The sequence below is a fragment of the Corvus moneduloides genome, chromosome 25, assembly GCF_009650955.1.
Source record: "Corvus moneduloides isolate bCorMon1 chromosome 25, bCorMon1.pri, whole genome shotgun sequence".
In the NCBI taxonomy this organism is placed as follows: Eukaryota; Metazoa; Chordata; class Aves; order Passeriformes; family Corvidae; genus Corvus; species Corvus moneduloides.
Genome location: NC_045500.1, coordinates 3,477,676 through 3,618,460, shown reverse-complemented (window position 1 = coordinate 3,618,460; position 140,785 = coordinate 3,477,676). Strand labels below are relative to the sequence as shown.

Sequence of the window (140,785 nt, the reverse complement as noted above, 5' to 3'; positions counted from 1 at the left end):
AAACTCGTGTATCCTATGTGTAAGACGATGCTCAGTATCACTGCTCTGCCATCAGCTGAGGAACAGATGCTGCGAGAAAGCGGATCCCAAATTTCGGTGACTCATTTCCTGCCGCTAACAGATACTTGACAGATCTGTCTTGGGCAGCACTCGTGTCTTTTGTCATGGCAATAAGTTTCAGGGAATTAATCAACCCTGCGAACGATGACTTGGATGAGAGGGAGTCTTTTAGGACTTGAGGCATGTGATGAAGATAATCTGCTGGAACCAGCTGCAGGGTGGTAGTTATTCCTGCTGTGATTGCAGAGTTCGGAGTGTGAATGGGAGGCATCCAATCCTTGGGGATTCTCCCCATTAGCTGCTGTTCAAACCAGGCCAGGCTTGATGTCAGCTCTCAGGCAGCCGCTTGGAAGGAGTGTGTAAATTCCCACCTGGGAGGGAGTGCTCTTCCCTCTCCAGCTCCCACTGGTGCTGCCTTAGAGGAGTAAAATCAAACATTAAACCTTTGATTTAAGAGATGTATAAAGCTGAGATGTAACCTGGAATTTTTCTGGCTCCATGTGCAGGAGAACTTCTGTGCAATGATTACTTGGAGGAAGCTGCTTTGCTTAATAACCAGCAGAGTTTACAGTTAATTTGTGTTCAGTGCCTTAAGAGATTGAAAAAAAATAAACTATTTTTACTCAATAGAGCTGGGGAAATCAAAGATAAACCCAATTATTTTGATCTGCTCTATTAATGATAAATACATGGCCCGATTTTTTATCTCCCACTCCACGCCAGGGCTCCTGTGGAATTTCACAAAGCATTTAACACGAGCCACTGTGTGCTTGTAATTCTGCATTTAGATAAGGTGGCCTATCAACCTCTGCCTGTGTTACAGGATCAAGGATTCCTGTGCACAACTGAATCCCTTGAAGCACCTCCTGTGTGTGTTTTTGTGCTCAGAGCTGCATTATTGCTGTGCTCAAACAGCTTTACGTGCTGTGTGTAACAGCACTCAGATGATCTGTGATTCTCTCTTCATTCTCTCTTCTTTAGCTCCAGTCTCTGTACAAAGTTGAGCTTTGCATGTTCTTTCAGTATGTAGCTCTGAATTATTTATGAGTGACCTTCAAAAAGTAAAGGGAAAAAAAAAATTTAAAAAGGGGGGAAAGCCAGTTAATGGAAATGCTTTCAAAATGTAAATATCTTTCCCCAGAACATCGTGTGTCTCTTTGGAGCTGAAGACAAAATAACATGTCTGAGAGATGATAAAGCAAAAAAGCTCTCGGGGAGATAAATTGTAGGAACTTGTGCCCTGCTGTCTCTGAGCGGGGGGATGCTGGGTGGTCTCACCCGAGGGAGGCGAGTTCTGGCACTGTGAAGTGTGCAGATGGAGCCTTTCTCTACTGCTTGTTCCCATTCTTTACAGAGAGAGGAAAAACAGGGAGAAAATGCACCAAGAAGTTCATTTTCTGGGAAAGGGGGACACTGGATCGCTGATATTGCTGTAGGTACCTGAGGAGGTTTTGCTGGTATGTGGGGCAGGCCACAGTCTGGCCTTTGCCTGCCATTACCCTGCTTAGTTTTAATTAGCCTGTTTCAGTTTTTTAGTTTAAATTAAAGTGATCTTGGCTTTTCAGAATAAAAGGGTTTTAACACTGACTTTTCTGTGACATTTACTTGGCTGTTCTGACTCTTGGTCACACTGGATGTGGCACTCAGCGCTCTGGTCTGGTTGCCCAGGGGATATTTGGCCAAAGGATGGACTTGATGATCCTGGAGGTGTCTCCCAACCTTTGATGAGCTTTTCCTGCACCACCTCCCTTTGTTTGGCACGTGGATTTTGATCCCTTCAGTGAATAACTGGAGTTATGAATCTTCTGAGTTTCGGAAGGGAAGAAGAGTCAGAGTTTACTTTGAATTCCACCCCCACAGAGGGGCAGAGAAAGGTTTCAAAAAAGGTTTCAAAAAGGCAGCTGTGCCTTCTAACATCTCCTAGGAATGTAATCTGCCGTGCCCTTCTGCTGAGACAACTTTCACCTGTCCGGGTGATCATAAATGTGATAAAATCTCTTTGTGCAGCTCCCTCCTCCTTTCCCTGCCCCGCACTTTGTTCAGTGACTTCCGAGTGAAAGCTTTGCTGTTGTTGAAGGGTTGAGGTTGAGGATGGAGGGTGGAGCAGCAAATACCCCTCATCTTGGGGAATCAAAGTGAGCTCTGAAATAAAGACTCAGCCCAGCTCAGGGTCAAGTGATTTGTTGCCTGTTGTGCTGACTAATGCCTTGAGAGTGGCTGCTCACTCCGAGCTCTGCACTGACAGCTCCGCAGCCCTCAATTTGTCCATTCCTGGGAATAATTTGGCAGCAGATCTGACAGGACCTCGCTGCAGGGGAGTGATTGGATGTCTGAGGGGCAGCAAGGGGGCTGGAGTTACGTAATAGAGGAGGCAGACACGGGATTAACTCGAATGTCTCCTGTGCTGATCAAAAGCGTGATGCCAATGTGAACTTCAGGCTGGATGTGCACCTCAAAAATTGGGTTTCTTGGTGTTTGTTGGGACTTTTGGACTTTCTGGGAGCTGTCCCTTGGTGTCTGAATAAAGCTCCACACTCTACTGAATGTTAACTAAAAGCCTGTTAAAAGGGAAGGAGTGTTCCAGGCAGCTAGGCAGTTTGTTACAGATCATCTGCCACATCCTGTGGCTTCTTCAGTGTCTGACCACAAAAAGGAAGGAAAACGTTGCTTGATGAATAACTCACAGGTCGTGCTCTGTTGGGATCAGTGCCTCTAACTGGGCAAATGCCTGTGAGCGTTGCTGTTTCCTGGAGCCTCTGTTGCAATCTTGGTTTCTGGATGTTGATTTTTGGAAGTTGCAGGGTCAGATGGAGGAGCAGTGCGAGAACAGCCGGGAACCAAACATTCTGCCCTCATTTCTGAAGGAGCTGGGTTGACCTGGGAAAGGTAAAAGAGAGAAAATTCCTTTATTTTCTAGAGCTTCTGATGAACAGATCATGGATTGGAGAACTGTGTGAAAACCACCCATTAGTGTAGCATCAATTCTGTGCTGGACTGGATCACCTGAGAACAGGTTTGACTTGATGATCTCAGAGGTCTCTTCCAGCCCAGTTCATTCTGTGATTCTGTGAACCTGTGAATATTGTTGGCTTCTGCTCCTTGTGGTAATTAGAATTCCCAGTTTTTACAAGTCAATCCTCTCATTTTGACCAGAGGGAAAGGTCTCCTCCCATTTTATTTTCTTGCCTTCAGTCTGGCATGAGAACAGAGCTCAAAGCTGCTTTATCCAGCTGTGTGCTGGCATTAACTCATTTTGCTGTGAGTTCTCATCTGCCTGATGAGAAAGGACAGGCAGCTCTTGGGAGAAGGGACAGCCCTCTCTTGGAACAGTTTTTTGGCCTGTCTGGGGACTCTTTTCCACAGGAGCTCAGGGCAAAGCTACTCCCAAACTGGAAAACGATGGGGAGGAGAAATGAGGAGGTGTCCACTGCCTGCCCTGAGGTCAGGGGAAGGATGCGAGGTGAGGGAAGCCTTCAGTGGCTGAAAAAGAGGAATTTGACACAGATGGGGGAAATCTGAGCAGATTTTGGGCCTGGTTTTCGTCATTCCTTTTGAAGGAAAACTCATCCAGCAACTTTCCGAGGGCTTTGCCATCCGTGCGTGTGCCCACACCCCGCCTGCCATGTGTGGGATTTCTCTGGATGTTTTCCCCTCGGCTGGAAAGGTGCTGGTGGTAATTCGGGAATGCAACCCACTCCTGCTTCGTGTTTTGCACAGTGAGGTAGAAAATGTCACCTTGTTTCAGATTCTCCTCTGTCACATCGATTACAGCGGGCCTGGAGAAGGGCAGGGTGATCTTTAACAGCACAAACTCAGGGTTCCTGCAGCTTTCATGCTCTGCAGGAAACCCTTGGAATTGTTCAGCCTGGCTGGGAATATCCAGCGGAGTTGAAACGAAATAAGACCGATTATTATTTTTTTATTATGAAGACAGTTGTGTTAATTGGGGATAAATTCTCTTTTCCTGTGAGTGTAATATTGATGAATAAATCAGCCAGATAGGTGTCACTTGTCCCCTGCGCTCAGAAAAATGAAGTGGAGGCAAGGACTGATTTTAACAAACTTTGATCTCAGCTTTGTAAGAGCTGAAGGTTCTGAAGATGAGGTTAATTCAAGGCTGGCATCACCATGGTTGGACTTCCATGAGTTAGGATGGGCTAACATGTTAATTAGATGTACTTAATGTAGGCTTTTAAATTCGCTCCTCGGCTGTTAATTTGTAGCGGGGACAATTTTATTTACATTAGACACCAGCAGGAAATGGTCTGTGGGTATTGGCATCGTTAAACTGCTGCTGGGAGAAGGGAGAAAATGGGGTTATTTTGCTCAATGGAAATGCAACATTTCTCAGCAACTGGCCACAGCACTTGAACAGAAAATGGGAGCATATTTATCATTTGGAGATGGAAACAGGAAAAATCTCAGGCTTGGAGCGAGGGAGAGGAAGATGGAAGGCCTGTTCCAGTCATTAAATATTGAGGCAGATGTCAAAAGCAATGGAAGTGATGAGGGCGCTTCTGTTGATGTTATTGTTATGGAAATTAGGGCTGGAGAGGAGATGCACGACAGGAGGAGAGCTCTGGGGCACGACAGGCACAGGTTTATTAAAGCCCGAGTCCAGACAGCAGCTGCTGTTAAAACAAAATATTTATGTTATAGATACTGAAGTGAGGCTCGTCCTGTCCCTCAGAGGGGGTGCCTGAGTGTAATTTGGTTTTCAGGAGAGCCTCTCTGAGCTCTCTGCTGGCGGTGGGTGCTCTACAAAGGCAGAAGAGATAATCTGATTTTTTATTCCTTTGGTTTAAGGGGCAAATCGGCATTTAAGAGCTACTTTGCTGCGTGAAAAGCCAGCTCCCAACTTCAGCCAAAGCTCGGGGGTTGCGGTGGACCGCTGGTTAATGATTATGAGAGAATTAAATTCCTGAGCCTTTATTCTTTTAGTAACGCTGCCACCTCGTGGGCTCGGGAGGGAGGAAGGGGCTGAAACCCAGGGAGCTGGGGATGCTCCCAGAGTTTGAATTCCCATTTTACAGCCTCACCTTGCAACAATTTCCTTGTTAACAATTATTTTTTACTCTTCTTTCCAGCTTCTCACTGCTGTAGTAAGAGCAGGTCTACTTGGTAGGTTTTAATTTGCAGTTTTCAAAGTAGTTTCTGGGCAATTCTATCAAATCCAAATCAAAGTTGGAAATTTTAATCACGCCAGTTTCCTGGGCTCTGGGTCTTTGCTGAAGATTTCAAAGCACTTTTTAACCACTTCAATCAATGTAGTTCAATCCCACATCCAGGTGAAATGGATAAAAAATGAGGCATGGAGAAGGAGCTTCTTGATATTCCCAACATCTGGGTCTGTCCTGTAACGTTTCCACTCCCCAGGATTGAGGAGAAGCCTTTGAAAATGAAATAATTTGATTTTTCTGTGCTGTCTTAAAAAATAAAAAAAATCAGTTTGTGACAGGAATGAATATATCTTTCTTCATCCTCGTGAAAATATAATAATAGATAAATAAAATAACTCCTCAAAGCCCCTCAGCATTGATAAACCTGAATGGTGGAGGCAACACCTCCTCTTTCCACCTCCATTCCTTAGTTTTGGTTTGTTAGGAACCCACCTGTGCCTCGCTAGGGACGAACCTCTCGGGCGCTGGGGGTGTGTGATATATTTATATTATTTTTATCTGCAAGCTGCATCTCTGTGGTTCTCCTAGAAAATGTCAGTGGTAACCTGGAAATGTCTTTGTGCTATCGATGTTCTTATTAAAAAAAGATTTTGTGGCCTGAACAAATGCTGTGCACAGCAGTTTTTAATATTTTTTTATACTTTGATTTAATTTTTTAAGGATTTTGTGGTTTTGTTGGTTATTTTTTTTTTTATTTCTGCAGCACAGCCTAGTCCTGGAAGGAAAAATGGCCGCTAAAAACTTGGTTTTTTTACCTAAACGCTGGCAGAACCTCGCAAAGAATCCCCTTAAACGTAAAAGGGTGGGAGGAAAAAATAGAAATGCCTGCTTGTTAGTCCCTGCTGCCATCGAAATCCCGGATTTCCCGGTCAGAGGGAACAAGTGTGTGCGACGGCAGCCTGTGGGATGCCTGCAGAGCAGGAGCATCCCTGCAGCTCAGGAGCATCCCTGCAGCTCAGGAGCATCCCTGCAGATCAGGAGCATCCCTGCAGAGCAGGAACATCCCTGCAGCTCAGGAGCATCCCTGCAGAGCAGGAGCATCCCTGCAGAGCAGGAGCATCCCTGCAGCTCAGGAACATCCCTGCAGCTCAGGAGCATCCCTGCAGAGCAGGAGCATCCCTGCAGCTCAGGAGCATCCCTGCAGAGCAGGAGCATCCCTGCAGCTCAGGAGCATCCCTGCAGCTCAGGAGCATCCCTGCAGAGCAGGAGCATCCCTGCAGAGCAGGAACATCCCTGCAGCTCAGGAGCATCCCTGCAGAGCAGGAGCATCCCTGCAGCTCAGGAGCATCCCTGCAGAGCGGGAACATCCCTGCAGATCAGGAGCATCCCTGCAGAGCAGGAGCATCCCTGCCGCTCCTGCTCCACAGCCAGCGTTGCTGCGGGACCTTCCAGCGGTTTTCCCGTGCTCGCTGTGATTATCCCGAAACGCAGGATGAGCCCTGCCCGACAAGGAAAACCTCGCCGGAAAATGTTCCTGGTGCAGGAAACGCGAGGGCTGGGGGGGGGTGAAGGTCAGGAGCCGCAGGGATTCGCGGTCTGGGATTCTTTGCTCCAGGCTGGAGTCGGGTGTAGCCTTCCCAGCAGGGATTTGTTCTCGGCTCTCACTCAGGGATGCTCTGGGAAGCGCAAAGCACGGAGGAAAAATGAGATTGAGGAGGGCTCAGAGCCTGAGTAAGGACTGGACATCCAGTTACTGTCTCATCCGGGTGGATCTGCAGCTCTGTGGGATAAGGAACGGCTGCATCCGTGCTGTGACTTCCAGAGGCTCCTGAACTCCCTGCTTAGCTCCTCATCCCTGTTTTGGGGAACCCAGAGCCTGAAACGGTCTGGGAGGGGTTTGCTCCAGCCCTTCCCAGCCGGGACTTGTTCTCAGCTGCCACTCAGGGATGCTCAGGGAAGCACAAACCGCAGAGAAAAAACGGGATTTAGAGAGGCTGAGTAAGGTCAGGACATGGAGTTTTTGTCTTATCCAGGTGTCTGCCCCGTGGATCTGCAGCTCTGGGGGGCATGAGGAAAGTCTGTATGGATTCTGTGACTTCCAGAGGCTCCCGACCTGCCTGCTTAGCTCCTCATCCCTGTTTTGGGGAATCCAGAGCCCGAGGCTGTCCCTTGTCCCAGCAGATGGAGCCCCTGCCGAGCCTTTCCATACCCACTTCTGCCGAACACACCCTGGGAAGCAAAAAGTCCGGGAAGAGTCTCCAGGCAAGGGTTAGTGGGGCAAGGAGGAAAGGGCAGGAGCTGAGGCTGGTCTCTTGGCAGGCGCTGATCCAGGAGATAAAGGAATTGCTGCACGAGACGAGCAGAGATTTTAAAAATTGCCCTGGCAAACAAACCCAGTGCACTAAAAGAGCTGGAGAGAACAGAAGTGGTTCTGCCCAGAGCCTGGTGCTTCATCCCTGGAATTCAGGGAACAGGATGCAGGGAGCTGGATCACGATCTAACAACAGTTTGTTAAGTCTGCACGTCATCCCACATTAAAGCTTAAATATGTTTCTCCCCAGGCCTCCAAAGGAACTTAATGCCTTTCCCCAATGCTTTTATCTTTCCTTTCCCTATACTTCAATTATGAACATTGCTGCTTCCCACAGCAAAATTTTTTTCTAGGTCATGATTTTTATCTGGAAGTGCAAGTTAAGCAAGGCTAGCCTAGGTTAACAAGTGAATAAAGACTTTTAAATGAACCCCAGAAAGTCTGAGGATAGATTATTTATGCTGGATTTCTTCTTCATGGCTTTGGCTGAGCATGAGATGCATTTGTAGTGTGAAGGAGTGAGGTCCTGATGGCACATGCTCACGGTGTTGATGGCACTGCTAAATGAAGTTGGTTTTGGCTTTATTTCAAAGATTTTGTCTGCTCAGCTGGGTTATTTCATCACAAGGACAGATTGCCTGGTTGGTCTTAGTCCTACAGTGTTTGTGGCCTGCACTGGTGCTGTTTGTAGGACCTCTTAGGGGTGCTGTGCCTGTAAAATGTGCTCCAGTGTTGGTGCCAAGTGTCAGGGTTTGCTCCCTGAAGAGAATTCCTGGGGCCCTGCAAATCCAGGATGAAGATGCTCCTGGAGTGGCCATTCCCTGCACAGGGACACAGGGAACATGTGGAAAGCAGATGGCAGCCCCAGCTGCTCCCAGATGTCACAGCAAGGTCCTTGCACTGCACCTGACAAGAACCTGTGCCTCTGTCTGTGCTGGATGAGACAAAACCCCCCAAGGCAAAATACAGAGCCAGGACTCGTGCATTTAACGAGATTTGTGCAATCCTTTGCTTTTTTGGGCAGAAGTCCTTAGTGTCAGGCTGGCTGGGAAGGGTGTTAGCAGTAGAGAAAAGCAAATCTGAGCTGGAAGGTGGTGATGAAGAGCTGGCCTGGGTTTGTTGTGTGCTGCTGCTGGGGAAAGGACATTTTTCCACTGGAAAGGAATTTCATGCAAGCAAAAATGGGCACGAATATGTCCCGTGAAGGATTCACAGGGGTTTGTGCTCTGGGCTGCACACTGAGGTGTAAGAGGGCACGGGAGGACTGTGGATTCTCCCAACTGACTCAAGAACAGCTGGAGCAGGGATGCCCAAAGGCAGGGATGGGCTAGAGAGGGCACTGATGGTATTGGGGGAGTGATGGTGCTGCCAAACAAACATTGGCAGGGATTTTCTATAAAATCCTGCTGAGTGGCAGACCTGCATCCCTCACCGTCCCAAGGGTCAGGATGTCAGGTTCATAAAGGTAGGAGTCAGCAAAAGGCTTTTCATGACTGAAAGACAAGAACAAACCTGTCTGACGGCACCACAATTTCCCATTTGACCTCAAAAAAGGCCTTCCAAAGGTGACTGGTTTGAAATGGTGTCTGACTCCTGCCACTCAGAATTAACTTGAAACCCACTTGTAACTCCCCTGAGGTGCTGTATTAATCCCCCAGGCCACAGACAAAAATAAATGTATGTACCTCACTGTTTAATTATTATAATTTAACATTTAGGAGCCTTAAGCATGGGCAAGGTGTCTGTTTAGCGAGGTGCTGTATAAACACTGAGCAAAATATAGTTCCTGCCCTGCAGAGCCACTGCATGCAAATTAAATCAATTACAGAAAGTTTAAAATAAGTCCAGCACTGCTGCAAAGAGGCTCTGCCACATCCTGCTTGCTGGAGTTTTGTGGTTGACATCTGAGCAGCTTCTCCAGGCTTAAAGACGGCTCAGGGGAAAAAAAATGCTGGAGTTCCTCTTTTTAAGGAAAATGCTGCTTTTTTTTTCTGAAAAGGGAAAGTTTCTGCTCTTTTTCAAGGGATCGAAATTGTGATTCCTGTTGGAGCTTTTATATTTTCCTTAAGGATCTCTGGAAGGGTGGTCAGCCTACTTAAAAGCCCAGAGGTGGTGGAATAGTGAAGAGGCTGTGCTTGTAGAGATGGTCTCTTTTCCTGTGAGGTTGAACAGTGGCACAAAAGGTGGAGTTTTGTCAAATAAAGTCAAATTTTGCAGAGTGTGAGGCTGGTTCACCCTCACCTTGAGTGCTGGGGGCAGTTTTGTGTGCCACAATATAAAAAAGAGATAAAGCTGTTAGAAAGCATCCGAAGGAGGGATGTGGAGATGGGGAAGGGTCTGGAGGAGGCACACAGGGAGTGCTTGAGGGCACTTGGTTTGTTCAGCTGGAGAAGGGGAGGCTGAGGGGAGAATCCTTGGGGGCTGCAGCTCCTCCCGAGGGGCAGCTCCATCTCTGCTCCCTGGGACAGGGCCCAGGAGTGGCTGGAGCTGTGCCAGGGGAGGGTTTAGGGTGGGTATCAGGAAAAGGTTCTTCTCCCAAAGGGTGCTGGGGCACTGATCAGGGAATGGGCCCGGCCCCGAGGCTGCCAGAGCTCCAGGAGTGTTTGGACAGCGCTGCCAGGGATGCCCAGGGTGGGGTTGCTGGGGGTCTGTGCAGGGCCTGGGGCTGGGCTGGGTGGTGCTGGTGGGTCCCTTCCATCTCAGGACACTCCATGGCTCTGTTCTCTTTAGCAGAGCAGTGGTGTCCATTCATGAAGGTGAGCTAGGAAGGAAAGCAAATATTCCCTGAGGGAACGTGGGGTGAGTTTGTGCATTTATAGCAGCCTGCTCCTGAGTTACGTGGTGCTGCCTCTGCTCTTCAGCGCTCCCTCTTCTGTTCTGCTGCCTTCTGGAGCTCAGGCCTGAGATGGGACTTCCCAGCTGTCAGCAGTGTGCTGCTGGCATCCCTGGAGAGCAGATGATTTACAGGGATCAGTGTTCCCAGCAGCACTCACTCAGCCTTTCAAGTGGTCAGCAATTCCAGCTGCACTTGGAGGGTGTTGGTCGAACATGGAAGACATCAGATGTCCCTGATGGAGCTGAGGCAGTCAAAGGCTTGCTCTGAATGAAGTGGGTTTTAAGGATACCATGGAAAAGCAGACGGATTTCTGCAGCCCAGGGCACGTGAGGAATCACCCTTCTGGCTGCAAAAGCAGACTTGGGCACAAATGGGAGGAATTAGGGCACCCTTTGGATGTGGGGTGAGGCTTGGGTGAAGGTACATCCACAGGGCCTGACCCAGCCACGAGCTCTGAAAGCAAAGGAGGGGTTTTCAAGGAGATGATGTTAAATTTGGATTCATACTGACCTTGTCCCACAAATGCAAACCCCAAACACTTTGTAGAACCATCTTGATTTTTAATCACAGCTTCTGAAGGCAGAGTGGTGTGACACCTGGCAGCTCAGGGAAATAACACAAACTCCCTGCTGGGCAGGTCTGTCCTGGTGGGAATCTCTGGCTCAGGCACAGCTTTGATGTCAGGATTTTGGAATGCAAAGGCCAGCTGTTCCCCCATTTTTTATTCAAAGCTTCTCTCTTGCCCCCCAGTTTTTTGCAGAGCAAAATGCAGCAAAGCTCATTCCTTTTCCAGTGCAGATAAATAAACACGGATCAGGCATGGATTTGCTAAAGGAGGCTGGAAGGGCTGGAGCCTATGACAGAAAATTGTCAAGGTAATGCAGATTCTCACTACATTGATGTGCTGGAGCTTCACTTCCCCTCTGCTCAGAGTGGGGAGAGCATCTGCCACTGCCTTACATGAAAAGGGAATTCAGCCTCTGGGAAAGCACTGGCTGTGCTTACATAACAGAGCAGGGCACGGCTGCAGCAGGAACACAAGTCTGGATAATACCAGCAAGAAGAATTCATCCTTCTCTATTTGATGCATCCCCTGTAGCTATGAAAAGATGGTTTGGCACAAATCCTTCCTGGGAAGGTCCATAATTCGCCGTAGTACTGGAAATAATTGTGATTGTTCCAGGCTGGCAGACCTGCTGCTGCCACAACCTTTAGGAGTCAAAGCAAGGGATGTGCTGCTGGCCCTGCCTGCCACGAGTTCCGACCCCCAGGGCTCCCAATCTCCTCCTGATTTTCCTTCTGCTCTCTGCAGACTGGCAGAACACATCCACTTTTGGATTCTAGCAGACACATCTTTATGCCTCTTGCCATCCAACCTCTTGTCAGCCAAGAGGCTGCCCTAGATCTCCCAAATCCTGAAGGAAGGATGGTGAAAGAGTGAATCGCAGCAAGAAGTCTCGGAGTGACTCTGTCTTTGCCTTCTGTCTCTACAGAGGGCTCACACTTGTGTTCTTTGGAGCATTTCACCCCAGAGAATGGCCTTGGGGAAATATCAGTGTGACCTGAGCGTGCATAAAACCATGGTGATAGAGCCCAAAAATACAACAGAAAGCAGGGGGTAAATAAAAAATTGTTAGCATGGCCTCTGTGTTTTTTAGTTCAGGTTTTATTTTGAATTTGTCACACTGAAGGGGAATATTGGCAAATGCCACCACATCTTTCCTCCTCCCCGAGGCTGGCTGCTGATAGATCTTCCCAGAGTGATTGCCACGAGTATTTTACTTTGCTGTTCAACAGACTGAAATGCTGTTACCCCAGGAAACTGTGGAACATTTACACTTTTGATCTGGTGAGCAATGAATAAATAATCTCAGCCTTGGATGAGAGGTGCTCAGATGATCTGGATCTAGATAATGGAAGGAGGAATTTGCATGCAACCCTCTTGTATTGGGAAGCTTAAAATGCAAATCCTGCACTTCATCCTGGAGCAACTGAAGGGAATTTTTTCCTGCCAGGCTTCTCCAGCTTTTTTATTGAGACAGGCAAGTGGTTTCCCTCTATCAGTTCTCCCGTGTAAGGGCTTGTCTCTTGCATTGGATTAGTAGAATCCTCAGATTTCATATCGAGTTTTCTCTGGCTGCTACTGAAATAATCGAATCTTTACCTCTTACCAGAAGAAGCAAATTTGCTGCTGCACTGGATGATTTGTCCCTGGTATGTTGTGTTAAGGAATGACTGGACTTTTTTAGCTTTCCATAACTAAGGCTGGCATGCCTCTCTCATTATTTCTTTGTTTTTCAGTTCATAAGTTTAAAAGTTTGGTTAAAGAATAATTTTGGGGTTTTTTTCCCCCCATAATCTGTCTCAGGGGGATGTTTGCAACAGGAACATTTTCCGCCAAGGCAGCTCCTGTGTGTGTGTGCAAGGAAAAGCAGGTGAGGGTTTGGCTTCCAGGACCAAAATCACCTTTATTTTTTCAGCTTTCTACCATTTTATCAATCCTTAATTCTCTGCATCAATGGAAGGAAGTCACAGAGAAGGAACTGTGATTTTGGGGTTTTTAAGCAGAGGTTTTTCCCGAACTGCTTTCCAAAGGGGAGGGGGAAAAAAAAGGAACAGTGGCCTATTAGCTCTATTTTAGTTCCTGGCTGGACACAGCTCTCCAAGGAATTGCAGGAAGCTAAAAGTTCATGGCAACATGATCAGGCAGTAAAGGGGGGCATCAGGAATTCAGCTGAACTCTATTCCTGCCTCTGACAGGGCTCCCCAGGTGACAAACACAAAGTCACTCCACTTAAATCCAAAAAATATTCCTCCTCTGGAGCCCTTCCAGTGGCGGCAGCGGCTCTGGCTGGAACAGGAAGCAGATCCATAGGAATATATTGGATAATCCTGCAAGGCTTCCAGCCTGCTCTGCAGGGGCTCTGAGGGGTTTGGGAATGGGATTGGGGAAGTGCAGGCTTGGAGGGGATATGGGGTAAAGCAGCCTTGGGTAGGGCTGGGTGGTGCTCATGTGAAGTTTAGGCAGAAATGTGGCAGAAAAAGTTTAAAAACCCCAAAACAACAACAAAACCAACAGCAAAAAAACCCCATAAAACAAACAAACAAACAAAACCCCAAAAAACAACCCAACAAACTAAAACCAACCAACCAGAAAAACCAAATAACAAAAAACAAACCCCCCCAAAACTCAAACACTCCCCTCCAAAAGAATACCAAAAAAATCCCCCCAAAACAAACCCAAAGCCCCCCAAAAAACCCCAACACAACCAAAACTCAGGCAAGATCCTTTCTTCGGCCAACACTGGCACTGCATGGGGAAATCAAGCCAAAGAAATGTTGCTAAAGGAGTTTTTGTCTCAACCCCGTTGCCACATTTTAAGTGGGCTCATTTTTTTTTGGTCCAGCTTTTTTGGAAGCTGCTGACTGAAAACCCAGAGCAGATCTTTAATCTGAGTTCTGGTTCGAAATGTTAAAATCTTTGAGCCAAATATTTCACTCCAGGCTCTGAATTGTGTTTCATTTGTTACATGACTTTTCTCCTTTCCTCAGCTGGTGGTTATTAATGTATTTAATAGCAGGAACTGGGGTGTTTAATAGCAGTAACTGGGTTCTTTTGTTAATCTCTGGAGCTTGAATTTGGTTGCCAACTGCAGAGTTGCTTCTGGGCAAGCACTGGAGTGTGAGACTTGGGTTTTCATGAAGGAAGAATGGATTAATTTGAAAGGAAGGGGGTTTGGGGGTTTTTTTCTTTATCACATACTCTGTACAGATCTGCATGTTCAAGGAGATTTTTCTTACAGAAATTATATAGCAGAGGGACATGCAAGTGATGAACTGTTCTTATAACCTGGCAAATCCCAGATGTTCCTGGTGCTGGAGTGATCAATCTTCTGGAGACTCTGCCAGAACCTGGTGTTGGTGTTCCTGGTTTGTCATTTGGGCAAGAAAAACAGATGCCAAATTCCACACATCCAAAGAGCCCTTTTCTCCTCAACTATTTAAAAAAAAAAAAAAAAATCACTTATATTTGCGAATATCTCTCTGGAGCAGATATTCTTCAATAACCCCATGGCAGAGGCCACAAGAGGTGATTATAATATTTTCCAGCAGTTTCAGTGACTTGATTGAAGAGGTTGGAGCAGCTGTGACTTTATTGCTGCATTTTTCACCTTCACTGTGGGAAATGAAAGATTCTGTCGCGGGTTAAGGAACTGCCTTGGTTTGCAGAGGTACAAAATCCCAATTTTTTACAGTGGCCATGCTCAAACTCCAGGCACCTGATAGGATTTTTTGCCTAAGCACATCTTGGAATTAGAGGAATAAAGAGTTTTTAAGTCTTAAAGTATTTAAGGGGTTTTAAAGTTTTTAAGGTTTGGGGGTCTAGCAGTTCTGTATAAACCAGTGCCAGTCCATCTCATTGCCGAGACCAGGCTGGGGAATGCTTATTGAGGTTTTATTCCAGAAAAACAGGGGAATTTGGAGCTCTGAAGGCAGATGCTCTCCCCATATGCTCCACACGATTTCTCCTCTCACATTGGAAGCTTCTCATCAGCTTCTTTTGGAGAGGAGCTGTTTCACTGCTTAGCAGCCATGGTGCCCTCGATATCCTGGTGATTTTTCACTCTCTTTGTTCTCTTTGCTGCTGCAGAGATCTTCCTGACGAAGGGTTTGTTTGCAGAAGTGCTCAAAGGGAGGGGGGGGAACTTGAAGAGCTAAATTTGGACGCTGTGTTTGTCTGTGTGGGGTGGGTTTGGGATGGAGCAGACACTGGGAATATGCTAAATGGCTCTAATAAAGCAGCCTCTGTCCCTGACTTCTCCCTGAGGGCCTGCCCTGCTGATGGAGAGCTGTATTACTCTCCCATTTATTATTAAACACCCCAGCCCTTGAAAGAAGAAGCCTTGAGGCCTCGTGAACTTTTATATCTCTGGTATTTATTGTTTACTGCTGCCTGGCTGTGTCTGGAGTAATTTAAGCTTTATGCTTTTCCTGGCCTCGATGGCAATGACCACTGGGATGGGGGGAAAAGGCCACAGTGGGGATGTTGTGACTCTTTTCACTGCCTGACTTTAAAGCAAAAAGTCCCCACTTGTGGCCATTACTCTGGAAAATGCCTTGGATTCTGGCTCAAGAGGGCAGCTCCTAATTCTGCCCTAAACTGGGATTTACATTCCCTCCCCAATGCCCAAGGAGCTTCTCTAAGCAGAATCAACTTTTTGTGCACCAGGTTTAAACCTGGACTTGCACCAGGCTTTTATTGGCACAGAACTCGGCACAAAGCTCTGCCTTTTCACAAAAAAAAAAATGTAAAATTTGAGGCTGAAGGGTTGGAACTGCAGCCCTAAAGCTGCCAAATGCTGAGGTGTGACTGGAAGTGGCATTGTTAGAGAGCAGGCTTTGGTCATCCTCTTGGACAGATCCAGACAGCTCAGCCTGCTGGGAGATGGGGCCCTTTTTCCTGAGCTCTGTTATTTGCAAGTCCTTTTCTTGCTGGAAACCTTGCAAGGCTCTGGCCGGGTTATACAACGTGCTTGATCTTCAATGCTGAGCCGAAATGGGAGAGTGAAAAGGTTCCCCAGCAGTGTATGAGGTAATTCACTCAAAAATCTGAGTGTTGGTATTAATATGAAGAGAAAAAAAACCTTTTTAGGGATATATTGATGGAAGTTTTCTGGCTTGATAAGCCCAGGGAGCTGAGGCTACACCTGAATTTATGGGACCACCACATCTGGTTGAAACTTGAAAATGTGCTTTCAGGTTTTTCACTGTTCAGGAATGGTAGCAGAGGTAGAAAATAGGCAAATGAACCATCTTATCATATCAGAAAGGGCCGTGTCAGACAGCCTCTCAAGGGCGTGATTGCCGTAATATCTTTGTTTATTCTCCTTGTGTTGAGGACTGCAATGGGAGCCGATACTCAGAAAGTTCCACTGATGAGAAGTTCAGCCTCCAGTCTGCCAAGTAATGATAGAGGCATTTCACAGCATGCGGGTCTTAGATAATAGGTTTATTTCCTGAGAAAAGAAAACTCAAAGCTATCGCATTCTTTTGCTGCCAAGTGTGTTCTGCCCAGCCCTGCTGTCAGGGCATGAGGGCTTTTCTTGGGGCTTTTTGCCTCCAATTACTCACCTGGGCTTTGTTCCTTGTTTTAAGTGGGTAGCCTGAAGTAGACACGAGTTCCGAGTAGCATGCAGAGGTTCACTGGAGAAATTCTGAGTACTTCTACAAAGAGAATCGAACTGGACAAAATATGTTTCTGTTGGAAGTATTCTTCAAATCTGTCCTGACCTCCAGAACCTGAGGAATGTTCAGCTCCTCAGTGGAAAATGGTGTCTAAACCAAGAACTCTGCATGGAGATGGTTCAGTGGGAAAATTAATATTTGTGTGTTCAAGTTCTCCACAGTCTAAATGTGCTTTAATTTCTCTGCTTCAGCACTCACAGGCACTGAGACAAATGTTGTCTTCTGATTTATTTGAAACTAAATTCAGTTATATGGCAAAAAAATACAGAAGGAAATAGGAATAAAGCCTGGCACCTGCTTCCTTAATAGAAACACTGGGTCTCAGAAAAAAATCCCATTTCTGAGGAACTCCTTTTATGTTTGTGTAGCAATTATGAGCTGACAGATTGTAAATTCAACCTTGTGATCAGTTGACCAAGCTTTTTTTTCTGTGCAGGTGTTTGAGCAATGCAAACTTGAATAATATGGGCTAGGAAACAATAAGGTTTTGTGGCAACATTTTCCAAGAGCAGGGTCTGAGTGCACTGTTGATTCCCAGGAGAGGAGGTGAATCCATTTTTGAGGTGAAAGGACACAGCCAGACTCTCTTGGACACTGGATTTACACATTCCACCCATCTCCAGTGGGGACAATCCTGCCCAGTGCCCAAGGGGATTGAATTGATGTCTAGTGACCTCTTAAATCACATAAAGTCACTTGGGTCCCCATCCCAAACACCAGAAGCTGCTCAATTTCTTCTTGAATTTCTTGTCTTTCTGCTTCCCTTTCTCCCTGCTTCAGTTCTCACATTCAAATTTACGGGTGGTGGGAGGGCAAATAAATCCCACTGCTCTCCTTTCTGCTGCAACGAGAGGGCCAAATTTCACTCTCCCTCAGGTCTCCCCGAAGGACTTGCAAGTGAAGAATGAGGTCTTTTTTTGGCTTTTCCCTCTAATTGGCAGCTGGAAAAGTGAAAGCTAATCCCAGCAGTTCCTGGCTGGCTGGAGCCGATTGGAGCTGGGGATAATTTAGGAGTTGTACTCGCAGTGCTGAGCTTCCGGCTGCTTTCCCTGCTTGGCCCAGGACAGAAATGAACATGTGGCCCTAAAATAACGATGTCTGAAAAGCAAAGCAATGGCATAACTGGGAGTTCTTCAGCGTGGGCGTGGTCCTAAATTCTAATCCCATCTCTGCCAGTTTGTTTTCTGCCTTTGTGGGATGCTGCTCTTGTGCCTTGAAGGGCTGCTACTGCAACATTTGGAGGCAATTTAAGTGCTAAGTCTGCTCAGAGAATAAAGAATACTGTGGTTGTGTGGTAATAAGGCAGCATTTGACTGATTTTATTTTTTTTACTATTATTATTTCCTTTGTTAAAACCCAAATGCTTGTCTTTTTGTCACTCTTGAGTAACAAAAGTCTTAGCAGAAAACTCAGTATTTGAGGGGAATAAATACAAACCTGTTGTGCAGACAGACTTAATCCCATGTCTAGGTGGGCTCAGTTAAATGTTTGAGGTTTGGGGTTTTTTTCCTGTTTGCGAAACTGTTTTTCTTTTGCAGCTTATCAACATCCACGTGAGTCTTCGAGGTCAAATTCCTTTCTCGGAAGCCCTGGGTTGGCTTTGTGTTGACTCCCTGCTTTGCAGAAGGGAGATTAGAGCCCGTGGGAGGTGAAATGGGGCACAGATTTTTTTTCCCTTTTCCGAGGGAAGAGATCTAGATCTGAAAACAGGCAGGTGGAAACCTGATGTGCAATTCCCTGACGGCTGGGAGCACAGGAACTGTGCTTTTTGGTGCCATGACTGAATTTTTTACCTCCAAAAGCCACCGTGTCTGCTCCCGTAGAAATCCCCGTGTAACTCTGTCATCTTCAGAATATTTTAAGCTCTGCATTGACAGCTCCCTTCAAGGATGTTTTTCTGAGCTGGCAGGTGATGCATGAAGGAGTTGGCTTCCGCAAAGGGTCAGCTTTGCTTTTTATAGAGGAGCACTCAAAGCAAGAGGGATGGAGATAAGAGAGCAAACAAGCTCGAGTGAGGGCTGTGTTTGAATAATGGCTGTATCTCCCCGATAAATTTTGGCTCCTAAGCACAAATTTTTATTCAAGTCTGGGTAGACTAAGCCAAGACTCTGATTAAAATGGGAATTTGTGGTGTGGCTGGGTGGTTTCTCGCAGACAGATCCTTTTGCCTGCAGAGCACAGCGAGAAGTGCTTTACACCCCCAGTGTGCTGAGGAGCCGTGGGTCTGTTCTGTGCTTTTTGTAAGGAGTCCAGGCAAAAAGTTTCCTCAGTGAGACACCAAGGGATGGGGCTGTGTTATGTGTATTATTAGGACTTGATGCTGCGATGGGTTTAGTGCTGGTTGTGCTCCTGAGAGGACAAATTCACAGGAAAAAGTTCATTAAGCAAATGTTCTGGCTTAACAGCTCGAGAGAACAACTTCAGTGAGGTGCTTGGGACGGGTGTGCTGCTCGGTAACCGTGTCAGTGTTGTACAGCCCAGAGGTAATCACAGCACTGGTGAATCTTGGCACCTTTTCAGCATTAAATCAGAGCATTGTGGAAGTTGCACCCTCTCTGAAGTGGGACTTTCATCCTGGGAATTGGGAGAGACTCTCTTTTCCACTTGGAGGAACTGGGAAATGTCAGATTTGCCTTTTCCTTGTTCTGTCCATGAGTATTCCAGCAGCTCCATCGGGTCAGGCTGAGCAGGGTGAAGGATCCTTCTGCGCTGGCTCTGCTGAAGTGGCATTTACTGCCCAGGATAACCTTGGGATCTGCCTGCAGAGCAGACAGAACCTTTGGCCCCTGGCTGCAGCTTTGTCTGGTGGCTGGGATGCTCCTCTATGCTGGATAAAGTTGTTTTCTAGGAGATCTCTGGCTCCAGTCTGTTCAAATCCTCACAAAACGTGGCTGCACCCAGTCATGTGCCCCCACAGGCATTAAAGAACAAACACCAGCGTTTGCCAGTGTCTGCCTGGAAACTCTGAGAGGAAGGCTGAGGTTTGCTTTGAGAACAAACAGCAGAGGGGAAGCCCTGAATTAGACTTGGAGGGGAAGGATGTGATGGCTGGGGTTTGCCTGGTGAAGGTTTTTTGTCATCTGCTGTCTTCACCATGTGCCTTATTTCTCTGACTGTGGTGCATTTGTGGCAGGAGTTTGGTCCTGAGCAAGTGCCTTTGAGGAAATGTGCTTTTTAATTTTAATTTCTTCTTTCCCTGATTAGTGTGGGCTGTGCCACCCTGCTAAAAACCAGCCCAGTTTCTCTTCCGTTGTACAAGTCAGGCTGTCCCTTGAGACTTGGCCACCACAGGATGGGGTCTGGTGTTTCTGTCAGGGCTGGAAGTCTCAGGTGCTGTATTGAACTGCAGTTAAAGGCAGGACCAGACAGCTGAGCCTCAGCCCCACAATGGATTTCGAGTTAATGAGAACTGCTCTGCAAGTCCCTAGGGTGTGTTTTTAAGGAAGGAATATTTATTTGGTCTGTGGCCACTGAATTAAGGCAAGGGGAAAGTTAGCACGGTGAGGAGGAGCGGATCAGATCAAAGCTCGGAGCTTACGTTGGCAGCAGGGGTGGTGCTCCAGTGCAAGTGGTTTAATGCTGGAATGGACCTGATTACCCATTAACCTGAGCTGGTTCAGCATCTCTGTCACCTCTATGACCTTTTGGTCAGGTATTTCTCAGGTGTTGTCATAACCCCATTGATTTTGGGAACAAATAAATCCTTAAACTCCCCCCTGAATTGTATTCTTGCTGCAGATGATGGGCACAGATGCTCAGAACCTCTCTAATACTGCTCTGAAAGGAGGAAATATGAATATTCAGACCACTCCACTGTAAGCTCCAAGTCACCTTTCCACCTCCAGTCCTGTGTGGTTGGGGTTCAGTTGGTCCAGGCACGCCCCTTGCCGTAGCAGCCCCTCATTCTGCTGATAATGAGGTTTTTTTGTACCTTCCACCTCAGCACCTCCGGATTTCTGGGGTTCTTAAAGCGGGGGTCGCTGCTTTGACAGCCTCTAAACCTCCAGACCGCCAAGTCCCACCTGCCGTGGAAGAGGCGCGGCTGGGAGCGGCTGGATTGGATGGCAGCGAGGGAACATCCCCGGAGATGCGGGAGCCCCCGCTCGCAGCGCCGCAGCCGGGGGAGGGTTAACAGGGTTTAACAAGCTCCGAGCCGCCGTGCGGGCGCTCTGCGTGTCCTCGGCGCTGAGATGAGCTCCGGCACGGGGGGCTCTGCTCGCTGTGCCGCCTCTCGCATCCCCCCGCAGCCTCCCTGCATCCCGGCAGCGCATCCTCCTCTCCGCCATGGGATGCCCCGCTCGCCCCGGCTGCTGAACGAATGAATGGATGAGCGTCCCTGCCAGCAGAGCCAGGTAAGAGCCGCGCTCCTGCTCCCGTCCGCTGCCAGAGCAGCGGCAGCCGGCTCTGGTGGGAAGGCAGGCGGATAAATGACGGCGCTGCTCCGCCAGCACGGAATAAAAAGTACAAACCTTTGGGGACCGTCCCCTCTGGAGGGTGCAGCGGCAGCCGCGCCGCTTGTCTGGAGCGCTGAAGTTGCTGCGAGCCGGTGGTAAAGCTATTAACATGGACTGAGGAACAGGCTGTGACGGGGGACATCCGCTGGGGTTTTTTTTGGTGGGGGTGAGAAATTCTGTGACTTTTCGCTTTGTTCATCCCACGGCGTTTCAGTGTCCTCAGACAGGGCTCTGGGAACCCGAGCATTAAAATCGTCCAAACCAAGGATGGGCACAGGAAGGATGGGGTGTTCAGATAACTCCTGTGGACCTCCTGGATATTGCAAACCACTTGTGCAGCTACACAATTCTAAACCCAAACCTTTTGCTCTGCTCTCGTATCTTCATTCTGTGGGGGTTTTCCGCTAATTTTCTTTTCTTGAACAGCTTTTCTGTCTGTCAACAAGTATTCCTAGCTTTCCCATTGAAGTGCTTGCCTTGGAACTAACAGGCTAGATAGGAGTTAGCAGGTTTAGGTTAGTCCAGACCTCTCATTTGAGTTCTCAGAACAGCTTTTGCCACAAATTAGGGTCAGTGGGACCACACTTTTTACAGCCAGTTGTCTGTGTGCTTTCAGAATGAACTCGAATATCTTACATAATTCACACAAATCTACGTGTTTGCGAGGAGGCATTACTTAGAGCAACAAACACTTGCCAAAAATCGTTGGCTGGAGTGTGAGCTGGGCTAGCCCAGGATTTTGGCCACACATTGATGATTCTGTGAGCACACTGGGCTCCAAATGCACACCCAGCTAATCTCATTAACAGTGATCCTTCTCAGGAGCAGGCATTAGGCCTTGAATAAAAGATGACACTCTTAATCTTGGGGTTTTAGCCGGCTGTGATTCTCTGGATGCTTGACAAAAAGTGTTTCTAAATTATTAGCACTAGGCTGTAAATGTATAGGGTGGATGCAGGGACTGCACACTTCCTAAAGCTGCTGGGATGTGAAAACAAATGTCACACTGAAAGAAAAAAGCAGGACTTGAGGTCTAGGAAACATTCCCTATTTTTTCTGCTTAGTCTTTTCCACAGCTCCATGTCCTGTTGCTCAGAGCAATTGCAAGCGTGTAAATGGAATGCAAGAACGCTGATCGGTGACCACAGCTTGTCTTCAATTTATCTAAAACCAAAATTCTGTCTAGTTTGATACCTAACCCACTGTTCCTGTGTGCATATTTCCTGAGAACACGCTGAGGCAAAGAGGGAAAAAGAAATTTCAGGTCAATATGGAGATATCAGGTGCTGTTACCATCATCTGCTTTTGACCTTTTCCACATAAGAAGCCTGAAACAATTGGGTGAATGTTAAATAAAAGCTTCATTACAGAATTTCCACGTATTTAAGAATGACCTTGGATCTTGCTTTGTCTGGATTAGATGACCTCGGATTATTATTTTGTTATTGTTTTTCCTTTTACAACCTGTATTTTGTGAATATTGACAACAAGGCTGGAGTTTGCTCTTGGAAAACCAAAAGTTTGAGCCTTGAAGCTCCTGTTTGCCTTTTCCCCTCCCTAAGCACGGAAGCAGCAGAATTGAATAATTCAATTTTTTGGCCTACCCTGAAAAGGACACGGTCTCAACACCTCAGAGCACTGATTTTCTTTTGTGAATGGGGATATTAAAATTCACCTGCCAATTTATCAGCTCCTTGCTAGGAAGGCAGAGATCAAGGGCTCCCGGACAAAAGAACGTCAGGAGGGAGCACAAATCGAGCTCTTGAGGGTTCTGAGTGTGCCAAGGAGTCAGGGGAAGTCAGGGGGAACTCTTGGCAGAGAGGGTGGAGGAGGAAAATGACGTCAAAATGTTGGATGTGGCAGCAGAGGGGACAGGAGCCTCAAAGGGATGGGAAAAATTGAATTTCTTGGGAATATGTGGGGTTTGCATCACACACCTGCACAGCCTTCCAAACACCACCCTGTGCTGCTGGCTTAGAGAATCCTCACTCATTTTAATTTCACAAAATAAAGAGGATTCTGCTTATTCAGGTGAGAAGCAGGAGTGGTTTTGGACCCCTGATCAGGACCAGGATAGCTTACAAGTGATTTCTAGAGTGAAGAGATATTTTGGAAAGGCTTTGGAAAGCAGAAAGCACAGGAGTGATTCCCTGGTGTCTTCATAAAATCCTGATTCTTGAAGGAGACCCTCAGGAAGAGAAGGAAACAAAGTGCAACCCCTGAGAGGGAATAATCTTATTTTTTGTGTGTTTTCTAAACTTCCTTCGAAGCTTCCATTTATAAAAGACACCTTGCAGCTGAACTGCCTGTGAATAATGTGATTTTCAGCCAGTGACGTGCACATGTCAGAGGGGAATTTAGGCAATGAGTTTGAGCTTGATCTATTTTACAGAGAACTCATCTGTTGCTCTTTAATAACATGAATGACTTAGAAATGTCTGATTTAACACAGCTAAAACTATTCACACTCCATTGGGGGTTCTCTTGGTGGGTTTTTTTTTTTTTTTTTGTGGGATTTTTCTTTATTGTGATTTTTTTTTGTTTGTTTCAAACCAACTTTCAAGCTTTTCTCTTGCACCAAATTTCATTTATGCCATAAGGGCTGAGGTTGCTGGAGCTGTGGGCCCTTGGTTAAGGAAAATATCTTCAGTTGGTTTGGGGGATGAGCAGAAATACAGAACAGCAACAGGGAAAAACACAGTAGGGAAAGAGGAGGGAGAAAGCACAGCCATCCCATAAGGAATTGTCACATTTTCAGCGGTTTTATGGCATGTTTTATTTTTTGAGCCAAAAAGTAAAATTGCTGATTAAAACACCACATTTTCCAAGCTTTTATATTCTCCCAATCCTGTATTTTAGTGCTCAGCTGCCCTGTGCACTTTGCCTGTCCCAAAGGGTTGTGGTGCACAGATTTATTCCAATTCTGCCCTGGAAGCAGAGCTGGAGTTGCAGAGTGCAATAAACATCCACGGTAATGAGATGCAAATCGGGAGCTCTCCTGTGCTTCCATGCTCTGATAAGTCTTCAGTGGGGATGCAGGTGCAGAGTGAAGTTAAAAACATTTGGGTTTAGTCCTGGAGTCTCTGAAATAAATGATTTCCTTACAGGAGAGTCTGACAAAACTCGAGTGGGTCAGGTGTGCACTCGCTGGGCACATGTGGAGAATTCCTCTCCCTTTCACACCTATAGATGAACAAGTGTTTATTTGGAATTATTTGAACAGTTTATTTGAAACTCTGGCCTTGGTCTCAAAAGCCTGGGGTTTGTCTGCTGTCTGTCCATGAAAAGCAGGATCCACCCTGCTGGTAGAGGGTGAGGTCTGTATTTTAAACTTTAATTTAAAGATAAAATGACTGATTCGAGAGCCAAAAAGGCCACTGGGAGGCTGGAGTTCTGTCCCTGCTCCACTGCAGGCTCCGGCAGTGACAGGAAATGGGTCACTTAGGGTCAGGCACTTGATGGTCGTGCTGGTGTTGATTTCGGGGCTGTCTCAGTGTCTAAATCGTGCTGAGTGAACGGGGCTGTGCCTGTGGCTGCCAGCACCATCCTGGAGGATGCTGGAATGCTAAATACAGACAGAGACGAGTGTTCTGTAGCTGTAGTGGGAACCAGATTGGCACTACAGCCTTTCCTTCCTCCTGGTCTCCTCCACACTTCTTCAATTTGCCTGTTTCAGACACAATGCTGTTGCAGCTAAACCAACAACCGTCTGTAAGACCTAAACCCCAAGCCCTTTTCCTTACCTTTGGATAATTTGAGACCTCTGGCTGTTCCATCCCCATGTCTGGTTGATGGGAAACCCCATGGTGGTCCTGTTGCCTGTGCAAGTGCCTGCTGATGTTCCTTTTCAGGGAATTATTCTGCCACAGTTTCTTACCAGCCCTGGGTTTGTGGGTATTTCCCTGCTGCTGTGGGGTCTGATGTGTCTGAGGGTTCTCCTGAGGTGTTGTATGATCCATCTCTGGGATTCTAGCCCCAAAAATGGGGGTGGTCGTGTGGTGTCTCCTGTCTGCAAACCAAGGGGAGGTGTTATGTTTTTCAGCCCATCCAGTTCCTGTGGGGGCACAGTTTTATTTCTGTTATCAGCTTGGTGCTGTTTCCAGCACTGCTCACACCTGCCCACGCCTCTCTGCATCCTCTCCCCAGCCTCCCCTCCTCCCCTGGGTGCTTGGCAGGATAGGCATGAAGGAACTGGGCTTTTATAAAGGCTGCTGATACTTGGCTGTCCAAACCAGATGGAAATGGAGTGACAATTGCAAGGGATGGAAAATGTCGCGCTTTGGGCTATGTGGCTGCTGCTGACAAGGAAAACTTGGAGGTGGAGGAGCTGGAAATCTCAGATCTGCTCCCAGATGAGGCAGGAGGGACAGATGGGGGTGCCCATGCTGGGTTTTAGTTTTGTGCTGTGGTGTTTTAGGCTCTTCTCTGACCTACCCCCAAATTCTGAACGGTTGCCCTGAGTTTTTCCAGCACCTCTTCCTTGTGAAGCAAACACGCTGCTGTTCATGTCCTCTGCCTGCTGTTTTGGGAGGAAGAAGGGCTGGAACTGCTATTTGGAGATAATTAGGACCACCTTTAGCCCTTCTGTCTGCCGGGAGAAGCTAATGAGAGAAAGCAGGCTGCTGTCCCTGCCCGTGCTGTGACACTCATCGCTGTGACACGTGGCACAGCGGAAAGGGCAGGGACCCCAGAGCTGCAGAACCTCGCTGCCCTCCTGCCCCCTGCAGCAAGGAGGGAACCCATCCACCAAGGAACATGTCCCTGATGTGACAGGCTTGGTTCCCAAGCTGATTGCACAGAATATGGAAGGGAGCACATGCAGGGAAGGAGGATGGATCCCCGCCGTGCTTTGCTCGTGTTGCTCAGCTGAGCTGACCAGCTGTTCAGAACCCAAAACTGTTGGTGCTGTTTGGGGGGATCTCTGCTTTTGGTAGGGCAGCAGGGCTGGGCAGGGAAGTGAAACCCAAGGCTCGGTGTGGGCTGGAGTGCTGAGTGTGAGATTTCTGCAGCTCTCTCGCTCACATTTCCATTCCCAACTAGGTCATTTACCATGCCTGGCTGGCAGGCCTCTGACTGCACACAACCACAGGTTTGCTCTCTTCCAGTTCTTTGTCAGTGAATAAGGTGCTTATTTGAAGTAGCTCTTGTGAGAATCTGCAGCTGGGGGGTCAGGAAGGAGGGACTTGGCATAAGGAAGGTTATGTGATGAGGTTATGTGATGACACCCCAGGAAAAACTCACTCCTGGAACTGTGTGCTGCTCTCTGTTACACTTTTAATTAACTCCCGTGGCAGGGAAAATGGACAAATAGCCTCAAACATTAACAGATAATCTGTGTTGAAATAAAAGATTAATCAAGGAGCTGCTCTGGTGCACTGCTGTGAGGGAGGTGGAACAGCACAGTCCAGCTAATGACTTACTCCTTGCCTGAGGCCACAGTCCCAGGAGGGAGCACTGTTGGGTTAATATTCTTTTTGTACCCAGATGATTAGTGATCTCTCAGCTCCCAGGATTTGCTGGCAGAGCGTCTGTAAGCATCAGGAAGGGAGGGAGATGAGCGAGCAGTGCTCACTGCACCTGAAGTTCCTCGGAGCACTCCTCCCCTGCAATTATCCACATGCGAGGCACCAACTGTGGGCTCGGACTGCAGTTTCCAGAAACTTCCCCAGCAAAATTAATTATTGCAAGGGAGGGTTCATGTTCAATTAAGTGATGGGTCTAAAAGTGGCTGCCTCTAAAAGAGGATCTGAATTTCGAGGTGCGTGGAGTGGGTGCTCTTCCTGTGGATATAAATATCTATGGAAACAACTTGTTCTAATCTGATGTTGTCGTGCCCATATTGAAGGGTATAATCCCCTTTTTACTCCCATGATATCATCAGGGATATACTTGGATGGCTTCTGTCAATGCCAGTGCCTTGCACCCTAAGTGTGGATAACGTTCTGGAACGTGGGAATCTGGCAAAGTTGCATCCAGGTGGATTTTGTGACACAGCCTGGGCTTCGTGAGGACTTGTGTCAGGGATTGTGGCCTCGGAGCAGTGACTGGGAGAACTGAAATGATAATAGTGCGGGCTTGGTAGAGTTTGGGCAGATCTGGCACTGTGGGGTTGGAGATGAGATGCTCAGGGCATTTGTGAAGCCAAAAATAGGAACTCTGTGCCCAGTGAATGCTTCAAGCAGAGGAACAATCAGGCTGGAGTTGTGGGTTGCTCTGAAAACTCCTTTTGTTGAATGCAGCTCTAAGGGCATAAGAAACTTGTTCATCCAAGGTGGTTTCTTCCTCGTGTGCCGAGAGCTTTCAGAAATGTATTTATGGCAAACAAAATAAGAAACTCACCCAAGCTATTTTTACTCCCCTGGCCCCTGCCTGTCTGCTGCCTGTGCCCTTCCTCTGCTCAGCTGTGGTCCCTGTCCCTTCACTGTCCTTCCTCTGAAGTCCAGCACACCTTTCCTCACACTTGGAACGTGTTTGGTCTGCATTTGCCCACCAGCTGCAAACCCATTTTGTGTTACCAGTTTTAGTCCTGAAACCTGAAATTCTGGAGAGGAAAATGACAACTCTGTGAAGCCTGGATCAGCATGCCCTAGAACTTAGGGTCCTGATGCTTTTTTATGCTTTCCCCCCTTTACAGGTGAGGAAATTGGTGGAGAGGGCACTTAATTAGTGTAATTTCATGTTAAGGTGTCCAGAATCTGTTCTCTTTGGGGCATGTGCCCTTCTTTTTGTGGATTCTCTTGGGATTTCCCTTGTGGAGTGCTTAAGAATCTCAAAAAAAGTTAATTTAGTAATTCTTACCTGCTTTAGAGAGAGTTCTGAGATTTCAGTCAAGAGGGAACATAAACTGGATTTGCTGTAACCCCACCCTGAATCTTCAGAACATAAATACTGGTAACTACTGAGGGCCTAACTTAACTAAAGAGCAGGAGATTACTGGGATTAGCAGAGATAAAAATGAAAAGCTTGGTGACAGCAGCGTGCTCAAAACCCCTAAGCCAAGCCAGGCAGGTTTGCCACCAGCCCTGCTGGAGAGAAGCTTTTAGGACGTGGTTTCACAACCATGGCAGGTCTTTGATCACACCTAGGACTGGGGGACCTGGGCTAGAAAAAAGCTCTGGGAACAGGACACCTGGAAAAGTTGGGAAAGCAGGATGGAGAAAACCATCAGCTCGTTCATGTGAGTGTTTGCTATTTTCTGTGGCTGCGGTGGGACTGGTCCCGCCCTAATGAAAACCAGGGGAATAATGGCTTCTTTCCATGATCAGTTCCACCCTTTGTGGTGGGAAGTGGATACTGAATAATCCGTTTCTGATCACCAGGCTGGGAATTGCAAACTTTTATCTGGATACAGGTTTAACAAAACAGCTTTAATCCTTATTTGTCTCACATACCTCGCCCACCTTCTCACCCTCAGTTTGAGCTGTGTTGTGACTGAAAGAAACATCCACACAACTGTCTTGGTTAATTTTTATTCTGTTTTTCCTCGCTTCTCTCCCTGGAGACCTCTTCAGACAACTCCATTGGCTGGGTGCTGTTTTATCACACTGCAGCTGTCACCCAGCCCAGATGTACACATATAAACCTTTTATTCTAACCTCATTTATCAATTTCTCCTTGGCTCTTCCTGGTTTTTCTTTCTTCTGCCATTATTCTTTTCCCTTCTAATATTTAACTCTTCCTTCCTCTGGGGTGCCCAGTAATTAATTAGGATGTCACACTTTGGTTTCTGAGTCTTATGAGTGGCTGGCATGGTAAAATCAGTAGACTGGAACCAAGTTCCTCTGGCCAAGGTAATTTTTGAAGCCAAGATCTTTGGTTCTGCCACATTTTCAACCTGGTGGCAAATTTGGCCAGTTTCTTGTCACTTTTAACAACAGAACCAGTTGTTAAATCCGAGATCTTTTCCCCTGACTTTCATTTGAGTCTCTACCTTTTCTTTTACAGGGTAGGGGAACCAATATGGAATATTTCCCTTTAATCTAATCTGAACTGAGCATCTGCTGTTCCTTGCCTTTGCCAGGGAAAGCTTTGGGGATCTAGGCTAGATGGAGAAGGGGGAAATCTGATTATTTAGTCTTAGAGCAGCCTAAGTGTGGGAAGAATTCTCCCCTGTGCCACAAGGAAGGGAAAGTTAAAGAAATGACTGGTGTGTACAGAGGCTCTGGGCTACCTTGGCAGTCTGAGAGAAGCTTCTAATTTTATTTTAATGAGACCTTGGGGTACAAAGGGAACTGGAGCTGATCTCTCACTTAACAAAGCCGGAGGAGAGCAAAACGGGCCTGTATCCCTAAAGCTTCTAACTCCAAACTTGTGTGAAGCAGTGCTGCTCTGGACTGGGGATGTTTCAGCCTCTGCCCTGATAGATCACCTTGAAATCGGGGATTTTGTCTGCTTTTGAGCCATCTGTGGCACCTCAGATCTGGAAATGCTCCGGCCCCATCTGCACCAAGCGTGGCCCCGGAGTTAAGGAGCCCTCAGAGAGCTCAGGGGTCTCTGTGCTCCCTTTCCAAGCCCTCAGAGAGCTCAGGGGGGAGATTTGTGCTCCCTTTCCAAACCCTTAGAGAACTTAGGGGTTTTGTGCTCCCTTTCCAAACCCTCAGAGAGCTCAGGGGTCTCTGTGCTCCCCTTCCAAACCCTCAGAGAGCTCAGGGGTCTCTGTGCTCTCTTTCTAAACCCTCACCCTCAGAGAGCTCAGAGGGGACTCCATCTCCCATTCCAAACCCTTAGAGAACTCAGGGGGGTCTTTTTACTCCCTTTCCAAGCCCTCAGAGAGCTTGGGGGGGGGATTTGTGCTCCCTTTCCAAACCCTTAGAGAACTTAGGGGTTTTGTACTCCTTTCCCAAGCCCTCAGAGAGCTCAGGGGTCTCTGTGCTCCCTCTCCAAGCCCTCAGAGAGCTCAGGGGTCTCTGTGCTCCCTTTCCAAACCCTCAGAGAGCTCAGGGGTCTCTGTGCTCCCTCTCCAAGCCCTCAGAGAGCTCAGGGGTCTCTGTGCTCCCTTTCCAAACCCTCAGAGAGCTCAGGGGTCTCTGTGCTCCCTTTCCAAACCCTCAGAGAGCTCAGAGGGGACTCCATCTCCCATTCCAAACCCTTAGAGAACTCAGGGGGGTCTTTTTACTCCCTTTTCAAGCCCTCTGAGAGCTCAGGGGTCTCTGTGCTCCCTTTCCAAGCCCTCAGAGAGCTCAGGGGTCTCTGTGCTCCCTTTCCAAGCCCTTGCAATCCCACGGCTGGAGTAAGCAGCTCAGGCCAGCTGGATGTTTACTATTTGTGTAGATAAGCCTTTTATCTCCCGATGTGTCTGTGAGGAAGGGCCAGCCTTTTGGGAGTGGTTACCATCTCAAAGTGTGAGCCCCTGCCCTGGACAGGAAACATGGCATTGTCCTGGTGCAGGTGACACCCCTGGATTTGTGACCGGGGGGGGGAGGTGGGGATGAACACGAGGAATTCCCCGGGGAACAGCACATCCGAGCGGAGCAGGAGATAAAAATGAGCTTTTAAATCTCATTAGCGGTTTATACGCCAAACTGTTGTGTTTTCCCAGTGGAGTACACTTGTAGCAGAGCGCGGATTATCCGGATTGCAGCGGGGGGGACACAAAGCCGAGCTCCCCACTGCTCCTCAGCAGCTCTGCTGGAACCAAGGGAGCCGCTCCTCCAAGCACCAGCTGAGCCGGGAGCGATTTGCTTCTCAATGTGCTCCTGCCAGGCTGTGCTTTCGTGCGGCCGCATCTTCCCATCCGCTGTCTCCCTGGGCTGGCAATTCCCGCAGCTGAGAGGGAACGGAGCGGGCAGGTGGATTCCTGGCAGTGCGAAATGTGTGTGGGAGCCAGATAAGGGACGTGTGCCCCGCTTTGCTCCCTGCAGGCACTGCAATTGAAAGCAGAAATGTTTTAAAAATAGTTCCAAGTGCTGCTCCTGAGCTGATTCTGTCTTAGCCTTGTTGGAATGGCAACTGATAGCAAAGGAAGCGTCTTAAATTTGGATGTAAGAGGGGAGATGGCTCGAGAGCTATTTAAATAGTACTGAGTGCTCAGTTTAAACACGGGAGAGTTTAGACTGGCACTAAATGGGCAGCACAAGAAACCTTCTGGGTGATTAAACACATATTGGAGAGGCTTTTGCTAAAGCTGGTGTTGTTAAGTACCGTGGCTCAAATTCAGGCCCTTGAAAGCCCCTCCTAACCCAAAGCTGCTCTGTTTATTTCTAAATGCACCTCAGTGTTCAGGTTTGTTTCTGTGAGATCCTGCAGTGGCTGCTGTAACTAAGAGGCAGCTGAGCTCTCCAAGCAGGGCTTCTGCAGCTTGCCTTCCCCCTGTTTATGAGTCTTTCATGAGGAGTAGGGATGGAAGGAGCTCAGCTCTGTTCTGATGCCAGCTGTCGTTCCTCTGTGATGTTTATTGATGTCTTTTATTTCTCCTGTTAGTCAGTGAAGGCCTAAACGAAATTATTCTGGGCTGTAATTTGAATGCCAAGTGTAATTACGGCTGAGATGATCTGCTTACTAATGCTCTTCTCTCTCTGGAGACATCCCCTCTTCCTGAAGGGTGAGCAGGAATCGAGGTTTGCTGGAGGCCCAAACCCTGCCCACGAGGGAGTGTTTTCTTTTGCCTTCTTTGTGATGTGATAAAACTTTATATAAGAGAGTGTGATTTGTGGCCAAAGGGGCTGTTTGGGGTATAGCTGTAAGTGGGTCCCTGACTTCTGGCATAAACCCTGCAAGAGGGCTCAGGTGAGCTCAGTGCAGCTGGGTTTATAGCAGCATTTTGGGAGTCAGCATCTCCTGGATTATTCCCTTCTGAAGATGAGTGTTGGTAACTGAATTGATGATTTTGCACAGCCCTGGGCTCAGAGCAGATGTTTCTGGGGTTTTTTTTTGGAACACAATTGCTTGATAGAATTCAGAAATTCACATATCTGTGTCCTATCCTTGCTGCTGTGGCAGCTGGTGAACTGCCAGCTCTGCTTCCGCAGTAAAAACCCCACTATTTATAAAACCTGTGAAATGGCTTTTATTCAATGAGGATATTTCAGTACCCATAAATCTGATGGTGTATTACTGCCATGGAGTGGGATTCTGCTGGAGCAGCTCAGCTGGCTGCACAACTGCCAGGGAGGGTTCAAATCTGATTTTAAAAGGGGGCTTAGGCATCTTCATTTGCTGCATGGGTTGGGAAGAATGAGGACGGCAAAAACATCTCTGTGGTGGGCAAAGAAAGCACAGGACTGTTGGATCTGTTCTTACAGAGCTTTAACAGCTTGGCAGAGGCATCTAAAAGTCACCTGAATGACCACTACCAGGAACAAGGAGAGTTTCTGAAGGGCTCTGATCCTTTAGGTCTCCTCTTCGTGGGTTTACACATTGCTTTCCTTTTTCCATTGGCTTCATTGAAGTCCCTCCAGACTTCGAGAGGGAGAAGCAAAGTGATCACAGCAACATCCAAATCCATGTTAATAGTTTTACTACGAGCATGCTCAAAGATCTGTGCTGCGGGTGTGTTTAAATATGAAAATAAACGAGGCAGAGTTTTGTTGGTGGCAAAAAAAAAAAAAAAAAGCTGCTCTGAGTAACAGCTTGGGGTGTTCAAATCCAAATGTGCTGCTTCCAAAATGTCATGAAATGTGTGTGTAGCATTTGACTGTCTGTGTGCCATCTGTGTGTTTGCTGGGAGAGCTCTGAAGAACTTGCTAATCATTATTGTGTGTTGTTCCTTTCTTTAGCACCCCTGGACCCTAAGCAGAATTCCTGAGATGGTATTTTCTTTTTATTCTTAGGGGGTTAATTCGGCTGATTATTCTTTACTGGAACTGTGCTCTGAGGAGGAAATGAGGTCAGGAACTCCTGCGCCTCCTGGAGTGTTTCGGATTAAGGAATGAGCCCATTAAAAAAAGCAAAAGGTCCTCATGAAAAGGTGCTCAGGTTTTACAGCTGAGCAACAAAAGATGCAAGTTCATGGTCGCAGTTTGACGTGCTAAACCACCACATTCGTGTATCAGCATCAGAGAGAAACTGAAATAATGAGGTGACTGAAGGAGAGAAATGAGGAGATAACACAATGTGGGAGTCAGGAGAAGGTGGTTTAGAGCAGAACAAATAAACCCTCCAATAGTCCGTCAGGGTCATTCAGGGTTGGACAGGCAGCCCTGAAGGGCGGCTGCTCTTCCTGGGGTGGAATCCTGATGGTCACTGCAAACCTGCGGGCAGTGTCCCCCTGCCTGGGGCTCTGAGCTGCCCCCTCGGTGGTGAAAATGGCATTTCATGGTAACTGTGCAGTTAAATGATCGAACACGTGGAACTGCAGCGCTAGCCCAAGGAACGTGGGCAACAATAAAAAAGGGGATTTCCCATTAGGAGAATTGGGTGTGTCTCGGCTGTCAAAGCACTGGCTGGGAGATGAGGCTGTGGAATACAAATCCTGTGCTTTTAAGACTGGGAGGAAAAAAGGATTTTGTATTTGTGTTTCTTTCCAAAAGAAATGCTGGAAGGTGTTACCTGACAACAGCACCTTGCCCGAGGTCCCCTCCAGTGCTCAGCCCTGGGGTTTGTCCTGCACACTGAACTTCACCTCTGTGAAGATTTACATTTATGTTGACAAGACATCTTAAATTTTCAGAAGTAGATGGGCATAAATACTTGGGAAAGGAATATCCTGCTGAGGATTGGGGCAGAGTAAGCAGTGCTTTAATTGTCTTAAATTCTTCTCTGTTTAAAGCCACTTCATGGCTTTGAGTTTTACAAGTTCTGGGAAAAACGGGAAAAGGGTTTGGTGAGCAAAGTCCAGACGAGTTGGAGAATCCAAAACATCCCACCAGGGAAAATGTTTCTTTAACTCCTGTAATTGTGTCAAGGAGAGAAGCACAACAGCCCAAGAACTGGGAATGTTTTCCAGCTTCCTCTGGAGGACACAGATCCCTCTCCTGCCTGTTTATCCAGTCCCTGTGGCTCTGTGATTGGCAGGCCAAGATAAGCAGGGCTTGTTTGTGCTTTGGAGATGTCAGAGGGGTTCTTGGAGGAGCGCAGGTACCTCCTGCAGCTGCTCACAGCGGGGCTGGATTTGGGACTGTTTGCTTGGAATTGATTTGTTTGACTGCCGTGTTTATTCCTGGTGATGGCTCCAACTCCTTATTAAAGCTCTCTGTCTCAGTGAAACCAAATGCTCCATGAATTAACGCCTGGAAGATGTAAAATCCTGAGTCTAGTTCTTGCTGTGACAATGCTGATCTTTAATCTAAAGCCCAGCTTTGATTCCCTTCACAAGTGTGTGGTGAAAACCAACCCTGAGTTGCCCACTGAACAAAATCCTGGAGTTTTGATGGCTATGTTCCAGTGAAATGATAATTTGCCTTTTGAGTTTGTGATGCCTTTCCCCCCCGTGGGTTTGTTTTAACTTTCTGCAGTGGAGAATGCAGAATTTTCCAGCTGTAAATAGCAAACCTGGCTGGAGAGATGGGTTAAAAAACTGGATCTCCTCATGAGACAAGGCTATCCTTGAGCCTTGGAGAGAGGGGAATTTTATAAGTAAAGTGTTCTCTGAGTTAGGTTTTGGCAAGCAGTGGGGGGAATGTGAAATCAAGCCGGGCAGGAAGAGGTTTGAGAGTTGTGTGGTGTAAGATTGCAAAAACATGGAATAGCAGGGGTTGGAAAGCTGGGGGCAGGGCAGGAAGTTTTGTGTGCCCTGGAATTCTGGTCCTGTGACAGAGAAGCTTTGCCTCACATTAACTTCATGAAAAATAGGAGCAGCTCCTGTGGAGCCTGTCTGGCTGTGAGCTGAGGCTGTGTGGTTTCACAATATTCCCCAAGCTCAGGGTTGTGTCCTCCAGCTGGAAGGAGTCGTGAATCCCCAACTCAGTGTTTGGATAAAACATTATTTTCAGGGAAATATAACCCGAGAGAGAGAATGGAAAAGGGAAGTAGAATGGGAAAAGAATGGAGAGAAAAGATGGATTATAACGTGTCTCTACCTCAGTACCTTTTATAACCACACAAAATGTTCCTTAGTGATAAAGCAGCCAAATTCTGCAAAAGCTCTTTTTTTTTCCTTTGTCTGGAAGAATTTTGGAGGCACTCCCATATCTGTTTGGATGTTTCCTGCGCTTTCCTTTCCCTCATCAAAGCTTCATGAATGAAGCAGGCACTGGCTGGGATGAGCTGGGGAGGGGAGCTGCAGACAACCAGCTGCTCTGATAGTTTCAATAAACAGCATTAAATAATTTGTCTGGGGTTAGTGAACTAGCAAGTGCTGATTAAGGATTAGATTTGACTCATTTGCTGGAGGCTCCTGATCTATTTAAATGCTTATTTCACCATGAGAGAGCAGCATATGTTTACCTCAGAGAGCCATTGAGGGAGCTCGGGGTAACAGCATCAGACTGAGATGTTGAGGGTGGCAGACTCTTGGCCTCAGTGATTTCAGCACAATCCAACAATAATATGCACTGTTGTGGTTTAATCTTCTGGTTTATGCAGCAAATGGGAATTTCCAGAAGGTTTCTGTTCCAGAGCCTGCGTTTCCAACGTTGCCTTAGGGGTAAATACCACATTTTTCCAGAGAGGCTGATCTGGTGATATTTGTAGACAAGTGGGATGAAAACTTACCAGGAATATCTCAATGTCTTTTCAGAGCAGGCTGGTGTATCTGTAAGGCTGAAACCAGTGAGGGCTGTGGTGTGAATTGACAGATTGTCCCAATCCCAGCCCTTTTTAGCTTGGATCACCTTTGATTTGTGCTCGGCTGCTCTCAGGTTTAGGGGCAGTGTGGGGGATATTTGAGCCACGTGGGCAGGTGTTCGTGCACCTCCAGAGCCTGTGGGCACTGCACTCACTGGCCAAAACCGATCCTCAGCGTGCCAGGAGCTCCTGTGCCACAAACCCTCTGTCCCCACCGTGGATCAGGCAGTGCCAGCTCTCCTGGCTTGCAGGGCTGATACTTTGCATATTTAGATGATGATCATCTCGTGCCTTCCCACACAAACCCCCTCCCTTTGCTTCCTCTGACAGCCAGGGCTGGTTTCCATGGAGCTGCTTCATCCATACCTTTAGGAAACCTTTTTTTTCTGTTCCCCTATAGACATAATTCGAGGTTTCTATGGCAACATCTCGGAAGGGAAGGGCCGTGATGTCTTCAGCAAGGCTGGAGTGATCCCTGGCACTCCCTGTGTGTGGCTGTGTGCTCCTGACACACACAATGGCCCTGTTCCCTGCCCTATTGCTTATTCTGGATCCTGTCTAATATGGTAGAAAAAAAAGCCTGACTTAATATAAAAAAAAAATAAGCCAGGGACTGCCTGGCTTAATAAAGCTCAAGCTCTGAAAGTCACAGTTCAAAAAGGAAAAGAAAAGGATTTTCACAAGATTTGAGCTTGTGAAAGATTTGTGAAGCCATAAAGATGTTTGAGATGAAAAAGGAATGGTGTAATAAACTTCATTCAGTGGCAGTGAATGTTCTAGAAGGACAGGGGTTCCTGGAGATAAGCTTTGGGTTTTAATATTTCAAGAGCTTTGGAAGAAATATCTTAAGCCTAAATTATTTAAATTATTTAAACCGATTGTATATCTAGAGAAAAAGAGTTTAAAAGAAAAACTTCCAACGTTTTTGGGAGGAGGAAGAGAGTAAAATATTCACTGTAAATTCTGCAAGGGCCAGGACCAAGAGAATTGTGTAATTTCAGGAGAAGCAGGAAGTGGAGTTGGTTTGTGTTGGAAGCAGAGCAGAGATCAGGAAATGACTGGAGCTGAAATGGCAGAGTCTGATCTGAGCCTCTGGGAGTGGTGGTGGGGTTGATCCGGAAAATCTGGAAACCTGGTGGAAAATCTGCACTGGACCTGATTACAAAAGGATACTACACATTTTTGGGAGAAAATGAGAGGGCAGGTCCTAAACTCCCTGAAACAGAGCTTGGCCACATTCTTTACACCCAGCTGCTTGAACTTTAATTTGAACTGACTGGGGAAGAATTCGTATATTTAACAAAAAGCACTGATCTCTGTGTCACTGAAGACAAAGAGTCAAGAACAGCCACGTTCACGTTCCCACATCCTCCACATTTCCAGGGACGTTTCACTTTTTCTGATCGAGGGGATGGGAGCTTTGGATGCTGGAAGGGATTTCTGAATCATATCCTGTGACTTTAATCTTGAAAGATCCTTTGAAGAGCTCTAGAGAAGGAAAAGGGTGTAGAAACTCTCCCAAGGAAATTAGTCCTGGCTGTGTCACTCCAGCGATTTGGGATTGTATTGCAGTGAAGTGAGAGGAAAATGGGAAGGCTCTGCTAATGACTCATCAATAGAGGGTAAATTCTGTCAAGTTTTGTGCGTTTGGCTGAAGTGCTGAATTCACTGGAGTGTCTGGAGGTGGATCATCAACTGCTGCATTAAAGAAATGATGTGAACCTTGGAAAATGTGAGCCTTGAGTTTCCTGCTGGAAAACTGCAGCTCTTTGTGTTCTTGTCACTCGCCTTTTCTGGAGCTGGAGGTGACTGACATAGAGTGTGGCCCTGGAAGGGATCAGCTCCACGCTCACTGCATCTCTGCAGCTCGGATTGCTGGCAGCTGCTCCACACTGGGAGCTTCACTCCACTTCTTGTGTGCATTTTCGTTTTCATCAAGCGAAGAAACTTGTGTCGAAGCCAAATTCCTGCTGCATTCCCACTGATAATTCCGGGGAGGTGGGGAGAAAACCCCTTCAAGTTTTTACACGTCTAGTCAGGCTGCTGATGCCTCCCGGGGTGAGAAAGGATGTGGGGAATTACTGTTTGCTCCTGAAAAGCCGTGTGTTTCATGTTCTCTGTGTCAGAGGAATTTCTCTCACGTCTCTTTGTCGTCTGTCCTAAAAGCAGCTGCTGCAGACAAGTGGCTCCTTAGGGGAAGCGCCACATGGGGATGTCACCAGGACACGCCTGAGACCCTCCTGGCAGCTGCAGGAGGAGCAGCTGGTGTTGCAGTTGCTTTCTGTGCTCGCTGAAATGCCAGGGCAAGCTCCTGAATTTCCTGCAGTTTCAGCCAGATCAGGGCCAGAGTTGTCATAAATGTGAATTTCGTTCCTCACAGCCTTGTTTGCCGCCCCTGGCTCTGAAACCGCTGCTGGGATGGTGCTGGGAAGGGAACCATGGAATCTCCTTCCTGATCCTCCTGCTTTATCCAGCAGCATTTCCCATGATCTGCTGATCCTCCCATTTCCCCCCTCCCTCTTTTCTGTCCATCCTGGGTGTGCCTCCCCTCCAGCACCCCTGCAGCTCCCGAGGGGGACGGAACAAATGAACCCAGCGCTTTTTGGCAGAGGTTCCGATGGAGATGGCCAAAGGTGACTGCCCAGGCTCTCTGCTGAGTGTTTAACCCCCTAAGTGCTGCACCACCACGTGCACTTCATACTGGCTGTTGGAGATGTGTGCTCTACGGGGCATTTATCGTGTAAATACGGCAGTTTTAGTTCAAAACCAACAACAACAAAAAAATCAGCTACCAGGAAGGAGAAACGTGTGAGTAGAGGATGTGCAGCAGCGCTTGTTGATTGTAACTGGAGGGGTTTTTTCTACGGAACAACAGCAGTTTCTTTGATGTGTTTGTGAAGGAAGCGGCAATAAACGTGGAGGAGTTTGCTGCTGGAATTGGAGTGTCAGTGCTAAACAGAGAAAGAATTGCTGTGTTAGGTAGGTTTGTAAAACACTGGCTCCTGGACAGGGATGTGCAGAGGAAATGATGGATATGGTTGTGCAGATTGTAAATATCAGTCTCCAGTAGAATTATACCAGTTACAAGGGTGTCAGGGGCTTTTTTTATCCTCAGAAATAAGCTCAGTGGTGAGTGCTTCTTGTGACAGATGGAATTGCTCAGAAAAAATGTGGAGGGATCTCAAGAACGTGAGTTCATCTGAGCCTGTTGCTTCAATTGATATTCGCATCTTTTAGCTCATTAGCGACCTCTTAGAGTGAAATAATGGATCTTTTTTCCTTTCTTTTATATCTATCTTAGGTTTAGTTTTATCCTGGATTTCTGCAGTTACCGACCTGAGAGATAAATGTGATTTTTCTGCACTGCTTGGACACCTCAGAGACAGAGCTGTGCATAAACCCCGTGCTTTAGGTGGTTCTCACTGGCCCTTACAAGCAGGTCACACCTGAATAACAAACCTGAATTTGAGAGACCCAATCTGTGCCCTGTAAATGGGGCAGATCAGCGTCACATCCGCTGCTGTCCCAGTGCCTGGAATGGAGCCTGTGCTGCTTCCAGGTGTCCTGACAGCTCTGGGGCCAGCTCTGGTGGTGGGGAGGGAGCTGAGATGCACTGGCTGAGCCCCTGGTAACCACGAACAGCTCCAACGCCCTTCCAGGGATTTTGTGCCACACTGAGAGGGAGCACTGCAACGCTGTGCTCTAACTTTACCTCTCCATTCTTTTCCCTCCTTTGTTGATGCCCTTACTTAAGAGTGTTTTGGTTTTTTTCTTTTTAAAAAAAAGCTCCTTTGAGACAAGAAATTTGTGGTTTTCTGTTCCTCTGGTCTTAATTCTTTGGCACAGGTTCATTAGAGAACACGGTTTGTGGAAGCACCTGCTGAGAAATTGTGTTCTACCGGGCTGCCCTCAGTAAATACCCAATTCCTGCAGGTGCCTTCGGGTTTGCTGTGGGAAACCCCATGGGCTGGAGATTCCCCAGTCCCAGGGCAGTGCTGGGTGTGTGTTCACAGCACTGGGCCGTGTGTTCGCTCCTCCGGAGAACGGCTGGATTTCCTGGAGCTGAGAATCTCAGCTCTCCATGAATTCCTGCTGCAGAGATTCGAGGCTGACAGATGATGATTATTTTTATTTGTGTGACAGGAACCTTCTGGCTGTCTGGAGCAGATGCTGTTGAATCCTCACTTCTTGAGGGGGAGAGACTCAGCCTGCTCATCCATCTGTCTGGGCTTCTGCCTCCTCATTAGGTGCTCTGAATTTGGGAATAAATGGGCAGATTGTTGGGATCTGAGCTGCTTGGGGATGCATTTTCATGTTTTAGGCACACAGCTCTTTGTATATTTGATTGGTCTGCCCATTCCTAAGCTTGGTAAAATCCAGTAACAACTCCTGCACAGCACTGAATTCCACTGAGCACAAGGACCTTGTAAAAGCAATTAGCAATTAGTCTCATCCCTGTCTTGGTTCCAGCTGGGATCAAGTTCTGTCCTAAAACCAGGACAATCCCAAAAACTCGGTGTGGAAGTGGAAATTTCACTGAAATTTGGTGAAAGTTCTGTAAAATTCAAGGATTATCTGAGCTATGACTGTGCAAGGAACCAGGTCTGTGAGCACACAGAAATGTCTTTCCCCTCCATCCCCCATTTTTTTTAGGTAAAATCTGGTAAAATTATTAATTACTTTTACCATTTAATGAATTATTAATTACCTTTGCTGTACTGGAGGGGGCAGCTTAATTCACCATCTGCAAACTCTCACTGGGATAATAATAATAATAATAATAATAATAATAATAATAATAATAATCCTTTGTATTGAATGCTTGAAGCTCATGAGCTGCTTCCCAACATGTTTAAATTCTGGGATAACTCATAAACACATTTAAGGTGACTGCAGAGACAATTTCACACCTCTGTATGAAGATCAAAGATGCAACAGGTCCAATCTCTTAGGGATGAAATTTAGGATTATTCTCTTGGAAGAGGATCAGCAGGTCCCCCCAAAATGGACAGATTTGCTGCTTTCTTGGCACACAAATGAATACTTAAATGGAAAGTTTTACCTTCAATTGGAAGTCACCCTGCTCTCAGTACCACTGTAACTATGCCTAATTATAAATCCCACTGTTTATTTCAGACCCAAATCAGCCACTTAGATCAGCTCCGTGCCTTAGATTTAATTATTGGATGTTATTCACATCAGGCACGCTGATGTGTGAGGTAATTGCCAGATTCCAGTGTATTAAAAAAGACATTTATCTGATGCCTCACTGAGCTTCCACTTACCGGGGCTTCTTCTTTCTGTTTAATATGAGCTTTTTTATTACAACTTTGCAAAGGTGTCATTGTGCAGCTTAGCCCGAGGCGAAGTGACGAGAGGCCCAGGAAGATAATTTTTAGAAAATAATCCTGTAAATGTCATTGTTTGCTCGGATCCAATAGTGGCTGGCTGGGAAGAAGTGGGAGCGAAAGAGCACAAAGGCAAAAATGAATGGCAGATGTATTTATAACTAATGAAAAGATCCGGCAAGGAGCTCAGCATTCACTCCTGCAGAGGTTATTGACTCAGATGCTGAGTCTGGGCTGAATTATTTTGTACCTGAGAGTCAGAACTTTGAAAACCTGAATTCATGGTTCAAAGATTGCATCCCTTCCTGCTTTCCAACTCTGTTCCAAATGGAGGGACGCCGTTTGGAATCGGCTTTTTCTCCCACACCTCTCCTCGCTGGAGCTGGAATCTGAGCCTGAAAAGATGTTCTGCTTGTGAATTATTAGTTCAGCCTTGAAAATAGCTTTATGGAGAAGTTAAGCAATAAAAAAAACAAACACGATAAACTCTTAAATAAGACAAATTCAAATTAGAGATGTCTTGGAAGGAGTCTTCTCCCACACAGGCATCCACACACCTTCCCTGTGCCCTTTGTGCCTCCTGCTCCACACACAATTCTGAAATGAGCAGGGGTTCATATTTGGAACACCCAGAAACATCTCTGCTCTGAGAAAGGAGCCCTTGACTTCAAAATCCAACAGACTGGGCCAAATCAATGAGAGATGTGGCCGCTTTTGAAAGCTCTGAACCAGTTAATGATCAGCCAAAGATGACTGGGGCAGTTGGCTGAGAGGTTTCTTGGGGCTAAAGAGATGATTTTTGTGTATGGCTGGTGAATTTAAGGGAGAAAATAGCACTGTCCAGCATGAAAGCACCTGGCAATGTTTTGTGGAAGCTCCTCCAGTTCAGACTCCTGAAATGTTGAAGGTAATACCTGTGTTTGACAGGATGGCAGAGGCAAGGAACCCTTTTAAAGAAAACTGGTGCCAGTTCTGGCCCTGTCCCAGCTGGATCCTGCTGCCCCCGGGGTCCCTGGGAGCTGTTTGGGTTCTGCCACACCTGGGCTGGGGCTGGGGATTTGGGGAGGCAGGAAGAGGAACCCCATTTTAATGCTTCTGCTTTTAGGGGTTCGGGACATGTCCCTGGATGAACGTGGGAACTCAAATCACAGTTTAGATGGTGGAACAAATGTGAATTTAAGTTCATGGAGTCGCAGAATATCCTGAGGGGGAAGGGACCAACGAGGATCGTCAACTCCAGCTCTTAAAGGGATTGACCCCACATCTTTGGTGTTTTTAACACCAGGCTCTGACCAACTGAGCCAACCCTGGGGATGCCCCTTTGCAAAAATGACTGACAAATAAAAGCCCTTTTTGAGGTGGATGAAGGGAAAAGCACAACCTCTGTACCAGGTATTTGGTGCTGGCACATGTGGCTAATTTTGATTATTTTTAAGATTATCTGCTTTTCTTCTCTTCACACGCTAGCACCATCTTGCACTTGTCATGGCCCTTGGTTTAGCATGGAATTTGAACATCAATTCGTGTCCTTGCATTTGGGAACTCACCTGTGCCTGGAAATCATGGCAAACACGCAGCAGTGGCCATGGAGTTTGGTGGGAGCTGTAAACGAAAAAAGCAGAGACAAACAGCAGAGGTGCAATATTGAAGAAGCCAGATTTATGTTGAACTTGGGAATATTTTCCTGTTGCCTGCAAATTGAGTTATGGTTCACACAGGGTAGGAGAGAAATTGCCATGATGTATATGACAGAATTGGAGAATTCCGAGAATTAAAGCTCAGCAAACACTGGTGGCACCCCCCTGCCCAAATTTAATAAAGACAAAAGGGACGGTGAGATTGTCAGACACATGAATTACTCATTTTCAGCAAAACAGATTTTCTAGCTCACAAGCAGCTGGATCCCAGTGTTTGCCTTGGCTCTGATCAGGAAGCAGAAGCAATAAGAAATTACTTATTTTCCTGTTTTCCACCTTGAAATGGATGTTTGTTTTGCACTGAAGTTGCTCTTTTTGGTGACAGGACATGGAATTTTCAGCTCCCAGAGCTCAGCTGAACTCTGCAAGTCTCCTGGACTGTACATTCCGAGAGGCTTTTGAGATCACCACGTGCCTTATGTTCTTTCTTAAATTAAACTTGCACAGCTCCAATACATCAGGCAGCTCTTAATCTCAATGTTATCTGGAAGGAAATTGAGACAAAATGTGAAATGGCTTTCTCTGAAGGACAAATGAGTAAAATGCAGGAACCCTGGCATCCAGGCCCTCAGCAAGAGTGTAACCATACCTCGTTCCTGGCTTTAAGGGAAAAAAAAGCTTTTTTTGGGTAGTTTTCTTCAGAAGTGACGCTGGTTGCAAACCTGAATTGCAGAGAGATTATTTACAGGGTAGGTCAGGTGATGTGTGGTGTTCCCTCTGTGCTGACAGATAAAACCTCTTGGTGCTACTCAGACAAAACAACCATTTCTGGGTACCAATCTTGGTGTATAAAAATAGGAATTACGATTCAAGGTTACTTAAATACACAAACAGCTGGAGAAGCATCACCTGTGGGCTTCTGTTGCTACTTGTATGTTAAAAGGGAAGGAAAGGGGGCAAAAAGTCTTTTAGTTGATGGTTATTAGGGTGTTCCTGGCTCTGGGGCTACTTGGAATTGAGTCCTCCTGGGCACTTCAGTGTGAGCTTCCCCAGAGCTCCTGACTCTGACCTCAACTGAGATTCTCTGCAGTTTGACCTTGTTTTCCCCAAGAGCCTCACAGGAACAGAATAATGATAATTTCTGGGGAGAAAAAAGCAGTTTTCTGGTGACACAACCTGACGGCTCCAAGCTATTCCATTAAATGCTGACCACTCTATTAAACAATACCCTCAGCAACTGCGTGGGTCTGGGTCAGCGAGAGGCTCTGCCACTGAAGCTGTGTGTGTTTATTGTTTATTTTCAACCTGTGCTAGCAGGGGAACCCAGCCCGGGCATCCTTGGCGAGGGAAAATGCAGGAACAAATCGCTGCTGGGAAGATGCAGCCAGGAGGGTGGTGGTTTTTTGGGCAATAGCTGTGGTTCCTTTTAAAATATTCAGGTTCTGCTGCTTTCATCTGGTGTTTCACACCTGCAGGTGCACCTGAATTCCTGCCCCAGGGATTCAGTTCAGTGAATTCTGATTGTACATGATAAATGTGGGATTTGCTTTGTGGCAGAGCTTTGTGTTCTCAGCGTGCAGAGCTCTTTCTCATTCATTTAGGGTAACCTCTACCTGCCTGGAGATTGTTAATTACCTCTAGGTAGATGCTGCAGGTGAAGTAATGCCTTATAAACATTGTACGGTATGCTTTTTATGCAATCCAGAACCATGGGTGTGAGTTATCTGGGCATATTTCATGCATCAAACACATTTTGGGGCACGTAATACGCATCGAGAGAGAGGGAGAGAGAGGGAGAGAGATTTGTCTGTGTTCTGTAATATGTGAACATTGAATGTGTGCTGGGGGTGGGGAGCTGCACTTGGGCAGCTTCATTTCCACAACACAAGTGCAGGATTAGGGGTGTGAATGGCACAGGCAGCTGGAGGAGAAGGGTTTTCAGTTGTCCACCAAGGATTTTTTCAAATGGCTCTTGGTGAGGAACACTGACAGTTGTCCTCAGGCATTCTCCTAACTGGAGGCACAGGCTCCTGCAGCTTTGCTGCTGCAGTTGTGGAGGGCTGAGGAATGGTATTTATAAATTTATACATATTTAGTATAAAATGAGTTTACCAGTCATAGGAAAGAACCTTTTCTGTCCCTCTGTCACTTTAGTGGCTCTTGGGAGTTCAGAGATGGTTTTGGTGGATTCCATTTGGCCTTGTGCAGAATAAAACTTAAATCTTTTCCTGGCAGATACTTCTTTCCTTGGTATTTATTTCTGCAGGACAAAGATGAGTTCTTTCTCTTGAAATTCCACAAAGGAAGATGAGGACACTTGTTTCAGGATTGTTTTTGTCTTAAACACAAGACAGAAAGCAGAAATACTCCAGAACAGTCCACTTCCAGCCATGCTGTTGGTAAAAATCAGGACTCAGACGTAACACTGATTTATTCTCTTCAGGCTCAGCTGTAGAGTCCTGTGTTTCCTGGATCTGGAATTCCTGCATCTGTGTTTCCTGGATCTGGGTTTCCTGGATCTGAGTCTCCTGGATCAGCCAGGGCAGCATCTGGGAAGGCACAGCCAGGAACAAGTCCCAGCTCTAAGCCAGACACGAGTGTTAACTGGAGTCAGGCCATCCTAAAAGGACAATCCAGCACTTGCTAAAGCACCTGGTGGGTTTTGTTCTGAGCTGAAACAAAGGCCTGTGTGGGGAGCAGATCAACATCATCCCTGTTCATGGGATGCAGGAACTGAATTCCACTCTCACTTGTGCTGATCAGGGAAAGCCTTTCCAGACCGGCTGCTCCTTGTACAAATAATTCACTGCATCTCCCTCGAGTGAGAAATGACCGATCTTGTGAGAGCCTCAATCGCTCGCCTGGAGGGTGTTCTGTAACAAAACCCTCCTTCTTCTTTAACTCGGCAAGTATTTGTTTTGTCCCGGTGCTGAATGGAAGCAAACACCGCAAGCTGGCTGTGCCTGCCTGGGTTGAAATGATGCCTTAGGTTTTAACTTTTATATTTTTCAAATCTTGGGCTGCTCAGTGTGTGACTCTGAAGTTTCTTGTAGCCTGTTCACTTCTGCTCTCTCAGGCCAGGCAGACATAACAAAGCCTCTCTGGGCCTGCTCTCCAGGGACACCAAGACTGTCCTAGGCCAAAAATATAAACCAAAGAGCCTCTAAAGGGGGGGTAAGCTGAGGGGAAAACTGAAGCTTTAATTGGAGAATTAACCCTGATATGCCAATGAACCAAACCTATAAGAGTGAAGAACTCGTGACCTGGGGTCCACCTTGGGGTCCATTTTTGAGAACAGCCTCTGGCTCCCCAGGGGTACCTTTGAAGGCCTTTCAAATAAATTCCTACCTTTATTCCCTTACTCCTGTCTAGTCTCTGTTTCTGGGAGGCCTCTTAAGGCACCACAGACCAGCCTGCTGGGCTGGGCTGGGCTGGGCTGGGCTGGTGGAGCAGGGATTGTAGCTGGAGAGGGGAAATGCATTGTTCAGAGACCTTCTGTACTCCCAGGCTTGTCCTCCTGTGCTCAGTGGTGTGTTGGGGGCAGTGATCCATTAGGTCAGTGCTGTGCAGGGAGAGGAATTCCATGGAATTCCTTCACACACTGCAGACTCCCAGGCTCCTATGGAAATTGATTCTAATGGATCACCCTCTGTCCTGTGAGGGACTGAATTTAACTGATCCTAGATCCCCTCATTAGATTTAGGAGAAGAAATGAGCTTCCCTTGCTGATGCTCAAGCTGGACCACTTGTTCAGCACGAACAGGCAGTGCCAAATAATTCCCTTCACTTCTAAAATGTGAAGAGAACTCAGACTGTCAAACAGGTTCTGAAACCTGTGCCCTGCTGCTGCCTCCTGATGGATTATCATTGCCAAGCCATGGCACTGATTTAATTTGTATTGCTTGCTATCTTTGGCTCTGCTGTCCCCTTGAATTTGGAGAGAGAACACTGCCTGAAGAAATTAACTGTGAGAGTACTGCGCTAATGCTGAGAAAGTACTCCGTGTGCTGTGCTGCTGGAATCAAGTCTGACAGCTCCTGGAATTCTGGGGGGTATCTGAAGCATCTCGGGTGCTGCTGCTGTGCACGAGGTCAGGACTGAAATGCCTGGTGAAGGTGCTGCTCTGTTAGCCACAATTCACGGCTTGGAGTCTTTAACGGTTGTGGCTGACATGGGAATTGTTTCTTGTGAAAGGGAAGGCACAAATAGATATTAACCTCCAGTTAATGCCTTTTATAAATACAGACTATCTACATGGATTAACCCCTAAGAGAAAGCCCTTTCCCCCATCTTTTCAAGTGTTGTTAAAATGGGCAGCAACCAATACGTGATAGGATAAATATTCCTCAAGTTCTGGCCCTCACAGTAGAGATTGGACACAAATTGTGATCCACAAGGCTGGTGGTGGCACTGCTGTGGTCCCAGTAGGAGCTGAGAGTTGCTGGTCCCAGTTTTTGGGATGGGTGACCTCCTGGGATGCACTTGGCATGTGTGGGCTGTGCTTTGCACTGGGAGTACAGGGATGTGCACACCTGGTTTTAATTCAGAAACCAATTATTATTGACCAAAAACCAGGTAAATTCAAGCTCTGTACCAGAAAAAAAAATTATACAACTTATCCAAAAGCTTGATTTTCCCACTGACTGGAGTTTTAATTGAAATATTGCACCGAGGAGGGAAAAATTGAGGCGAGCATGAGCCAAAGGAATGTGTGAAGCTCTCTTTGTCCCAGACTGCTGCTGGTGTTTCTTGCCAGTGAAATTTGTGTCATCTGCCTTGGAGCAGAGCTGGGGCTCCAGAGAAGGCGTGCAGGGATCAGGTGTCACCCAGCCAAAATCAAACGGGCCAGGCCTGCTCAAGGGACAGCAGCTGCTGGGAGGGAGGGCACCCTGTAAAGGGGCAGAGCTGGAGGGCACTGAAATAAGAATTTACTCAACACACGCTGCTTGCACGTGTCCACAGCTTCTCATCTGTCAAATGGTAATAGAACTCGTGTAATTTAATGTGCAAAGAGCAAAATGTGGCTGAAATCTTTGCGTGAGATCAGGCTCCAAAGATAACATCACAGTTCTTGCAGAAGGATGTTAGAATGTGAAAGTAAATGTGGATAAATAGATTCATTTTTCATTTAAAAATCACAAAATTCCTCCAGAATTTTCACCAAAAACAACCACCACCACCACCACCACAAAACCCCCAACCAACCAACCAAAGAAAAACCAGAAAAACCAAACAAAAACCTCCCTGCATGTTTTCGAACTTCAGAAAATCAGAGTTTTGACCTAGCAGGGTCATGCCTGAGTTGCAGGTTCCTCCTGCAGAAGCTGCCACTCTCAGCTGTGTGCACAGGAGGGGAAATAAGTTAAACATGATGTTGAACTATTGGAAAAAGGGGAATTCTGCTTGAATTCTTCCAAGGCTGTGAGTGCTCCAGTCTCCCTGCCTGGCCTGGCAGAGCTTCTGCAGCCAGATGTGAATCTGAGCGACTTGGTTGAACTTCTGGAGAAGCTGTAATGCGTTTCCTGTGCTTAAAAATATCTGCTTTTAATTAATGGAATGGTTTTCTTACCATGTACTCTCAGTGCCAGCTACTCCTCTGCATTCATCTCCCATTTTGCTGGCCCTTAAACATGCGGGAAAGCCCTTTTGGAAAGGTCTGCCAAAGAATCTGGGCTGGCATCGTGTTCTTCCTTCAGGGGAGGATTTTAATTTTTTTATAGAATTTTTCTTTCCTAATTGCTTCATTTGCAATCCCTCTTCTGAGGGCACTGGAGAACCCAGAACATTTGAGGAAGAGAAAGGCTGTGGATCAACCTGAAGCATCGACAACCATTTGTTGCTGGAACAAATCCGTCATTAGATGGATCATCAGACTGCAGGAACAGTCATTAACCGAGGCTCAGGGGGGTGGTGCTGCCGTGGCTGGGACAGAAATAGTCCTTGCTCAGGCTGGAATCTCTCACTCTGGGTCAGGTGTTGGAGCTGGCTCTCGTTGCAGAGCTTCTCTCTTTTCCCAGAGCATCAGGCAGGTGCCCAGCATCCCCTCTCCAGGATAAAAGTGTGCTGGGAATGCTGGAGAGCAGATGAGTGTTGGTTACTAATCCCTGGAGTGCTTGGAGTTAAAGGGGACAGGCTGGTGCCTCACTCCAGAGGGGAAGGGTTCCCAGGGCACAGAGAAATATTTCCTTTTTCATGTATAAAGGAGGTGGGAAAAGGTCTTTTCTCGAAGTGAGTTCCACTAAAGTTCAGTGAGGGTGAAGGTGAAGAATTTGTGTTGACAGTGGCAACAAAAATCCGCCTGGCAACAGCACCAGCTTTTCCTTGCATAATGAATTGATTACCAAACGCTGCCCTGGCCCAGAGCAGCATGGACGAGTCTCTTGTGGATTAATTAGACAATTGCTGTGGGCATTCTGAGGGTTTGCAGTGCCCACTGTTGCTAAAGGATCACGCCAGACTGGGAGCTTTGACCCTCATTTGTACTTGTTGCTGCAATTAAATGAGGCTCTTGTGCAGCTGATGAAAGATTCCACGGGAGATCTCACTCATTAATGCATGGAACAAACCTTCGTGACAATCTCCAAAGGGCTGCTCAGCCCTTCCCCCGGAGGAGGGAAGTGGATTTTGTGAAGGTTCACATTCTCCTGGTTAAAATTCAGGAGCGATGCTGGAGGGGGTTTGATTCCCAGGTGCTCTTGGGAAGCAGGTGAAATGTAATTTTTGGAATTATGAGGTAGCCAGTCATGCTTCTGACTATGTGGTGACGAGGTAGAAATCATGGCAAGATGTGGCTGAAGTGCTCAGGTTCAGGTTTCCCCAGAGGAGGGAGAAAAGGGATGTGCCCCTGAGGCAGAGAAGAAGCAAAGCTACCCAAGCTGCTTTTGAAATATTGGCATTTTGTCTGAACTGTAGATTTTTGCTCCTTGGACTTGAAAGGACAACAACAAACCACATTTATTTGAGCTTCTCTTTTTCAGTGGGTGTTTGTGGAAGGCATTCTGTTTGTGTGCGTGCACCTGGCGCATGGATACCAAGGTGACAGATTCTCCAGAAATCCATCTGAAGAGCTGTCAGGCTGTTAACTTACAGAATGAGCAGAGCAAAAAGGACAGTACAGAAATTAAATATAGCACTTGAGCACTTAAACTGCTGTCATTTGACTGAAATGTTTCCTTCCCCCTTGTTCCTGCTGTTATAAATCTTCCTTTTCAGACACATTATCTCTGTCCTAGATGGAAGTTTCTGATGTTCAGAGTTCCTGTGAAGTTTATTTTCAAACAAAAACTGAGGCAGCCCATGCAAGAGTAACTATTTTGATTTGGGTTGACAAATATTTTCTAACCTGAAGCTAATATTTTTAAAGTTTATGCTGTTGAACAATGAAAACTAAAGCTGTGTCAGGTTGATTTAGAGATGTTTTTGTGGTTTTGGTTTTTTTTTTTGAGAGAGAGCCCGCTCGAAATTCACACAACTGAATTTTAGTCACTGCCTTAGAGGATTTTAATTTTATAACCCTTTTTTTCACGTGGAAATAGGGCCTCACACAGGAGCAGCCAACGAAATTCAGAGGATCCTGACGGAGGATCTGTCACAACATTTTTCCTGATTCGATTTCGTCACCAGAATTGTGCAAGCCGTGTCCTGTGGCTGCTGCTCCGAGTGTCTTACCCTTGGCAGAGCTCACTTGGTGTGTGGATGCCTGAGAATTCTCCCGGCAGCGCCTTTGTCCCGGTGTGAAATCTGTTCTGCAGTGTCGCTGTCCTTGTGTGGTGTCTCTGTCGGTTCCTGCACCTCAGACCCTCCATCCCCCACGGGCATTTTGGAAGCAGCATCACCCCACGAGAACTCTTTTAAATCAGCTTTCACCCGCGTGAAACTGAGCTAAAAGCCCGACCAGTTCTGGTGCCACCTGCTGCTGCTGCTTTTTTCCTCAATCCCCCTCCTCCTCCGGCTTCTCTGTGAGCAGTCAATGGGGACAAAAAAAAAAAAAAAAACAAACAAAAAACCAAACCACACATAAAAAAGAGAAATTATTGTGTAAGAAGGCTGAAAGCCCAGGCTCGCTGGCTGCCTCCTCTCGGGGTGGGCTGGCTGAGCAGGAAGGTGGGACAAAAGGGACAACCCTGCCCAATTGGCTCCTCCGGGAGGCTCTTCCCCCTCCTTCCCCCTTTTCCATTCGGTGGATTGGTAGCAGCAGCATATTCGGTAACACAAACCCTGTCTCTCGGGATTAGGAGCGCGGTTACACTTGCGACAGCTGCCCGCGCGTCTCACCCGCTACAGAAACAGAACATGCTGCTCCTGCTACTCTTTTTCCTGATTTTTATCGAGCATTGTTCCCCCCCTCCCTCTGTTTCTCTCTCTGCCCTCCCCACAGCTCCACGCCGCTCCACTCCATGCTTGCCTCGTCTCTCGAGAAGAACCACGGCCGAGTTTTCCTAGAGCAGCCCCAGGAGACTTTTCCTTTCCTGAGCCAACAGAAGGCAAAGGGGGGCTGGGGAGGGGAGCTGAAACCCGGCCAAGCCATTGCTTGGGGTCAGTGCTAAACCTGCTTGGAGAGAGACCGGGCAGGGGAGGGACTTTTTGTAGAGGAGAGAAGGAGGAAAGAAACTTGAAACTGGCTTCCCTTGTGGCATGTCTGTGTCCTGGACATCCCCTCCCCACCCCGCTGGTTGTTAAATGAGAGCACGTGAAGAACATGAGGTTTCCTGCTTGAGAGGGAGCGCAGTGCTGGAGAGAGAGCGAGGAGGGAGGAGGAAGGCGAGTTGTGGCTTTGTGGTGTGGTTTACACCGAGATCAGAGCTAGAGTGCCTGGGGGGTGGGAGCAGAAGGAGAAAGGGCGTCTGATGCCAGCTGCCAATATGACAGAAACCCTGCAGCTCCCGGCGCTGCGAGTCCCCGAGCGGCAGGTGCTGGAGGGCGGCTGCGCCTGGTCCAGCTCGTCCACCCCGACCCTGCGCAGGAAGCGCTTCAAGATGAGGCGGATGAAGAACGTGCAGGAGCAGAGCCTGGAGGCCGTCAGGTACCAGGATTCTCCTTCTTCCAGCAAGGAATACCTGCAGCTCCCATCCATTGAGATCACCCCCTCCAGTGACGAGGACACCCCCTGGTCCAACTGCTCCACTCCCAGTGCCTCCCCGCGCCGCAAGCGCTTCCTCCTTCGGAAGTGGCTGCGCGTCCGAGAGAAGAAGGAGTACAGTGAGAGCAGGTAGGTTTTCTGGCCGCTCCCCTTCCCTGCTCACAAGGTGATGCTGTCCAAAATAGGCAGGAAGGGTCTGCTGTTCCCCTGGATGTGCTTCTTCCTGGAGTTTGGCCTCGCCTGTTGGCTGGAATGTGTCATGGTGTTGGTTGGATGTGCTGGTGCCAGAGCAAATGGCCCGATGTTCTCTGGGAACAGCAGGGCAAGGGTCTGTCCTTGCTCATGGTCCTCCAGGCGACACAGAGCCCGTGGGTGAGAAGATTTAACTTCACTAAGGTGTCCTGAGGAGAGCCTGAGAGAGAGGAGTGACCTCTCTGCTGGCATTACCTGTACAGGAGTGATGATGCCAAACCTTTGCCAGTGCTTTTAGGTGATGCTCATTCCCACCGCTGAGACTTTCCTTGATATCCTTAGTTCAGTACTGGGACAAAGAGAAGAGAAGACAAGAGAGAGAAACCAAGTAGCCCAGAGGGTCTGTGTGTCAAGGTGTCTGGGCTCGGTCCTTGTCAGCTTTCCAGACCTGAAAGTCACACAGTCCTTTGGCTGAAAAGGGCACAAATCATTCCCAAAGACCTCCAAGAGCCTGTCAACACGGGGAATGAATGCCCAGGCATTGTGTTGTGTGGCCACACGGAGATAACGCTGCACCTTATGTAACCCTCTGCAGGGCACACCGCATGCAGTGGGATTAATCCTTCCTTTAACAGGGCACGGGAACAATCTGCCTTTCCTGAAGGCCCCAAATACACAAGACACTTTTTAAGGATTTCTCCAAGAAATTACTACTCTATAAATCCTTAGGCTGGCTTAGTGTGGGCCAAGTTTCCTTCCACTGTTCGCAGCTCCCGTGCAGCTGATCTGTGGGGTTATGTTTAAAGGATGTGCTGCACTTCCAGAAAAAGAGAAACCTTTAGCATTTCTGCACCCACCAAACCACACTGACTCACTGCCTGCTGTGGTCCTTGAGTGTTTACAGGGCAGAGCTTTTAATACCCACTCTGATTATGTGATAATTCTTCTTGCATCAGGTCCCTTAACAAGGTCAGTCTGTCAGCTTATTAATTTTTAAAGAACTTTCATCAATGAATGCATGCCATTGAGGAGCTGGTAATTCCTCTCAGCAAGTTAACATTGCAAAATGTCTCTTGGCTGAGAAACATTTCTGATTTTTACATAACTGTGGTGGTACAGGTAGGGATTCAGGCACAGCATACAAAATGGGAAAGATAATGCATGAGGTACGTGCTGAAGTGTCAGAATCTTGAAGTTAAGGTCTGAAGTTCAGAGGATGAAGGATCCAATCCTTCAGCTGAAGGACTTCGTTTGGATTTATTGATGGTGGATGTGTTTCAGGCAGGCCAAGACACGTTTCTTTTGGTGTGAAGGCAGAAGAAAGAACCAAGTTTCCTTGTACACATGTTATTTACACAGTCATGCTGACAACTTTCTGCTTATTTATCTCCAGGAGATTTCCTGGTGATGTTTTCAAAGCAGTGATGGGGAAAAAAGGTGAAGTGGTGGATGGATCAGGTGACATTAGCATACCAAAGCCACCTCCTCTCTTCATGTGCAGCCGGCTCCAGATCTACCCCTTCTGCCATGGGAAACACGGAGTTTCCTAATGGAATTTTTCCCTTCCTAGCCCAGATGGAAAAGCCCGGTTGCTGGGCACTGTGCTGAGCCTGTGGGCTGGCAGAGTGCAGAGATCATCCCTGGGCTTTCACACCTCAGCAGAAAACAGCACAGAGGAAGCAGAATCTGTGGGGAGTTGGCCATGGAAAGGATGATAAACCCTGAGGGGTTTTGTGGCAATAATTTGAAAGAGACGAGGGGTAAACTTCGCTGTGCCCCGAGTGAAATCTAACCTTTTTAGAGCAAGAAGCTGTTTTGCTATAAAACAGAGATTGCCTGTTTGCTTCTCCTGCTTTAGATTGGTCAGGGAGAGCACCTGCTCTGTCCTGCTGCTGCTCTCTTGTGCCACTGCTGTTCGTGACAGATGCTACCAATGTCACTTCTGTGCCATGCATTTGTTCAGGGGCAGCAGGGACAACTGTGCTGAAGGCTGAAGGGTTTTGTGCAGCAGTTCATCCACCAAGCCCTGGCTCGGGGTTCCGACAGTGACGATGCTTGGCCTGTTCAGGTGTCACAGGGATTCCCAACGTGTGCTATCCTGTCCTAGGAGTGCAGGTATCTTATGAGAGAGGATATTCAGATTCCCAAATTCCAGCTGGTGAAGGGAGCAGCCATCAGGCCGTGGCTCCCACTGGGGAAATAAAAATAAACACAGTTTGCTCCCCGTTGCTCCGTTGTCACTGTTATCTGCAGGGATGGCTCGAAGAACGACATGGAATTCAAGTCCAGGATAAGTGGCATTATTTAATTAATTATCACCTCGTTTATATAACTTGGTTCGCAATAGAGAAATGACATTATTGGGTGCTTGACCTCCCAGAGTGATTGGCTGAATGCTACGACGCCTGTTTCACAGTATTTTCTTCAGTGTGGAGAACAAGACCGTGCATAACAAGCTTGCACCTGTGAGATAAAGTCTTGGTTTACAAAAACCCTCTACTACTGTTTACAGCTAGCTTTCGTGAGAAAGGAGACTGACAAGCAGCTGTAAAATACAGGAAAATTTCTCTGCCAGCCTTTTCAGCACCTACACTCCATTTCTCTGGCTGAGTTGCTACCAAGCTGCTGGAATTTCATTTTTGGAGCCTGGTGACTTTTATCCCCGTTCTGTGGCCAGGTACCTGTTCGGTGGCAGGGTTTTCCCGGGAAAGCTGGCAGCTGAGAGAGAGCAGGCTGTGCTCCGGCTGAGCTGCTCCTCGCTCTGCTCACATGGCCCCGAGCAAGAGCAATAGCACTGTGACCATTAGCATACAGCGAGCATCCAAGTGAATAAACAAACTCTTTCAGCGCTCCAAACGCTGTCTGCAATGCTCCAGGTCTGCTTTTCTCCTCCGGAAACTCCAACGTGCTGGTTAGTTTTTAACAGCCTGGATAACTGGGAGGTGTGTTGACCTCCTGGTTCTCTAAAAGCTGCTGGAGCAGGAGGGAGGCTGTTCCTTTCCTTCCACTGAACCCCAGGGACGGCTGGGAGAGCCTTTCCTGCCCCTGACACAGCTTTGTTCAAGGTGAGAGAGCAGGAAGGCAATTCCTGGGGGTAGGACTGTCCCTGGAACGTGTCCTTGCTCAGAAGAATGATGATCCAAACCTCAAGGCTGCTGTGCAGATGATAAATAGAATGATTTTCATAAGGGGCACAGACAACTTCTCCTGTGCCCTCACCCATCCTTTGCCAGCCAGGCGATGAAGTTATTTACCTGCACACAGCTTTCTAAACCACGAACCCCGCACAGATGCACAGTTTTTTTATTAAGACACGATGATGTTTCTTTCTTCAGAGGCAATCTGGTGGCATTCTGCTGTGCCTGCAGTCTGCGTCCATTATTGATGTGGGCATAAGGGAGTTGATCAGCTTTAATTTATTATTTACCTCTCCAAGCCACCCTTGCTTGTAATTTCAGGACCTGCATGAGATTTTTTGGGCAAGAACTTCTGAGTAGATCATTCAGGCTTAAATTTAAGGACAGCTTTCCCCTTGGCCTAAGATCGGGATTGGTTAAGGATGAAATGTTGGTGCTTCAAAAGATGCAAAACTTTGGATCAGTGGGGGGCAGCTTTTGACGTTTCTATAGATGAATTTACTCAGGTTGGTTTTCTGCTGGAAAGTCTGACACTCACTGTGGGCTCACCCAAAAGGAAAGACTTGTCTGAGTCCTAAAATGCCTCTAACACATTAAAAATGAAGGGTATTATTAGATGAATTCCATCCCAGCTCAGAAGAGTGTCTGTGCCGAGGAGCTGGAGGTTTCTTGAGCTGCCAGCCACGCAACTGTGGAGGTTTTTCAGATGAAATCCTGATAACTTATCTCGTAGTGTGGGACAAATGAGGGGAGAGTCTCCAGCATTGCTCAGCACTGGGCTCTGAGGCTGCTTCCCTTCACATTCTGTGGTGGAAAGAGGTAAAAATTATATTTTTTTTTCCTTAAAAACCTTTCTCTTGGTCACTCCAGTGAGATACATCAGTTAACTGTGAACTGCAGATTTGTTGGAACTTGAGCTAAAAATCATTTACAAATAGGTGACTTAGCTATTTTGAATTGGCTTATAAAGGTAAACGAGCCTTTAATTTCAAGTAGTCCATAATGCTTTTGCTTTCCTTAATTAAACTGAAATGCACTCTAAATATTTCTGGGAATAAATTAATGGTCATTCCCCTTTTTCTGACTCCACCACGTGTGAAAAATATTGTGGCATTTTCTAGAGGAAAAAAAACCTGAGTGATGTGATTCCCCCCCAAAGAAACTGCTGACTGTGAAAAGTAAAAAACCAAAAAGCTGCAAGATTAAAGGCTACAGGGCCTCTCCCGTCATGGAAAAGCGATCTGAGCCTTTAGGTAATACCATGGAGGTGTTTCCTGGTGAAAGGGAGCTGCTCCAGCCCTGTGCTGGGGTGGTGGGAGAGCTCTGGGCAGCCCTGGTGGGGTGAGGTTTTGGGCATTCCGAGAATGATGCCGCTCTGAGTTTTGCAGTTCTCAGTTTTTCGGGCTTTGCTGAACTTCCACGTTCCAGTGGTGGCTCTGGGGGGAGGAAGTGGGGCTGCTCCTCTCTCGCCAGCGCAGCAAGCTGCTGCAAGAACTGGGAAGTGCTTGTGTACTGGGCTTGCTCATTTCTGCTAAAATTCTCATTAAAATCTTATTTGTGGGAGGAACTGATGGCTCCACTGGGATTTCATCATGGAAGAGGCAAATGCATTTTTTCCCCCCCCGTGTTCTGCTTGTAGCTGGAGCTGGTTAATTGAGGTTTTTGGGAAGAGAAATATCACATGGGGAAAGCTGTGCATCTCTGAGGGAAGCAGCTGCTGTTCTCTGCTTTTGGCGGCTTTGGAAAACCCATGAGCACAAACTTCCCTTTATGTGGTGTCTCTTGTAGTCTGAAATGTGAGACCACCCCAGCGATGGCTTGGTAGCAACTCAGTATTAATGTAACTTCTTGCTTTTTGAGCCTGCATGTTCAAATGAGGCCTAAAGTGCTCCCAAAAAAGTGATTTTTTCCCTGTCTCCTGGGAGTGCTGATGTGCTGTTTGCTGCGACTTCGATCTTCTGCCACTTGTTTATGGTAACCTGTGCCAAGTGACTGTGAATTCCACCAGCCCGGGTATTTTTGTTGGCTGAATCTCACTGCCTTTGTGCAGTAGTTTGTGGTTTTCTTTTAAAATATTTGCCTTTCAGTATTTGTGTGATTTAGGGTGACCGGTCACCCGAGAGTATCAAAACTGATCGATTTACAAACAGCCTGGGACTGAAATGCTGTTGATCTTATCTGGTCAGCAAATATTTGCCGAGATCTGTGCCCTGCACTGTGCCTGCCGATGGAATTTAACAATTAATTCCCATGTTCCTTATCACAGTGGTTTTCCACGGATTCTGCTTCCCATTCAAGGCATCTGTTGCTTGGTAAATAAGATGTTGGTGAAAGGGCTTGTCCGGACTGCTGGGGAGGTGGGTGTTGATGCTCTCCTTTGTGAAATGAATGTGGTGTGAGAGGAGAGGACTCGGCCGTCCTGCCCCTTTTAACCCTTCCCAAGTGCAAGAGAAATATTTAAATATTTAAGGCACAGCAGCATCTTCAAATCTCCTGACTCAAACAAAGTGTGTGTGATCAGAACACCTGGGTGTAGTCAGTAGAAAAATGGGGGTTTTTTTTGTACTTGGGTTACCTGGGTAAGCCGCTCGGTGGAGGAGTGCTGGAAGCAGAATCTTCCAAGATTTAATTGTTAAAAGGCCTGGTTAATCTGTGTTTAAGGTTTTTCTTCACTTTCTAAAGTAATAAGTAATGGGTTTGCATGAGAACCAAGGAAAAACCACAGGGCATAAACCTGGAAGTATTTTTATGGGCTTAGAAGTTGTAAGAATGAGAGGGACATCCTGGGCTTATGCACCCAAAGATTTAAGCCTTGTCCAAATTCAAGTTTATCACTGCTGAGCTTTGGAATGAGATAAGCTTGTTTTGCTGATTTCCTGAGAGTTTTATGCAGCTTTTGGCCTTCTCTGTGGATACAAAACTGTCTGAAAACTCCTTTCCATGTTATTCCTCAGCACAAATCACACCTTTCTTATTCTTACTTCACAACACAGCTGAATTGTCATTATACCGTTCCAAAGGAGCACTTAATAGCAGGTTATCCTTAAATGGACTGAAAGTCATCATTAAACAACAGGCTCTGCATTTCAACCACTCTGAGCATTTCAGTGAATTTAACAACTTTGCTGCCCCATAACCAGAAGGCTGAAATTATTTTATTTTATTTTGTGTGAAAAGCTCACAAAGTTTTATGCAAAGCGCTCTTGCAGTGAACAGCTCGTGCTGGAGAGACAAGTGGGTAAAAAGTGGTTTCTCCGAGTTTTTAATTGCTCATAATCTTGAGCTAAGGTGCTGTATTTCAATGAGCTGCAATACCTGGGTTCTGTTAAATTTTAAACCTTCATTTGAAATGTGAACTTTAATAGGTGGATGAGCAGGAACAGGTCTAAGGTTCATCCTGGCTGTCCCACAGGGAATTTTCACATGGTATTCCCAGCATTGCTGGGCTGGGATAGACTGGGAATTCTCCTTGGGTAAGTCCAGTTACATCTGCTCCATCTGAATTGAGGTGGCAGAGTGTGGTGGGAGGGTTTTTCTATGCAGAAGCAAGAAATTATAGAAATAGAAATCCAATGCTTCCTCTTATCAAAAGGGGGAAATTCCTTGGACAGAGGAGGGTAAATGTGGTTCCCTCTGTGCTCTTTCCCAGTTCACTGGGCCATAATTAAGCTCAGAAGTGCAAGAAAAATGTTTCTTTGCTTTCGGGAATGTATCGTTCTTACCCAGCTGTTGATTTACAGCTTGGAGCCAATCCAGAACTCTTATTCCCTTACTGCAGGAGTTTTGTGCTTTCCTGTGCCCAGCCTCAGAGGCTGATTTCTGTATTGGTTTTCCGAGGATTTTTATAACTATTGATCACTAATTAGCTTTTTCTGAAAGCTTCAGCCTACTCTCCTCTCTCTCAGAACAGTGACAGTGTTCTGTCTCATGCTCTGAACGGGCAGAAATAGGGGACAATGCCAGGTGATGTCTCCCAAATGCTAAATGTGTCCCCAGGACAGGTGCTGTGTTCTCAGAAAGGTCATAGGAGCCCTTAAAGGCCTCAGAGAAGCAGCTGGTCAAAATAAAGGTGGTTGAGAAAAATGTTGAATGAAATTAAGATTCGTTGGCTTTTTATTCTTTGCAGAAAACTGCAAATTCTTTGGCAAAAACTCTTATCAGAAGGCGGAAGAGAAAACCTGTCCCTTTATCTTTTTTTTAATTACCAAGTGCACTTCATGGAAATGTGCTATTTGCAGTTCTGGTACTGTTTTCCCCAAAATAGGTGTTACTGGATAAGAATTGTTGCTCTTTAGAACGAAAAGATGTCATTTGGTGGGGTTTTTTGTCTCATGTTTATGTTTCTGTGCCTCTGGACAACGTGCTGTGCAGGTGTGTGTTCAGTGCAGCAGAAGCTGTGACTGCAGGTGTGTGACACAGACCTGAACTAGTTTTATTTAACAATTTAGATCCTACCAACAGAGAAATTTATCCCAGTCTGAGTTCGCAGACAAGTTTGTGCTGCTGGTTTACCAGGATTTCAGAGCCAGCGGTACCCAGGCAGAGCAGATTCAATCTCGCCCAGGAACACCTCCAGCCTCACCTGGAGGCAGAATCAGCTCTACCAGTGCTCAGCAGGAGAGCTCTTGCAAGGAAACGAAGCTGTAGCAGGAATCCTGAGGAGCCCCTGGAGCTGCCAGAGGGGAGTGAGGCGAACCCCAGGGTGAATTTGCAGGGAATGCAATGATCGCCCACGCAACACCCATTTCAGGGGGGAGAGTGACATCTTGTGGGCTCCGCTCGCAAGTCTCACCAGAAATTCTCCACTGGCCACTTCAAAAGTTGGTTTTAACTTCTCTTCTCTACTTCTACCTGGCACTGGGGCGGGTACAAACACCCAGCAGTTTGGTGTTGGAATGTTTGACTGTAAGAAACGATGAGAGGCTGTCCAGGTGATGTGCAAGGTCACTTGGTCCTTCTGGAAAGCTCTCAGGAGCGTGTCACTGAGATGAAGAGACTCCAAACCCTCGTGCCAGCTGTGAATCAGATAGAAACTTAAAGCCTCTTTTCTGTTTTCTCTTTTCAACCCCCAAATGTGGAGTGTGAACCTTGTGTTTTCCTCGATCTGGATTTAAAGCTGAGTGTTCCACAGGTCACAAAGATCTGTTTTCTGTGATCTGGATTAAAGCTGAGCGTCCCACAGGTCACAAAGATCTGTTTTCTGTGATCTGGATTAAAGCTGAGCATTCCACAGGTCACAAGGATCTGTTTTCTGTGATCTGGATTAAATAAGATGAGTGTTCCACAGGTCACAAAGATCTGTTTTCTGTGATCTGGATTAAAGCTGAGTGTTCCAGAGGAGGTTCCCCAGCTCTGTCCATGTTTTCCTCCATCTGGATTTAAAGCTGAGTGTTCCCAGGAGGTTCCCCAGCTCTAACTGTCCCTGTCTCGTGTTGCAGCAGCCAGCAGAGCAGCCAGCAGAGCAGCCACGACGATGACTCTGCCCGGTTCCTGAGCCCCTTCATGCGTGAGGACAGGTGAGTCTGTGCCTGGGCTATGCTGGGACCACTCACTGGAATGGCACCTGCTGAGCTGGTCGAGGCCCTGATTTATTTTCTTTGTGTTTCTCAGAGCTGTTTAACAAATGTGATTTAAATTGGTCATACTGATGTCTAAAAAGCTGCATTTTCCATCACCTTTCAAGTGGGACAATGCACCCAGCCCCTGAAGTTGCCTGAGTTTTCTTTTGAGGCTCATTCCCCAAACTCCAGCTGCTGTAGCAGCTTCATCAGACTTGCTGTGTGTTGGTGATTAGCGCCTCTGATCCTTCAAAACACACAGCTGGAGTTTCCTATGTGGCTCCTGCCCTCAGCAAAGACACCACTGAGCTTGGTTTTATTCACTTCTGAAGTGGTGTGACCGTCCTGGAGTCTAAGAATGTGTGTGCAGCAGCTGGGTGAGAGCTGCTGTGAAGTTCCAGAAGGAGCTTTCATTGGGGTTGATTAATGACTGCTTCAGACTGCAGCACTGGCACAAAAGCTGTTGAAAACCGATTTTTGTTGTTTATTCTGGTGCATGATTTATGAATGTTGCTTTGCTCAGAGCCACATGATGAGGAGTTTTGCTGTATCTTGTAGGTCAACTTTTGAGCCTGAAACTGCTGAGTTTTCTTGTACTGGGCATGAACTGTGAGTCCTGAGTTGTCACTGCCTTTGTATCCTGGGGCAGATCCTGCAGGGCTGTTTCCCTACAAATATCCCTGGATGCAGCTGGATTTGGGTTTCTGGGGTTCTCTGTGGGGTTAAGCTGCATTTTACTCACTGATCTTGTGATTTATAGGGGGTTACAGTGAGTTTTTTGGCTCAGAATCAGCACTTGGGATTTGTATCTCACCTTTTCCTCTCTGTTTCACGCCACTTATCCATCTTCCCGTGGCTGTGGAGTCCAGACTAATTAACAAAACATCCCTAATTGACTGACAGGTGACTGTTTGCAGCCAGGAAATAAAGAGTGGGACAGCAAAGCAGGGGGGTTATGAGGGCATCACCTCTGTGTGATGTGCTGTTATTCCATTGGAGCTGGAATTCCATCGGTTAAACAGGGTTAGGATTTGTTAATACATTTCTGGGTGTAGCAGCAGGGCATCATTTGGAAGTGCTGCCTGTTTCAGATGTATTTTAAAGGGAGCATTTAGGTTGGTGATAACAATATTTTCCTGGCTGGAAGGGGCAGATTTCAGCAGCAGTCAGATCTCAAAACTATTTATGCAGAGCCAAGGTGATGCTGAGCCTACTGACCTCTTACATTTGGGACCAGCAACATTCCTGCTGCCTAAATTTAATTACAATTAACTTCTGTTTTCATGGATCCTAGAATTATCCATGTGAGGGATAGTAAATTGCCTTTTCTGCTGGTTTTTTCCTCATTTGCTGATGTAATTCCCTCAGGATCCACTAGCACACTCCTCCTTTGGATATTGGTGGTTTGTGCTCCTGAAACTTCACCAAAAAATAACTCAAACACACCTTTTAACGTAAGCTGGACATGAATTAGTGAGAAGGCTGACAGAGCCTTTGAGAGCTTGCTGTCTGCTATTACAAATAACACAGCTGAAGGTTGTTTCTGAGGCATCTTCAATCTTTCAGACCCCCAGAAATTGAATGAGGAGGATTTGGGGGTTTTTTTGCTGCTTTTACGGTGGTATTTTTTTGACCAGTAACAAAACATCCTCCAAGCACAGGTTTGGACCTCTGAGCTTCTGTTCTGAAGAACTCCAAGGCAGTTCTGGTCACTTATCAATTAACCATTGTACATCAGCTCCTTAAAAAACCCCCTAAAAACCCCACAACCGCCCAGGATTTCATCAGTCCCGTAGGGTGTGAGCAGAAAGGAGGGCAGGGAGCCACGTGCTGTGCCCTGGGAGGTGCACCTTGCCTTGGCACGCTGCCCCTGGCATCCCAGAGGAGGGCAGGAGCAGAAAGAGGGAAGCTCAGAGCAGGGAACGAGCTGCACGCGCCTCAGGACAGCTGGGACCGTGCTGAAAGAAGCTGCCCCGGCCAAAAGCAAAGGGCTGCTGAGTTGCTGAGTTGATTCTGAGATGAAAAAAATGAAGAACACGCAGCTGGGGATGGCTGGGATCCTCACAGGCAGGATCTTCACCAAAGGTGCTGCTGGGGGAGTTCCCATCTCAGTGAGCGATTTCCAAAGGGCCACGCTCCATCTCCTGGAGGTTTTAGGAGAAGACTGAACATTCTGCCCTGCTCTGGCTGCATTTGGGGCTCTCTGGCAACCCCATCTGTGGAGGTGGGAGTGCTGCTGTTGGCTGCAGGGCTGGGAAGTGCTGCCATGGTCCAGAACCCCTACCCTGGCAAGGCGTCCTGTGGCACAGTGGTGAGGCAGGTCTGCCACCCCTGTGTCTCTTCCCTGAGGAAAAAGCTTTCCCTCTGCAAATCCATGTAAGTTATCCTGTCTCTGCCGTGCCTGGGTTATGCTGAGAGGGAGTTAAACTTCATCTTGGGGCAAAAAATGTCCTTTATGGGTATTTTTAGAAGGAAGAATTTAGTGGGATGTGCTGGAAAGAGGTTTTGTGTGGATTTAGGGCTCAGTTCTTTGCGTGCTGATTGCCTGGGTGAGTCACTTCATGTCGCTATTTATGAAATCAGGAGAATTCCTTTTTTACCTCACAGGAAAACAGAGGTGGTGAATTAAGTCTGAGCAGCTCAGATGCTGAAAAACTCAGCAACTGCGAAAGTACAAATTCAGGCAGAGCTGAGCTAGAGGGTCCAAATAATTGTGCTTGACTTAAAATAACTCCAAGGGTGGGTAAGGCTGGGATGGAGCCACAGATCTGGATGAGGTGCGTGCACATGATAGACCCCATAATCACTGAAAGGAGACAAAGTTATGCATGAGTTACCTTGAATTTTCACCAAATTAACCCCAAATTCATGAACCTGTCCCTGCTTGATCCAAGGAGTTGTTCTTTGTCATGGCACCAGGGCACCCATTGGGTTTAAGGGTGCAAAGTGTGTTTTAATTAAAAGTTGAGCTACTGAACCAGAGGAAAAATCAGTCCTTAGACTCAGCCTAAGGAGGAGACAAACTGTTGAAGAGAGGAAAAGCACGAGGTTGGAAATGGAAGAGAGGGAAGTGAGTGGCAGTTTACAAGAGATAATAAAAAAATTATTTACACAAACGACCAAATAAATCAAAATGACTTACATTGACACTGCTGTAAATTCAAATTATTTACATAGAGATCATATCTAGTGGAGGAAGTGGGAGTGCACAGTTAGTTTTAAGATCTGTCTTTGATATTTCCTGCATCTTATCTTAGTTCCCAAATCTCCTGATTCTGCAGTTCCAGGCCTGCAGGGCTGGCTGTTGCTCTGAGCAATCTAATAAAGATTTCTCAAATAATGGATCAAAATCCACAAGAGAGCTTTCAAGGGAATTAGGGAAAAGCTTGCCACAGAGACAAGTGGAAGAAATTCTGTTGGCTGCTTGAATTTTCCCAGGAAGTTGTAGGAAGAGCAGAAAAGAGATGAAAGTTTGAAACGGGATAAATTCCATATTATTTATGTCCTTAGGGCTTGCTTGTGCTGCATGTTCCTCCCTGTGTCCTTTTCCTTTTGGCACAACATTCTGAGCCCCTGTGCCTGCAAAGATCCAGCACAGACCCTTGGTAGGAAGGGTCCTGATCCACTCAGATCCCTGAGGAGCTTTTATCCCTCACAGATGGAGGGATCATCCTCAGGGAAGTTTTAAAAAGTGTTCTGGACAAGACTTGGAGGCTGCTGAGCTCTCACAGGGTCCCTGAGCAGACCCTTATGCTTTTGCAGTAACTCTAAAGTGAGTTTGGATTTGGATCTAGCTCCAAACTCTGAGTCAGTTGGACTTAATATTAAACAGGAGTTTGACCAGAATGCTGCAAGTTGGTTTTTTGGTAAGAAAGATGCTTAATATTTAGATTATGTCTCTTTTTTGCCCCCCTCACCTCTGGCTGACAAGAGCAGCTTAAGCTCAGCTCTGTTCCCCTTGAGTTGCCAGCCTGGCCACTGGCAGTCAGTGAATGAAAACACCACATGCTCCCTGTTCCTCAGATGCCATCACTGTTCGTTTTTGGTTTTTTATTGAAAGTTCTGTCTCTGCTGGACTGGTTTTAGCCAAGATTAGCTCAGCCCTGCTGTGCTTTGCCTGTCACTGAGCGCAGGGGAGGCCTGACAGACCTCGCACGACTGCGTCACTCACTCGTGATGCTCAGGAACACGAGGAGGAGGTGCAGAGGTGTTTTAATGTCCCTCTTTCTCCTTCTCTGAGGCACTGGGCAGGCCCCTTCCCCTCCCTTCCTGTTCCCAAGAGCAGAACTTGCAGCTGTGTAACTGCATTTCACCTTCAGGCCTGAAGCAATGGTCACCCCATGTGTCCCGCGAACGCTGGGATTCTCGGAATATTATGGTGGAGAAGAGGCAGACAAGATGCTTTCTGGGGGCTGCAGCTTGGTGTGAGTGACCCAAAGGTTTTTCCCTGAGTTTCCTGGTGTAGCTCACCCCCTTGGCAGTGCCCAGGTTTTGCTCACACCTCTGCCAGCGAGCCCTGCAGTGAGGCAGTGCCCGTGGTGCAGGACGGTTCACACGTCAGCCTTGTTCCCCTGCTCCCACGCCCCACTCAGGGCTTGTTTCCCAAGCAGCCCTTGCTGTGAGGTGCCAACTGGCTGTGGAGAGCAGGGCTGCTGGTTGAGGGGATTAATTCAGATTTGTTCTGCTCGCTCCTCCTTCCGTCCGGTACCCAGCAGAGAGAAGGAGCCCATTCTCAGAGGGGATGTGTGGCCACTAAGCCTGTCTGAGGCCCTCTGAGATGGTCTGAAAATGGTCCAACTGTTGCCCAAATGAAGGGCAGGACCAGGAAAGAAAGACAAGGCCATTGAGGGCTCCTGTTGCAGCACTGAAACTTCAGTTCTGCTATAAAATTAACCATCAGAGAGTCTCACAGAACTTAACTGGTTTCACCTTTCCACAGCCAGAGCTGGGGGTTTCAAAGATGCACAGAAGGGAGGGTTTGTTGGGCAGCCTGCTGTTAATTCTGTTTGTGTGGCCAGGTTTCTGCAGGGAGTGGCTGCTTTGGGATTTGCATTGCAGGCTTGGCTTTAAATCTCAAGGTCAGAGTTTCCCACCTCACCTCATGGGGACGCCTTTTGGAGCTGGGGGGTGTGGGATGCATTTAGGGGCTTATATAGGGGCTATAACTGTCCTTCCAATCTTACTGCATGTGCCCAAACCTGAAGGGTTTGGGGGTTTTAGCTGCACTATAGCCATGTCTTGATAACAGAATGAATGGATGCTGGAAATGAGTGCAAGGTTCCCTCAGGAAAAAGCAGAGTGTGGGCAACACCTCTTTGTCTGCCTGTCACAGGAACCCACCTTGCTTCGTGCTGGGAACATTTCAGCTGGGGTGTCATCAGAAAGCAAGAAGTGAGTCATGCCATGAGTGTGCCTGGTGCTCCTGCTGCAAAGAAAAGCTCTGGAAGGGCATTTGTCCCTTGGTTCCACCCTGTGTGGGGCGACTGCTGAGTGCAGGGCAGTGAAACACAGGTGGTGCTCAAGTAAAATGGGGTGGGATGGGGTGCAGCTCTTCAGGACCCCTTTTTCTAACCTCTTTTCCTTGTGAATCGTTGCAAATTCGGTTTGCTGTTGTTACAGAAATATTTTGTTCATATTATTTGCGTGTAGAAGTTCCTAGGGGGTGTTCTGGGGCCTGGTGTGCTGTTTAAGGGGAAGTAAAAAGTGATCTTAGATGCACAGAGCTCGATCTGTGGGTCTAACCAATAGAGAAAACAAATAATAGGTGAGAATGCACATAATAGAACATGTCCTGTAGTTCCTTTGTGACACGTGCAGCCAAAATCCAGTTTAAAAGGGAAGTTTCCCATCTCAGAAGACTTCCTGGGAGGTGGAAATGTGTATCCACTCAATAAAAGTCTAAAATACGATGTCAGACATCCCAGCTGGACCGTGGAGTGTCTCTTCTTGTGCTGAAGAGTCGAGTTAGCAGATGGAGCTGCTACTTGTGGTGTCTGTGAGGAGTAATTGCCATCTTTCCCTTTTTACAGGGGTTTTTTAACTCAAAGCAGTGAGGTGAGAAGGCTGTCTCAAGGTAGGAGCCCCTTGGGTTGTTACAGCTTCAATCTGCTTCTGTTTTTAATAAAATCTCAAAGATTTCAAGCTTCACTTAATCTTGGGGGTGAGATGGGGCAAAATCTCCTCATTTATAGTGACTTGTTTGATGTGCAGTGGGCAGAGAAAGGATAAATGCACAGGTGGGGAGAAACAGTGCAGGGATAAGTGAGTTCAAACCCATCTGTGGAGCCAATAAATCAGCAGACAGGACTGGCAGATGCTGGAGGGCAGAAACAGAAGGTTTATTTTTTACAGCATATCTTCTTTTGTTCTCCCACTTCAAGTTTTGGAGAATCTGGGCCCACAGTAAACTGGAGTTTTGCTGGTCACAGCCCTGGCTTAGGGAAGCTGAAGGCACAGGGGGATGCTGATCCTTCTGCCTAAGCAGCTGGAGGAGAAATTGCTCTTGAGCCACGCTGGTGCTGCCTCAGCTTCCCCTGGGACTCTGGCAGGTTGTGAGTGGTGGAAAGGGATCTGGGAATAGCTTCCTTCTGCTGGAATGCCTGTGCTGCTGTCCTTACAGAGACTTTGGAGGCCTTTGGTTGCAGCCATCAGCTGTTTCTGAAATGCAGCTGCTCACTGCAGGGCATTTCTTCTTAATTCCCTGTAGGAACAGAAAAATTCCCCTGGTCTGAACTGGGAATTTGAGTTCTTTTGCAGTGGTTTGGTGAAGGATGCTCCTACTCTTGTGTTGCAGAGATTGCTCTCAGTTTGAGCCCCTGGACACATCAGCTCTTTCCTGCCTTTGCAGCCAGCACACACATGCTTCATCATGGCCTGCTCCAGGCTTCTAGTGCTGTAAATCTTTGGAATATGAAAAGATTTGCAATGGTTACCTTGGGAAATAAGTGCATCTTCACACTTCACAGCCAGCAGTCAAAAAGGGGAGGTACCAACCATTCAGAACGAGCCTGGAACATCCTCTTACGGATTCTACCTCTGCAAGGCATGCCCTGGCTTCCTTCTGAGCTGAACATCCACACTTTTCACCAGGTCTTTTCTCCCCTGTTTCAGGAGACCTGGGAAAAGCTGCGGCAGTGGTAGTGGACAGTCAGGTTGGTAAATTCTGGCCTTGAGAATTTCTTTCCAGTAATCATCACCCTCCAACTCTCTTTGTTTCAACAGAGAATTCATTCTCTCAGCTGTCTGCATATTAACCCCACAGCAGCAGTGCATCTGGCAAAAGGCTTCAAGGCAGCTGCTCCTTTAAAATCGAATTGCCTGTGATGGGAGAAATCTGAGAGCAGAGAACAGAGCCCAGTGCCTCCTGCGCAGCTCCAGCTCTGTGGAGCTCTCTCCACAGCTCTGCCCTCTCATCAGCCTCATCACTGCTGCTTCCTCTGGGGCCAGGCTGCAGTGACCACAACAACCCCAAAAAGCCATCCCAGGGCTGCCTCCATGGCAGCACTGCGTCCTTCCACGCTGGATTCCGAGGTCACGGCTCTGTGCTGCTTTTCCCCCTGCCCCACTGTGCGTGTGTAACCCAGCTGGGATTTTATCCTCTTTGAATCCAGCAGTGTTTCCTCCCCTGCTGCTGAAGGGACGCTCCCTCAGGTTGCTGGGAGCTGGCCTGGGAGGGACTCCCCCCTTCCTGCCGATGACTGTAACCGTGTGAGTGCTGCTGACCTCTGCCTTTCTTCTTCTCCTCTGCCCTCTCCTTGCCCTCCCCACCCATTCCCTCCCTGGCCTGTGCAGAGTATCCGTTGTGCATTTTGGTGGTGAGGTGGTGGTGTGTGTGTAACAAGGTCAGGCACTGGGATGGCACCAGCCACGCTCTGTCCTTGAGCCCCTCTGCTTTCTTTGCCTCTTCTCCTCCAACTTTAACCCAATGCTCTCCCTTAAGCTTTCTCTGCTGCCTGCTTTCCTTTCCCTTGTGAGTGCCCAGTCCCAAACCTTTGGCTGCTGTGTGCTGCCTCTCCTGAGCCCCTTCCTGCTGTTTCAATGCCAGGCCATGGGCATGTGCGCCTGTTTGGGGGATATGGGGCTGGCAGAGCTTCCAGCACTGTAAGATTTCATTATTTCTTTACTCTGGAAAAGGATCTTTGCTCCAGATTTAGACTTCTTTACATGAGCTCAGGCTTTGTGCAGCACCTGCCACCCATCAGTGTCCTGAGAAACCAGGACTGGCTGGTTCTGGGTTCCCCGAGGGAGTGTGGCTCTGTGGGATGTGCCACTGTGGGGAAGGGGCATCCTCTGCACTGCATTCCTGTTGCCAGCCCTTGTTCTGCCCTGTTGTTGATGGGAGAGCCCCTGAACATGCAAGAAGGGCTGAGGGAGGTTCTCAGTGCTGATCTGAAATGCCTCAAGTTGTGTTCTTGGACCCCTGTTTTCAGTTCCTTTCTTCTGTCTCAGGTTTCAGAAATGAAGGATTCAGGATCTTTCTCCTCCTCTGCAGTCATCCCTCTAGTGGTTTTTATTCTTTAAGCCAAAAAAATAGCATAGTGTGCATTCTTCACCCCTTTATCTGAAACTGGTTGAGGGGATTAATTCAGATTTGTTCTGCTCGCTCCTCCTTCCGTCCGGTACCCAGCAGAGAGAAGGAGCCCATTCTCAGAGGGGATGTGTGGCCACTAAGCCTGTCTGAGGCCCTCTGAGATTGTGTGAAAATGGTCCAATTGTTGCCCAAATGAAGGGCCGGACCAGGAAAGAAAGACAAGGAAAAGACAAGACAAGAAAATATTCTATATTTTTTTAATAGAATATTGCATGAGATACCCCACAGATCCAGATGGGAACAGAAGGTTTGGTTTCCCCGGTGTCTCCATGGATGATCCGTCAGGCAGTGCCAACCCAAGGACTGCAGGTTGTTGGACTGCATATAAAGATTTATCTTGATGGATTGGAAAGACTTAAGTTCCAACAGGTCTAAAGGCATTTAAAAGCACTCTGATTTTGGCAGTTTGCATGTTCAGCATTATGCTGAGTGAAACTCTTGTCCTGTTCAGGTGTTGGGCTGTGGTGTGATGGGAATTATGTCAGGCCATGAGATATTTCAGAATCTCCTTGTCTCTAAGTGCAAAAATGATCAGGCCACAATATTTCTGCCCAAGGTAGTGACGTCTTGCTGCCTTTTCACAGTGGCTGCAAGTTCTTGGCAATGAAGGCAAAAATTAGGGAATGACTTTCATTTGAATTCACCAGAAAACGAGAAGGGCAGTTTCTCTCTGAGCACGCCGTGAGTCACAGAGTCCTCTGCTACCCAGCTTTTCAGAGTGACTGAGCCTTTGCTGGGCTGGGAGAGGTTATTGCACCACCTCGGGCTAAAGGAAGGTTGAGTTCAAACAGGCAGGACAATGAGGGGAGGGAAAGAGCCAAAAGACTGTGTGAAAGCAGGATTTTTTTTTATAATGTTGCTCAAGAAAGCAGCAGTTACAATCTGAATCATCCCAGTGTCTCTGCCCTCCTGATGCTGCCCCTCATTCTCCTGATGCAAATATTCTTCCTATGCCCAAGTCTCTCTAGGGAATTCTATTTCTCCTTTTGATGGAGGGGTTTTTTTTTCTCCATTCTCTAATTCCAAGCAGCCGAAGGTGCTGTGCTGCTGTTCCACCTTCCTCTCCCTCCCAGGACCCAAGCCCCACGTTGCTGCTCAGGACAGAGGCTGCAGTCACCGCTCAGAAATGGCTCTCGGGGCACTCCCTGCTCTGGCCATGGGACTACAGCTCCCATCATGCCCAGAGAGAGAGAGAAATGCATATTCTTTTTTTCTGGAAATGAAGCCTCATGTGACTTCCCAGCTGCTGCAGCACAGAGGGAGTCCCTGCTGAGGTTTTTTTCCCAGGGAAATGGAGGTGTGCCCGGGCTGGCAGATGCTGTGATGGCATCTGCTCTGCCCTGTAACGCTGCAGATCACTGCTGACTTCGGGAAGGACTCAGGATTTTACCCACCTGCCACATTTTCCCGGGGATCTGTACACCTGTAACCGAGGTGCATACCAATGAAACTCTCTCCTCCTTACATCCTGACATTCTCCGTAGCAGTTCTTTCTCTCTCCCTGTAACATTTCCTGATTTCTTTCTAATTTCCCCTCCCACTGGTTCTGTCACTAACAGGTTTTGTTTTGCATGCATTTCATAGACCCACAAAGGGTTTGTTTTGGTTTTTTGCTGCTTCCCTAACTCCTGCAGCCTTTCCCTTTTTTACCATATGGGAGAATCTGTGTGGCTGAAGTGGTGCCTCACAGGCAGCACGTGGAATTCTCTGCCTGCAGGTCATGCACCTTTCCTGGCAAATTAATCTGTCTGAGCCTCCTCAGCCCTTTGCTTGCACTGCGTGGGCACTTGAAGAAGGGAATTTTTTAGTCACTGGGAGTCTTGGAGAGGTGAGGCTGCTCTGGTGAGGGTGAAGCCACACAGAGGATGCCCTGCTGGCTGTGAGTTGTGACTGTTTGAAGGGGCAGGTAATGCTTAGAAAAAGCAATGTTTTCTAATTTTGAAGATATCCTTTTGGAGGCAATTATGAGCTGGAACCCCGGGCTAACACAACCATGGCTGTGGCTATTTATAGAGCCTCGAATTCCTACCCAGAGCTCAGGCATTTCACAGTGGGCTGTTCCCTTCCGAACACTGGACTTCCTCGGGAGATGTTTCCTGTTTGCTTTTAAGTTCAGGAGCTGCTGCAACTACAGAGAGCCTCTGCTGTAGAGAGGCTGAAACGTGGAAATTCAACTTTTCCTGAGTTGCAAAATTATGATTCTTTAGCTCAGGATTTGCTGAAAGTCCTTCATGAAGCTGTTGTGGGTTTTTTCCCCTCCCACACTGCTGTGAACTTGGACAAAATCACAGAAGTAGAAATGTCAGGGACATCAGCGGCTTCGTGGAACAGGGATTGGGGAGCAGATTGTCCACTGTGTGTGGAAGTGCTGTTTGTGGATCTGTGTGTCCGCACTGATGTCTTAGGAGGCTGAAATAAGTGTTCGGAAGAGGGGCTTTATATCCCTGATAAGGTTGTATTTAATGGAATCAGGGAATGGTTTGGGACAGAAGGAACCTTAAACCCATCCAGTTCCACCCCTGCCATGGGCAGGGACACCTTCCACTGTCCCAGGCTGCTCCAAGCCCTGTCCAGCCTGGCCTTGGGCACTGCCAGGGATCCAGGGGCAGCCACAGCCAGGGCCTCTCCACCCTCACAGGGAAGAATTCCTTCCCAATATCCCATCTAAACCCCGTCTCTTCCCGAGGATTGTGTATTCTGAGTACAAAGGTGCAGTGTGCCAGCTCTGGTATGTGCAAGCATGCATGAACGCGTCACAGCACAAACGCATGGCAAAACGGACATTTCCTGAGTGCCGAGGCAGGAGCTCTCTGTGCTGATGGCCCCGTTTGGGGGTGGGTCGGGTGCTGATTGCTGCCTGTTCCCAGCCTGCTGGACCCTCTGCACTTCTGCAGGAGAGTGCCATTTGTTCCGTTTCCATCCCGCACAGGCTGATGGCAGGGCTGTAAAATATTAAATATACTACCCCCCCGTGGGGCTGCTCCCTGGGGATGCGTGTGTGAAACGCCTGTGCCCGGGAGAGCAGCAGCGCTTTGGTTTTGCAGAGGCTGAGCTGCCCTTCGGTGCGTTTAAATTTATTTGCCGGTCTCTGCGTGCTCCTGCTGTGCGCCTGAGCACCGGGGGATGAATAAGCACTTTCAGGCAGTGATGTTCCTCGCCCTCAGAGGCTCTTAATTTGACTGAGCTCTGCAGTGTTTTCCCTGCCTCCCTCGCAGCCAGCTTTGCTCACGTCTGCCCGGTGCCAGGGCGCTCTGGGGAGCTGCGAGCAGCGTTCCTGGGCTGGCTGGGCTGGCTCACAGGCTCCAGACTGATTTACTGGAGCAAAGTAGGCCAGGAGGACCGGCAGAGAGAAGCTGGGGGATGAATGGGGCGGCATGAAGTCACCGTGCTCCGCCAATCCGGGCAGGGCCACGCAGCTACGGATGCCTCTTGATGCTGGCGCCGAGCTCACCTTTAGCTGATGCTTTGATGCCTCCAGCCCGAGCTGAGCGTGCACCAAAGAGTTACTAGGTCAGGCCCAATCGTGTGTGAGTGCTCGGTGAGGTGAGTGTGCTCAGGAGGATGCAGCCGAGGAGCCTCCACCTGGCGCTCTGCTCCGCACGTGTCTCTGTACATGGTCTCTGGTATGGCTGTTCTGCACCATCGCTGCTTCACCCGCCTGCCTGCCCCCCCCTCACTCTTTTCCTTCCTCCCCCTCGTGTCTGAGCACTCCTCCTGTACCCGTGCACTGCCCAGAACCCACCTGCTTTTTCTCCCTTTCCTCCCGACTCCTGAAACGCCCACTCGGGGGGTGGTGGTGGCACTCTCCCTTCCCGCAGAGTGAGAGGGAGGATGAGCAGCTCGCTGCGAGCTGGGTTGGTCCCCGGCTCCCTGCAGGAGCTCAGCCTGGAAAGGAAGCTGGGAAGAGGAGGAGGAAGAGGAGGAGGGTCCTCTCTGTCCCTCAGCGTCCTGCTCGACCCTGGGGTGGTGGCAGGGGGGAGGAATTGGGGGCATGGCAGTGACTCAGGTCTTGTTCCAGGCTCCAAACGAGTTGCTAACCTGGGGCCATCTGCTTGAGATGCTTTTTCTGCCCTTCTCTGGGGGGCAGAAGGGAGAGCTTGGGGCTAACCCCTAAGTGACTTTCATTGTTCTCATCCTCCTGTCAAGTTGTTTGCCTGTTGTTCTTCATCCTCTTTTGACTTTCCCTTTCTCTCCCCTCCCTTCCTCCTTCCCTCCCTTCTCCCCCGTGCTCTTGTTCACTGCTAGGCCAAGCAGAAAGCATGGAGACATCTGATATGGCGACAGCAAAGGTAGGATGGAAATGCTGCCGGCCTCACTGTGCGTAAGTGGTTTCGCTTGGCACCTTCTTACTCTGTCTCTCGACATTTTTACTGTCCCCCTTGCCCACCCTCCCTGCTGCTGGGAGAGCCAGTGCTGGGCTGAGGATGGGGTTTAACCCTGGGAGGATGTTACAGAGTGGCCACAGTCGTGAGGTTGGAGGAAATCCTGGAGTGTTGGTGCTGGAGGCGGAGGTCGAGGGTGGGAGGGAGGGAAACTGGGGGGTTTGTGGTCCCTCCATGGCATCTGAGGTGGGAACAGGGATGCTGGCAGAGCCTGCTCGGCTGCTGAATGAGGGAGTGACACTAGATGGTGCTTTAGGGGCAGCTTTCCACTCCCAGGGACGGTTGTGTGAGGAAAAATTCCTTCTGGCAGCCTCTGTTTTTTTTTAAATTTTTTTTTGGGGAAAGGATCTCGGGGGAGTGTCAAGCGAGAAAGTAATTCGAGCTTATGGATGCGTCCACCCTTTTCTGTGAGGCTTCTCTGTTGCCTGTGCCGCTTGCTCTCGCCGGGCTGTGGGTTCTGCTTTCCTGTGGGCTGGCAGCCTGGAAATCTGGGAGTGGAGCTGGGTGGATCCAGATGGGTTCGCGAGGTGGAAGTGGCTGGGACGCCTGGGAGGCACCAGGCTGTCACCGCGGAATGGCTCAGCATCATGGCACGGTGCCTTCAGAGCCAAGGGTTTGTTTTCCTGGCCACTGAAGGGACTCTCCTTGGGATCAGAGTGGGGTTAAAGTGCAGGGAATGTGTCTGCAAAACGTGTCTGGTGCTTTATCTCACAAAGTGAGGAAGCTCAGCATGGCTGGAGAGAGCCATGGCCTGCAAAGAGTGGGGAAGGGCATTCACAGTTATCATTCCCTGACTTTGAGGCTGCTCTGGCAGGATCCTCGAGCATGGCAATGTGGCCTGCTGTATTCCAGGGAGAAACTCCTTCCTGGGCTTAGAAATCCATGGCTAAACCCCCCAGTGGAGCTGTTCACAGACTGAAGGGCTCATGTCTCAGCTGGAACCCAAGCTGAGTTTTCCCTGTCACATTTATTCCAGCTCCATCCTTTTCAATTCCACTTCCCAGAAGCCGAGATGATGCTGGGGATGTTTTTGCCCTGGGACTGGGATGATGCTGATGGAGTTTTGAGTTTTTTAAGTGTTTGTCAATAAATTGTATGATGTGCTTCTGGATGAGTGTTGCTTTATAAAGGTGAACTTGCCCTCACCATTATATTTGATGAAACCACTTCAAGCTGTAGGGCTTGAAAAAGAAAAATCCCACTGAGGATGCTGAAGGGTCTGTAGCATTTCAGTTGGACTTGTGGTGGCATTTTGGAGAACTCAGTCTTTTCGGGGTTGAAAAACAGACGTTTTCCATGGCAGGAACAACAGAGTCACTTGAAAATTGTTTTTCTCTGTGCCTGTTTTTTATAGTTTTTTGTTTTAATTAAAGGGAGGTGTGACCTAGAGTGTTAAAGCACCATCTTAGCGTGAATGTACTGAAAAAAAAATCTAATTATCTTTTTGGAGAAACGGAAAACTGAGTCGAGTTTGAACCTTCTGAAACAGCTACACCTTGGGAATTGGTTAGGTAGATATTCCTGGAATGTGCACAGGTTTATTTGGACTTAACCTTGGCGACTGCTGATGTTTAGTGTCCAGTTCTTTATTTAAAACCCCAAAGTTCTGTTTTCTTTGCTGACTTTGAGTCAGTAACTCCTGTTACGAGTTTGGAGCATTAAAGGGACGCTGTTCACTTTGCTTCATTTTTGCTGGGGTCAGTCTGGAAGAACTTCTGAGGAGGTTTAAGAGATTTGTCTCCTCATGCTGGAATGCTCCAGAAGTGGCCATGGGCTGGGATATCAGGATGTTCTGTCACAGCTGCTCTCCATTGTGTCACTCTGCTGCTTCCTTTTCTGCTGAGGCACCTTCCAGGCTGTCTCAAGAACTGGCATTTCCTGCCATGCCAGAGAATGGCCCCGTATTTAGCTCTTTAAAAAGAAATAAAGGAGAAGTGCAGTTTTAATCCATAGTTCATCCTCCTCTTGGGGCTTTTCAGAGCTGTTGGTGGGCTTGGAGCACTGCTCTGGGGCACCTGGCTTTGGGACAGTGGCACGGGGCTGTGTCACCTCCAGCTTTGCTTGCCCTGCTAAAAGTGAAACCCCCGGATTGCTCCATCCCTGCTCCTTGCGGAGTGCTGGGGGGAAAGCACTTAAACTCTTGGAGAAGGGAGGGGAAATCGGGTCAGTGTGGAGCTTCTTGGGAAAGCAGGGTCACTTCCCAGGTGAAATGAAGAGGATAAAATCAGTGAGCTCCTTTCACCCCCTGGCCCTGCAAGGTTCTGCTTCTCTGCCCTGCAAACACACGCACGGAAATCCTCTGAATTTTAGGGTGTTGTGGGAGATGTTGAAGCTGATTTACTTGTTCCATCTTGAGGGAAATGTGTTCCTCTCCTGAGCTGTAAGGGGACGATGAGTGAAGGCAGCCGAGGTGCCTTTTTACAGCATCACAGAGATTTTGGGAGATGATTTCCTTGGCTTTTAGCAGGGGGTGCTGGGCTGGGATTGCTTGGAGAAGTGTCTGCGAGGGGAGAAGGACAGAACAGCTGTGTGTGAATAAAATAGTGCTAAATATTAAACATTATTGCACGACTTCTACTTTCTGTGGTTGCCTCTGTGCTTCCAGCTTCCCCCCAGGCCCTGACTGGGGCAGTGGCAAAATCATGTGCTAAAATTGCCTTTTTTTCCCCAACACCAAGCCCTAATTCCTGTCCCTTTGTGCAGATGTTCCTGCCTCTGTAGAAGCCATGGAAAGCCCTGTTTTATCTGGACAGCAGCATCCAGTATTTCTTTCATCCAAGTAGGGGGTCAGGGAAAAAAAAAAATCAACTCAGTTTTTGTGTATTCCAGACCTAACTTTTAAAATTCATGAGGCCTTGACAGTTTGTACTCACAGGTCAGGAAAACATCCGGTCTTTTTTTCCAACCTTTTTTTTTTTTTTTTTTGCTGCTCCTGATCTCCACATTTTTCTTCAGTTTGAGAAAGTTCTGCCTGGTTTTTGCTTTGTTGCTGTTTTTAGTGTTTTTAGTGTGTGTGCTGCTGCTTGACTTCTTCCTCCCAACTGCCTGTGGAAGCAACCAGGAGCCCCAAGGGAGGTTTTATTAATGGAATTCTTGATCTGGACCAGGAATGCTCAAAATGTCACTGGCACTAGGCCAGGATCCAAATTATCTTAATTCTTTTTGAAGTTTATGAGAATTTTTTCCTGGGAGAAAGGACAGGGATGAGGCAGGACAACACAACCACATGAACTTGTTTTATTATTACTTATTGTTTGTGTTTAGTAAATTATGCAGCTAATTAAAAAATGAGCTTCCCTTCCCCAAACAACCCAAATGGTATTCCAATAAAATCATTGGATTTACAGCCTTTATGGCTAGAGGGGAAAACGAACCTCTGGTCTAACATCCTGTATGAAGGGTGGCTGTTGGTGAAAATATGTATTTATGGCTCTTTGAGGGCACCTGCACATGTTTCAGAGCTGCTGTTCAACTCAGTTATTACGTTTATTTTCACAGAACATCACAACAAACTCTAAGGAAACCCAGTGTTTACCCTTTTATGACTATTTTTAATTATTCGCATGGAAAAAAGAATTTTTACCAAAATACCAATGGCTTGGGAAAGCTCCTTTGAGTGCGAAACAAGATCATGGAATAGATTTGCCATAAAGCAATACATCAGTGATGCTTTTTACAGCCATTTTCTGAACTGCAACCTGCAGTTCCACACAGGAGTGAGAAGCCAGGGATTTTTAGGGCTTCCCTCTCCAAAACAGAGGCCAGAAATGGGTTTGGACCCCTCCAGCCGCAGCTCTGACTGGTTTTCTTCCATTTTCCCCTTTAGTGGGATGGAGTAGGTAGATCATTAATCAGGAATTCAACTTGCATGTGACTGATAGGTATTCTTAGCACTGAGGAGGTGGCTGTGCATAGCCCAGCCCTGCTTTTGCGTTGCCTTATTGAAATTTTAATATCTTTTTTTTTTTTCCCTTTTCCCCACTGGAATAGTTACGTGCAGAGGATGAGGGGAAAAGGGAAGGGCTTGTCCATGCAGCTGGCACAGCTGGATCAGCCAGGATGTGGGATGGGGGTTGGGAAATACCTGTGTGGGGGTGACCCACAGTCCCGCCAAGGCTCCTGCTGGGAGGATTTTGGCCAGCACGTTGCAGAGGTGGCCAGCCAAACATTTAAACACCTTCCAAGTGATCTCTTTCCTTTGATAATTTCCCCAACCCCTCACTTATTTGGATAGGGAAAAAAAAAAAACCAGAAAAAGTGCATGACTGCTTATCTCTTAATACCTTTCTTGCCTGAGCTTTGATTTCCCAACATGTGACTCTGCAGCATTAGTCTGTCCTAGATTTGCCAAGCTTGCAGGTCTCCTGACCCATTTTACAGCATTTGTGATTTGCCTCCCTCCTTGACAACCTGCAGGCCACAGTTGAAAAGCTGCTTGTGCAGAAAAGCCCAGCCCAAAGCCCGGCCCAAGCTGGTGTAAATTGGACTTAAGAAGGGCTGAGTGTGGGATTATGTGGGGTGAGATTTGAAGGTGCTTTTTCTGTGCTGTTTGGCATGTGGAAAGGCCTGTGCCCAACTTTGTGGTTAAATTACTGCTTTTTGTCTAGAAATAAACGAAAAAATGCATTGCAAAGTTCTTGTTGGAGCAGATTCCCAAAGGAAGGATTTGGGATCTCCCCACCTGCCCTGGGGTTCTCCTGCAGAGCTCCCCATTTCAGTGTTACTTCCCCAATTTCTCAAACTTCAGCCCAAGATCCTTTTTCATTTCACCTGCCCTGGAATGATCCAAGCCCTCCAAAAGTGACTTTTCTGCTGAATTCAGAACTGGAACTTCGCTGCTGTTCCTCTCTTCAGGGTTTGGGAGAATCAGAAAAAAAGATCTTTGTTGTGATTAGGCACAGTAGGAAAAGCAAAGAACCACACTTGTTACTTTCCAAAGGGGATGTGGGGATCAGAATCCCAATGTTTCGTGGGACAAATGTCACTGAAAGCTTTGCAAACCAGGACAGAGCTGTGGAACTGCCCCAAGCACCCCCCTGTCCCCTGAGCGGTGAACAGAACGAAGGGGGGGATTTTACAGGGCAAGGTTTTCGTGTCAGTCCACTCAAAATTATCTGCAGCCCTGGGCATGGGGGTGTGAGTGCAAAGAAAATGACAAAATACCATTAAAAGCTCTTCAAGAGAGTAGAATCTTTATTTACGCACTCTTTCTGCTCTCTTTCCTCTACCACCCCTAAAACTGAAGAATTCCTGCAGGATTTATCGTCCAGAGTGTTCCTGTCCCAAACTAAATCCCTTCAGAGCTCTCTGTATGGAGTAAGAGTGTGGATGTCCATCCCTGGACACGCCCAGGCTTCACTTTTTGAAGTAATTTACGAAGAAATAATTAAATTACACTTTATTTGAAACACACTGCCCCATTCCCTACCAACCTGCGTGCAGGAGCAGCAGGCTGTGCTTGGATCCTGTGAGATGAACAGAAGAATTCCAGGGAAAAGCCTCGTGTATTGCAGGAAGTGGGGGTGGTAATGCAATAATTGACACTTTTCCCCTCAGGCCAGGCCTTGCCCTGTGGGTGTGGGGTGCAGGGGCTCTCTGGTGCTGGTGTGAGGGGCAGAGCTCTGGTCCTGCTCTGATAAGAGATGGTTCAACAACGGCTCCCATGTTCCCCGAGTGCCAGAGCTGTCACGAGATAAGATCCCCCTCCCTCAGCTCCAGAGCAGGGACTTGGCCCCTGCCTCGCTGAAGGTTTTGGTTTTCCATTAGGAAATTCGGCTTTCCATTAGGAAATTCAGTTTTCCTTTGGTTTCTGTAGTGGTTGTTCCTCTGTTGGGAGGAGGGGTGGGTTAATCCATCCCCCTGCACAGCCCTCAGCTGAGGGGGACTCTCTTCCCTTCAGGAAGATGCAGAGGGGATCTTTGTCAGGAGCTGTGGTGGTAGGACAAGGAGAAATGGGTACAAATTCAAGGAGGGGAAATTCAGGTTATGTGTCTCAGCTTCCAGAACATCACCAGAGATGGAATTCTCTTTTCTGGCCTGAGCAATCAGCTCATCCCTGCTCTGGGATATTCAGGGAGTTGGAGTGGTGGTTTGGCAAATCCCCCCACAAGCATCAACTACCAAATATTGCAGCACTGGGGGAGGGAGGAGAGTACTGGGGCTTGCTCTGCCTCTTCCTCCAGCTCTCCCCTACGTGGAGAGGACCCTGTGCTTGAGGAGCAAAGCAGACAAACCTCTTGCTGCAGAAAAAGGCCAAGGGAGCACAGCCCATGTGTGTGAGGGGCCTTCAAAACTCCCCTCTATTCTTGCTGGCCCCAGAAATTGATTTCACAAGTGGGGAAGTATGGCCAGGGCTGAGTGGAGTCTGCAAGGGAGACACAGAGGGACTTTTACAAGAGCATGGAGAGGCAGGGCAAGGGGGGACGGCTTCCCACTGACAGAGAGGAGGGTTAGCTTAGCTAATAGGAAATATTCTTTACTGTGAGGGGCGCGAGGCACTGGAACAGAGAAGTTCTGGCTGCCCCATCCCTACAAGTGTCCACGGCAAAATGGTCCGGCAGGAGCCCTCCCCGCCCTTGGCACGGGGGTTGGGACGAGCTGCCCTTTACTGTCCATTCCCACCACCCCGCGGCTCCGTGCCTGCCCCAGAGCCGTGGGCAGGGACGCCTGGGGCCGGGAGGGGCTGCGGGCGCGGCCGGCGGAGCGGGGCCGGGGCCGGGCGGTGTCGCGGCGAGCGGGGCTGGCAGCGCGGGTGCCATGGCACGCTGCGGTCCCGCCGCTGCTGCACATGCTCAGCACGGAGCTCGGCACAGAGCACGGAGCCGGCTCAGCCCCTGGCGCTGCTGCTGCTGCTGCTGCTGCTGCTGCGGGCAGCCCTGCGCGCCTCGCCGCGGCTCCGGGGGCGCGGGGGGCGGCCGTGCCCCGGCACGGGGGGCTCGGCGCATGGGGCTCGGCGCTCCCCGCGGGACGCTCGCCGGCCGCGGCTGCTCCAATATGTGCTGGGACCTCTGGAGCTGTCAGTGGGCAGACAAGGACACGGGCAGCGGATTATCGTGGCTGTACTAATGAAAGGGTTCAAGCTCGCCTGGTAAGCGCACGGTGGGGAGATTGGGGGGGATGCCGTGGCCCCCTCCCCGGAATGGGAAAAAGGGATGAGCTCCTCCAAGTTGCCGGCGCTGCCGCTGCGGCATCGCCGGGGGGACCTGGGTGCGGGATGCGGCTGCGAGGGAGGCACCGGGAGAGGCTCCGGCGATGGATGCGGCGCTGGGCCGCTGCTGTCCGGGCATCGCCGCATCAGCGCTGTGATGCCCTGAGCCTCCCTGGGCTCCGGCTGCATCTCCCTGCCCTGCTCCGCTGCCAGGCTGTGCATGAACCGCATCACCTGGGCTCGGGGGCTCTTTGATCGCGCAGGAAAATAAGCACGGGCAGTTTTTGCCGAAGAAAGGTGGGGGGCAGAAAAGTGGTTTGGATGCTGCGTGCGTGGAATAGCTCGTGCTCGGCTTGTCCTTTAAATAGCGGCTTTTGGGGATGCACCTCACTGGTGTGGTGCTGTAAGAACATATTCGAGGGAACCGAGAGCTTCCAGCAAGGTACCCAAGTGCTCGTTAATTCTTTCATTGTTCCTGGGTGTTTTGGGGGAGAACTCGCCAGGTTTGGCTAAGTGAAAGAAAACATTGTGTGGGTGAAAGGCAATTAACAAAACTCTGTGTGTGTGTGTCTGAAGTGTTCACATGTAGATATTTTGTTGGTGAAGTTTGTATTTTACAGGGGTAGGTAAATATATGTATATGTAAAAGAGGATACAATTATTTATCTATATATAAAATGGAATATAAACTTGACCACTAAAGGCTTATGTAGAATCCTGAGTATATCAAAACTATTTAAAATTTCCAATAGGTCAAAACCACTTCGTTGGAATAAAGAGTCTTTGAATTATGATGATGAAATTGATTTAGCCAGAACTTTATCAGATGGGAACAGTTCCACAGTTAACAGTGGAATGTGACTTCGTAATTTGAGTTGAAGTGGATGACAAGAGCAATGGGAAAGCCTGTTTCTTTTCCTTAATCCTTTCTTTTTTTCTGCAATGAAAAAGGAAGTAATCATAGAAATAACAGCCTCCCTCTCAAGTGCGCTGGTTTGCATCAGGATGAATGTGGTGCTTTGAGATCCTCGCCTGTAAAGTGTGAGAAAACAGCAAAGTTATTTTGCATTTGTTACTTTACTTATTGTTGCTATTTTAATTTTATTTTTTTTTTTCTGTGTGAAAAATAAAAGCACTACAGTATAGCACTAGGAAGCATCTTGTACTGGGCCCCAGGGGACAGACCCGAGCCAGGGATGACCCAATAGGTCATCTCTTTTTCTAATTTCTCTAATTCTGTCCTTTATTTAATTACACTGAGAGCCTTTGAATTTTCCCTGTGTGTACATGGCTATGTCTCACACAGACTGTACAAATGGTATGGATATTAGCATTCGAAAATATTACATGATGGCTTTCTTTTTTCCTTTTTTTTTTTTTTAATGGAAAAAAGCCCCTCTCTCGCAGTGCTCTGCTGCCTGCTGTGCTGTGCAGTTGGGCTGAGGAGTTGCATAATAGCCCAGCGTACTACCAGGAGAGCAGAGCATGTGCTGGGAACGCTGGGATGGTGTGGATCTGCAGTGACATGGCCCCCGCTGCATCCCTGTCCCTGCCTCCCCACCAACCCAGCACGGGAGATCTGTTCATCGTGGAACTGGGCAGGTTTTAGTTCCCACTTCGTCGTCACAGTGTTTCCGACAGCTCACGTTGGAGCATCCTGGTGATTTTGTCAGGCCGGGAGCTCAGTGGGGAGGCTGCTGGAGGATTCGTGGAGACATAAGCAGATTACAGTGCTGGAGGAAGTGCTGGCCGGGCTTCAGTAGGTAACGCTCTTCCCTCTCCGTTCCTCGGGCTCCAGGCAGGGTCCCGGGGGCTCTGGGCAGTCCCGGGCCCCTCTGTTCCGCTGGGATGCCATAAAGATCCCGATCAGTTCCCCTGGCTCTCCTGGGGACACTTGGAAAGTGCTACCCAAGCCCTGCCTCTTCAGCATCCCCCTTCGTCTTCCTCCCAATCCCAAAATCAAATATTCTGATTGCTTCCCTTAGATCTCTGCAGCTGTCACTGTTCCCCCCTCTCCCAGGATATTCACAGGCAGTTTTGTTTATTTGGTTGTGCTGCAATATCCAGGCACAGGAGGGTGAGTTAAGGATGTTATTTCAGGTCCTGGTTTGCCCAAATAATGTGTGTTTGTCCCTGCTGGATTGATTGGAGGAGCACAGATTTAAGGACAGAATGAATGCAGAGTTCTCTGAACTTGCTTGGGGTATTTAATGGGGGCTGGACAGCCTTGATATGAAATGGGTGTATGGGTTTATTAGTATTTATGTAAAGAAAAAACCTTCAGTGTGGGGGATGCGAACAAATCCTCTAGTCCTTGGTGCAGGAGCAGCGATTCTGGGTGGCACTGCTGGAGTTAACCCAGATTTCCTCCTGGAGCCATGCTCAGAGAGACACATGATTTCTGTCTGTACTAGGGAGGGACAGAAAGCTGTCAGCAGGAGCAGCCTGCTCTGACCCTTAGGAACAGCACTTGCTTGTCCCTGTTTTCAGGCCCCACATCCATCCCGTGCTGTCAGATCCCACCAAATCCCACCGTGTGTGTGTCATCAGAGAACCCCTGGCCACCTCTGGGCCTGTCCTGGCACAGCCAGCGTGCTGCTCCCTCACACCATGCCCTGCATTTCTTGCAGCACGCCACCTCATCCTGCCCAAAATGATCTCATCCCCATCTGGTCGCAGCTCCCGGCGTGGCCCGGGGGCTCTGCAGCACAGCCCGGGCCTGGTGGGCAGCCGGAGTGGCTGGGTGACATCAGAGTGTGGCAGTGGCATGATGCAAGCACCTGCTGCACGTCACACTGCTCCAGCGTCACCCTGCTCCAGCGTCACACTGCTCCAGCACGGCGTCCCGGTGGCAGGAATGATGCTGCGGCCCCCGAGGACGCCGTCAGGACAGATGACAACAGCAGTTTGTCTCGTCGGGGTCTGGTGCCTTGGTTTAATCGGTTGTTTTTGTGGCACGGGGGAATGTTTTAATGCTGTTGCCATCTTTATGTTGCGACCTGGTATTGTGAGAGAGAGCTTCTGCCTCCAGGCTGACATCGCTGTTGTCTCATAGCTCCTCGGGGACTGTAATCAGCCAAGCCTCGAGCTTTAAATCTCAGAAAGCCGAAAACCACAGCAGGCTTTCCCTCCCCTTCCATCTCGGGCTGTGCTGCTTGCCCTGCTCTTCCTTCTTGGGAGATTTGGGGAGTCCATGATCCAGCAGAGATGGAAACGAATTCAGATCTTTGATGAAGAATGAGAATCTAATACCAGAAGAGCATTGCAGGGACAAAAACAAGCTGGTAGCTGAACTGGATGTCCCATAAATGGGATACTGCATAAAACTCTGCTCGTCTGATTTTCCTTCCTTTGTGGTTCCTTCCGCATTGCTTGTGCTGCTGTGTTGGTTGGAATAGTTCTGAGCTGCAGAACCTGCGATCTGGAACCTACAGAGGAAAGAAGGGCCAAGGGCTCCACTAAAAATAAACCTGTAATTCATTTTTCTGCTAGTGCCTGTGGGTGAGGAAAAAGAAAAAAACAACACCTCTCAATGTTCCAACACCCTGCTTATCTGAGGGAAGGATCTATTATGTAGTTGTGGGGGTGGGATGGGAACTAGGTAGGGTTACAGAACAGCAGAGCTAAAATTAGAAGTTGTTTGATGTCAGGGAGCAGCGAAGATTGACTTCAGGCAGTTTCAGTTCTGCGTTCCGGAGGCTGCGGCTGCAGGGGCTCTTTGTACCCCGACAAGGCTGGCGACCCCTGCCCTTCCCCTGGCTCTGGAAATCCATGTCTCAGGGCGTGGAAGAGGGGAGGGAGGGGTTCCTGAGCTGTCACACTCGTCCTACCCAGGCCTTTCGACTTCTTTGAGATGTAAAATAACAGGTTGGTGAGACGGGGACAGGAGGGATGGTTCTGTCCTCACTTCCAGACATCGAGTCTGTGACACACAGAGGTGACAAACGTGGGTGTTTGGGATTCGTGCCTCTTTGGTTACCCAGGGAAATGATGAAGCTGCTTAAATCACTTCCAATTTTGTATTGAAGCTGCGGAGACTTAAAGAACATCTGCTTGCAGCAACAGTGAACTTCGTTCTGTGGCACTGCAAATGATCCCAAATGAAATTGGATTTCCAAATCAATTCTTCCTCATTTTTTGGAGGAGCTTAGGAAAACGGTTCTGTTAAAGTTACATAATTAGGCTGCTGTGCCCATTGTGCTGTTCGACCTTCACGTTACAGGTTCAAATGTTGCATTTTCAGTCTTTTCTGTCTTTATTGAGTCTTCTGAGTCTACATCTTCATTTGTGCCTTTTATTTAGGGGGAAGAAATAGATGCTGATAATCCTCTGCTAAAAACCACCACCGGAGATGACCCACATACATATAAATATGGCTCTGGTGTTGGGGAAAGGAGAGGCCTTAGCTCCTTATGAATTCTGCAAATGGATCTGAGGAATCAGAATGTTCCCGTTTGCTGGCGGTGCGGTCGGAAGAGCAAACCTCATTAATAGGTCGCTCGTCTTCCCCTGCATCCAGAACGTTCTGAACTGGCCATACATCCTGAACATTTTGTCCATAAAGTACAGCTTCTGTCCTTTTTCAGCAGGAAGATGTCATGCCAGGTGACTGGAAGAACAGCTTGGAGCAGGTTTATTTAGTAGATGGTTCTGTGGCACACACTTACTAAGGGGTTAGTAGCAGGTTTTGTGCTAATTTATCTGCCCTTTGTGTTATTTTTTCTGGTCTTTTCCATAACGGGAAGGCCTAGGAAGCAGTGAGGAGCCTAATCCGAGTGCACTAAAGTCAGGGAAAAGCCTTGCATGCAATCCCCTTGGCCATGCTGCACTTGTGGGCACCAGGAGAGCCAGAAATAGAACCAGGATCAGCCCAGCACCAGTTTTTGTCCTGGGCTGCACAGTGCCACGCTGGATTAATACCTGCAGTGGCAACAGGGTGTGAAGTACGGCTTTTATTTTAGTGCAAGTATGAAATTACAGTGGAAGGAGACCATTTGAAATAAAACCAAGTCATTTTGAAGGCCTTGGTCTGATACTGGGTTTGCTGTGTGATAATAGACTGGCAAAAGCATCCCTTTAATGATTTTGTTTGTTATGTGGTTGGCTTTTGGCATCAATGCTTGATTTAAATTTGGATAAACATCTGTAAATCTATTGTCTAATATATTTGTGCATATTGAAACCTCTCTGAGGACACAGAGGAGTTCTTTGACGTAGGCCATGAAGATGCTGCACTTTGCAGAGTTCGCTGCCAGCACCCACAATCTCTCCTCCAGATCTCTCCTTGGACTGCAGATTATTTTGGCTAATTGAATCCTAATCGTTTGTTTTGCTGGGAAATTGTCTTTCCCTCTTATCGGATGGCAGGATCACCTTGCTCTCTGTCTCCGGTCCTTCAGCAGTCTCATAAATGTCAAGTGAAGGGCAAACTGCTTGGAATTGCTCTGGAATTCTGCAGCCTTTGCTCGCTCAGGGCCTTGAGTTGAGGCGAATGAGGCAGCAGTGAGGCTCCTCCAGAGATTCTTTTCCTCACTAAAAAGCCTGGAAAGGGGGAAAATTCAGTGGAGAAGAGATAAAATGTGGAGCTGAGGCTGCTGGGTGCTGTTTGGCCGCTTCCAAAGGGAAGGAAGGTGCTGGCTGTGGGAGCTGGGAGTCACGAGAGGCCTTGTTTGTGCCTGCATCTGTCACTGACCGCTCGTATCCTGGTGTTGCCTCTGCCCCTCTTTCCCTGCCTGCAAAATGACACAAACCAGTCTCCCCTTCCTCCTCCCTCTCCCTGGAGCAGAGATTTTCATGGGACAAGTGCTGGAAGGAGGTGTTGGACAGTGTCCCACGTTTCTAGGTGTCTGGTTCACCCTGTGTGTGTTGATAGTTGTGTTGGAAGCACTCACATAGCTGAAATTTCTGCTTGATTTCTGCTCAGCAAGTGGGCAGGGGCAAGGCCTTCGAGAGGCAAATATTGCCATCAAAACCCTTGTGGAGCTTCCTGCCAGAATCAGTGTCCTGGTCCAGGCCTCTTCTGCTTTCTCCAGCTGAAATTCCCTCTGGGAAGCAGATTCCTCTCTATTCTAAACCAGCTCGAGGTATTTCTTTGGTTGATTGAGCTGTGTTTTCGCTTGAACCCTCCCCTGAATGTCTCTGAGTTCAGGCCTGGTTAGAAAGTGCATCTTGATGCCATTATTATTTTAATTGCTGCTTATTATGACTGGTAGCTACTAATTTCAGGATTTTGGGCCAGGTTGAAGTAAATTATATGAAGTTGCAATAATATATCCAAGGATAGAATATCCAAGCTCAGGAAATGGAGACGCCAAAACCAAAATGCTGCACAGTAGTCATTTTCCTTCTGGGTGTCCTTGCAGAGCCACGTGCTGAACACAAGATGCTGGAATGTTCCCTGAGCTTCTCCTTTCCTAAAGTTCTCCTTTTGGCCACATTTAGGTCTGTGCTGTTGATTATACTTTGCATTTTCCAGCGGTTTATTCCCCTGGAACCATTTTTCCAGGACAGAATGCTCTCTGTGGTCACAGCCAAGTGACCCGGGGGCAGATGCTCTGCTTTTTTTCCAACTAAAAAAAGATGCAAAATGCTGCCACTCTCCTTTGGCAATGTCACAGTCACTCCATGCATGTGGCAGAGGAGCAGAGAAGGAGGAATTTGTGGATTTTTTGGGGGGAGATACATATATTTGGGGTCTATATTTTGAATGATTTTCAAACCACTTGGAATACCAGGTTTGGAAGAATGTGGTTTGGACCACAGCTAATTTCAGGCCTTGGAATTGGAAGGAGAAAAATGGAGGAGAAAACGAGTGGAATGAAGGAGACTTTGGGGGAAGAGGAGATGTATTTTGAGGTGTATTTTGAGGAGTAGCAAAGATTTGGTAACAGAAGAAATGTCCAGATATGCACATAAAATTAGAACAAATTAGCTGGAGGGGGAACACACGACTTGTTTATCTTTAGTGCAAGAACAGCTCCCTCTAATTAGAGCCATTCCCTTAATGAAATACGGAGCAAATCCAGCTGTGTGTAAATGACAGGAGAAGGAGGTGGCAGAAAGCATTTGCAAGGTCTCAGCCCTGGTGCAGTGAGGACACTCGAAGTGCTGTGAATTAAAAGGTTTGCACTGGAGACAGAGGGATTTTAGAGAGCTGCCAGAGAGGCAGAGCTGTAATTTTGGTGTATTTCTGACCCCACAGGACCAGAAATAAAGCAGCTCTGGAGATGTGACAGAGGTGCCCTTTGCTCATGACGACATTGGCTTGTGGCTGTGCAGCCCTCAGAGCTGGAATTTGGCTTTTTCAGAGCTGTTAGAGGGATGTGGTGCTGCTTGTACTGCCCCTCAACCTGATGCACATTTTGGGAATGAGGTTTGGGAGGCAAACCCATGCTTAGCTGCAGGCCATGAAAGAAGGATGTGTCTGGAGGCCAGAGCTTAGAGAACCTCAGCAATATTCAGTGGCTGCTCCAGGGCACTAAAGCTGCATCATTGCTTCAAATACCTGCTGTATTATTTTTCCAGCAGGAAGAATGAGTTCCCCATGGATTCTTTTCTGTTTTAAAGGCAGCTGATAGCACAACTGATCTGGGAAATAGAACTGTTTCTAAAATTGTGTTGTTTTACAGTGAAAGAGGCTCTTGAAAACAGAGATTTGCTGTGCTGGGAGATTTTCATGCCCCACCTCCAGTGTGGAGGAAGAGATTCCATCCTAAATAGTCAAGATGGACAAAGGGTAGAAGAAAGGAAGTGGAATTAGCCTTGGTTTGCAGATGAGGCACATGGCAATTAAAGGTGTTTTTCCTTTTAATGTGTTTATTAATAGCTGTGTAGTAATTCCCTACTGGAAGCTTGGCTTAGGAGAGGAAAGAAATTGTTATAGCTGAAACAATTCTCTAAAAGGAGCAAACTCCACTGAAGTAAGAGCCAGGATGAGAAACACAAACATCCAGCCCTATCCCCTGCACTTCTCACAGGAGACTTGCCCAAAGCCACAAATGGAATCCTTATAATTGTCCCAAAACAACCTGTGCCTCGCTCGTGTTTGGAGATGCCATAATTATCATGAGGACATCTGTTCTTTCAAGGATCACAGCCCAGATTAAGAACTCGGGATGATTTGGATGTCACTTTGCAAGGTTTCCCACGTGGAACTGAAAATCACATGGATGTCTGTGTGTGTCTTGGAAGTTTGGGGGATAAAAATCAAGTGAAAGTAATCCTTTTAAATTGTGACACTCAAACAGCTGTAACACCAATCATTGCAAACCTTCAGAGTCCTGCATTGCTGCAAACTGGGCTGCTGCCTCTTTAAAAAAAATGAAAATTATGGAAAGCAGAACTAGAGACTGAAAAAAAAAGTGATATTATTGAGGTGTTGATCCATGCTCCTGCCAGTGGGGTGTCCTGTACAGGGAGTTGGACTCCAGTAATCCTTGTGGGTCCCTTCCAACTCAGGATATTCTGTGGTTCTGTGATTCTGTTTTGTCTTTGCTAACAGTTACCTATTGCTGTTTATGAACATGACAAGTGAACGAGTTTATTCCACTTCTCTCCTGCTCCTGGCTGTGAGGATTTGACTTCAGCCTCATTTATTTCCCAAAACTTCATATAATCCCATTGCTCATTGTTCAAAAAAACCCTCAAATCTTTTAATACAGCTTCTCTTTCTCTTCAATATTTACATTCTTCAAATATTTGTTGACCGCTCCACTTTGTTTACCCTTCAAGTTTGTTTTCATAAACGAGCCTCATGAGTGCTGTGATGTTTTTATTGCTTTCCTTTGAACTCATTGCTCTGTAAGAAAATCTTTCTGGTTGTTTGCCACCCTTCTAACGTGTTCCTGGTTGGGATTAGCTGATCATACAGAGCAAATATGTCATCATTCCATGAGGCGGGATTGATCAGCTCCGAGTCACATCAGTCCTCCCTGCTCCTATATCATGGTGCAGGAACATTTTTCATTTGCTCTGTGCTCTTCCCTTGTCCATCTGTGCTGCTTTCTTGCTTTCTAAATTCTTTAAATTGCTGGCCATGGCTTTGTTTCCTCTGTTAACACCTGCCTGGAGCAGATACAAACCCGAGGACAGCAGCAGGGTTGTGTTCCTGCTTTTCCCAGAAGGGAATCAGGCACAGCCTCTGTTTATTTTTCCCAAGACAAGTTTTTAAGTGTGTTTGTATACATTTTCAAGATGTTACCTTCTGCATTGTATAACCTCTGTGCGGAGATGGCCTTTCCCAGAACTTGTACGTGGAAATGCCCGAGTGTTGAAGGCAGATACTTCTGTTGCTGCCTGCTGTTCTAGCAGGGAAATCGATGGTTTGTGTTGTCTGGTAAGGTTTAGGAGGATGTGCAGCCCCTCAGAGTGAAGAGTCAGAGCTTTGTGGGAGCAAGGAAGTGGAATTTCGAGGTAATTGGGATGTTTATGTCCACGCTGACTGCTCTGCTCCTTTGTCGTCACAGAAGTGCTCCCTGGTGGTTTGCACAGCGGGGAGGACGGGGATATTTAATAAAGCTCTGCTTGGGATGCCAGGGCTGTGCAGCAGCTCAGAATATTTAATAAAGCTCTGCTTGGGACACCAGGGCTGTGCAGCAGCGCAGAGAAGCTGTACCAGGGCGGCAGAACAGATGGGTAAGAGCAGGAGAAGAGCAGAAATCCTGGAATTTCTCCTCGGTGCCGGCAGCGAGGAGCAGCCAGGGTTAACCGGGTGATGTGGGACATCCTTAAAGCGACAGCGGGAGCTTTTCTCCCCAGTGGGCAGCAGCCAGCTCGGCTGCCAGAGCCGGGCAGCGCACTGCAAAGGCGGCTTTGTTCCAGCCATGCCAAGCCGTTATCAGAGCGGGGAATCTTTTTGTCAACTCCTTCGGCGGCCGTGAAATGCCTCGGAGCAGCAGCGAGGTTCCTGCGTGGTTCCATGGTGCGCCCCCCGGCAGAATCGCTGCCGGCTGCGGGGAGCTCGCACCGGAGCGGGGAAGAGCCGCAGCCGCCTCCCGGGAAGGGCGATGTGCTAACAGGTGGCGATGGGATCGTTTAGCTCCTCGTTTTTCATCTCCCAGGCAGGCGGGGGACTCCTTCCTGTGCACGCAGGTTCCTTTGTGTGTGTGTGTGTGTGTGTGTGTGTGCGCGCTGGGAGGTCAGGCAGTTCCTCAGGAAAAAGGATGCCCTGACGCAGCTGGGATGGGGATGCAGTGGGATGGGGGAATCGCAGTCGGGGCCGAAGGGATGTGGGGGGAAAAGCTGGGGAAGACTGAAGGTGGAGAAGTATTCTGTCTGCATGGGAGCAGGGGCTGCACTGAGCAGCTCTATAGTGGTTTTGGTGAGTTTCGGGGTGAGCCCAGCAGATTTCAGGAATCTGGAAGAAAGGGCCAAGCAAAGTTAGGGAAGTCAGTGGAAGTGGGGATGAATCCAATTGGATTGGGGTTGAAAATCGGGGGGGGGGCACAGGGCAAGTCTGAAGGTAGAGACTGGGGCAGTGCTTTGGAGAAGGCTGCAGAAGGCTGGGTTTGGGGGGGATAAATGGATTGGAACAGTTGGGAGGAATGGAGAAGCTGGAATAGCCATAACAGAATAATGCAATGCAGGAGCACACACTGCACCAGCCAGCGCTGGAGAAAGAGACTGCACCCTGGGCCCTTTTAGGACACTTTTCCTTCTCTTTATGAATGAGATCCGAGCTACTCCAGCTCAGGACAGCAGGGAATAGGGAGCAGAGGGGTGGTGGGTGGTGGAGTGGGGCCTGTCTGTACCAGGAGGCCGCTGCAGCCCAGCCCCTGGCACAGCTCCGCTGATGCTCATTCTGCTCTCCCCAATGGCAGCTATTGAAGCTTTAGCCAGATGTCAGGGAGCTCTCCCTTTGTGCTGAGCCTGCATGGGAGCAGCACAACTGAGGGTTGCTGCTCAGTTGCTGGGAGCAGAGAGGGGGTGGCTGTCTCATATTCCCAGTAGCATCCCAAGAACTCCTTTGTTTGTGTTGGGTTTGAGGTGAAATTTTGGTGCTGTTTGTCCCCTGGTGGCTCTCCCTGCAATGTCACTGGAAGTACAGTGGCATGACATTTAACTCTGTCCTGAGGGAAGAAAAGGATAAATAATGGAGGCACTACTGTAATGATTTCACAGGGACCTGTAATTAGCGTGAGCTCCTGTTTCTGTTATTTTTCTTTGTGTGTAGGGCAGCCTTCCCTGGCTGCTGTTTTGCTTTTCCCTTCATCCTCCCTCAAACTGGGAGCTGATCCTGCTGGGATGCACTCAGGCTCGTGTCTGCCTGATCTCCCCAGCCCTCAGCACAGTGCTATAACCCAAATAATTGCAGGAGTTCCTTTTATTAGTGCTCCATCTCAGAGACATCTGTTGGCGTTATTGATGTGCCTGTTAATCTTCATTTTCAAGTGCACCGACTGCTGGATCCATTATCTGTCAGTGCAGAGCAAGGGCTTCTGGGGTAAGATATGCACCAGTGCAGGAGAACAGAACGTGGAATGGCTCTGCAGGAAAAAAGAGATGGATTTAGTACCAAGGGGAAGCTGACAGGGAACTTCAGATGTGTGTCTTTGTAATGTATGATTAGAAATTCCAGACAGGGGATTCGTGGGTGGGCAGCTCAGCCAGCCTTTCCCACTGCATCATTCCAAACTGGCAGCTTCCAGGTGGGATCTGCTACCTGTCCGTGATGCTGTGTGCCCTCCATTTAGCCTGACGTTTATCCTGCAGTGCCTGTCCATGTTGGGATGGGATTCTGTTGGCCTCAACCTACAGGGCAAAACCAGTTCCCCTTGTGCTACTCTTCCTGCTCATTTTCAGAGATCACACTGATTTAAGGAGGGCCAGAACTGTGCTGAACATCCTCATGGATATCACTGTGAAAGTGAGAGCTGTGGTTTCCTCAGGGATTTGGGGCAGTTCATGGCAGTGGCTGATGAGGAAACTGTCTAGACAGATCCTGGCCATGCTACAAATGCTTGTGCTGATGGAGGCTCCAGCTCCCACTCCAGCACTTGATGCTGAACCTCCCCACAGCCTTTTTCCCTCCCGTCCATCACTGCACCTCTCCTGCTCCTGGCTCTCCACGTGCTGATTGTCTGACCGTGGTGTTGGGCACAACAGGTGGGGCTGTGTTTCCTGGGTGAGGTGGGACCTGCTGCTGGTGAATGTCTTTAATTCTGTGTGGTTCCTTTTGTGCAATTAAGGAGAGCTAATTAGCTGCTTTTAGTGCAGTCTCCTTGCAGAGGTAGCTGACCTCTTGTTAATCCTGGATTAAGTTCTTAGTAAGAACTGGCTCTTTGTGTGTCCCAGTTAAGATGTTGACACTTTGTTCTCTCTCTCCCCTTGTTCTCCTCCTCCCCCTCTTCCTCCCCATGCCTGTGAGCACATGATTCCGTGCCTCCTCCAGCCCCCACTGCCGTAGGAATCCACGGACTCTGTGAAAATGCCATTGTCAGCTCAGAAAGAGTTTTGCTTGGTCTGGTACCTGTCTAGGAGCCCGTTTTCCACAAGGGAAAAGTGCTTCTTGTTGCTTAACAGGATGGGAATCCTGTGGGCTTTGAGGAGTAGCACCCATGGGCTGAGCAGGAGTTGTCAAACAGGACCAATATCCCAGTCAGAGAAGTCACCCTGTCCCGTGCTGTGCAGTCAGGAGTCCATCCCTTCATTCCTGAAGAGGATGAGTAGCAGAAAAGCACCTACAGGTGCAAGGTGTGAGCAAACCCCAAATTAAACATGTGCAAAATACTAATTACCACCCAGTTACCCGCTAATGCTAATCCTGCTTGCACATCTTGAGGTTGTAGCACTGAGTTTTCCCTCAGGACACGGTTTCTTGACATTTCTGATGTGTCTTTTTCAAAGACAAGGCTGGAAATACAGTGAACATGTGTCCCCCTGGTTCTGTCCTGAACTCAGCTGACAAGCAGAGATGTTGGGGAATAGCTGCCCCAATGGCTTTCAGTTTTCAAAACAGATCGTATTAAAGTTGGACAAAGAATTATGGGGAGAAAGGAGAAACCCTACGTGTTTTCCAGTCCAGGTGCTCATTGTTGCCTGACATTTTGCAGACAGACTTTTAAAGGCTTCTTTTTGTTCTGCATCGCTGGTGTGGCTTACAGGGAGGGTAGGATTGCTCTGGCTGGCTGGAGAGCTGATCCCACCCCCACCTGATGCTCTGCAGGCCTGGACATTCAGGCCCTGCTCTGTGTCCCACGGATCTGTCGTCAGCCCCGGGCTTTAATTACTCGGACAGTGCCTCATTTCCTCGGGGCTGGGAGATGCAATATGCATGAGAGTGCTTGTGTTACAGGGCAGCAGCACAGCCCTGCAGGCACGGAAGGTGCACTTTGGGCGAGGTGAAGGTGCTGCGTGCCTGGACACTGAAGAGCCTGACAGATGTGCCCAAAATCGGAGCATCCTTGGAGGGAGGGGTCCCCAGATGTGACCCTGGTCCTCCTGTAGGGCTTGGTAGAGCTGTGGTGTCCAGGCCGAGGTGTGTGACCATGTCACGCTCAGCTTGCAGACCCTCACATTGTCCTCCACACATGAAATGAAGTCCTTATCTCTTGTCTTGAGCACCAGGCCCGTGCAAGATAACACAAAATGCATTCTTGCAGCTCTTGAGCAAGACAGGATCTTGCAGCTTTATGTCCGAGAGCTTCCTTAAAGGCCCTAAAGATCCTCTCTCAGTGCAGTATTATCTAACTTTTATCAACATGACACAAGCTGTCTTCAGTGCCAGGGCTGGTGCTGCAGAAAAGTACCAAGTATTTGTTACTTCCAAGAGTTTGGGGTGAAACTTTGCAGATCTGATGAAGTTTGTGAAGCATTTGAGGTGGTGTGGTTTTCCAAATTCCCCATAACTTTGCCCCTTGCATGCCACGCCGGATAAGCCTAAGAAGATTTTCTCTAAGTAAGTCTTGCATTTTTACTACTGCTCTTACAGTGCTTTTGGAAGCAGGACTTCTGTTTGATTCATCTTCTCTCCTGGCAGTCTGAAGGGTGGGTTAGGCTTAACCTCATGTCTATCCTGCCACTCCATGACCTGCTTTGGGCCTTTGTGTGTTCTGGATCTGAAGTAGCCATTATATCGAATTTATCACAGCATTTGGGTCGGTGTAACTCTTGTGACTATTGAAAAATAGCAGCTTGTTCTAACTAAATATATCAGAATTTGTAGAGGCTAAGAATTATGGTTTTAACTATTCTCTCACTTTCTCTCTGGAAGAGAAAAAAGCACGGAAATACCCATAGGCTATAAAACAAAATGGGACCATTCAGATATCTCATTCCAAATCCTGCTGAATGCAAAGTGTGAGGCTTGAATTGATTCTGGTTCGAGGTACAGAACAGTGTTTGGGAGAACACAAACCCTTGCATAATAATGTTTGCCACAGATGGATAATTGAGCCTTGAATTAGTTACAGTGGTTAGTTTTGTTTGCCTCCCAAAATAGGTTTCTCTTGTCTAGCCAGGATTCGTCCAGCTTCAGCTTTCAGCACTTTCAGCTGATACCCAGTGGGATCAAACCTGGATTCCAGGTGAGCATCTAAATCTTGGCATTCCTTGGCCTCCAGGTTGTGTTGGAAGGGATTCAGTGCCACTGCCTTTAGTGCTGGTTGCACTTATCTGAGTTTATCCACATGATCCACTCATTGAACCTGGATACAATCCTGGACATGGTGTTTCGGTAGGAATCACACCACCCTTGGATGTGAGGTTCTGTTGCGTTGGGCATCGGGAATGGGAGGATTTGCCTGTTATATGCCATTTCCTTGAAATAAATTCGTAAATTCTCCAGCTGCCAAACTTTGGGAAGCATTTGAAACAACAAAATTGACATCAGGCTGATGGATGCAATGAATTTATTAGAACAGTGGCACATAAACAGGGAGTTCATGTGCTCCTAGGTGTATTCTTTGAGTAATACGAAGGTGGTGGTACTGTTGTAGTATCCAGACAAAGGTGTGTATGCTGACGGTGTTTTCAGTTTAAAATCCTGTCCAGCCTTTGAATTGCACCGGCCTGAGCCTGCCGGAGCACCTCCTGCTCCCACTGATTTTGATTGTGGTGAAATGATGGATAATCAGGCTTTTGGGAAGATGCTCTTCTGGGAATTAGCACTGAAAGCTGGGGCTGATTGTAAAGAGAAGGGAAAATGCTCAACCCTGGGTAGGGAAGGGGCAAAATGAAACAAAAGCAGGCAGAGGGCAGAGTGATGAGTATTTACAGCACTTAAGGAACAGCTCCTTGTGTTATCGGTGCTTGTCCCTGAGGGGGTCATTCACGGCATCCAGAATCAAATAATTCAGTGTAATTCCACACGTGGACACTTGTGCTCAAATCAGGGGTGTTAGTACAGTTCCAGTTCAGTTCTACACTGTTTCCTTGCACACACAAGGCCTGATTTCATAGACTGGAAGGAAAAGTGAAAGCTAGGTGATGGTTTTGGTCTCTCTTCCTTATCATCCTTCAGCCTGTCTAATTTTTATTGTACTGAGAGGGACTTATTGTCCCCTATTTATGGTATTGAGAGGGACTGAAATCCTTCTCCTTATTCTGGAAATAAAGATGTCCAGGAGCAGGTTTGGAGGGATACAGTGTCCCCAAAAGCAACACCACGTACTGATGCTGCTGCCGAGCTGTAAACTTTGCTTGATAATGTTTCTTTAAAAACCCCAGGCCTGTTTACACACGGATAAGCACAGCAAAAAAAAAAAAAAAAAAGGAAAAAGAAAGCAAATTAGCTTCCTAGACGGAGCCAGCTGAATTGAGTTGAGGTCACCTTAACTCCGAATGAGCGTTGTTCAATTCAGTTCAGATAATCCACGCGGCCGGTTAATTAGGGTTTAATTTTCCTGGCCGTTCTCGCTCGCACCCTTTGAAACTTCCTCCGGGCAGCGCGTGTGCGCAGGGAGGGCGACCACAATGTTTCCAACCCGTCGCATCGTAACTCGCAGCGTTCCTTCCGACTCCTCGAGCAGCGCTCGGGGCTCCCTTTTCCGCGGCTTCCCCGGGGGAGATGCGAGCGGGGCGGGCAGCAGGGAGGCGGTGGGTGCATTATGTAAAGCGCTGCGCACGCGTGTGCGCGGCCGTGCCGGAGCGGCTGCGAGCGCTGCCGGCCAGCGGCACCGGGGGGACGGGCATGGCCGGGGCCGGGGCAGCGCGCTGGGCAGTGCCCGCACGGCGCCGCGGCCGGCCCTGAAACGGCGGGGAAGGGCCGTGCCATGGTGCAGGAGGTGAGTAGCCTGCCGGCTCGCCGCCCACGAGTGCATGAATGAATGAACCGCGAGCCATCCCGAATGAATTCCTAGCTGCTCCGCGCCGCTCCACGCTCCCCAATGGCTGCCAGGTTAGTGCCGCGCTGCTCCCCGCGCCGCCGGGGCTGTGCCCGCCCGCCGTCCCGCACGTGTGGCACCCGCAGGGCTCGGCGCAGCCCGGGCGGCTCCTCCATCCCGCACACGGGCGCTCTCCAGGCGGATTAAAGCCGGAGTCCATGTTGGTTGCTGCTGCTGCTGCCGCCGCTGGTCCCCTCCGTTCGGGGGACTCGAAAGCAGACGGTGACATCATGGTGCAGAGATGCTTCGTTTCTCTTCCTTTCCACGGGCTGATCCCTTGTTTAATTTAATTTGGTTTTATTATTTTTTTTTTTTTCTCCTTGCTCTCCCCCACGCACGTGCCTTGCCTCTCCTGCAGGGCGGAATTGCTAAAGCAGCCTTTTCGATTGTTCAAAACAATGGGCAAATCTGTTTGGGTTTTTTTGTTTGGGTTCGGTTTTTCTTTCTTCTTTTTTTTTTCCTCCCCCCCCCCCCCCCCCCCCACCTTTTATTCCCCTCACCCCTCCTCGTTTTCCCTTCACGCCCTGCTGTGTCCCCCATCCCCCTTTCCCACGGGGACAGTTATTCCTGCCTTAACATCTGGGTCCAGGGAAAGAGGGAGGCAGGAGGGGGTCGAAGTTGGATGCGTCACGGCGCTGCTGCAGGAATATGGTTGGATTTGTTTGCCCATGTGCTCCCTTGCCTCTGAAAGGGCTCGTGGTTCCTCTCTGCCTTCCTCTCCCGGTGTTTGTGTATTTGCACTGATGGGGAGAGGCAGGATTTGGTTTGTCCCGCTTTTTCAGGCTGTGCTCCAGAGTCTATACAGGTGGCTTTTTTTTTTTTTTTTAAATGTTTTTTGGCAGGGGAGAACAGTAGGAAGTGAGGACTCGTTGCACTGTGTGTGTTCATAGACAGGGAGAATCTGCTGAAGGCCCTAAAAAATTGCTTTTTCTTGGATTACTGGTGACTGGCATTGTCCTGTGCATCATGGAAATATGCTGGTTCAGAAAAGATAATATATTCCTGTTCCCTTGCTTCATTAAATCACATGCATCTGCAGGAGAAGCTGGGAGATTTAGGATGGAGCTTGTGATTTTGACTCAGTAGGATGGAAACTTCAGGTCAAATCTTAGGGATGTATTTTACAGCAGTGCAACAGCTTGGAATCCCCAGCATTCTCTTGGAGAAGCCCCCAGCTGCTCGTGCCACTGACAACCAGCTGGATGAAGTAGGAGAGAATCTGTTAAAGAGGGGGGACGAGCTTGAGCCAGGTGCTCAGGACAAAGGGCACTTTGTGACTCTTGCACTGAGGGGGTCTGACCCTCTCTGTTTTTAACTCGGAGCTGGCCAGTGCTGCTGCAGGGATGGAGCAAAGCAGGGGGGATGCACGGAGGATATCAGCCTGAGGGGCGTGAAATTGTTGCGTTGTTATTTTCAGAAAGGTAAAGGGAGGAAACATCAAGGGCTGAACAAAGGAAATCGCTTTGATCCCAGCTTTGAAGATCACAACATCTTCCATTAACTTGTGAAGGCTGCTGCTGACGAGCCATGGGAGTGAGTGGGAAGATGCAGAGCTCCAGCTTTGTCTCCTGCTCCTGAGATGAACAATATCCCTGCCTGCCCCCGCGCCGGTGCTGCGAGGTGTGCTCAGAGCCCTCCCCAGGCACTCTTTCATCTGGGGTTTGTGAAACCCCTGCCACGGGGCTGGGTGTGCTCAGGGGGACAGCACTGTGCCAGGGATAAAGGCCATAAAGCCCTGCTGGACTTACAGCGGGAGATGGGCAGCAGGGAAAAAGTGCCTGAGCTCTTCTGGAGGGAATCTGGGAGTTGTATCACACCTACATCCCCACCCAAAAATGGGCCTGGGTGTTTATCACCAGCTCTATTGCTTTATCTCCCTCTCCCTTGAAATAAAGAACGTATGACAGCAACATTGCATCCCCAAACCACGGAAAGGTTCTGATGTTAGCTTGGAAACGACGAGGATTAAAATAAACTGGCTCAGATTTATTTTAATTTTTATTTTTATCCTTCGAGCCGTCAGGTTTTCAAAACTTCCCTCACATCAAAGGTGGCTTAACAGTGTCTGTTGTTGTTATGTTTATTTTTTAAACAAGGCTTGCGAGCTCTGTTCTGCCCCAAGTTCCAGGCTCGGAGATGTTGATGGAAGCATCAGATATTGCAGTTCTTGCTGTTAATTGCAAGAGCTGTTGACTTTGTGGTGGGGAGGGGAGGAAAACAAAGCCTGGATCTGTTCCTCCTTGGGAAGTACAGCTGTAGAGTGGGTGACCTGCAGGTAACTGTGGTGGGGCTGTGTCTGTCACCTCCAGAGGGATGCGAAATTCTTACTTTGTGCTATTTCCCCTTTCTTGCTTCCCAGATTTCTTTGTATTTCCCATCATACTTTGTTTTATGTGGCCTGCCTTCCTTTGGAGCAGATGGAATGATAATAATTTGTGGCTGAGGGAGGGGTTTAGGGTGTGATTTATAACCCGTGGTGGTTCTCTGTACATTGATGATCCTTTCCAAGTCGTGACTGGTGCATTATTGGACTTTATTATTAAGAGCTGCCTTGTTTTATTTCAGAAACATTTTCCAACTTTTTCTTGGGATTTTTAAAGTAACTCCAAGCAAGAAGGGAGAGGTTGCTTCAAAGCCAGCCCAGGGGGAGCTTCTGTGAGAGATGAGGCCATTTGTCCATGGGTCTGTCTCCAGTGGTAACCAGGATCGGGTGACCCATGGGGACAATGACATGGTTAATAATGCATCTACCCAACCTCGCACTGCTGGCTGTGGGCAGAAGGCAAATTCCTTCCTGATGCTTGCAGTGATTTGCTAATCCTCTGAGGCATAATAATTGCATTAATTTTATTTCATGAATATGTAAACATGTGATTGGATGTCATGGGAGGACAGCATTCTGCAAAATGTCAAAATAGACTGAGTAAATCTTAAACAAGGCTGGACTTTTCTGCTAAAAAACATGCAGAAGGCAGACTATTTTTATGATTCTTTTCAAAGCACTTGTCATGAAACACTCCTTGGTTTCTGCACAGCCCTGCAGGTGTCGTTGCTTTTTTGACTTATTGCTTTCTCTTTTGTCTCTCTTTCTGGGAGATGTAATAGAAATATAACATTCTGTTATTGCTTGTAGAGCAATGGCAGGCCCGGGGAATTGCTCCAGGATCTATGGAGGTTTTCATTCTTGGATTATCAATTTGACGGGAGTGTAGGTTGGTGATCAAAAGTTGTTACCATCTGCTTGCTGTTTGGGAGACTGCATAATGAGCTTCTGAATCTCCTCTTTTTCCACTGATGTCAGACAGTATGGCAGAAAAGTACCTTTGTAGGCGTCTAATTAACCCCTCTAATAGCTGTTTCTGAGGAGAATTAACTCTTTTTAGTGCTACAGCCAGGCCTGAGGTGCCTTCTTGACCTTTCTGCTCTTTTCCAGGCTATCAGCACAGTTCTGTGTCGCGCTCAAGGATCTCCTTGTCTAGGAAAGTGTAGGCACGGGCTTGACTTTGCACAGCCCATAGATTCCAGACAGAGAGAGTTAAATGTGTGCTTCAGTATGTGCATCTTTGCTGGTCTGGGGACATACTGCTCAGCACTTTCAGAATTAAGCTCAAATTGCAGAACAAACCCCAATTTTGGGCCTGGTAGAGCTCATTATCAGGTCGGTGCTGCAGGGAGGTGTGAGTAATTGCAGGATGACTCTTGGAAACCAAATTCTTCTGAGAACTGGGGAAGACTTGGAGGCCTTTACGCTTTCCAAATCAGGACTTCCTTGGGGAAGTCGGAAGGGTTGAGAAATGCAGTTCAGGGAATGGTGTCACTGGTGTTTTTCTGCCCCCTGAGAAGCTGGTGGTGGGCACAGCGAAGGTGGGGAGTACCTGAAGCTGCTGCTTGTTTAGGTGAGCTGCTCTAGTTGCAAAATTCTTTGGTCCTCTTCCTACTTCTGGCTGAATTCTAATCCACATCCTGCAAGTGGCAGACGCAAAGGGATTTGCTGTGTTAATCTGTGTCACAGGTGCTGTGACAACGCCCTTCTGGCTCCTGGGGCACCTGTGATTTGGGAAAGAACTGCTGCAGCGTGCTTATGTTAATGCCAGGGATGTCTGTGCTGCAGTGGCAGCAGGGTGGTGATTTCGGATCCGGTGGGATGGACAGACTTTTGTGTCGCTTCAGGACTGCTTGGGTGTCATTCATGCAGAGTTCATTTACCGGACTGCAGCAAAGTCAGGTTTCTTGTTGAGTCCTCCGTGAAAGCATTGCAGAGAGGTCCTGTGTAGTTTTAAGAACACCAAGCTTAACTTGTAGAATCCCTTTGCCAAAAGTGATTGCTTGGTGAAGTCCTGTTCATCAGCTGGTGCAGATCTTTACAGGGAGCACTCTGTTCGAGGAGGAAATTTGGCCTTTCTGTGTCTTGCCTTGTGTCCCAGGGGCTTGTCCGTGCATTGCCAAATGTTCTTTGCCACCAGCTGAAGGAAAGCTCGTAGAATCCCACAATGGTTTGGGTTGGAAACGCCCTTAAACATCAACTGTCCCATGGGCAGGGACCCCTTCCACTATCCCAGGTTGTTCCAAGCCCCATCCTTGGACACTTGCAAGGGTGGGGCAGCCACAGCTTCTCTTGGCAGCCAGTGCCAGCGCCTCCCCACCCTCACAGGGAACAATTCCTTCCATATATCCAACCTAAATTTCCCCTATTTCAGTTTGAACCTGTTATTCCTTGTCCTATCACTACAATTTCTGCTAAAAAGACCCTCTCCAGCTTCAACATACTGGCAGCCCATAGGTTCTTTACTACGCTGCTGCGGATATTGATGCTTTTCCTCCACGTCTGAGCAGAGTTTGGCCCCTTCCCAACCACACCACGCTTGCTGATGGTATTTTTCCAGCCATAGGACGAGGTTTTTCCTTTAGGGACAGCAAGGGCATAAACCAAGGAGACACACTCAGCCTTCTGTGCTTTCAAATGCTCCCTGCAAGGTTTTCACCTCGGAGCAAAGGGGCTGCTGCTTAGGTGGGCTTGTTTGTGTTCTGTCCCTCACTTAATCTGTCTCATCTACTGAAGGCCACTCTGCAGGGGGATGTGAGGCCCTGAATGCGCTCTGGGCAATTAGGTCTCTAAAGCATTATTTATTACAATTATTTTTTTTCAAAGTGGGTCAAGCCGTTTTGGCATTTCAGGCGTTGATTCCTGGTTCAATTGCAGGCCTTGGTCGCCATGGCAACTGCAGAAAGCGTTAGTCATGGCTGTGCCTTGGGCTGGATTCAAGCTCCAGGGAATGAGCAGGAGCAGGGGGAGTTTTGAGGGGCTCGGGGCAGGGGCAGCCCTGTGCTTGCCGTGCCCATCCTCGCTGTCATAGAGTTGAATTAACAGACTCTTCATTTTCTCTGCCTGTGGAGTCCTTCATGTGAGAAAAATTCAGCTTTTCCCAGTCATCAGAGAGTAGGAGGGGAATTCAGCCCTCCTGGATTTGATATTTGTGCCACTGACTTCAGGGAGAGCCAAAGAAGGAGCCCTGGATGTTGCTTTCCCCCCCCCGTCTCTGCAAAGGTGACAATCCCCACACACCTAACACGATCTATGTGGATGGATTTAGTTTTTCAAACTAAAAAAGTGAGCTTAGAAGACAGAATCTGCCCGAGGTTGTGCTTGGCAGAGCTGGCACCAAAAAGTGTGGCTATGGCAGCGTGAGCTGAGCCTGGGCAGACATAAAATTGCCAGCTCTGAGCAAGTCAGTGCTGATGCTGCTCCTGTGCAGCTGCAGCACTGGGGGTGCTGGGCTGTGACTGAGAAACCCACCTTGAGGAGCTTTGTAAGACCATGAAAAGACTAAAATAGCACCAAACTTTCAAGCATTTTCATCCTGAGTTTCACCTGCACGTGATGGCAGCTGTACCCTGGCTTTGAGCTGCTCGTTCTGTGCTTTAATTGAGCAGCAGCAAATTCTCACAACTGCAGACTGAAAGCAAACAGAGCCTGGGCTGAATTTGACTTGGTCTTTACAGAGCTGCTCTAAGCTCAGAGTGAAACTGTGAACTGGCACGAACCAAAAATGAGACTGAGGTTGTGTGTGGTTAACTCAGGTTTTGTAGAGCTGTAGAGGAAAAATTAGTCCATCTGTTCAAAGAAATTTAGCCCAATGATGTGCTAGTCAGGGACAGTGGCTTCAAATTCTTGCCTTGTGTTTTTGGGGCCCTCTCACATAAACCAGCTTATGTTGCCTCAAGCACGCTGTGGGCAAGCAGGACCAACACAGCCTCAGAATTTAGAGGTTTTAACTAGAACTCTGTGTTTTGTAGAGGCTGTAAAAATGGCAATTCAGAACCAATTTCCATCTCTGGGACCGCTGCTGATGAACTTGGGAGTTACTAATGTAGCTCTGCTGGGCTGCTAAACATTGAGTTCAGCAGGAGAAGCAGCAACAGGAGCACAGACAAGGTGAAATACCCATTTTAACTGGATCTGCTGGAAGTCTGTGAAGGAACCTGATGCTCTTTAACATTTCAATACACTAAGAAATCCCTGATGATTTTGCTTCATGATATACCTAAACTGCTGCAGGCAGTGCTGCTGGGAGAATGGTCCAGATCATTTTTTGATTTGTCTTCTGCATCAGTTATTATTTGGAGGGATTAAATCTTGAATATTGCTACAGTTATTGCTGCACTGGTTTAGCATTCAGTATTCCTGTGCCTTGTCCAGGGAAAGGGAGGCCACAGGACAAGATGCTGGGACAATGTGGCACTTGGGGGATGTGCCATTGCTCCTTGTGAAGAACCCCAGCCAAGGGGGAATTGCTCTGCCTGTCTTTGCCCTGGAGCTGCCTTGGGGTTTAGGTGTTACTTGAACAGGTTTTGTTGTTCTCTATATATATTTCTCATCCTATTGAGTAGAAATAGGTAACAGAGCAGAGTTTGATTTAATCCAGCTTCCTGCCTGCAGAACATTTTGCAAACCCATTTTCCCAAGCCTGTTCATTATCTGTATGAACTTGCACACTTTATACTGGGGACAGCATCCTCTCAGGGGCTCCTGTGAAACTCCGTGCTGCTGTTCCTGCCCCGTGCCAGCTCCTAGGAAATCCGATTCTGGCCCTGTTTGCATAAGCAGCTTGGCTGTGACTGTTTAGGGAAAGTTTCATCATTTGTGCATTGACACAAGCAGTGAGCAAATAAAGGGTAATTTACGAGGCCAGTTCATCCAAAATCAAACCAACCCAAACCTGCTAACTGCTGGAGGAATGTGTTACGTTGTCTACTCGTATCTAACTAATGCTCATAAAATGGTTTTGGCGTCTTCAGAGGTAAGAAGAGATGGATATGATTTCTATCTGGGAATCAATGAAACTTTAGGCATGTGTTTAACTCTTGTAGCTTTTCAGGGAGGAAACGATCCATTTGGAGTACCTTGGTGTGCGCCATTGTGATTGCTGGATAATTTGGCTTAAATTATAGCCCTTAAGAGTCTGATTGTACCAACTTCTTTAATTCAGTCCCCTGCAGCTGTAATTCCTCCATCCTTTCCCTGTTGCCTCTGCTGTCAGATGCGGCCTGTTCGGTGTTGCTCATGAGATACCAGGGTACTGAAGAAGTTAGCACAGATCCAGTCCTTGGAGCAGCCCAGGTTCTTCTGTAACCTGCTGACTTGAGCAGGACCAGCTGGAAAAGCCTTGAGGATGTCTGGACTGCTCAGAAATAGATTTGATTCCTGAAGGAAATGAGTGACGGAGGGAAAAATGGGTGTAGCATGTGGTATTTTGAAGAGTCTGTCAGGAAGGAGAGGCATCAAAAGAGAAGGAGCAGTGAGGAAATCTGAGTTTTCCTGTTCTGTATTAATAATTACATTACTGGCTTGCTGATTGACATGCTGGGGCATTTGCTGAGGAAAGAGGATGAGAAGTTCCGTTCCCCTCATAATTTCTGTAAAACTCTGAAAGGCCTTGCTTTTCCCTTTGTGAAAGAGGAACTTAATTTTTTTTTTTTTTTTAATCACAAAGGCTTTTAGGTCGTAGCAAACCTTTTTCATGCCCAGCTCTAACTGGTGTGGGAAAGGATGGTTCTGTACAGGAAATGCTTCATTGAATGTCATCATGACTGCCCTCCCAGAGCACCCACGTTTCTGATGCTCTTTGATGGGGTGTTTTCTGAAAGGTGTGACCACATTTTCGTGCATCGTGTTGAGAAGAGCTGCACTAATGAAGGAGGGGCAGAGTGAGGCTGTACTGAGAACTCGCTGCCACCTCCCTCATTCTTGAGCCCACGTTTAGTTTTTCCAAGCTCAGATCATCACTTGAAACTCTGGGAGCCCACAGGAGTCAACGAGTTTGTTCTCGTGGGCATTGCTCTGTGGTCTGAGGGATTGAAGGGTGGGTGGAGAAAGGCACTGCCAGCAGTTCCTCTGCCTCTGGTAAATGAGAACTGCCTGAATTCACTGGGGGCAGTGGGTGTGTGTGCTCAGGAAGCAGCTCTGCCTGCTGTGCTGTGGGGAGGTCTGTGGGTGCCGCACAGCTTTCAGTCTGAAGATGGCTAACGCTGCCGTTCTTTCCCCTTCCTTTCCCCCCTGCAGTACTGCCAGTAACTCCAACCGCAGCACGCCTGCCTGCTCCCCGATCCTGCGCAAACGCTCCCGCTCGCCCACGCCGCAGGACGCCCCGGGGGACGCCATGGTGGAGAAGGGCTCCGACCACTCCTCGGACAAATCCCCGTCCACGCCGGAGCAGGGTGTCCAGCGGAGCTGCTCCTCCCAGTCAGGCCGCAGTGGGGCCAAGAACTCCAAGGTGAGGAGCGAGCAGAGGGCTCTGGTCATGGTGTCCCTGGTGCTGGGCGTGCACTGCACTGGCTTTGTCCTCTGCCTTTTATTTCTCTGTCTGACTTCCCTCCCTCGTATTTCTCCCCCATCATATTTCTGAAGGTTCTCCTAACTCAGAGTCCTTTGCCTGGGTCAGACTTCAGCCCAGCCCTGAGTCAACTCATTGATTACAACTTGCTGTTGTCAAGGTCCTGTTCCTTGGGAGGCTCCGTGGTTTTGAGAAAGACCTTGAAAATCACCTGTTGCAGTTACTTTTGGTCACCTGGGTCATGAAGGGGCATGGAACAAATAACATTTCCCCTGTGAAGGGCCTGTGCATTTCCCCAGTCCTGCCCAGGCCCTCTGAGATGAAGTTCAGGTTGCACAGAATCAGTTTTCCAGCCCTCTGCCCATTCCTTCCATGGCTGCAATGTTACGACTGGCTTGCCCAGGATAGCTGATATTTTCCCCAGGAAGATTTTGTGTCTCTGGACCATATTAGAAGCAGCCTTGTCTTTGCTGTGCAGGGGAAGAGGGTTTCAGGTTTGGCTCTAGGTTTATGTGTGAGCGGTGGGACCTGGTAAAACACACACAGGAGCCTGGGGAACCAAACAGACCTTTGATTATGACCCTGGTGTATCAGTGTCGTGTTATAAATCAGCTGTCAGGAGCACTTGTGTTTGCCCAGACTTTTGAAGTGAGATGTTTCAGCCTGAGTAATTTCACAGGCATAACTCTGATGGCTCGTATAAAATGAACTGTTAGATCTTTGCCTGATTTATTGCTGGACTTTGTCACACACAAGGATTCTTCATCCCCTCCCCTTTGTGGTCGCTCAGCAGAGGGAACAGGACTCAGTGGCCCACATTCTGATCTCTCATCACTACCACGGGGGGAGGCTGTGAGTTCCAAAGAGGGGGGAAAAGGGTTTTTCAAGCTTGAATCACTGACGTTCTGAGGTTGCCCTTGAGGTCAGCCTGGCTTCCTGTGCACACAGTGACCTACAAACCCTGTCCCAGGGCTGGGTGACACCCTCAGGACGGGGTTGCCAGCACTGTGTTCCCAAAGGGAAGCTCCCAGTGGGATGGAGGCAGGCAGGATGCAGGGCATGCTGTGCTCGTAGCCACACTGGGGATGCTCGCAGGGAAATGGGCTCCTTGGGAAGGGGGAATCACAGAGAGGAGCAGCATTGCCCTGGCCCTCAAAATGCTGGGAATTAGGGTCATGGGAGTGAGATTTTTACCAACAGTGAATACTAAAGCTTAACTTTAATTCCTGATGCTTCCACGAGGAAGGGGGGGGTACAGTGCTCTCTGTTGGGTGTGTGGGTTTTCCTTCTCTTGATCTGCCAGGTAATTTTTCTTCTTTCCCTAATTTCTCTCTTTTCATTCCTGCATGCTTTCTCTCCGATTAAGTCACACAAGCGCCTCTCCAAAGTAAGCCTTCTTTTTTCTCTCCTGTCCCCCACTGTAGAGCTGTCTCATCACTCAGGAACCCTCCCCGTGGTGCTGAGTGCTGACCCCAGTCAGGCATTCTCCTGCTGTGGCTGTGAGAATGTCAGCAAGAGCTCAGCCCCGTGCCTGTAGCTGGAAGCTGGTTTCACTGACATCACTGGGATCTCGCTAATATTTGCTCACACAGAGTGAGAACTGGCCTGCTCATCACACTCCTTCAGCTGCTTCCAAGTCATTTTAGCCTTTAATTTCTGCTTTCCCCTCTGCCTTGAAGTGAGCTGCTGTCTTTGCCAGGGAGAAATCCACTGGAGTTGAACAGAACCACGATCCCTTCTCCTTCCTCTCTTCTTCCTCCATGATTTCAGAAACAAGAGTTGTTCTCCATGACTTCTTCCCTGCTTTTCATGATGAATAGCATTTTTGTGGCCAGTGATCTCAGATTACTGCCCTTGCACGCTCTCCTGTGTGATGGAAATATTAAAGATCGGTGATTTCAAATGAACATGAACCCAGCTTGAACCCGGTAGAACAGACCTGTCCCAAATGAATTGTGAGAATTCATGGGCTCGCTCTGAGAGGTGATAAGTGGAAGATCCCTCTGTGGGTGCTTGGATTGGAGATAAGATCATTTGGGATTTGATCTCACACCTCTGTGCTACCCCCAGAAGAGTGGAAAAATCAGAAACGCAGGTGGGGTGTTGTTGGGAGAAAGTGCCAGGCTGTTGGCATTTCCACTTTATAAAAGCAGAATGGCTTGGATGGCTTCACAATCCACAAAATCCTTGTCTTGGCCTTTCCCCAATCGATGCCTTAGATTTCCTTGCAGGCAAGTTCTCAGAGAGCAGTGCTGGCTCACTGTCTCCCCTTGGTCGTGGTCCTTGTGACCAGCCTGACCTCGCATGATTTGCTGGTGTCTGCTGGAAGCTTCTTCATGTCTTTTTTTTAGACAGATTGTCTTGTGCTTGGTATCTGTAGCTGGGATAACTGCAGAGGAGCACTGTGGGACTAAAGTCTCAGGTGAGGTGTGAAAGAAGTGCTGTGGAAGGTCTGGAGTAGCCTGACAGGATTGCTGGTGAGTAGAGGTGTGTGGGCCAGGCCAGGCTGTGGTAAGCTGGAGGTGCAGAGGGTTTTAGGAGAGGGATTGGTGGGAAGAAGCCTGGAACAGAGTGGTGTCTGTGTAAAATGTGTGTGCAGAGGTGCTGTGAGGTGCCTGCAGCCAGCCCCTGCTTCTCTGAGAGGGAGAAACCCCAACCCCTGCGAGGCAGCTGGAGAAACAGGAGGGAAGCGGAGCCCAGATGAGTTCAGAGGGAAGGGGATCCCCCAGCAGCCTGTCACAGCCTCCTGCCCTGCTCACACACACACACACACTCAGGATATTCTGAGTTGGACCCACGAGGATCATCAAGTGTGCAGCCTGGAGCTCTGTTCTGGGCTCCACAAGCTGCTTCCTGTGGCACAAACGAAGAATTTCAGGCATTAAACCCCCTGCTTCTCCCCACACAGATGATTCCATTGAGTGCTCGTACAGGGAGAGGTTAGGAACAAAGAACTCGAGGGCAAAGATTTTAAACTCTCCTTTCTCAGCCTCTTCTCCTCTCCCTGCCCATCTCCTGCAGGAAGAATGGTTTGATTCCCCAACCTGTCTGGGTAATGAGGTGGAACAGCTTGAGCCCATGAGTTTGCTGCTGTGTTGGTACAATTGCTGACAGATCTGCTTGAGTCCCCTGCCCTCTTTTGTCTGCCGTGTTCTGTGGTGCTGCAGCGCTGCCGTCAGAGGGAGCGCTTCACCAGGAGTTTTTAAGCACTGGAATTGCATCCCGAGGGAATCTTTCCCAGAGCTTGCTTTGCCACCCTGATGCCAGCAGTGTGCCACGGACCAAGGGCTGGCTCAGCCTTAGGCTTTTGCTGCTTCTGGGACAGCTTTCCAAACTCTGGGAAAACCCATCTTTTTGCTAGTAGCAGTGATGAAATACGTCTTTTTTAACTGTTTTGCTTCTGCCCAAGGATAAAAGTGATTTCCTGTAGGTTCTTCCCAATGCCTGTAGCTAATGGTGAATGCTGAGGATTAATATTAAGTTAGGGGGAAAACATAAATTTTGGTGTAGGTCCTGGGGGTTGTAGAACAGTTTAGGTCAGGAGGGATCTCAGGAGGTCTCTCACTCAAGCCCCTGCTCAGAGCAGGGTTAAGTCAGCTTGGTCTAAACCCTCGTCCAGCCACGTTTTGCAGCCCTCCAAGGCTGGAGATCCCACAGCCTCGTCAGGCCCCTGCTCCAGTGCTTAACCACTCTTGTGAACAGGCTTTTTCCTCCTCTCCACATAGACTTTCCCTTACTGCAGCTTACAACTGTTGCCCCTTGTCCTTCCAGTGTGCCACGATGAGAAGAGTTTGGCTGTGTCTTCTCATCCACCCCTCCCACTGGGTGGGACAACCCCCCTGTAGGTAGTAGGTAATGAAATTCTGATCATTTTGGGCTGGGGTGAGGGTTTGGGGAATAAATTCCATCCATTTCCCTGAGTTATGGCCGTTTAGAAGCCGGGTGGGCAGCGCAGCTTTTGGAAGTGCGCAGAGCAGGACAGAGGGCTCTGGGATCTGCTCCGAGCTCTGCCCTCAGCCCCGTTCTGTGCCTCTGCTTCCCCAGGTGTAAAAGGGATTTGGGGATACTCCTAGAGCTCTGTGGCACGTCACTCACTTGGGAGCAGCAAGGAGTGAGTTGTGATGCTGCTGCCAGTGATGCTGAGAGGTAGAAACTCCTTTTGGATGGAGTTACCAGGGTGAAGTTCTACGTGTGACCCGTGTGCGCTGCAGAGCTGTAACCTTCCCTAGCAGTGCTCCAGGTGGGAGGTCACTAAATCATGAATATTTAGAGACAGCCATTCAAGGCTTAGAGAAAATACTCCATTTTTCACATTCCTCCAAAGTTCTTCCTGGTTACAGCCCCCTTGTAACCACGAGCTCTGCTCTGTGCTCCTGTAGCATCGTCTCTGCAAACCAGTCCCATTTTCTCCGTGTCTGTGTGCAGCTCTCTCCTTCTGTTACTTAGTTATTTTCTCTTTTCAGTTCTAATGCTTATGGTTTCTTTTTCCAGTATGACAGACTTAACCTGCTCAAAGTAAGAATATGTTTTTCCTTTTTCTTTCTCCCCCTTCCCTTTTTTCCCCCCCTCTGTTTTACTGTCTCTTGATTTTCACAGTTTGCATCTCCCTGTACTCTCAGTGAGTTAAAAAAAAAAATAGAAGAGAGATTTAAGGGCTGAGGTTTTTTGGATTTTGGACAAGTCTGTTGAACTTGGTGGAGGCAAAAGATGAGGTTTGAATGTTGGTATAATTAAGGATGTTGGTAAAATTACAGATGTCAGTATAATTATGGATGTCTGTATAATTTTTTTGTGTGGAAGAGCTCAAAGAAGAACCTGCAGAGCTCCTTTATAGGGGAACCTTGATTCAGGGGAATTCAGATATGAGGAGGAAAAAAATAAATAGCTCCTGCAATGAATGCAGCAGAGGGGAGTGAAATCCTGTTGGGTTGTGCTGACACCACAGCATGGGCACCCTGATTTAGAAGCCACAGTGACAGCAGTGCCTCTGTTGTGTGTGTGCCAATTATAGTTTGATGGTGAGGGTTTTTTTTCCCCAGGAATTTCTGAGTTACGCCTTTTGCTCATTAAGGCAGACAGATGGCAAAACAAATCTGCAGGAAAATCACTCCATCTCGGGCCCTGTGCTCCTGAGGACAAGGTGCTGTGTGCAGGGTTTAGATTAATTACCCTGGTTCTTTTTATAGTGTAGACTGGGTTGCATAAGGCTTTTTTCCACGTCCTACTTGCAGGGAGGGATGACTTCAACCCGATCCTTTATGAATGGAGGGTATGGCCAAGTATGGAAAAGAGTGGGAAGTAAGAGGAAATTCCTCTGGTTGGCTGATGAGCCATGCTCTGTGTGCAGTCCTTCAGCTCATCTCCTTTCCCCAGAATTTGGGGAAAAAGGGGTGTTCCTCTTTCTAACGTCAGAGTTCTGTATTTTAGCCCACGTGCTCTGTTACTGTGGGGCTTTTCATCAGAGACCAGCACAGAAAAACTAGGAGCTCTGCAATGAGTCCTACAGAAATGCTGGCTCCAAGAGTGGGATCCAGGTGCCAGTGAGGTTCTGTGGCTGGAGTGGCACACAGGGAACTGCAAGCAGGGAGATCCAGGGGAGGGAACAGAGCAGCCCCTGTATCTTCACAGAAATCTCTGGTCCCATCTGATCTCACTAACGCTTCTCCTTTCCTGTAGCAGAACATCCTGTGTGTCCTGGTGGGCTGCCCCAGGGCAGGCAGTTTCTGTGTGAACATGAGCTGAATTCCCAGTGAAACACAGAATGTTTCCCTTCCTCTTCCAAACCGGGTGCAAAGCCTGGAAAATTCTCCAAGGTCAGAAGCAAGATGGCTTCAAAGGAGGAAAGGCAGTGAAATATTGCTTCTGTCCATGTGTGCTATCCTCAGCTCCCACTAATGTAGTGTGGAAGTGGCTGGGAGAGGGGGACAGCACAGCTGGAGCTGCCCACCCTCGGTGGGAAAGGCTACAGTGCCCCCAGGCTCCACTGCCCTGAGGTAAATCCCCCCAAAAGGGGGGGATTCCTGTGTACCCTGTCAGCTCTGCCCAGTGTCCTGTTGGAAAGCCAGCCTGGCTGGAGTGGGAAGCTCATTTCTTCCTCTCCCTGTGCAGGTAAATCTCACCTCCAGCTGCAAATTGCCGAGCGTGACTTTCCAAGCTGAGCCAGCTCTTTTGTGTGCTCCAGTGTGACGTGTGGCCTGTCCTCTCAAACCATCTGAAATGCCGTGATAAGGACGAAAAAAAAATTTAAAAAATCACAGTGCAGATGATGCAAAACACTGTGCACTGAAATGCTGAAAAAAAAATAAATCCCAGCCTTTTTTTTTTTTCCTTGCTTAGCTTTTCTAGCGATTTTCTACAGCACTTTTCCTGGCTCTGTGTGTGTGTGTCCCTTTAAAAATTGAAAATACTCTTGGAACATTTGCCTTTTGTGAGCAAAGCTGTGTCCCTGCCCTTAGCAGTGCTTCAAGGGCTGTTTGAGGCAATGTGAGTTTTGCCAGCTGGCCAGTGGAAGAATGAAGCCCCTAAAACACAGCTGGCAGTGATGATGTGATGGTGATGATGATGGTGATGAGCTCCTCTGTTGCTGTGTGGCACTGCTGGTCTGCACACAAGATGACAGCATGTCTGTGTGTGTGCATGTGGACATGCACACCTTGGCCTGAACTGTCTCCTATTCCAGACTCCTGCTGCTGGATTTGCTTCTGTAACTGGGGATAACTCTGTTAGACCACACTGTGAAATCCATTGAAATCTTCTGTTTAATCCCACTTTCACTTCACTAATGATACAAACCAGATTGGAGCTGCTTTCTCTGTCCCTCTCTTTGTGATCCTAAGATCTCTGTGCTAACTAATGCTTCTCTTTTATTTTGTCCTTACAGAAAAGCCAGAGTTGGTATAATGTAAGTACTCCAGTTTCTCTTGTCCCTGGGCGCTGTGGGCTGGGCGGGGGGAAGGTGCAAAGGGGCTTTGCAGTGGCACTGGGGCACTCTGACCATTTCCAGGAGGAGGAGGTGGAAATGGCTCAGCACTGGCAAAGGAGGGCTGACATCCTGAGGAGAGGGATGCCAGAGACAGAGAGCAGAAGCTTTGTCCTTTTTGGTCACTCTCGTGATGCTCCCCACATCCTGCACCTCAGGTTTCTCAGCATGGGGGCCGTGGTGTGGTGACACGTGGTGACAAACAGAGCTGCCACCCTGCAAACCCTTTGCATCTCTCAGGGCGGTGCGGGGGCGAGAGAGGAATTATTTTCTACTGACCCCATAGAAACACCAACCACCCTTTGCTTCTGCCTTGGTGTTCTTTTCGTTCTGCCAGCACGAGTGGCCCTGCTCTGGGCACAAAGTCGGTGTCACTTTTGCACGGTCGGGCCCCACCCTCGAGGCTCTGGAGTAGCCACAGGCAAATGCAGCAGCCATCCCAAGGTCAGCCACGGTTCCTGCCCTCCTGCAGCCATCAGACAGCAGAGTGGGGGCCAGCAGAATGTGTGGTTTTGGCTGAAACAGCGTGGGCAGGTTGGACAGAGGTGAGGGAGGCAGAGTTAGGAACGTGCTGGGTGTGAACAGCAGCGGGTGTAGCGCGGGCAGGGAGAGCTCTCAGAGGCAGAGAGGGATCGAGGCAGCGGCATTAAAAATAAAATACAAACCAAGGTGGGCCAGACTGGTGGAGAAGTGGCAGATAAGGACTGTGAGCAGATGCCCCGGCCTGACCTGCTGCCAAAACCTGACTCTGTCACCAGGCTAGAGGTGACTTTGGCTCTTACTGCTTCTGCCTGTAGCTGCTGAGCTCCATTCCCTGCTGCATGATGCTTTGCTGTGGTCTGCTTCTGTGGGTCTCTTGTGTTTTCATGTCCTCTCTATCTTATCTTTCTGTTCTCTTGTTTTTCCTCCATATATTTTCAGCATGAGAGACAGTACATCCGGAGAGTAAGCACTGGCTGCATTTTTTTGTGGTTTTCCCCACCCCACCCCATTATTTTCCTTTGTAAACAAAACAAAACAAACCCATTTTCTAGTTAGGAGAGACATTCTGGCCAGATAAAAGCAGCAGTGTGAAAATATGGATGAGCCACAGACTCCAGGAAGTCAGTCCGTCTTGGCAATGTTATTTCCATTAAAAACCTGCTAATGCACCTCCTTGATAGTTCCCCTTCTTTGCCAGCTCCTTCCAGGCAGGATTTTTGTGCCATTTGGACCATTCTGATTCTGCCATTCCTTTCCCCTCTGAGAGCAGCTCTAGAAATGAATCAGAGGCCTCTTCATGAAGCCTCAGAATTTCCTGTGCTCCCTTTCCCCCACTTTCATTTTACATAAACCCCACCGTGCCCAGAGCGAACACCCTCCACATTGTTGTCTGTGCCAGCTCAGCAGCCCTGGCTGCCAGGCACTGTGCAAACCCAACCCAAAAAATAATCCCTGCCTCAAAGAGCACATGGTCCTCAAAGATCCCCAGGGTATCACCAGTTTTCTTCATTTTTTTTCCTGCTTTTAACTGGTCTTTTTGTCTCTGTAGCTCTGCATCCCTCTTTGCCAGTTGGAACCCTCCCTTTCCCTTCTCCTGGATTCCTTTTTCTCTCTTTTTTTTCCTTAAGATGCCATCAACTTCTCCTGCCTTGTGTGTTCTCCTTCTGATCCCACCAGTGCTTTTTTGGGATTGCCATCCCTGCCCCATGGAGAAGTGGGAGGTAAAGGGGTGGAGTGAGGTCGTGGGTTGCTTTGGCAGACCTGCCCCTCTCTCTGGTTGTGTTTTCTCTGCTTGGCTTTCCAGAGGACAAATGCAAACTGGTGCAGGTGCACTGTGAGATTGAGAAGAGAACACCAGTTTGGGAATAAATGCACTCAGCCTTTTGGGGCTTCCTCTTTGTGGTGCAAGAGCAGGAGGTCAGTGGAAAGGAAAAGTCCCTGAGGTGTTTCTCGTGCCTTTAGTGAGGAACTGAACGTGGAGAGTTTTGTTTGGAAATACCGTGGTTTTTAGGGAGGAGAAATCTGTTGGTCACTCGTGGTTTAACCATCAGTTGTGTCTGCTTTGGGTCGTGTGTCTCCATGGTGAATTGTTGTTAATTGATTTATTAGTTTAAAATCATTTTGAAAATAGGACTCAGACCTTAAAACTAAACTTCCTTTGTAGTTCTGTTTACTGAAACAGAGATGTGCCTTAGGCTGTGCACCCGAGGTGCTCAGAGAGGTGGGAAATCTGTGTTTCACTTCCCTGAGGACACCAAGGAGGAATTGCTCTGTCTGTGGGGGTGTCAGTAACTCCACACTCGGCAGAAGGAATGTGTCACCCAGCAGATGTCATTACAATGAGAGACAAACTGGAGATATTTTGCTGCCAGGGGTAAAATCTCTCTCCTTCCTTCTTCTCTCTGGGATTTGGGCAAAGGGCCCCATTTCTGAGCGTGGAGAGCTCTCATTTCTGTGTCACAGTTGAGGCCCTGAGCCTGGCAAATCTGCCATGGTTTTCCTGCCTCATTCTGTCTCACTTGGACTGTGAATCCTTCTACGTCCCTGTCTCTAAATTAGGGTGTGTGTCTCAAGATCCTGCAGCATTTCTGCTGCTCTATACCAGGGCTTGATTCTCCAATCCGGCACCAGGCTTCAGGAGAATCCAGAGGATGCTCTGGAAAACAGAATAGATGATAGATAGATGATCCTGAAAAGTTAGAGAAAACATCAGGGAACAGGTGAGATTTTTATCTGTCAGTGAGGTTTTCGCTTCAGCATTTACATCCCAAGCTCTGCCTTGCTCTGTATTCCTTTATCTGTCACATGCTTTGAATGTTTTTCTTCCTGTAACTGACCTGAGCAGTGAAAAGACACCAATTGCCTCTTTCAGGTGTTTGTAAATATTAGAAAACTAGGAATATTTGCTATCCCAGTCAGTCTGGGCAGATCAATAGGAGCCCAGTCCTTCCCACCTGTGTTTGGGAGAGCAAAGTCTGCCCTGAGGATTGCAGGGAGTGGGACAGGGGCCCTGCTCCTGCAGCTCTGCAAACAGATCTGTGCACACAGGGCAGCTCTCAGCCTGGCAGGAGCTCAAAGTCTCAAAAATAAACCCAAAATTCCAGTGGGGAGGCGGGTAAAGGGGAGAGCCCAGAGTTTTCCATTGGGAAAACTGCAGGGAAAGCCTGTGCAGGAGGAGCTGGCTGAGGACCCGTGGTACATTGTGATGCTGCAAAGGGCCTTTGTGGGGAACTCTGAGCAGCTCTTGAGCTTCTGAAGAATAACCAGACATCACAAGACTGATAAGAAACCAGCCCTGGCTGGCCTCAGAGTGCTGTGTGTTTTCTTGGAGACCTCGTGGATACCACAGTGGAGGGGAAACTCAGCTGCTGGAAAGAGTAAAGTGTGCCCTGTAAAGACCAAGGGGAATGCCTCACTTTAGGGAGAGCATCAGAAACACCTTTCCCAGAGGTGGCAGCCTGAGCCTCCCTCAGCAGCAGCAATCACGTGAGCAGAGTTTAATGCACAAATCCAGGCCTGATGAATGAGCAAGGTGTTGAAGAGCCCTTTTCTCTGTAAATCAGCACATTCATCTTCTAAGTCCCAGTAACCATTTCATCAAATTATTTCTGGAGCGATATTAACTCCCTGCCTTTCAGGTATTTTTCATCCTGTCAGATTTTCCATGACTTTCAGTGTGTGGATTACCAGCCTGGCTCAGTTGCTGGGTTGTAGTGGCACTAAATTAGAAGTGAACCGTCGGTGCAAGTTCGTGTGATGATGAACTCGGATCCATTTTCCAGCCCAGATGGCTGGTGATTACTTTGAAGCATCTTCCTCTGCTTTTCATTCACTTTTAAAGGGAGAAAAAGGAAAAAGAAGCAAAATCTGAGCAACCAGAATGGGTTTAGAGGAGATGCTGTGGGACAGGTGGCCACTTTCTTTGCTGGTTTTTCATGTCAGCCCTGCTGTCAGTGGGGTCTAAACTCTCCCACACAAGCAGGGAGTGTGTTCCATTTATTCCAGTAGTTTTCCAGGAGCAATGTCCATCACAGAAGTCCATCAGTCATGCAACTGGATAAATTTTCCTTCCCCCTCTCCTCTGTGCCTCCTGCCAGCTCTGCTCCCTGTTTTCTGTGACCTGTTCTCTCCAAAACTCAACATTCCTCAGGTTTTGTGTTCTCAGACTTTCATGTCCTGTCCCATCCCCCAGCAATATTTACTTTAAGTTTCCCGTGGAGGGTTTGTTTGTGTGGAACAGGGAGATGTCACCATGGGGAGTGACCCTTTTGTCCCCATTTCCCCACGGATCCTCTCCCCCCACCTTGGCAGTGCCATCCTGTCCCGTCTCTGTTTGCAGTGCAGTTAATGTTTGCTGCCTCCAGCTCCAGGTCAGCTCTTCCCATTCACCTCTGCAGAGGCAGGTGGCTGGGGTGAGAACAGAACCATCCTGGTGGGGCTTTTTGGGGGTTCAATCCCATTTGGAGTTTCCAGCAAAGAGGGCCATTGAGTAAAGCAGCACAGGTGGCTGTAATCCCAGTTCTTTGTCCTTCACAGGTTACAGAATGGATTTTTCTTTATTATTCCCTCATCTTGGGGTGCAGATGGAGGCACTGCTTCCCTCTTGACAGTGCTGAATGGGAGAGCTGTGTGCTCCCTAGCAGCAGCAAGGATTTTTGGGGTGCTGCTGAGCAGACAGAGCTCGTCAGTGAGCAAACTGCACCCCTGGCTTGGAGTGGAGCAGTGCCTCAGCACCGGCTGGGCTGTTTGCTTGGTTGGTGTTTTTTGAAATCTGTGTGCCCAGTTTGGGAAGAATGAGGGGTTTATTTCAGTGTTTGCTCACAGCTGAGCAGATCTGGTGCCCTGCTGTGGGCATTTACCTGGGCACTTCCTCACCTGAGCAGGGAGATGGGGAGGCTGGGACTCAGGGCAGAGGGACACAGGGAGTGCCAGCACCCCCAGGCAATCTCCTGGATCTGCAGGGAGTTCATTTCCTGGAGGAAGCCCTCGGCCTTTATTTCCAAAGTGACCTGACTAATGAACGAATCCTAAAAAGCTTTATTTTTTGAGGGGAGAAAAGTGGGCTCAGAGATACACCCAGGAGTGGTGCAGCCCCTCAGATTTCTGCCCGTGTGGATCTCCCCTGGCTGGTTCCTCCCAGCCACATCCTTCAGCCCGGTCTCTCCTCGCTCCCCTCACGCCTCCCCCAGCACACTCTGTCCAGCAACTTTCCATTACAGGAAACATCTGCTGGGAGGCAGGGCCGAGCCTGGGTTACTGCAGGGCATTGGCCGGCAGAATTCCCCAGCCCCAGTAGCTCGAGGCATGTGCGAGTCATTTTGGGATCTTCCCCAGCTGCCCCTGCCCTGAGAAACACTGAGGCTGCCTCTGAGAGCAGAGAGGGACTGCAGGGCAGGCACTGAGGAGTAAGAATCGCTGCTTTTCTGCTTCCAAAGAGGGGGGAAAAGCTGAACTCTGAGCTGTTTGCCTTCCTGTTGGGTCCTGGAAGCCGCGTGAGTTGCAGCGGGGCTGGCGGCCGGAGCTGTTTGGGGTTGGAGCCGGCACTCGTGGCCATTGGCTGTGCTCGGGGGCAGCTCAGGTGCCCTGCACACACCTGCCAGGGCTGCTGCAGGGGATGCCCACAGCAAGAAGCTGCTGAGGCTGCAGCAGGAGAGCACAGAGGGTGCCCACCAGCACAATTACCCCGATGAGCCTCTTTGGGAAAAGTCCTCTGGAGGGCAAATCCTGGCTCAGATCCTCAGGGACCGCCTCAGATGAGCTGGATGTGGGCAGGAAAGCAGGGGAAGGCACCGAAACTCCTGCCAAGCTGCTGCACCTCTCTCGACTTTGGACATAAACAAGGAGCAGCGGGAGCAGGAAGAGCTGAGTTTGAGTGAGCTGTGCCAGTGCTGAGGGAAGGAGATGGATTCCCTGCTGGAGTGTGGCTCTCTCTGGGATCTTTTCCTGGATCAAGAGCTGCCATGGTTGCAGTGGGACCCGGAGGGACTTGTGGACTTCTCTCAAGGAAATGTCAGCCCTGGAGCAGATGAAATCCCAGCTGTGAGTGTCTCTAAACTGAACTGTTTGCACCCTGCCAGAGCTGCTGGGGCTGAGCAGAGCCTCTGTTAGGACAGGTTTTATCCAGGCTGTGTTGGAGGCCCCTCCACATGGAAACTCCTGCTGAGCTGGGCTGCACTGAGCCCCAAAGCTCAGCCCTGTTCCCTACTCTGTCCCTGTCCTGTCTGCTTGTTCCTGGAAATCTTGGGCTTGGGTTCTTGCTGGAGCCCTTCTCAGACCAAGATCTTTTCCAGATGTTCAGGCTGGGAGTTTGGTAAGTGAAATTCATATTTCTGTCATCTGCTGGTTGGCAGATTTTACTCAGGGTGAGATCCCTTCCTTCGGACCCACGGGGCTGGAGCAAGGCTCGGAAGTGCTGAGCTGATGCTGGAATATTTTTGTTTCCAGTCCATTGAGTTGGTGTGAGGAACAGGGAACGCTTTTGGGGGCGAGGGGTTGTCTGTGATTTGACAACCAGCATCGAATCTGCTGTGATTTGACAGCATTTGGCAGCTCTGTGAGGATAATTCTAAATAAACCCTGCATTCCTCCCACCCCTGTGACTCCACCACCATTCTCAAGCTGAAGCTGCCTTCTCTAATCTCAGATTTTTGGGGCCCTTGCTGGAAGGCTCCCACCTTTCTGCCTCGGGAAATCAGTGCCTCTGGAAGAGGATTGTTGGGAAGGAATGGAGATAGAGAGGGAAAAGGTGGTACTCCAGGTGGCTTCTTCTCCATTGGCAGGAGAAAGAGCACTGCAGATTGTCTGGGAGATGTGAACTTGCACCTGCCTCTGATCTGAAGCTCTGCCCTCAGAAGATGTTGTGGCTGTTGGGAGCAGCTGGCACGGGGTGTGGGAGGTGTGGGCAGTCACATCATGGCTCAATAACCCCAGAGAGAAGCCTGATCGTCCTCCAGCCGACAGCCCCATGTTCCGGAGCCCTTCCCTGAGGCCAGGACACAAAACAAGTGCAGGACACGGTTCAGTCCCTGGGAGAGTCTTTTCAGAGCCCCACTAAAGCGTCCTCACCATCCCAGCACATGGCTGTGTGTTTGTGTGGTGGGGAGAGGGGTGGGCATGGGGAATCCTGAGCTCTTGGTGACGGTGGTTGCTCGAACTTCTCTGGCAGGGCCGAATCACCCGTCTTTTCTGGGGTGAACCATCCGTCTTTTCTGGGGTGAATCACCCATTTTCTGGGGTGAATCACCCATTTTCTGGGGGAAATCACCCATTTTCTGGGGGAAATCACCCATCTTCTGGGGTAGCTGCGCCGTTCCTGAGGGTTGGCAGGGGACTGATGCATTGCGAGCAGAGCACACGCTGTACCTTGGACAGTGTAGGATTGCAGGGAGAGGGGATTCCTCTGCAGCCACAGCTTGTGCAGGCAGGGGTGCAGCTTTTCTACCCTGGACTTGCTCTTCCAAGTCAGGTTCTCCTCTTCCTCTCACTCCCTGCACTAAAGCCCAAACCCTCCCATCGCCGGGCTGCGATGGGAGCTCCTGGCCTCGCGCTCTGTAAGTGCATCTGATCCCCCTCCTCCTGTACCGAGGTGTTCCCGTTTCCCCACTCCGTGTCCCTGCCCTCCTGGCTGCCCCTCTCTTCACCAGCCCCTCTGTTCCTTGCAGGTGCTGAGTCCGACGTACAAACAGCGGAATGAGGATTTCAGGAAGCTTTTCAAGCAGCTCCCGGACACGGAGCGCCTCATCGTCGGTAAGGCCAGTGCTGTGCTTTGGGGAGGAAATCAGGAATCCATCCAGATTTTCCTTCTCCAGACATTGCCACTGAGGAACAAGGCTGTTCAGTCTGCCTGGAGCACATTTCTGATGGGTTTTGTGTTTTCTGATGGGTTTTCCTCGTTTGGTGAGGAATGACACCTCCCTTTTTCCCAATATCCCTGCTCACACATGGCTGCCCTTCCCAAACCTCATGTCCCAGCTGGTGAGATGCCTGGTGCATGGCATCTGCTCCCGTGTCTTACATAACTGGTGATCCCCTCCCGTGCCTCCTGCTGGTGAATGCTGCCCAGCCTGGCAGAGGGATGGAAATTGTTAGGGATGCTTAAACGGGGGGAGAAATGCCCAGTGACACCGGGAGGCAGAGAGGAGAAGACAGATGAAATCTGGAAATAGCACATGGCATGCTGCAGAGTGACCAGCTGATAAGGCAGGGTCATCAGTCAGGGAGAGAGATTGTCTGTGACGTGCCCTTGGGAGAAGAAAGCCCAGTGGACACAGCAGCAGCTGGGGCTCGGCTCCTGCTGGCCCTGCCTTTGCCTTGCTGTGTTGAGTGGCTTCTCCTCTCCATGCTGCTGCTCATCCTCACCTTTAGGCTGTCCCTCTTTTGGGGTTTGTGCTCCTCACTGACAACTGGTGTTCTCCCACAGATTACTCATGTGCTCTCCAACGAGACATTCTCCTGCAGGGCCGCCTCTACCTCTCCGAGAACTGGATCTGCTTCTACAGCAACATCTTCCGCTGGGAGACGCTGGTAAGGCTCTCCCTCTGCTGCCCTAAAGCTGGGCTTTGTGCTCAGGTTTGCTTTGGAAGGGCTCTTCTGTTGCTTTTCTCACCAGTTTCTCCCTTTCCTGGTGTTTTTCCCCTCCCTGGTGCAGCTGACAGTTCGCTTGAAGGACATCTGCTCCATGACCAAGGAAAAGACAGCACGGCTCATTCCCAATGCCATCCAAGTTTGCACTGACACTGAAAAGGTACCTCCCACACTGCTGGGGCTGCCCCTCTGTGGCTGGCAGGGGAGTTGGAGTGTGGGGTGGGATTTTTCCAAACTGGGGAAATACCCGGGGAAAAGAGCTGGGGCAGGGCTTGTGCTGAGCTGGGCTGAGGCTGGAGCTCAGGTGTGGGGTGTGGGGCCAGGTAAAGCATCCAGGTTGTACAGCAGCACATCTCTGGCAGAGCTGTTTCAGGGCTCACTCCCTGGCCTCTCCATGAGCTTCACTCTGTGCTGTGTGGATGGCTCAGTCCAGCTGGATGGTGACCCCAAACAGGCTTGTTGTGTTCTTCCCCTATTTTTTGGCTATTTCTGAACTGATTTTTCTCTCCCTCTCTCCCCATCCAGCACTTTTTTACTTCCTTTGGGGCTCGAGACAGGACGTACATGATGATGTTCAGACTCTGGCAGAATGCTTTGCTTGACAAGGTACAGAGAGACAACCTCAGAGCTGAGCTGGGATGGAAGGGGGTGATGGATGTGGGCAGGAGCATCACATCTGGCTGAAAAAGCACGTAGGGACAGCAAACACAAGTGTTCAGGCGGAGCAGGCTCGTGACTGCAGATGCAATTCCCTCTTTTTGCAGGGAATTCCGTGCTGTACACAGTTGGTGCCACTCTGCTGAGGAGTGGAATGGGGGTCTCAGGAGGGAATTTTTCGGAAGCCTGTGATTCCACAGTGAAGCAGCACTCAGGAAAGCAGTTCAAAAAGCAGCAGAAATAACTCACTGTGCAGGCAGAGCTCTCAGTCAGTCTGTGCTCCAGAAGTGTGGAGATGCAGACAGGGCAGAAAATGAGTGTTCAGGGCATCCCAAATCCAAGTGAGGGCAGTGGTGGGTGCAGGGTGCTCTGGGTAAGGGCTCAGTGGGTTGGGTTTTAAAATAAATTTGCTCCTTCTGTGCCAGAGGCCCTGTAAATCCTATATTTGATCCGAGTATCTGTTCCACAGTGTGTGGGGTATTTCTGGCCTCTGTGCAGCAGCAAGCCTGATGTTACAGTGCTCCCAGCATTTCGGGATGTCCTGGCTGGAGTTCAGGCCATGCTGGAACACTGGAGGAATGAAGCACCAGGAATACCCTGTCCTAAAAATTGGGGTAGGATTTAGGAGGAGAAGGGATCACCTTGCCTCGGGCAGGCTGTGCTGTTCCATAGGCTGTAAACTGAGCAGCCTTCTGAAGTTCCCAACGAAATTCAGTGCCCTTGGTCTCAAGGTGAAGGCAAAAGGGAACTGAGACAGGGATAAAGACAGGAAGCACTTCCAGAGCTCTTTTTCCAGATGTGGGGTCCGTGGCTGGCAGGAGAGGGGGGAGAAAGAACTGAGTCCAATTTTCCTGATAAGACATGGATGTGAGTTCATGTGTTGTGGGAAGGAGGTGGAACAGTCAGACATTCTTCTGGATGAAAGTTCCTCATTAGAGGCTTTTTTCCAATGCTTTTGGTTGCTGCTTTGGGGAGCCAGATGAAAAAATTCCTGCCTTATCCCGTGCAGTTACTATGGGAAGAAATTCGAGCCAGCAGCTCCGAAGTTCACCGGATTTGTTTCCCTTCATTACCAAGAAATCTTTGTCGTTGGTCATAAGTTTCTCATGGGTAAAAATCCCCTTTAATCCCTGTATCACATCTTTAAATCACAAGTTTTCCTGCCCCGTTTTTCAGAGCTCATGTCACAGTCATGTGGTGATCACTGACCTGTATCCCTAAAATCTGGGCTTTTTTCAATGCTCTGCATAATTCATTTTCTCTTTCCATCTGTAGTATATGCTTTTCACAGGGGTGTCCGGTGACACAAGCTCCTTTTGATTCCAAACTGCAGCAGGAAATGTTTTTCCTCGTTGCTGTTTGAGATCATTTTCCCTGCAGCTGGGATTGTTCAGGCAGCTTTAATTTAAACAAAATTGAAGGAGAAAAAAAGAACCTCGTAAGGTGTCGGGGCTTGGTGGAGCAGCAGACATTAAATGGAGGCACAGCAGAAGAGGAAATGCAGGTTTAGTGCTTTTATTTTTACATTCCAGCACTGTTTAGTGGGAAATCTCATCCATGTGCTGCTCTGGGTGTAGCTTTCTGGTACTTCTAGGTAACAGGAGATTATGGCATGGAAAAATAACAGTGTCAGGTTTTGGGGCAGAACGGGGGCTGGTGGTGGAGGGTTATTGGTGACAGGGCCTGTTGGTGCTCGATGGGGGCAATCTCTAGGCCAGAGATTAACGAAGTAAACTCCATAAAATGGAAATTCACAGAGCTGAGCCCATAGAAAGCCTCTCACCTCCCTGTATCAGAATCTCTCACTTCCCCTTTCAGGGCAAGGAATGCCCTCCTCCTCCTGGTAGTTCCAAACTTTCAGTGTATTCTAGCATTCTTGGGTGCAAACGGGTTGTGTTCTGTATTCCCTGTCTCAGCCTCTGTGTCCCAAGGAGCTCTGGCACTTTGTCCACCAGTGTTATGGGAACGAGCTGGGCCTGACCAGTGATGATGAAGACTATGTGCCTCCTGATGATGACTTCAACACCATGGGGTGAGTGGGGAGTGCTGAACGCTGCCAGGGAGGGAGGAAAGGTGGCCCCAGGAGAGCAGGGTGTGCTGCATGCCTCAGAGGGCTGCTTGTCCTGAGAGATTCTGGGGTCTGGCCAAGTGTTTGCTCTGAAATGGGTGATGCCCAAAAAGCTGGAAGTGTAGCATTTCCTTCTGGAGGCTGGGAGGGACTGGAATGCCTGCTGAACCAGCTGAGCAATTCTAGAAATGCCAAAGCATCCCAGTCACAAGGCCAGGCAGGGCTACATGGCCAGAAAATGCTGATGCTTGCCAGTGCCTGTGTAAACACCCAAAAAACTGGGGCTTGCTCTCCCCTGCACTGAGCCATTCCTGCTTCTGGACAGCCCTGAGACTTCATAGCAACGTTCTCACTTGCTCTGTGTGTGCAGCTGTAGCTGTTGTGAGAGGGGTAACCATAAAAACCTGTGTTCTCTGTGGCGTCCCAGCTACTGCGAAGAAATCCCCGTGGAGGAGAATGAAGTCAACGACAGCTCCTCCAAGAGCAGCATGGAGGCCAAGCCAGAAGCCAGCCCTCAGCTGCCAAAGAAATCTGTCACTGCCAGCACCCTGACCTCCACGGGCAGCAGCGAAGCCCCAGCCTCAGTGAGTTTTCTCCCTCCCCTGGCAGCAGGAATTCCTTTTCCCTGGGATCGTATGGGGTTTGTTTATCCTCCAGCTCCTCTTCCACTGCTGCTGACTTCAGTCCCTGCTCAGTGATGTTGTCACTGGGCCTCTCAGCAGCAAGAGCACTTTCTGTACTTCTGGATGAAAAGTCCTGGGGCATAAGGAGGTTATAAATGCTTCCCTACCTCCAGTTATTCCCTGGAGAACTGCGTGTGCCCTCCTGGTATTACGGCAGAGCAGACCTTGTGTAGATACCACCTCAGGTTCTTTTAGCTTATTCAGGAGCAGAACCAGTATTGGACAGTATTGTGCTTGTCTGAACAAAAATCCTTGTCGTGCCCAAAGTCTGAACACTGATTTTTGGAGAGGAGGTGTTACAAACGCTGTATGGCAAACATCCTCCTCTCTCTATTTAATTTCCAGGTATGTCAAGGCCAAATACTCTGAAATTGGCTCACAAATGTGAGGTTTTTTGAAATAAACCCCATCCCCAGGTGCTGATCTTGCCCTTGTTGTGCCCTGTGCTTGCTGCAGTTTGATGGAGTGCTCCCAGAGGAGGAGGAGGCAGTGGCAGAGAGTCCTGTGGAGAAAGACCTCGGCATTGCCAACATCATGGGAGAGAAGATCGACATCATTGGCCCTGTGAACTCCCCCTCCCTGGACTTCAATGACAACGAAGACATTCCCACGGAGCTCAGTGACTCCTCAGACACCCACGATGAAGGTTGGTGGGGAAAGACCCTTCCATCAGGGGTGTTTCCAGCCTTTTCCTGTGAGGGAATGGAGTGGCACCTACTGCAGTCCTTTTCTGGACTCTGGGAGTTCTGAAGACGCAAAGAATTCCCATTGTGGGCTGCAGGAGGTGAATGTGTTTAAATTTCAGGATGTCCCTAAAGTAAGCTGTGTAATTAATTACCCCTTCTGATCTTCCAACTCTTGCCCTGGGGTCAGTGCAAGAAGAGGGTTAGAAGTCCCTCCTTCGGGTTCCTTCTGAAATACCGAGGTCCTGGTGCTGTGGAAGCACATTCTCCATCATCCTGGAGGGTCACAGCTGGACCCTGAGGTCTCTTTGCCCACAGGGGAAGTCCAGGCCTTTTATGAGGACCTGAACGGGCGCCAGTACGTGAACGAGGTGTTCAACTTCAGCGTGGACAAGCTCTACGACCTGCTCTTCACCGACTCCCAGTTCCAGAGGGACTTCATGGAGCAGCGCCGCTTCTCGGGTGAGCTGCTGCTGCTGGAGCTCCCGCAGGGGCTGCAGGGGGAAGGGCTCTGCCTTGGAGGGGGAATTTTGCCTGGTTGGGTGACATTCTGAGCAGATTTTGGGACAGCGTGGTCTGTGCTGGCAGTAACCAAAAGCAGGCAGAGCCTGTGTGCCCATCTGGTTTCATTTTCTAACACTAGAATGGCTTTTTTAATGGAAAAACCAGATTTTCTTATTTTTTATCATCACCTGCGGCCTGAGCCTCAGTTCGAGGCTTAACAGTGTGAGGGAAAAGCTCTTCCAGCTCCCCCCTGACACTGGCACGGACAGAGCTGCACAGAGAATCCCTTGGCATGCCAGAGTCCTCCTCTCCCTGTGACTGTAGGTTTGCTGAAGGAGGTGGATCCCCAGCCTCTCCCTCTTTCCCTGCACTTGAAAGAGGGGAAAATAATCACATTAAGCACAGGAGCCCTTTGTTTCACACTCAGTTGAGCTCTAGAGCAGCCAAGGGGAAGGAAATACCATCCCCAGCTTGGCTGTATGGTTATGCCTTTCCCCAGGGGACTGACCAGAAGTCCCTCTCCAGTTACTTGACTGGAATATTGCTTTGTCCTCTCAGATATTATCTTTCACCCCTGGAAAAAGGAGGAAAATGGCAATCAGACCAGAGTGATCCTGTACACCATCACCCTCACCAACCCTCTGGCCCCCAAAACTGCCACAGTCACTGAGACCCAGGTAGGTGAAAGGGGAGCAGGGCTGGGGTCTTGGTAGAAACTGCTCTGAGAGATATTTTCTTCTCCTGAGCATGTTTTCGTTGTCCCTGTCCGTTTTCCTGGACACATTTCCTTGATTTAACTTGCTGCAGCCATGAATGGTTAATCTTGCACTGGATTGCAAGGAAATCACCAGAAATTTCCCAGCAAAAGCAGAGGAGTTTGTGAACAGGGCAGCACATTTTAACAACTGTTTTTCTCATCCACACCAGTGTTTTTTGAGCTGTGGTCAGCCCAGCAGATCTGACTCAAGGAAGTCAGATACTGCCTGGCCAGTCCTTCTCACAGCTCCACGGAGAGTTGTGGATTTTTTATGATGATGAGGACAGTGAGATGATCTGTTCAGAATGGTGAAAAAGGGAGCACCTGTAATGCACTGAGAGGAGCCAGGCTGGCTGTATCTAGCAGTGCTTGCGACTGGAGAGGGAGGAAAAGCCTCTTTCCATGGGCAGAGATGTGTTCCAGTGGCCAAGGGTAAATACTGAGAGTGGGCTTTAGGGATTGCTGAGCACCACATTTCAGGGAGAGAGGATCCCAGCAGCAAGGTGTAGCTTGTGAGGGTGGGAGGAAAGATGCTGGAGAGAAGGAAAGTGTGCAGGGAAGAGAAAGGAGAGGGGAGAGCAAAGGGATGAGCTAAGGGAACAGCACACTCACACAAACAAGTGAGATTGTGGCTTATTTAGTTCTGGGTTTGGGCTCAACCACCAAGGCACACCCTGTGTGTCCTCACTGCAGAGCTGAGTGGGAATAGGCTGCAGGAAAAGCCATGTTTTGTCCAGGGATCTGTGCTTAACTCTGTCTGCCTGTCCTCTGGGTGAGGTTTTCTCTGGAGCAAAGGAAAAAGCACACAGGAGCACTTAAAAGAGGAAAGTGATGTGTTTTTATGGTGTTCAGAATGACAGCATAATTTATGCTAGAAAAGATGCCTGCTCAAAGCAGGGCCTCCTCTGGTTTTAGCTCAGGTGGGTCCCTGACAAGGTATCAGAAGAGAGGTCACCCTTGGAAAGGTCCCAGCAGCCTGGTCCCCACATGGCACTGTGTGTGACACCTCTGCTGCAGAGTCCTGGGGCCTGAGCTGCTGGAACTGAATGCCCTTTCTAAAATGTGCCCATGGGAAGCATCTGGGTGAAACCTTTGGTTTCCTCAGCCTTTCCTTCGGGGTGAGCTGTTCACAGCAGAGCTGGGGCAGGGGCGGGGGGGTGTCTCCTGTTTGCAAAGTGCTGCTGAAGGTGCCAATCGCTCAGAGCCGTGTCCTGACCACACTCAAAGCTGCCTTGCACGCTGTTTTTCCTGCAGACAATGTACAAAGCCAGCCAGGAGAGCGAGTGCTATGTCATAGATGCAGAGGTGCTAACTCACGACGTCCCCTACCACGATTATTTCTACACCATTAACCGCTACACGTTGACTCGTGTTGCCAGAAACAAAAGCCGACTCAGGTACCTCTCCTGGGGGGTGAATGATGAGCAAAAGGCACCTTTGGGAAGGAGTTTTGCTGTTTGGGGGTGGTAGGAGGGGCTTTGTCCTGTTGCTTGGACACTGCTGTCACAAGGATTTTCACCTGCTGGGGTGACATCGAGCAAACATCAGGTGCAGAGGAGTTACAGCTGCATCAGGGAGAGGATTTACAGACTTTTCTTGCCTCTTTCTTGGATGCAGGGGTTTGCAGAGCCTGTTATCCCATGCAGCCTGTGATAAGCTACAGGATGAACTTCCTGGGACTGTGCCTGGGGGGAGAAGCAGAGGAACTGGGTACTGGGAAGAGCTATATCCATGTGACTCTGTGTGACTTCAGTAATGATAATCCAAATGTCTGCCAAATGTCTCTCTTGGGAGAGGCTCTTCCTGCCTTTGGAAGGACTTTTCCAGCAGTGCTTCTCCTCTGGAAACATGAGGGGCTGAGACCATTCCAGAAATAACAGTGTGCATGATTATTTCCTGGATTTACACTGGCAGAGATTGGGAACTGACATCACCCCCGGAAGCAAAACCAGGGGAATGACCGTCCTTTGTCTCCTCACAGGGTTTCCACAGAATTACGCTACAGGAAACAGCCTTGGGGGCTGGTGAAATCCTTCATTGAGAAGAATTTTTGGAGCGGCCTGGAAGATTATTTCCGTCATTTGGGTAAGAGTGGCAATGACAGCGGCACTTGTGTTTCCCTGGGAGTGGGCAGCATGATCCAGCCTTGGGGTGGCTTATAGAAGGGGCTACCATGGCATTTGTTGGTTTTGCCTGCTGGAATGAATCAGGCCATCAAGTCCTGCTCTCCGTCAGGCAGTGTGGTTTGGCAGAAGGTGTGAGGAATGTGGCACACAAACCTCTCAAACCCTGCCAACCTCTTTGGCCCAGCAGAGGGGTTAAACCTCTCTCTCTGCAAAGCCACGCCTCTTAACGCTCCCCCTTGGTGCTGCAGAGAGCGAGCTGACCAAAACAGAGAGCACGTACCTGGCTGAGGTGCACAGACAATCCCCCAAAGAGAAGGTGAGCAAGCAATCCACGGTGCGCCGGCGGAAACGCGCCCATGCGCACCTGCGGGTGCCACACCTGGAGGAGGTGCTCAGCCCCGTCACCACCCCCACGGATGAGGAGGTTGCCCATCGAATCAAGCACGTGGCAGGTGAGCAGCTGCAGACCCCACAGCCTTGGGGATGGGGACAAATGGGGGCTTTGTCACAGAGGGTGGATGGCAGGAGGCGCGGGGAGGATGTGTTGGGGTGAGATGGAGGGGTGGGTAGAGGATCAGGGGTTGCCCCTTCCCTATTTCCCAATCCCAAATGCATCCCATCTCCTCAGGTTCCACTCAGACACGGCACATCCCTGAGGAGAGCCCCAGTGGCTTCCACCTGCAGAGTGTCTCCAAGCTGCTCCTTGTCATCAGCTTTGTGTAAGTGATGATTTTTTCTGCTTTCCTTCCCGGTCAGCCTTAAACATCTTTGGTTTGTCTGTGTTCCTGGAGTTCTGGGCTCCCTTCTCTCCTTTCCCCTCAGTTTTTCCCTTGTTTTAACCAAACATGGGCTTTGCAGACCTGTTCTGGGAGTCCTAGAGGCAGGTCTGGGACCTGGCTGGGACAGTGATGATCAGGACAGAGGCAGCTGTGCAAGAAGAGAGGAGTCAATACCTACAAGAGAAGAAATCCACCAAATACCAGGGGTTTATTTTTTATTTCAGGGATGCAGTTCAGAGATTTTCAATGGCGTATAGAAACTGTGTGCATGGGGGTAATTTAAAATAAGGGATTTAATTGCTGACAAACGAGCTGCTATCATGGACAATGACTCTGCAAAGCTCTCTGGGAATCACTGGGCTACCACAACAGGGCTCAGTGTCTGGTCTGGCAAAACCTTTCCATGTCTGGTCCTGGGCAGTGATTTTGAAAAGAGGCACAGTCAGAAAGCAGCTGAGATGCTTTCTGCACAATATGTAAAGAAACACCTGAAGCACGAGAGGTTGGTGTGAGTTCCTTAGCTCAGCAGCAGGAGCTCCTTGGTTTGGGTGTCTTTCCTGGCACGCCTTTCAGGATTGGTAGTCTTGGACTGGGATGTGTGCTCCAAGCGAGCTGGGAATGGGTCCCTCACATCCCTGTGGCTCAGTTTAATACCTAAATTCAGTGTATTTACTGTTCCTCTGCCCTGGGGCTGACAGCAGGCTTCACGTAGTGCTGCAGTGCTTGCTGGGCAGGTGCTGTGGAGCAGAACAGCCTAAAGCACTGATCCAGGCTTTTCTGACTTGGGCTCAGCTTTTCCTGAAGCTCCACCCAGCTTTCAGAGAGGTGGGGAGGAGCTGGGATTTAGGGACTGAAATGACAGTTCAAGCTGAGCTCCTTCCAGTGTTTCCTGGTCCCAGAGGGGACACACAGGTTTGCAGCAGCACCCAGCCAGTGATAAATGAGGTGGTGTAAGGCACTGTCAGGATGAGAACATAGCAAGAAGGTGCAGAAGCTTTATGCCGGTGTCTCCTGATGGCTTCACTTGGGTCACAGAGCCCTCTGTGGTATTTCCAGAATACTCCTCTGGCCAGTTGCCATCCGCCTGACTGAACTGGCCATAGTGGGCCATTCTTCCAGCAAAATAGCAGCACTATTCAGAGCCAGGCACCAGCCTGGCATTTTGGAATCTGCTCCTGGGGAGGGGTGGAAATGCCTGCGTGTGGTGGGGGGGCGAGAGGAGCGGTGCAGGAGCTGGGCAGGGCACGGCCGGGGTGTGTTCCCAGTGCCTGGGGGTGGGAATGGGGAGGGCTGGATGTGAACACGTGTGGGGGGTGTGTGTCACACAGTGCCTGCATGGCCACCTGCTGTCCCCAGGAGCTCAGCTGTGCTCAGGGAACTTCACCACCAGTGCAGGCACACGGATCCCTGTCTGTCCTTCCTGCCTCTCCTCCCGCTGCTCCTTTCTCCTGCCCCCTGCGCTGTCTGAGCCTCCTCCTCTCAGCCCAGTTCGTGTCAGTCTGTTTCTAACCTGCAGCTGCTCCGTCTTTTCTCTTCCCTGCTCCCATTAGGATCTGTTTCAGGTACTGTCTCTCTCTTTTTTTACCTCTTTACTCTCCCATTTCCTTCCCTTTCTCTGCATTCAGCGCATCCACTCACCCAGCCTGTTCCGTCTGAGCTGCCATCCCCGTCTCTCTGTCTGTCTGTCCTCACACATTTCTTCCACGAGGTGAAGTTTTGGGTGCTCACTCAGATTAAATCCCCACTCACAGCATGGACTGGGCCTCAGACACCTTCCCAAAGCGCCCTGGGTGTTGTCCCAGGTGTTCCTGGCTGCAATGAGCTGTGAAATGCTCCTAAACTGGCTGTTTGCTTGCTTTCCTTGCAGTCTGGTGCTGCTGGTCATTCTCAACATGATGCTGTTCTACAAACTCTGGATGTTGGAATACACCACGCAGACGCTCACGGCGTGGCAGGGCCTGAGGCTGCAGGAGAGGTACAGCCACGCCTGCTGGGGCTTTCCTTGTTTCTCTTGGATGTCAGAGGCTTTCCCGGCACACCAGAGCTCTGGGCTCTCATTTTTGTGTAAAACAGGCGAAGCTGAAGGGCCGTGAGCATTTCCACTGCAGTTCAAGAGCAGAGTTAAGGCCACTCTGCTTCTTCCCAGCACCCCGTGGAACAGAGGATGCTCTGTGAATAAATGTTGAGCGATTTTGGGCCAAGGTGGTTACTTTCCCATCCTTTGATGGCCAAACTTCCCTGTGTATGGAAAGTAGAGTCTTAGAATGATCCCTTTGTGCTCAGAGGAGAATTTGGGCCTGTGACACGCACACTGTTAGGTTTGTGTTTTGGAAGGTGTGGGTCCAGATATCAGCAGTGTGTCCTGCCTGAATGGTCTCTGGTCTATTTTTAGAGGTTGAGAACATCCTGATTCCACTTTTGTGAGGTGTTTTTGTCCCCTTGTGTCCCTTTTTTGGAGTCCCAGTTGTTCCCTTGCTACACTGGGTTTGACTTTAGGCATCCATAGCCATGTGCTACCACTGTATTAAAAGTTTTTGCTTTATTTGTGCTACTTCTCCTCCTTAAGAGAGGCAATTATTACTTCCCCACAGATTGATACTTTAAGAGGTTATAGACACTTTAAGTGATTTTATCTTTCTCTGTTGCTCTTGGTGTTTATTCAGACTACTACAATGGTATTTAATACAGAACTTACGTCCTGTTTGCACAGCGTCATGTGCGAGTGCTGGAATTATGTGGGTGGCTCCACATGGGTAATTTTTGTGTTGCAGCCACAATTGCTGTGGAAGCATCTGAAGCCATCCAAGCACCTGGAATGCTTCCATCTGTCCTGATTCCACTCGCCTCAGTTCTGTTCTGGGGCCTTAAATGGTCCTGAAGGGAAGGGCTTGATACCTGCACATACCTGCCATGGAAAAGAGAGCCAGTGCAGCTATTCCTCACAATAAAGAGAAATCTCTGTACAAACTATGTGATTTTATGACTCTTGCCTGTGTTTTCCTGGCAGGTTACCCCAGTCTCAGACAGAATGGGCCCAGTTGCTGGAGTCCCAGCAGAAGTACCACGACTCAGAGCTGCAGAAATGGCGTGAGATCATCAAATCCTCGGTGATGCTTCTGGACCAGGTGAGGCTGCACGGCTCCAGGCAGGGCTGTGGCCAGGGGGTCACTGTGTCCTCCCAGTCCTGCTCCCCATCCTTCAGCATTTCCTGCTTCCACCACAGTCCCTCAGCTGTGTCAGCTCCTTTAGATCCATCTCCTGGTGGTGGTGGGTACCACAAGGGTTGTCACGGGGTGCCACAGCTGCCCTCTCACGTCAGAGGGATCTGTGAATGTCAAGGAGAGAACCCTGCAGAGCCAAAAATCTTGTATTGGCACATTTGGTATCTAATCTCTGTCATCCCAGTTTGGAGAGCAAACTGCTTTTACCTGAACCCTGGATTTACATGCAGCTTTCGTGGAGGAAGGGAACACAAAGCCTGGAATTTCGGGATGTGCTGAGAACATAGTCCAGAAATGAGAGCTGCTGCCTCATAAACCCCTAAATGAGAGCTGCTCTCCCCTAAGGAGAGAGAACTCCCTGTACCCTGCTCACCCCTTCTCTTGGAGAATTCTCAGTCCCCATTTGTGCACCCCAGCCCCGACTCCCTGCTCCCAAACCCACAATTCTGCCATCGATACTTCACAGGGAAAAAGGAAATCCCCAAATTCTCTCCTCTAGGGTAGCACCACCTCTTGTCTTGCAGATGAAGGATTCACTGATAAATCTCCAGAATGGCATCGGGTCCCGGGACTTCGGGTCAGATCCAGAGGAGAAACGGAAACGTTTCCATTAACAGGCAGGAATGCAGGAGGCCAGAGGACGGTGTGCAATATGTGTAAATAGGATATATAAATATATATATATAAATATATATATATATACAGATATAAATATATATATTATATACAGATTTTAAGAGAAAAAAAAAAAAAGAAAAAAAGCCTAAAGAGGGGAAGGAGTGACCTCCAACACTGGCTGAACTGGAGCGTCTCTGGGAGCGTGGGGGGTGTGTGTGTGTGTGGGAGGGCTGTGCTCTCCCAGCACTGAGGTGTGCTTAGGGCCGTGCCCAGCCCTGCTCCCTGGGCCCGTGCACTGCTCCTCTGTAATATTCCTGGCTGTCTGTCTGTCTGTTTCGTTTTTGTTGTCTCAAAGGGAAGCATCAGCGTGAGTGCCCCCACCCTGTCCCCATCCCCTCCCTGTGCGTGCAGGTCCCTGTTCACTCTATTTATCTCTCAAAGGGGACACTGTCAGCTCCCTCACCTCGCTGGCTTCAGGGCACAGAGGTTTTGGCAATTGCAGTCAATCCCTTGCAAAACTGCTTTGGAGAGGAGGGGGAGTTGCTGTGGGTCTGTGGAGAGCAGATCCCCCTGGCAGGTCCCTCCTGGGAGCAGCAGTTTGCTGTCAGGGCGGCCAGCTTGGCTCGGAGCAGAGCACAGAGCGTGGCCAAGCTGCAGTCTCTTCCACAGACACTGATTTGCTGTCGTGGATGCTGCACGGAGAGGAGTGTCTGGCCCCAAGGTGTGTGGGAGGAGGAGAGCCACGCCTGTGACAGTGTCCCCTTTAGCTGTCCTCTGCTTTCTCTGTGCTTGGGCCCCTGCCCCTGAGCCACCCCTGTGCTGCAGGTCTGCATCGGTGCTGGAATCACCACGGTGGGAGGACCCAAATCTAAAACAGAAAACCAAAATTAGGATTGGTTTGCAACCACTCCCACTACCCAGCTCAGTACATCTGTCTCCTCTTCGTTCACCCAGCCCTTGTCTTGTAAAATCTGTGGGAAAACGGGGAAGGACAAGAGCTTCCTTTCCTTGCCTGGGATAAATTTACATAATTGTATCTATGCAGCAACAGCCATCACTGTGGATATTTACATGACTGCATCTGTAGAGCAACGAGGCTTCCAGAAATCCAGGAGAGGTCAGGAAGGGTCACAGGGACCAAGAGGGGAAAGGCAAAAGGGACCGTCAGAGGGTGGCAGGACAGAGCTGGGTGTGAGGCACCTGTGGGGTGTCTCCCATCAGCTGGGTTGTGAAGCCCTGAGAATCACCAGGTGGTAGAGCTGCACTCAGAAAAAGCCAGTGTGCATTTTCTGTTGTTCTGGGGATAATTCCAGACTCCATTAGCAGCCAGATGAGGAAGGAGGGGCAGCTTGGCTGTGCTGTGCAGTGCACAAACTCCACAGGGACTGTGGGGTTGGGATGCAGGCTGCTGCTTAAGAGTGTTTAAGAAATGCTCTGGCCTCTTACCCAGCCAGGTAGATTAGGGGAATGTGAGGCCCTCTGTGTCCAACACTGGGATTTTTCCATCTTCTGACTGGCAGGAGGGAGGCAGCTGCACATTCCCAGTTTGGAAATGGTGCAGTTGTAGCTCCTTCAGGGAGTGCCAGGGTCAACAATTGGTCTCACACCATTCTGTACCATAGAATGTCCTCAGTGGAGTCTGAGGAAAACCCTCTCAAGCTCCCACTTTGCAATTAGGGGAAGGTATGGATGCAGGAAGAAGCTGCTGATTTCTCCCAGGCTGCCTGCAGTCTCCATGACCGAGTGCTAAACATATGCCCCATGCAGGAGTCACATTTGCAGGAGCATGGATGAAACCAGGTTATCAAAAAGACATTTCAGACTGTGAAAGCAAGGTCCACTTGGGGAAAACCAGAGAGTAATGTGTATTTATGACTATTTATTTAATTTAATGCTGCTGACTACTGTACTGCTCCCTGACTTTTTTTCCAGGGAGGCTGCTGTGCAATGAAATTGAGGTGCTAGGGCCTGGGAAGGGCTTTCTGTGGCTCGTTTTCCCCGCTGTGACTTGTCAGACTGTCCCAGAGTCCCCTTTCCCCCATTAGTCAGTCCCACAATTACTAAGCACACAAAATTCCCCTGCTGCTGGAATTTCTCTCTTCTGGAATTTAATTTCAAGCACCAAGCAGGACGAGACAGAGGAAGGAAGCCCTGGGATTCATCCTGCCCATGCCAGGAAAGAGAAAGGAAAGGGGAACCTGGCACGTGGGGGCTCCTCTGCCTGGCTGGGAGGGGTTTGGACATGGGTGGATGGAGACAGAGCAATCAGCCAGGGTCACAGATCAGTGCTGCTGATCAGCATGGGTTGCTCACCAATGTCACATCCTCTTTGTCAGGGAGGCAAGGAACCCTTTTTCTCATCCTGCATGCTTTCTCCTGTGCAGATTTCCAGCTGCAGGCTCGGGATGTTCCCTCAGGCTGGGCCCCAGGGACAGAACTGCAAAAGCTCTGTTAAATTAATGTCAGGCCAAGCAGCTGTAGCAATCTCAACACTAATATTTGTTCTGCACATTAAACTGGGTTTTTAACAGGTTTCACACCAATCCTGACACCCAGCAATGTGAAATGTGTCATTAGGAGCACAAGGCTGGTGGACACCAGCCAGAACCTGGTGCTGCAGTGTCCTTCACACTGAGGGAGGTTTCTCTTGGAGGCCTTAGGGTTTTGGCTTTCCCAGTTATTTCTTTTTCCCACTTGGCAGCCAGTCTGGCTTGGAGTTGGATGGTGTCTTGGTTTGAAAGACAGGTGTCTGCTGAGGAAGGCAGGAGCCTGCCTTAGAATGGAAAATGTAATCCCCTTCTTTCCTAATATACTATGATTTTGATATTAAGGGGGCTTTCAGGCAAAGCTATGGGAAAATAGGAATAACAGTTCTTTACTAATATACATTTTATATATATAAGTAAGGCAGGCAAACAGCAACAACTCTGGCAGTAACAACACGCAGCAGCAGAACCAGCGCTGTTCTCGGCTCTCGGGCACTCTGCCCTCGGTGCAGTCGCGCTCGCAGCCGGCAGGGGCTGGGATGGTGTCGCGATCCGCTGATACAAGCCAGGGTCGTGATGGTTCGTTTCTTGATCTCAGAGTGCAAAAGGACACAAGGGATTTCGGTCTTAATGAGAACAGTGCACCTTTATTAAGTGCCCACAACACGGTTCCCCGCGGCTGCAGGGGCGCGCTCCGAAATGTAAAAAAAAACCAAAAAAACCCAAAAGAAGGAGTTTTATTGGTATGCATCCTACAGAAGTGGTTACAAGAAATGACCTTGCACTAATCTATCAAAGGAAACATGGAACAGGAGGCAGCCAGCTACGAATAGGATCACCTCTTCTTGAAGCCGTACTTTTTCCTTTCATAGAAAAGATCTGTCTTGGAACTGCCCAGGTTGACGATCTTGGGGCACCCATCTCTGTCCTTCTCCTGCACGGTGCACTCCCTGCAGTAGTAGGCGTCGGACACGCCGGGTCCCCCGCAGATAACGCAGCGGCCCTGGTAGGAGCCGTAGTTGCACTCGTCACAGATGCGCACCAGGCTGCAGGGCCGCACATACGAGTCGCAGATCACGCACTTGCCGTCGCATTTTTCACAGAGCCTGCCGATCGCCACGCCCGCCTGCTTGCGGCAGAAGATGAGGTCCGGGTGATGCTTGGCCATGGCGAGGCGGTACCCGGCCGGCGCTGCTGCTGCTGCTGCGGACGAGCGAAGGTGCGGGGCAGGGAAAGGCGGGGTCCCGGGTTTTATCCCTGAGGCAGCCCAGCAGATGGTGAGAAAGTCTGTGGTTCGCTGAAGGAGGGTGCTAAAGCAGGGTCCCGATGCAGCGGCCGCTCCAGCGAGCAGCGCTCCGCTCGCGGTAGAAGGAAGGCGGGAGCCTGCAGCGGTGATGGATTCTCCCCGCAGCGAACGCAGCTTCTTTCTCCTCTGAACGCCGAGAGAGCAAGTGGGCTAGGAGCTGTAGTCCACCCCTTTTATCCAGATCCAATCTCGCGGCATCTCTGTCCTAGCCGAGAAAACCGCAGGGAATAGGAAGGTGGCGAGCTGGGCCACTCCCCCTGTGGCCAGGTCTTTTGTCTTTCTTAAGTGTCCAGTAATTAACGTTATCTTAGCAACGTATTGCTGCTGGGGGCGTGTATGGGAAAAAATTATCTGAGAAAAGTAAAACAAAAAGACAACTCCTAAAACCACAACAGCTGGGATGCACAATCTTTTATTGCCTCTTAATCTCCCGCAGTAGTAATAGAAAGGAGAAAAGGAAGGGCTTTAAGGCACTAACGGTGAGGGTTTAAACAAAACCTGGGAGTGTTTCACTCCTCTGGAGAGCTGGGATAGAAATCAGCTGCCCCTGCTCAGTCCCAGCTGACAGGTTAATTCCTTCTGGGGCCAGACAATTTTGGATTACATTTCCTGGAGGGATCACTCACACTTTCTAGGAGTGAGAGGCCTGAGTGATGTTACAGAGGGTGGTGCCTCCCTCAGCACTCACAGCCAAGCTTGGCTTTCACCATCTGGCTTTTGTTTCTCCCCTTGCTCACCTGTGCCAGAAATGCCACTGGACTCTTGTCACAGCAGGTGCATTTCCCCTCCCAGTCTGATCCTTCCACCTGCACATCTGCTGGGGTTTGATTTGCAGGGTCTGAACAACGACAGAAACAGGGATTTTTTTTAAAAAAAGGGCATTTCTCCAGCCGAGCATGCAAAATAACGCCAACGGCTTGTAGCCTAATTCCTGCCAATGAAGATGCTTCCTGTTGGGAGGAGGGGGAGCAGGAGGCTCTGATCCACCAGGTTGTGACATCCTCACTGATCTTATCTTGGTGCAACCTCACCTCTGATCAAAACACACCCTCCAGGACTTATTTTAGAGCAGTTCTGGCAGCTGGGTTGAGTGGATTTGGGTCCTGAATAGCTGATGGGCAACCAGGCGTTCCCAGAGCAGATACCAGAGGGATCTAGAGCAGCACCTGCCTGTAAAGTCTCTGAAGGACCAAAACCCAGGTTATTCCAGGTGGTGAGCTGCCCAAGGCAGGGGCACTGCTGGGCCTGCACATTCCAGAGAGAAAATGTGGGAAAATGGAGGATAGGAAGGCACCTGCAGTGGGAAGGAGAGGAGTTGGCTGTGGATTAACAGGATAATGAGCTTTTTGGGTGCTCTGCACTTCAGGCACTCTTCAGTCAGAAAACTTTGCTGTTAACTCATACTAACTTCTCCTGACTTCTGTACAAATCCTTCCTGGCTCCCCCAAGTCCTTTTGGAGAAGGGAAGAAAGGCACATGACTTTGATCTGCCCCGAGCTGCCTGTTCTGCTGTGACAGAGGCTGCATTTACACCCAGCTCTGACTGCTGGGTGACACCTGTCAGGAAAATTAATCCACAAACACCAGAGGTTTATGTCCAAAAAGGAGACAGAGGAGTCCTGTTACTTTATTCGAATAAAGGGAGAGGTTATGGGGCATTTCCCCTGGGGTCTCTCAGATTTTTGGGGGGTGCAGCCCTTTTTTTTTCCTCCTAATTTCCCAAAACACCTAATACCTAAGACTCCCTTCTAATGTATAACCCCACCCCCCTTTATTACTTTTATCTTAGTTCTTGTGGAATTTATGGTTCTTTCCCATTGTTTCTTTCATCTCTCTATCTAATTTCATTTATCAGCAGACCTATAGTTTATTTGTAAACACAAATCTCTTTCTTTCCATTCATTAATCAGTGAAATCCTTCCCATTGTTTCTCTTATCTCGCAGTCCTAGTTTTATCTACCAGCAGGCCCACAGCTTGTTTGTAAAGACACGTCCTTCGTTCCTCTCACACCTGACCCTGCTCGGATGCTTCTGATCTTAGAAAGAGAAACCTTAGGGACAGGAAAGGTCTTTAGTGTAATATGGCCCTGGACTGGAAGAGGAAAGGTTTCAAAGCACAAGGCTTTGCTGGATTGGGAGCCCTGAAGGCACAAAACTGCTTCTGAAATAGCTGCATGTAGTGGGAGATCCCCTCTAGGAATGCTAATCCTGGAATGCTCATCCATGTCCTCATCAGACAGCTTCAGCAGCTACACTGGGTGTAGATAAGGACAGACTTTTTAGCCTCCTTGGCTCCTCAGCACTGTCCTGGTAGCCACATAGGAGCTTTTCCTTCCCTTTATGCAAGAAGGTAGAAATTTCTTTCCCAGAGAGTGGCAGGAGACACTCTGGGTGTGGGTGCTTGGAACGAGACCTTTTGGATTTGCTCTGTGTGTGTGCTGCAGCAGCTCTTCTCCCCAGGAGCACCGTGCCAGGCAGCACCTGCTCCTCCCAACGAGCACAGGAACAAACTCTCTCCTGATTTACAGCTGGAACTTTCTGGTTCCACATCATGCAGAAAATCAGTCTCAAAATCACTGTTTAAAGCAGCAGTGCCTGGATCAGGGGAGGCAGCTCTGTCCTGTCTGCCCAGGCAGCTGCTGCCATCCCCAGCTCCTGACAGAGCAGTGCTTCCTGCACTGCCTGCCCAGGTCCAAGGGGCTCTCCCACAGGATCTCTGCCAGGCTGCCACCAACACGGTCCGTGGCACAGCCACCTGGACTCTGGCTTAGTCTTTTTAGTCTCAGCACCACTTAAAATACCTGGCAGGGGCTTGCTTACAACACAGCTCGGAACAGAGACTGGAACCCAAGCCCTCGAGGGCCGTGGCTCACAGAACACCTGTGCCAGTGTGGTTCCTGTGCTGATTTCCTGGCCCCTTCCCCCGGACATGCTCTGATCTCTGCGCTTTGCAGTCTCCAGCACGAGTCTGTCTGTGCCATAAAACCTCTCCTTTTCTGGATGTGCACACTGGCCAAGTAATCTCCTCGTGTCTTGGGCCACTGCTGACTGAGGCCATTCCCTGATCTAGGCAGATAGCATGGGCTTCTCCTAGCACGGATCCGTGGCATGGCATGCCCTCCTCCTCTCCCACACGTTTTGCAGTGCTCACTCTGGCTTTTCCCTGTCCCCTCCCACCTCTGCTGCTGGACAATCATTCCCTGTGTCACAGATGGTCTGACCTGGTGCTGTCCCTGCCTGCCTTCCCCTCCTGCAGTCTGTATGCTCTTCAAGTGAATGTGGTTTATTTTATTTTTTTTCAGTAGGGAAAAGGACTTCCTTCTGCTGAAGGAATTATATTTGCACATGGCTTGGGGAGGTTCCTCCTCTGGCCGTTTCTGTTACCTCACTCATTTAGGCCAATTCCATTGCTGACGTTAAAGGCCACCTTCCCCGACCCCAACCT

At 48.8% G+C, this 140,785-nt stretch overlaps 1 protein-coding gene and 1 pseudogene across 15 annotated transcripts; one reads left to right on the top strand and one right to left on the bottom strand.

The window, feature by feature from the left end:
• Positions 1 to 51,007: 51,007 nt before the first annotated feature.
• On the top strand, positions 51,008 to 135,395 carry GRAMD1B (GRAM domain containing 1B). 15 transcript variants are annotated; one of them, XM_032133892.1, is made up of 24 exons: positions 51,008 to 51,881; positions 60,520 to 60,597; positions 105,638 to 105,848; positions 107,275 to 107,295; positions 110,400 to 110,423; positions 112,789 to 112,809; positions 113,809 to 113,832; positions 120,531 to 120,615; positions 121,289 to 121,392; positions 121,517 to 121,612; positions 121,978 to 122,058; positions 124,026 to 124,141; positions 124,605 to 124,761; positions 125,317 to 125,506; positions 125,862 to 126,005; positions 126,606 to 126,724; positions 128,059 to 128,201; positions 128,786 to 128,889; positions 129,179 to 129,382; positions 129,559 to 129,649; positions 131,260 to 131,271; positions 131,577 to 131,684; positions 132,717 to 132,834; positions 133,455 to 135,395. In XM_032133892.1, the coding sequence occupies exons 1-24, from the start codon at positions 51,520 to 51,522 to the stop codon at positions 133,542 to 133,544; spliced, it is 2,703 nt and encodes a 900-aa protein (XP_031989783.1). In that variant the 5' UTR covers positions 51,008 to 51,519; the 3' UTR covers positions 133,545 to 135,395. The 15 variants fall into 15 exon arrangements, with proteins under 15 accessions (XP_031989783.1, XP_031989785.1, XP_031989786.1 ...); XM_032133894.1 differs by lacking the exon at positions 113,809 to 113,832 and having other exon boundaries at positions 51,009 to 51,881; XM_032133893.1 differs by lacking the exon at positions 131,260 to 131,271 and having other exon boundaries at positions 51,012 to 51,881.
• Positions 135,396 to 136,704: 1,309 nt separating this feature from the next.
• On the bottom strand, positions 136,705 to 137,815 carry LOC116455717 (annotated as a pseudogene).
• Positions 137,816 to 140,785: the final 2,970 nt, after the last annotated feature.

Excerpts from the sequence above, each read along its gene's own strand:
- GRAMD1B (XM_032133892.1), top strand. The coding sequence starts at position 51,520 with ATGCCAGCTGCCAATATGACAGAAACCCTGCAGCTCCCGGCGCTGCGA. Across the intron at positions 128,202-128,785 it reads AGAAACAAAAGCCGACTCAG|GGTTTCCACAGAATTACGCT; the intron begins GTACCTCTCCTG and ends GTCTCCTCACAG. Across the intron at positions 129,383-129,558 it reads TCGAATCAAGCACGTGGCAG|GTTCCACTCAGACACGGCAC; the intron begins GTGAGCAGCTGC and ends CCATCTCCTCAG.